Here is a 140546-nt window from a genome sequence, read left to right as displayed (position 1 = left end):
ATGACATACAAATACGAACACATTCTTAACATCTGTTGTCACTTTAAATATCTATATCACTTTTGTATGCTCACTTTTGGTTTGATTGTATGCTCCCACTTCGAGATAGTTTGTAGCTGATAGACACTTTTAAACAATATCACCATTAGCTAATAGCTCAGTTTATTCGAGAACCCGTTTTCAGTTAAAAATCTAGGCATAAAAAAAATCTGACATTTTGGTCGAGAACCGAGACGTTGGAAAACCAAGGCTTAAAGGACAACCGAAGCCTCGCGCTGAATATTCAGGAAGTCTTGTTTTCGAGTTGATGACGATGCCCTAAGTGACGTCAAGGAGGGAATGCCCGTGACCGAGAAAGCGACACACAATGCATTTTGGGTACTTTTTTTCGTCTGAAAACAACGTGTTGATTGCAAAATTAGAAGGAAAACTACATAAATAAAGCGATGGTGAATCGTTGTGTGTCGCAGCCAATTGCGGTAACGCGCATAAAGAAGGTGTAAGTTACACAAATTCCAAGTGGACAAATCAGCCCATTTCCAACAAACCATTTGGGCCATCTTGTACATTTTCTGGGCGATACATTGGAGTCCAGACGGCTCGAATTGATACGGAAGGACTTCTTTAATCGATTGCATTTATGCTTTCCTCTTCAGAACTATTTGAATCATATTCATAACTGGATGAGTAACAAGAAAGCATCTTCTCCGAATCTGAACTCTCTGACGCCATCGTTTTGATTCTGGAGCAAGGCAGTGTGTGACCATAAGTGACGTCACGAACAAGGAGGCGGGACTAATTTTTATTGGTGTTTTGCATTTGACTAAAAATATCAGCCTGCGCGTGTTGGGTATTATAGATGCTATAAAACGTTTTTCTGATGTCAGTTAGGGAAAAAAATTGTGTCGGTTGTCCTTTAACTGTACATCAAGCGAGTAAATCTTATGTTGCAGCACGCCAAATATGAGGCCGGTAGGTGGGGGTGTGGCAGAAATGTGCTGGTGAGGTCATGGTGCTATTTTCAGATGTCGAAGCATATTGACCAAAAGAATTGCATCTATATTGGTCGACATAGCGCTTGGTCTCAACATTCACGTTTAAAAGCGGCGACGGTCTCACTTGACGGTGCCAACGACCGCAGACACCCGAGACCCGGCCAAGATGTAAAAAGTGGAGGTCTCACCCACCGTTACTGTCCTTGGACTCTCTCCTCAGACCACACAGCATGGCTGCGGCTCCCGTTGGGAAGTCACTCTGTTGGTATCAAGTCCACCCGAGGGCCGAGTCGATGACGGGGACCTTTTCACCCGCTCGAATGCAAAAGGAACGCCATCTTTGGTTCCTGTACCCCCCACCGCCCTCTCTTATATACTTGCCAAAGTGAAGACCCGATCCTCCAAAGCTCTTCGGTTGTACTCTTACGCCCCAAGAACAAGGCGGCCAATTCCTATTTTACCATCAAATCTAAAACAAGATCCATGCAACCTTTTCTTGGCATTCTCTTACAGAATATTTGTTTCTTTCCATTGGATTTATACCTCTTCTCGTGTCCTCACAGACTTACGCAGAACCCCCTGTCTCCCTCTCTCTACCCAAGCTCTCTCTCCATCCCGCTCTCTCTCCAACCCCCCCCCCCCCTTTGCTCTTTCTTTGCCGGAGGGGGCGCTGACTACTGTCACTACTCCCTCCCCCTATGCACATTGGCACACACACACATTCCTGTTTCAATGGTTTTGTGAGGTACAGATAACTGCAGATAAGGTTGTGAGGACCACCGTTGCTGATCAGTTTAGAGAAGAACTAGTGTTGAATTTGAACACTAAATGTCACCCCATTTCCAACTTCAACTTCTTTAAAAATAAAGAAATAAAATGTGGACTTGAAACTGAAATAACAGCAGGAGTGAGGTTTCTGAATGCGTACATTCAAAGTCCTCACCCTTGTAGTGAATTTGGTTAAAATATCATTTTACTTTTTGTGGTATGAACTTTTTCCTCTCATTAACCACGCACACACACAATAACACACAGTGAGTAAAAAGTGTGTGTATGCAAGTGAAATGAAAATACACACCAAAAAAAATATTTTGGGTGAATTTGTGAGGACCTCTCTGAAACTTTTACAGATGCATATATAGACCCTCTAGAAGCCTTCAAAATGAAAAAAAAAACTTGTGAGGACCGGCCAAAAGGTCCTCTCTTGTCAAAAATGTCCTCACTAAGTATGGTATAAAATGTTAGTGGTCCTCACAAGACTAGTCATACAAAAACACACCGGGTTCCTATCAATTTCCCACCAAATCAAGAAACCTTCATTCAATCATTAAAATTTGAACGGCATGAATTGACATATGGATTGCTCGTCACACACGACACAACGTGTGCAATCGTGCAGTTTGCACAATGAGAGAAAAAAACATTTGGGGTGGTATTCGAGCCACCTGAGCAGAGAACTGGACGTAGCGCAATCGCTGCCACACCTGTCAAAACATTTTGTCACGCGTGCGTTACTCAACCGCCTGTCACTTCCCGAGTTTGGCCGCGTCAGCTGCGCCTCATGCATATTTGGGTGGACTATTTGGAGCACCTGAAGGAGGCGGGAGGTGGACCGCCCTGCTTTGTGCCTCGCTTCATGGCTCTTTCTGGATTCGGATACACAAGGTCAATTTTTATGGCCCAAAGGCTCATTTCAAAATTGGTATTCACTTCTCTTTGGTGTCCCTCATAAACTTCTCCACAAACTTCAACTCGTCCAGAATTCTTCAGCCCGGATCATCACCAGAACCTCATTCTTCCACCACATCACCCCCGTCCTCCAAGAGCTCCACTGGCTCCTGGTCAAATATAGAATCAACTTTAAAATTCTTCTTTATACATTTAAAACTATCCATAACCTTGCCCCCCACATACCTATCTGACCTTCTTCAAATTCCTATTCCCTCTCGTTCCCTCAGATCCTCTTCCTCCCTCCGCGTCTGTGTGCCCTCCCCCTTGCCCGTCTCACTGTGTATATATATCCCTAATGGACAGAGGTGGCATGGCAGACCTCTGTTCTGATAGGTCTTTGCTCTAATGTTGGGGGAGCAATGGACTACTCCCTGAAGCTACAGTCATCTGATTACTTCTTTTGTTTTGTATGATTATCTACAATGTTCTATGCCTTGCTTTAATTGCCCCATTGGCCCTGGCATCACCCCATCAGCATCACTAAGCCTCTGTGGTAACGACCTAAACAGTCTGATGTAAGAACGGTCTCAATTAAACCTCAAACCACCATGTTGATTTAATGCAGGGTTTTGCTGTTTTACAAAAATTGATTCTTTTACTCCCCTTTCAAACCATCTATTTTCTTTACCTAAGATTTTAACCTCACTGTCATCAAATGAGTAGTTGCTAGCTTCGAGGTGCAGATGTACTGCAGATTGAGGCCCATTAGCATTATCCTTGCGATTTTGGCAAAGTCTTTTTTGAGCATTTGTTTAGTTTCTCCAATGCATTGCTCTTTTCAATCTTAATTTTTACAATGTATAGAATAAACTACATTTCTTAGCTTTTCATTGGCAGCCTATCTTTTGGATGCATTAATTTTTGTCTTTAAAGGACAACCGACATCACTTTTTTGTTTCTTAACTGACATCAGAAAAACGTTTTATAGCATCTAAAATACCCAAAACACGCAGTATGATATTTTTAGTCAAATACAAAACACCAATAAAAATGACGTAAAGTGTCCAAAATCTGCAAAAAAAATTAACCCGGAATTGGCCAGTTTCAGAAGGTCCCGCCTCCTTGTTCGTGATGTCACCCCATGACGTCTTGCCTTGCTGGAGAATCAAAACAATGGCTTCAGATTCGGAGAATATGCTTTCTTGTTACTCATCCAGTTATGAATATGATTCAAATAGTTCTGAAGAAGAAAGCATACATGTTTGCAATCGATTAAATAATTTATTCCGTGTCATTTTAAGGCATCAGGGGTGGGAAATGTCCCACCCAAAAAAGGCAGAAAATGGCGACAAAGCCGTGTAAGGAATTAATCAGCCCGTTTCCACAGGCTGATTAATTCCTTACATGGAGCTTTGTCGCCCTCTTCTGCCTCTTTTTGGTGCTACATGAAGTTTTCAGTCCAAAGTACAGCAAAATGCATTAACGTGATGGAAGGACTGCTACAATGTGTCCTTTTTTCGGTCAGGGGCGTTCCTTCAGTGACGTAGGGTGAGGACTCGTCACCAACTCAAAAACAAGACTTCCGGAATATTCAGCGCAAGTCTTAAAACGTAAAATATAGCTATATGCGGTGGAATATTTGTAAAATACGTTCAGTAGAAGTCATTTGAAGACATTTTACATATTATGGACACAACTTGTCTGGAGACGTCGGTTGTCCTTTAAGTATATTTATCAGTTTGAAATAGGTAGGCATTTTGTGTTGCCATCGAGCCCTTTGTATTTTTTCTGAATCTCCTGCAATGAAAGATACTGCGACTCCTCTCCTTTTTGTTTCTTCAGGAATTTTGGTTTCTTTCCCTATTCTTTTCTTTTGACATTTACAAAAAAGACCACTGATGGCAACCATGCAGTTTGGGAGTGTTCTCCTGACACGTTTTGACTACTTTTCTTTACCTTTAACGTTTGTTGGTATTTGTTCAGCCCTATGCTGGAGAGTTCTGATAACTCCTAGTTAGTGTTGTAGTGATTTGATTAAAAAAAACTGGTATTGGTCAGTGTGCGTGGCCTTTCTAAAGACTAATTAGCTCGCGAGCTAGCTAGCCATCTCGATAGATAAGCATGGCACTTTGACGCGCTTGATTAGCCTTGATGGGCCGAATACAATGATGAGGCAGGCCAGATTTGGCTCATGTGCCTCGACTTTGACAACGGTGTTCTAAGGAGAAATATAATTTACAAAGGGATCCCACAAGTAGCACTAGTGTCTCGATTCTGTTTTTGGAATTGTTTCGTGTTTAACAGCCATGGTTCCCATGGTTCTCTTCCGCTTCTGACCAACAGGTGCACTGGGGGAGGCTTCTCCACAGTTGCATCTGTCGACCATCGTGGCGTTAGCTTTTTCTCTTCAAACAACCTCATGCCCAAAGACAGCTGGGATAGGCTCCAGTACCCCCAACCCCACGACACAAGCGAGGATTAACCTGATCAGAAAATGGATGGATTAAATTCAGGGTTCGATCCCAAATAGTGCTTGAGCGCCCTCCAAAGGCGTTTATGTAACTCCGTGTCCTTCCTACCAATGACCAACCGAGATCTAACATTTCCCCCATTAAAAGTGCTTTTTTGAGGGAGGAATCCTTTTACCTCTACGTCTACTTTTAGATATGTTTTAAATATTCGGAATTTTGCACTAACGAGGTCGCAGCATACATGCAACCCGCTGACAACAAAATGAGCCATCCTAGAGGAAGATGGAGAAATTGGATTCAACGGCTCGCGATTGGACGCCCATATCACACAATCTGTTTCTCTTAAAGGACAACCGACGCCACTGGACAAGTTGTGTCCATAATTTGTAAAATCACTTCAAATGACTTCTACTGAACGTATTTTACAAATATTACACCACATATAGCTATATTTTACGTTTTAAGACTCGCGCTAAATATTTAGGAAGTCTTGTTTTTGAGTTGGTGACGATTCCTGTAGTGACGTCACGGTAGGTATCGTCACTGACCGAGAAAGCGACACACAATGCATTTTGGGTACTTTGTTTGGTCTGAAAACTTCGTGTTGACGGCGAAATTAGAAGGAAAACACGCAAATAATCAAAGTCAAAGTCAGCTTTATTGTCAAATATGCTAATATGTATGACATACAGCACAAATGAAATTACTGTCCTCTCAGACCCAGCGTGCAAGGCACTTATAATAAGGCACTTTAACAAACATAATAAACACGAAAATACCAATTTGCCACCAAGACTACTATTTGATAGTTGCTGACACAAATTCCCAGCAGACAAATCAGCCCATTTCAAACGGAGCTTGGGTGCCATCTTGTGCATTTTCTGGGACGCTACATTGGTGTCATTGACAGCTCGAATTGATATGGAAGGACGGTTTTAATCAATTGCAAACATTGATGCTTTCCTCTTCAGAACTATTTGAATCATATTCATAACTGAATGAGTAACAAGAAAGCATCTTCTCTGAATCGGAACTCCGTGAGCCCATTGTTTTATTTCTTGAGCAAGGAAAGACGACTGAGCGTGACGTCAGGAACTGGGGGCGGGACTTTCTGAAAATCACCAGTTTCAAGCTGATTTGTGGCAGTTTTTGGACATTTTTATTGGTGTGTTGCATTTGACTAAAAATATCAGCCTGCATGTTTTGGGTATTTTAGATGCTATAAAACATTTTTCTGATGTCAGGAAACAAAAAATGGTGTCGGTTGTCCTTTAAAACTACACAAAATATAAATTGTATATAATATGTAAATTTCTCCACTGTGAGACTAATAAAGGCATATCCAATCCAATCCAAAATATGCCTTATTTTATGTATAATAAATGTGGTATTGTATTGAAAGACATATGGGACGTTGTCCTTAAAAACTTGGGAAAAAAATGCTGCATAAACCACCTGACATTCATATATAAATTAAAGTTTTTTTTTTTTACCTTTGGTCCTCCCTTGCACAACGGCCAGTCGCCATCGGAGAGAAAAGGAGAACATTCTCTTCCTTCCGTCGGACGAACGGCCACTTCTCACGATATCGGGCCGAGAGAAGCCAAGAGAGACTTGTTTGGGTTTCAGGTGGTCTTTCCCAAATGCCAGCCTCGTCGACGTGCTCATTGTCTTCGCCGGCGACGAGACTCCAACGGATCCTTCCACTCTCCACGACGACGTCTTTGGCAGTTTTGTCAGCCGCATTCAGTCGGGTCGAAGTTTAAGCTTCTGGAAATGAGCTTCTCGCCTCTTCCTCACTTGACTGGGTGAATGGAATTTTTTTGGTGTGCCCCCCGACACTGTTCGGGGGACAGATGGCAGAGTGACGGCCCAGCCAGCATATCGCAGCGGAAACTTTCTCCGCGGGGTGGCATCTCCAAACACAACAAAAGCGCCATCTGGACACTTATTCGTCAAACGCAGCAGAATCAACAGAAACAAATATTAGAACCGATACAGCGGCGAGCTGGAATCGCCCAAGGATCTCCAAATAAAAAAATATGTGCAAATACATTTGGGTGGTAAATGTGAACCTTGGTTTTCTTCCACAATGCAAAAACAAAAAAATGTGTGAGCAAGATGGCGCTTGAAAGCATTTTATTCCGCTGAGCCATTTTATTCGTTCTCTTCGCTCCTGAGCCTGGCGTTCGGGTTGGTGATCTTGATGGCCAGCTGAGCTGCTCTCTCCACAATCACCTTCCTGTTCTTTGATGAGACATTGTGGGCGATCTCCGCACAGTGAGTCCTGCAGGGGGGGGGTCAAAGAGCGCTCTGTTAATTTGAACCAAGGATTTTTATCACCCTACTGCCCCCCAAATAAAAAGAAAACACATTCAAGGGATCCAAAATCCATAAAAGTGCCCGATAGGAGTCGTTTGATTCAACGTTTGAGTACGACCTCAATAAGAATAATAAAAAGGGGTTTATTTTTCAGCAAATATTTAAAGGACAACCGACCCCGCCGGACAAGTTGTGTCCATAATTTGTACAATTACTTCAAATGACTTCGACTGAGTGTATGTTACAAAGATTCCACAGCATATAGCTATATTTTACGTTTTAAGACTCGCGTTGATGACGATGCCTGACGTGACGTCACGTCTGGTATGCACCTGACCGAGAAAGCGACACACAATGCATTTTGGGTACTTTGCTTGGTCTGAAAACTTCATGTTGATCCGTGTTGATGGCGAAATTAGAAGGAAAAAAACGTGTGTTGCACCAAGACTACTATTTGATACTAGCTGACACAAATTCCCAGGAGACAAAGCAGGCCATTTCCAATGGAGCTTGGGCGCCATTTTATGCATTTTCTGGGCGCTACATTGGAGTCCAGACACCTCAAAATGCGACGGAAGGACTTCTTTAATCGATTGCAAACATTTATGCTTTCCTCTTCAGAACTATTTGAATCATATTCACAACTGGATGAGTAACAAGAAAGCATCTTCTCCGAATCTGAAGCCATTATTTTGATTCTCGAGCAAAGCAAGATGTCCTGGCCCAGTGTAATAATTTACACAAAGGATAGTTAAAATAAATGGCTATTAATCACATCTTTGACCACTATAAATTAATTTTGATATCAGCTGAGATTCACAAAATGAAGTTACCTCTCCTTCTTATCCTTTCGGCTTTTCCCTTCAAGGGGTCACCACAGCAAATCAGTGTCCTTTATCTTTAGAGGTTTGATCCGCATGTTTGTTTTGACTAAGCTTTTACGTCGGATGCCCTTCCTGACACAACCCTCTGTATTTATCCAGGCTTGAAACCGGCACAGACTTAATTTCCCTTTGTGGCTACAGAACAAGCAACTCGCTCAGTAAAAGTTTGCCAAACACAAAATGGTCATTGGCACAGCAACATTCAAAAAAGCAAAAACTAAAGCTAACTATTGACACAAAAGACAAATAATACAGTCCTGACAAGCTCAAATATAATGGATATGTTGAAGGAATAGTTTGATCACATTTTATGGAGTATATACTGAACCTCAGTACTTATTAAACCACATTTGCTCATTAAATAAAATACCTCACTGTGTACAAAATAGTCTGCTGCTGATTCCTCCATGTCCAATAGAACAATCTTGCACACTGCAGTTTGCGTTATTCTCACCTTTTCTTGACCCGGAAATGCTTTGGAAGTATTCCTCACGAAACAATTGTAGTTATCTTTTAGATTTCACACTTTTTGTTGCTCTTTCTCTGGCAGATGCCATTACATGACAATGATAAAAACCATGCAAGCCCTTCTTGACTCTCGATTTCAGGAATGACCCGTCACACGGGCAATCATATAAAGGAATCTAACAGCTGGCACTATGGCGATCGCCTGTTCTAAACTTAAGAACCGCAAGTTTCATTAATAAACCATAACCCGGAATGGGATACTGAAAACCGTTGGCATGTATGTATCTCGATCGCCAGCTAGCTTGATCACTAGCTAGCTTGATCACTAGCGACCCCATAAGATGAGCATGGAATTTCACAGGATTGATTTGCTTTTGCGGGCCAAATAAAATGATGTGGGCTAGTCTGATGCCAATTAAGATCAAAGAGCGTTGATGTCCTTCAATTAGAGTTAACTGGGTGAACAAAATATCTACAAATATCCAATTTAATCATAATGATGGAGTGCACATTTTATGGATTTTATCCACACCATGTTGTCCAAAGCGTCATAGCATATTTTCACTTCTGAATGTTTTGGATTGTACAGAGATGAGCCAACATAGGCACAATACACATACTGGAGCTAATTTTTAAATAATGGCACATTTGCAACTGAGAGTCGCTGCTTTTAATTGAAATGGATTTACATGGGACATAAGTGAACCAATCTCTTTTTTACGTCATTGGATGCAACAGCTTCTTGTTTACTTTCAAGTTGATCTTGTAGGAGACATATGCACATTTTGAGCGTGACGTCTCTCTTTAGGGAAAATGTGATTAACAGCCAAACAATAAGTAGGCTGAATGTGTAACTTACTTGTTGCTCATCATCAGAATTTCCAGCTCCTTGACATTGTGGACCAGGAACTTCTTGAAGCCACTTGGCAGCATATATTTGGTCTTCTTGTTGCTACCGTAACCGATGTTGGGCATCAGCATTTGGCCCTTGAACCGCCTGCGGACCCTGTTGTCAATACCTCTGGGCTTGCGCCAGTTTTTCTGTTTGGAGACATGAATTGGTTATTAGTACCTTGTGGGTCACTGAAATCTTCAACCGTCAGTTGACAACCAAGCGGCAAATGTGGGTTGCACATCCCGCAAGATCACAACTTACCGCAATCTTGACATATCGGTCAGATTGATGGCGAATGAACTTCTTGATTCTTTTCTTGACGATTTTAGGCTTTCTGAGGGGTCGGAGGGCTCCCATTGTGACTGAAATAGGAAAGCAAGTGTTTGCGTTAAGTTCACGCTTTGGTTGGCGGTCAAACGAGAAATGAGATTTAAAAAAATAACGTTATGCTCGTCAATTACAGAAACCAAATAATTTACTTCAACATTAGTCATTCCCCTTGGCTCGAAAAGCAAGGGAGGCCAATCATACCGAGTTCGAATGTCAGCGCTTTACGGACATGTTGATGACACTGCGGACCTGGCTAACGTTTTTAGCTCAGGACGACGCGAAGTTAACAAAGCTAGCGTCCATTGGGGAGGACTCGAAGAGAACAGCTACTTTGGAGCAGCTCCTTGTGTCGGGAGAGTTCCTAAAAGCGGTCCTCCGCTGAGGAACAGCTAGCAACCGGGCATTCGCGTTAGCGGGGGCACCTCGCGCGTCAAACACAAATCTCGTCGTTTTGTAAAGCTTCATTTCGTCAGATGCAGCGGGGAAAACATTCATAATTCATTGCAAGCACGCAAATTGTGTATTAAGAAGCACAAATTAGACGGATTGTAGCAGATTCCATCGACTCACCCGCCGATGTATTTCCGAAAGGGATTCCACCGACACCGGAAAAGAAAGAAAAGGACTTCCGCCGGTCTTGCAAAGACTCATGGGAAGTGTAGTCCACTACGACCAAAGTAACGTTGGTCTTCGTTTACATTTGTCGTGGCGGCTGGCAAGCAACGTTGTTGTGCGTTACCACCGATTGATAAGGAGTTTAAGTCCTAAATTCGTTCATTTCGAGGGGAGAGAGACAGAGAAATGGAAATATATACATAGAGAGAGACAGAGACAGAGAGGGGGGAGGGGGGAGAGAGAGTGGAGAAAAAAGGTGCTCAATCCAAAGTTTTTTTGGGGGAGGGGAAGATTTTTTCGCATTACAGTAAAGTCTCTCATATCCGATAAAGATACTATTTTTTTACATGCAAACAGGGGGAGGGGAAGATTTTTCCGCGATATAACGAGACTTTACTGTATTTTAATAAACAATTCATTCAATGGTATTTAACGGTATGCAGGTTAATTTAGAAAAGCTTGTTCTGTAGAAACAAGGGGACACAAGCCAGTGTCTTATTGTGTCGGTCCCAAGCCCGGATAAATATTGTAAAGGGGGTTGTGTCAGGAAGGGCATCCGACATAAAAGCTTGGCCAAAACAACCAAGTCAGTATGGAGCGCACCGACTGCCCAAAATCAGCTGGAAGATAGTCCAGCACGCCCTGAGACCCCTTTGGAGATAAAACAGATCGGAAAATAATGTATGGGTGAATCGAAATTAGCTTGCAAGCGTTGTGATTTTGTCTTCTGTATTTAATTTTTTGTGTGTGTTGACTGAAGCACTGGATATCATTTCCTTTTCCTTTCTTCAAAACAGTTTTAAAATTTCCCAATTGAATAGAAAATATGTCGTCTTTTCAAGTATGTTTATAACATCTCAGAAACAGTTGTTATGTCACATATTATTTGACTGTTTTGTGCGGATTTTTACATACGAGTAAAAATGACTCACAACATAATCAACGTGATATTTTTCAACATAATAGGATGGCTAATAAAGACTATATTACAGCATTACACAAAATGAGGATCCAAAATAAAAATGTTTCTTAAAAACCGTCTGTCCATTTTCAGCACTGCTTTTTTACCCAGCCGACTTCGAGCGGAGGGCATACTACACACCCCGAACTGGTCGCCAGTCAGTCGCAGGACACCGACAGAGAAGAACCACCATTCCAGCCACATCCACCCTGTCACTGAGCGGGAATCGCTCCAAAGCTGCCAAGTCAGGCGACTGGACCACCATCAGCTTGACATGTTGTCATTGCAAATAGAGGGGTTCGTAGTTTTTGGGAATGCATGGCTCCACATCAAAAATGGTCGAAAATGGAGAGGTGGACTTCGTTTGAGTGCAGTCTTTTATGATATCGCCCCATCTCGTCTCGTAAACCCAAACTCACCCAAGTAGACCCTTTTGCATGTTCGGTGTGAGAGAGATCACCAAAGAAGCCGACAAATGTAAATTTCTCCACTGTGAGACTAATAAAGGCATATCCATATCCAATCCAGTCCAATCCAATCCAAATTACTCACAGATGATTTATTCCTAACAATTTGATCTAATGCTGAATTCTGGGTCTCAGCTCCTTGACACAGAAATATTCGTATGCCCTCATCACTTTGCTGCTGTGAAATGTAAATTTCTGCACTGAGAGACTAATAAAGGAAAATCCAATCCAAAATCAGGTGAGACTGAGACTGGCAGACAGAGACAGGGTCCCTTTTTTGTAGGGTACTACATGCATATTCAAAGTTGGCTCAAACAAAGAAATCAACAGTGGATTGGATTCCTCTCCTTTGATGTCATCATCCTTCTGGCGGGATGTCTTGAGATGTCTCAAGTTGCCTTTGTCAAGATAGCGTTGGTTTATGTCGTACCATTGACCTCCTCCATACAGCCTTGGCCATGTTGTATTTCTTCGCTTCCCCTGTGTGATAAGAACCAGCTGACCCCTTGAACCTCCAGCACCTGCAAAAACATACCCCCCAACGAACACTCGATGTCTTGTTCGCTCATTCATTCATTGAAAACATAAAGAGTTTGATGTTTTTCTTTAATAGTAAGTAGGTTCGTTGTCAGATCTCCCAGGCAAGTGGCACGTAGATGTATCCCAGAGCTTGATCGTGGCGTGGAGTCGAGCAAGTCGTGCTGTGAAACTCCGTGCAACGCTATGCGGGTCTCTGCTAGTTGTGTGTGTGTCTGTGTCTGAGTCTCAGTCTCAGTCTCAGTCTCAGTCTCAGTCTCAGTCTCAGTCTCAGTCTCAGTCTCAGTCTCAGTCCGAATGGTTCTGCCCCGTGATTCCCCCAATCTCTCTGTCCCACGCTGGCTACTTATATACCATTGGCCTGCGTGGGAATGAGTCAGGCTCACTTGAAAGACATCAAAGTGTTGAAAGGCGCACTTCCGTGTGACGCCACAAACAAAGCACCATTTCTACTGAACAAATCACGATTTTAATGTTCATCCTACAATGTTTAAATGGCTAACTAAATGTGCTTATTTCCTTCAACATAAAATAATATAATGCTCAAACATAAAAAGAAAACTATTGTAACAAGTTTTAAAAAGCTTACCGGTGCATCATTGTACCGTGTTTTGTGTTTATGTGGCGTGTGGTGAGTGGTGACAATAAATACATAGTAATTGGTCGCCACATTTTTTTTACGTCCAAGAGAGCAGATGTGGACGCGCCTCCGGAACACCCTTTCTGGTTTTCTGGAAAGTGGGCTGGCTATGTTGGGAAATTGAACTTCGACTATGTACACACCGCAGTGACATCTGCAATCGCCGCTTTAGTCTGGCCGTTAGAGCGGAACGGGGTGTTTTCGCTGACATTATCTTTTCTGGAGCGTGGTAAAAAAAGGTAAATGATTTGTTTTCATGTCACATGAGGAGAGCGGCGATTGATTGACCGCCTGACAACTTGTCTTTGCCATGTTTGTTTTCACAGTGTTACCTACGCGTCAACATGGACTACAGGCCAATTATGGAGTGAGTTTTGGAACGTTTGCCTTTTGTAAAATAGCGGAAATGTCTGTTCTCGTGACGGGTCGTCCCGCTATGGCTTCCTCTTGTTAACTTTTGTTTTCCTTTTCCAACTAGCTACGGAAAGTCGAGTTACGGCGTGCCCAATCCGGGTTACCTCCCATCTGCCGACGACGCTCCTCCTGGTATGTGCGAGGATAAAAAGTTTTCAGTGGGCCTTAAAAGGTTGCTTAAAGGGGAGCGTGTCTGTTTAAGAAACGAAGTAATCGCGCACTTCCGCGCGACACACGCCTTGACGTCAGCGCGTGTCTTCACGCCGCGCGTTTTGTGGCCTCTGACAACAGCGAGGTGTTTTACAAGCTCTGTATTTTGAGGGCTACAATCTACGAGTCGCTATTTGGTGTTTACAAACATTCCTGATGGATTCTAACAATTTGGAGGGGCAAGGTAAGTCCCAATACACGCACGCACGTACTCACGTACAGTAGACACCGTCGTGACAGTGGAAACGGGATCTCCGTCAAACCTGATCTGGATTTGAAACAAAAACGAAAGTAGACCATAGTATTTGTTATATCATTTGGGGGCTTGCCGATTTCTGTATCGTGTGCCCAGTCGGACGCTTTATGGGGATGTCAAGATTTACCTGAACTGGTTCCTCTGGTTCCTTTCAGCAATGTTTGCCCCACCCGCGCCTGATTCTCAAGGGCCGAGCGCTCCACCAGCCAGCATGTTTGACAACATGCCTGGCTATGAAGGCACCTTGGCGGGCGGAGGAGGTCAGTATGGAGTTCAAACCACATCACCTACGGACTACATGTCAACTGCTCCTCAGAGGTCAAGTACCTTGATCGGTCAATTAAGGAGCGCTGCCGTCACCAACGTGTCATATTCCCAGTCTTTTCAATTAGGGTACTTGACTCCCATATTTCCCGTATTTCCCGGTGTATAAGGCGTACCCAAAAGCCTTGATTTTCTTCCAAAGATGAGCCTGCAACTTACACTTGGAAAACTTTTATCTCTTTCTATATTATACGTATTTAGAAAACCCTTTTCATTCATTGAAGTTGCGCCTTGAAGTCCGATGCGCCTTATACAGTATATAGAAACCATTTTAAAACACTTCATTCATTGAAGGTGCGCCTTATACTGCGGTGCACCTTGTACACCGGAAAATACGGTAATGTTAGAGGTGCCAATGTGCGTTTAAGTCACTAGTTGAACAGTTGCTTTGTTATTTTGTCTTTAGTTTGGTAGTCTCTGATCTTTTCTAATATTGTTCAAACACAGATTTTTCAACTAGGCAAACCTCTAATAATTGAGGCTGGTCAAGCCACATGGGCTAAAACAGTCAAAGCTGGGTTTTCGACCATAATCCTTTCCAGAAACCGGTTCAAAAACCGATTTGGTCGAAAACCAAAACCAAAAAAAATCCAATTACAGTATAATCAATGTCTGAATTTGATTTAATTGATATTGAACAATACAAACACGTCGACTCACAATGGAACGCTACACGATGATAAGGTCCAATGTTCAAAGATCTGAGCCAAACATCTGCTTTTTAATAAAAACTTGATTCAACAACACTAATGCGTCGGTCACAATGAGACGCGACACGAGGAAATGACTTTGAAGGAAGCGTTGGAGAGTCGATTGGTGCATTCAGGTGCGCTCAGTTTGGTTGAGAACCCATTTTTGCTTGTAAAATCAGGCATAAAAAAGTAATTTTTGGTCAAACTGGTCGAGAACCGAGACGTTTGAAAACCCAGGTTTGATTGTACATGTATAGTCAAACCTATACAGTCAAATCTGGGGTTTCAACCATAATTTATTCCAGAAAACTGATTTCTTCCAGAAAACTGATTTGTTCAAAAACCGAAACAGCACTTCCCATTACAATCAAGTAAAAAAAAAATCTCATCCAAGTCTAGAAAATATATATTTTCAAGCATTTATAAAATATTTTACAATATTTGCGGCAATCACAGGATGCCCTTTTTCATTCACTTTTATCACACAGAGACACACTCTATTTTGTCATGAAGGCTTGAATTGAGGTGAGAGGAGGATTGGCTTCATTTTTGTTTTATTTACCTTCAATTATTGTGTCCATCACGTCAGCCTTGCATTACGATGTTTGCATTTCAAAATGCACTTCATGTGTCGTCTGCGGTGCTCCAAGTGAACACTCGATTGCGGCTGTTGTGTCATTACACGTGTATAAATGTGTATCATGAGCGTGGAGACGAGTCCTACTAATCATTGCGGCACCCTTCTTAAGACGATTGTTTTATTGCCCCGCGGGAACGCGTATGCAAGGAATGGGGGCGGTCAATGCTATAGCGGGCTGTACAAAGTGCAGTGTGGGAAAAAAATCAAGGGACATAAATCTAAAACTGCTGTTTCAGACTTTCATGGGTGAAAATTGATTGGGTTTTATGCGCGATGCAGTCCAACTCCAGATATCACTCGGTATTAAAGGACAACCGACACCATTTTTTTTGTTTCCTAACTGACATCAGAAAAATGTTTTATAGCATCTAAAATACCCAAAACACGCAGGCTGATATTTTTAGTCGAATGCAAAACACTCATGAAAATGACTAAAAGTGTCCAAAAACTTCCACAAAATGAGCTCCGAACTGGGGATTTTCAGAAAGTCCCGCCCCTAGTTCGTGTCGTCACGCCAAGTCGTCTTGCCTTGCTCAAGAAACAAAACAATGGGCTCACGGAGTTCAGATTCTGAGAAGATGCTTTCTTGTTACTTATCCAGTGATGAATATGATTCAAATAGTTCTGAAGAGGAAAGCATAAATGTTTGCAATCGATTAAAGAAGTCCTTCCGTATCAATTCGAGACGTCTGGACTCCAATGTAGCGTCCCAGAAAATGCACAAGATGGCGCACAAGCTCAGTTGCAAATGGGCTGTTTTGGCTGCTGGGAATTTGTGTCCACTTTTTTATGGTGTTACCGCAATTGGTAGTGTTGGTGTGACACACGATTCACCATCGCGTTATTTGTGTTTTTCCTTAAAATTTCGGCATCAACACGGATCAACACGATGTTTAAAGACCAAACAAAGTACCCAAAATTTTGTACCCATTGTGTGTCGCTTTCTCGGTCAGGGGCGTTCCTGACGTTACGTCACTTCAAGCATCTTCATCAACTCGAAAACAAGACTTCCTGAATATTCAGCGATAGTCCTGAAATGTAAAATATAGCTATATGCGGTGGAATCTTGGTAAAATGTGCTTTTGTTTGTAATATAAAAAGTGATTTTACAAATTATGGACACAACTTGTCCGGAGGTGTCGGATGTCCTTTAAAGGACAATTACACTATTGGTCATTGTGGTTGTTGTTTTATTCACGAACACTGTAATTGAAGACTTGAGGCAAATAGGGTTCAGTCAACTTTGAATGCACTTTGGTTAGATTATTTAGAGTCGCTGTGTTTCGCCGAGGCCGTCTCACAATCGGGCCACATATGTAAAAGATGCTAACTTTTTATTCCGGTCCTAGGTGGATTCCTGCCCCCTCCAATGCCGACACATCCGACGCCTCAGCCTCAACCCGGACCTGAACAACCGCAATGGAAGTAATGCTCAAAATGTTGTTTTCTTCTCCTCTCATGAAAACCAAAGATGTGTGTAGCGAAGACAGTTAGGCATCCCTTAAAGGACAACCGACATCACTTTTTTGTTTCCTAACTGACATCAGAAAAACGATTTATAGCATCTAAAATACCCAAAACGCGCAGTATGATATTTTTAGTCAAATGCAAAACACCAATAAAAATGACTTAAAGTGTCCAAAAACTACTTCAAACTGAACCCGGAAGTGGCCAGTTTCAAAGGTCCCGCCCCCATGTTCGTGGTGTAACGCCAAGACGTCTTGCCTTGCTCTAGAGTCAAAACAATAGCTTCAGATTCGGAAAAGATGCTTTCTTGTTACTCATCCAGTTATGAATATGATTCAAATAGTTCTGAAGAGGAAAGCATACATGTTTGCAATCGATTAAAGAATTTATTCCGGTCATTTTGATGCATCTGGAGAGAAATGTAGTGACAAACTCTTTAGTACTCACAGTACCCAAAAAAGGCAGAAGATGGCGACAAAGCTCCATGGAAATTGTCTCGTGGGACGTTTTTTTGTAAGCGAACATCAAATACACTGTAGAAGTCTTGGCGCAACACAACGATTCACCATCGCGTTATTTATGTGTTTTCCTTCTAATTTCGCCATCAACACGGATCAACACAAAGTTTTCAGACCAAACAAAGTACCGCAAAATGCATTGAGGTGATGCAAGGTATGTCGGTAGGTATTAATCAGCCCGTTTCCACAGGCTGATTAATTCCTTACAGGGAGCTTTGTCGCCCTCTTCTGCCTCTTTTTGGTGCAACATGAAGTTTTCAGACCAAACAAGTCCAGCAAAATGCATTGACGTGATGGAAGGACTGCTACGATGTGTCCTTTTTTCAGTCAGGAGCGTTCCTTCAGTGACATAGGGTGAGGACTCGTCACCAACTCAAAAACAATACTTCCAGAATATTCAGCGCGAGTCTTAAAACGTAAAATCTAGCTATATGCGGTGGAATCTTTGTAAAATACGCTCAGTAGAAGTCATTTGAAGCAATTTTACAAATTATGGACACAACTTGTCCGGAGACGTCGGTTGTCCTTTGAAGTAAATGTGTCAGTCATTTTTTTTGCGGCGGGCCACATTGTAGTTCCGGTTTCCTCTTGGGGGCCGTTATGAATTTGGGGAAGCCATTAGAATGTGTCAACCCCTCCACATATTGAATACATACAACAAATTAATGAAACTACTTTTAAAATTTAAACTCAAGAATAATAACTGTTATGTTGGTTGACATGGGACAATTTGAAATTTTGGTTCAGACTTTAGCAAGTATCATAGATTTTCACAGGTTTGATTTGCTTTTGCCGGCCGAATAAAATGATGTAGCGGTCCAGATTTGGCCCAAGGGCCTTGAATTTGACACCTGTGATGGAAGGGATTAACCTGCTAGCTGAATATAAAGAGAGATAGCTCGCTAACCAGCTCCATCGCTAGCTAGCTATCTCGATAGCAATCTCCGTCATTAGAGAGCTAGCTCAATAGATGAGCATGAAATTTCACAAGTTTGATTTGCTTTTGTGGGCAGAATAAAGTGATGTGGCGGGCCAGATTTGGCCCCCGGGCTGTGACTTTGACACCTGTGCCTGTGCTCCCAGTATTCCTTCAATAAGCGAGACGACAGCGCGGGAGGCTTTGGCACTGTGGGTCTCCAGCAACTGTTGTTATAGTTCAGCACCGGCAAAAGACGGCGTGATCACCAACATGGAGGCTTTCAATACGTACAGGGTAAAAAGAAGCTGCCATCCACAAATTGCAGTTGAATTTGAGTGTGACGGTCTCGTCTTGATGACTTTCATTTAGTACCGGTTGGAAACATTCACCGAATCGAGATCGACTGAGTGGAGTCACGAGCCGTACAAGGGTAGGTCACTCTTCTCTTGTGCATGACCCGCTGTGTAACCGTTAGACTATCATTCGATAACGGATGTTTCTCGATTTTGTTCATTTCATCTGGCTCACGTGATTACTCTCAGAATTAAATCAGGAAAGTGCTTGATACGCACCTTCATTGATCACTGAAAATCAGTGGTGGACTTTCAGGACCTGCAAGGCCTTCTCTGCTCTCCTAAATCACACACTGATGTGAATGATATTTTGTCTATTAATTGTTATGAAATAATTCCAAATTGTCTTGTCAGATTCCTTTTATTGCTTTTATTTCCCCTGTTGTGCTGCTTCCAGATGTGTGTTTTTGCATTTAACGCATTCACTGCCATTTCCAAATTTATTTTGGATTTGAAAAGCATGACATGGAGCGCCATTGCCGAATTTGTTTGGGTTTTGTTTTTTTCTTGCGTGGGGTTGCAGATAAAGCGCTGGTCAGACCTCTGGCAATGTTTTTCCCTCCGGCAAGGGGGCAAAATTTGCCTTTTGTACAGCCGCCCCCATTTTTCGCTCAGATGACTCCATACCTATATAATTTAGGAATTAACTCTTTTTTTCTGATGAAAGAAGAGAGTCTAAGGTTTCCTACGCTGCAGTGAAGAGTTATGTAGTCCTAAATCTCAATATTCTGTGGGTCCTGCAATTTGAGTGAAAATGACAAAATCACTGGACTGGCCACATTTTTGCACATCGTCTGGGAGTGAGCATTGAACCAATTAAATTTCAGCCATGATGTGTTACCAGGGTCAGAAATTTACCTGGTTGCCTTCACAATTAGTTCTGCGGGCCCTGTAGCATTAAATAAGTGTTGATCAAACTATGGCTTTAATCGATCCTATTTGGAGTTGGCGACACTAAGGCCTTCTTGCATGCTATATTTCCTGGCTCATGTTACCCTCTAGGGCAGAGGTCCCCAAACCCCGGATGATTTGGCACCGGGCCGCACAGAAAGAATAAATAATTTACATAATTTGTGTTTTATTTATGATCTGAGTCCGAACTGTGTTTTATTTTGAAAAATGAAAAATTACCAGATTACATGGATTACTATGATTTACTCTTGACGCATGTCAAAACACTTGTCTAGGTCACGTGATACATACCGCTAAAATTAGCCCGCCGTAAGCTAGCAAAATGAACAAACAAACATCTTTGGAAAGTTGCTTTTCGAAGGGGAAAAGGCCCAGTGAGGAGATGGAAAAAGAGCCTATGACTTCTAATTAAAAAAAGCTGCATTTAACAGACAATACCAGGAGTCCTATTTAAAAATTGGATTTATTGCGACATTGATTCCCCCGCACCAATATGCAGTTTCCATGCCTGTTGTATCATTTTATTTTGTTGTATTTATCCGCCGGTCCATGAAAATATTGTCTGACATTAAACCGGTCCGTGGCGCAAAAAAGGTTGGGGACCACTGCTCTAGGGGACTTGTAGTTAATCACAGCACACTTTTTATGAGTCGCAGCTGTAGCTCCAGTAAAGGTTGTATAGTCATCAAATACAGTGATACCTCAGCTTACGAACTTAATTGGTTCCCAGAAAGTTTGTCTGCCAAACATTTACTTCCCATAATAATAATTAAATCATTCGAAATGAGAATAATCCGATCCCAGGTCCCCATAAAACATAATTTTCTTCTAAATAAGCCTTAAAACTACACAAAATACACCTTATTTTATGTATAATAAATGTCCTATTGGATGGTAATTAAAGAAATAAACTGTACTATATAATAAAGTCGTTTTATTTACCTTTGTGATGGTCATTGATGTAGTTGCCTCTTGATGATATCAGAGTGAATTTGCCGTGCTTTCTCGGCGATAATATCCTCACTCACAATGTCCCCTGCTAGCTGCTTTTCATTAATCCAAATCAATAGAGGTTTTTCGGCCTCTTCTATTGCCTGAGACCGTTGCTTAGACAACACAGAAACACCCTTAGCCACACGTAGCAATGGTCAATTTAGCGTACTGGTACTGGGACGCTAAGTCACACAAACGCACACCTTGTTTGTGTTTTTCGATGATCTCCTTCTGCTCGACCGTAATTTTCTTTTGTGTCCTCTTCGGCTTAACACTAGCCTGTGGTGGGGTCTTTTTCGGTCCCATAATAGCAAAAATACTCCACTCGATAGCAAACCACGTCTGCTCTCAAAGGGTGTGTGGAAAACTAGTCCGCCAGCCACCGTGGCGCTGTGTGGTTTGGTTCATCCGCCGAAAACTAGTTTGTATGCCAAGATTATATTCTCACAAATTTAATGTTTGTGAGCTAAAGCGTTCGTAAGCTGAGGTATCTATGTAGTTATTAAGGGTTGGATTGATTCAAACGTAGCACTACTGTAGGACCTTGGTGTGAAACGCACAACTCGCAACTGCTGAAAAGGTTGTTGCTTACCTGTCTAGCTGTGCTCTCTGTCAGCTATTTAAGTTTGAATTTCCACACGGATCTTTAAGGTTCAACTTCAATGTAATTTTTTTCCTATCAGGACAGCCGGTGGATGCTTACGCCCAACCTCCTCCGGGGCCCTGGGACATCGCTGCAACGGCCCCCAGTTATTTTAAGGATAGTCAACAGATCATCAAAGTTCCTTACACATCCTCAATGAAGGTTCACATTTCTCTCATCATTTGAAACATGTTCGAATTGGGGTGTGGAGGGTTGTTACTGTGTTTTGTTCTCCCGCTAATGAGAATCATTTCACCAACAGAGCTGTCACGTTTGCGTGGGAACAGGTCGGACACCTTGCAGAGACTGCGCCGGTGCAGGCAATGTAAGTCCTAATTACGAGGGACCTTTTGGTCACGACTGTCTAAACGCTGGCTCGCTTCCCTTTCCTGTAGAAAGTTTGTTGGGTTTGCAACGGGGCTGGTTTCCGCCATGGAAACGAGAGATGCAATCATTGCTTTGGCAGAGGGCGGGAAAAGTAAGAAAACCTTTTTTTCGTGAAATCTTTGCTTCTAAAATCTGTGTTGTAATACCTTTGATTGACCGCATTTGAATCCTACACTGTTCTATAGCTGCCACTTCTGCCACGGACGAGGATTCAAGCAATGTCCCACTTGTCAGGGAAAACAGCAGCTTTTGGTCTATATAAACCTCACCGTAAAATGGTACTATTTCCTTTGTTTTAGTTTTGTTTTTACTTCTCATATGGTCCAGCTGCACTGCTAATAAGGCCTTACAGTGATCAATTATAATCAGTGACGTGCGGTGAGGTTCATGGCTGGTGAGGCACTGACGTCATCACAGTCAGATTTACTAACATGAACTCTACAGAGTAGCTTATTCACCATTTGATTGGCAACAGTTAACGTGTTTTGTTTAAAATGTCATGTCAGCATTCTTTATATAAACTGTAGCATAGAAAAAAATAATAAAAAAAAGTTATTATCGTGTTACCTTTACTTATAAATGAAGTCCATGCGCTGCTCCTTCTGAAGAAAGGCATCAATACCTTCTTTGTCGAAGTCTTCCTTATCTTTCTTCAGTTTTAAAAGTCTCTCTATTTCTTTCAATTTAGATGTGTAATCCTCCATTCTGAAAATAAGGCCAAGCAACACGAAAAAATGACTGGATGGTTGCACTTAACTTGCTAACTGTTTACTGTAGCTTGCTCTCACTAATTCTATTCTGCAGCCGAGAAGGCGCAAGAAGAATCTCTGTAATCACCAGCGCCCCCTGTCATGAGGCAGGAGAACTGTGTGCCTCACCTAATCACACAGTTTTGATAAAAATAAAATAAAATAAACACTGTAGGACAGTGTTTATAATGTAAAGTGAATCTACATTGTATAGTAAACTGTAGAAATTTAGTTCATATACTAAAAGTCTTTGAAGACTTTAATAGCGATATGCATAGGGGCAGCAATGCGGTCTCACTGCAGAGCAAGCCAGCACAGTTAGCATAGTCATTGAGCAATCCATGGTAAGTCTCAGCCGGCTGCTGCCTCACCGCACAAATCACTAAATAAATATAACAAATCACGAAATAAATATAATTTTAATTTATTTTTTCATTCGTATTTCCATGATGACAGGTGAGGCACGGCCTCACTTGCCTCCCCTGACTGCACGTCACTGATTATAATTATATTCCATATTTTAGGACCAACAACTTGGATGACTATGTTGTGGAGCAATGCAGTGGACTTGACTTGAATAACCTCAGCAAAGTGTCTGGCAAGGAGCTTTTCAGGGAGTCTCAGTACTTGGTAAGAGTTATCACACAGCAGATGCTTAGTCTGTATTGTATTGCACACAATGGCGAACCGTGCATTTGACACTGATGCCTTCCGTCGTGCTATGTCTGAATCAATCTAACCCTTGATAACTATTTTATGACTATACAACCTTTATTGCAACTGCGACTCATATAAAAACTGTGGTGTGATTTACTCCAAATCCACTAGAGCAGGGGTGTCAAAGTCATTTTTTGCCGCGGGCCACACTGTAGTAATGGTTTCCTCTCGATGGCCGTTATGAATTTGGGGAAGCCATTAGAATGTTTAAATCGCTTCAAATATTACATATAGAGCACACAGCAAATTAATGAATAACTCGTTTTCAAATCTGAATCAAGAATAATGACTTTTATTGTGGTTGACATCCAAAAATATGAAATTTTGGCTCAGATTTTAGCAATCATCATGGAATTTAACAAAATGATGTGGCGGGCCGGATTTGGCCCGCGGGCCTTGACTTTGACACCTATGCACTAGAGGGTAGCATTAGCCAAGAAATAAGGCCTGCGAGAAGGCCTTGGTGTCAACAACTCAAAATGTGATTGGTTCAAGCAACAGTTTAATTGCGACTTATTTAATTGGGCCTGCAGAACTGATGGTGGAGGCGTCCCGGTAGTTTTCTGACCCTCGTGACAAATTACGGCTGAAATGTGATTGGTGAAATGATTCTTCAATGTGAAAAGTCACATCTGGAAGGAACACAACAGGGGAAAGAAAAGCAATGAAAGGAAGCTGACAAGACAATTTGGAATTATTTCATAATAATTCATCGACAAAATGTCATTCACATCCGCCTGTGATTCAGATATTTTTAGGCCAGCAGAAAAGGCCTTGCAGGCCCTGACACTCCACCGCTCATTGCACGCTCTCTAGGCATCCGCTATTGTGACACTAGACGTTACAACAGCAGGAAATGAAAAAGAACTTTTGGCCAACTGTGCATTTTACAACTTCTCAGTGTGCAACATGTTGATATTGGTGGGATTTTTGTGTTCAGAGGCCAGGTTTCTGTTTATTCCCAAGGGTATTGTCGACAAGGTCAGTGCTCTCGTGTACTTCCACAGACTCATGCAACCATCCTTGATTGACCTTGCTTTGTTTACTTAAGCAGAAGAGGGCCATCACCAAACTGTTCTGACATGGAATTTTGTATTTATTTATTTGCTTGATTTGCAATAAACGTTCCTCAGTTTTCTTCAAAAATGCAGACATCCAGTGGAGGTAGGGCAGAGTTGCAGTTATGCTCCCTCTGACACATTTTGTATTGAAGAGGGACTATCAACCTTCTGAACCAATCCATATTAATGAATTGGCTAACCTTCAAAACATACAAAAATATTTATTTTGATCAGTATAATTTTTCTTGTGTGATTTAAAAGTCTGTGAAGCTCACTTGAGAGAGATACCACATTGGACAGTTGATCCAACGTTGAAACAAAATCAAGTCTTATTTTTTCCCCTGGCTAAATTATGACAGAGCTGCTATGACCTTGTTCAGGTTTATCCGGTGATGGGATTCCCGGACCCTGCTGTGGTGAATGCCGCACAGCGTTTAATCAATGAACACCAGGGCAGGTTCTCTCAGACGTCTCGCATTCTTCAACAGGTAATTCCACCATTTTAAGCAACTTCATTTGTAGCTGGATAGAAATTCATCTAACGTCATATTACCATGAGTACTCAATTGAAGGTGTGTTGTTTTGGATTAGAATGGTTGTACGTTTATTCATCTTGCAGTGCAGAAATTTCCATTTCACAGCAGCAAAGTTATGTAAGGAAGAGGAAAGGAAAAAAGAAGTAGAAACATACCTGGTAACATGCCTACTCTTCTTTGTCTCCAGCGTCAAACTATCGAACTGATCCCGGTCACCAAAGTGACGTACTCATGGAAAGGGAAAACGCACATTTACTTTGTCTATGGAAACGAATTTAAAGTCAATGCAGACAACTACCCTGCCACCTGTTGCTGCGCCGTGATGTAACTAGAGAAGCTGACGTGTCCCAATTGTTCTTTCTCAGTCATGATGAAATCTTAATCAATGCAAACAATCACCTGCCACCTGGCACTGCAAAGCAATATAAGTGCACATGCCAAAAAGCCCATCTTCTTCTCTCTCAACGAAGAAATCCAAATTGAAATTGTCTGCTTCACATATTTACTGTGTGACAGTATATAATATCTCAATAAACGTCTGAATGATATGAAGAGAAAGGTCCTGCTAACTCACAAAGCATGTGGTTAAAAATGCTCGAGTCTAACCATATTTCATCCTACTTTCCTGAATACAGAACTAAATCATCATGTTTTCTGTATCTGTTTCAAACAAATGTATTTTACAACACATTATGAATATCGTTAAAAACGCTCTATGGGTAAAACCATGTATTTCATTATACTTTCCTGTATACAAAACTTTCAAAAAATCAACACCTGCATGATTTCTGTATCATTGTTTCAAAGGAATGTATTTTATAACACGTTATGACAAATGTTTTATAAGGTTTTTTAAGACTGTACGTGCTTTTGAATAAATACCCATACAATCTGTATTCAAAAAGATATTTTAATAAATTGTATTTTGTCATGTTTTGCTTCGTGTGTTGTCGTCATAATAAGTGGACTGTCGCAGCCGCGATGACGTCGATAACGTGTTCGCCATAATGACAGTCAACCATCAACACAAAAAGCCACACTGTACATTTTAAGGTTTGGCTGTGAAATTCCCCCGATTGCGTTTGCTCGTAGCAGTCGGGTCTGGATCCGTATCGTCTTAGTTAAATTTGGGAAGCCGCTGGCAAAAGTGAAGAAGTGAGCGCAACAGCGAGGTGAGTTAGCATGTTGGCTAGCTAAATAACCAGGTTTGCCTGCGATGCCCTTAGCGCATGGCTAACGCCAACAGTTGAGCTAATATACGAACCAGTCGCCGCAGTTCCGACATTGGTTTATTTCACATGATGCGGGTGTGTCCATCGAAAGTAAACACAAGACTGAGTTTTAAAGTGAACACGTGTACTTCGTCATGGGTAGTCCGACTGCGATTAGCTTCCTTGTTTAGCCGAGTTGCAGCGACTCAAAGAAGGCACCTTGTTTACATCATCCGAATGCGAGTAAACGCTTAACGTGTTGCTTCAATCAGAATGACCGCTCCGTCTCCCTGCTTCATGTGTGTGTTCTTGTTTTCGATCACTTTTTTTGTATTTGACAGTTGTGGTCCCCGGAGACCGCATCACCTGCAAACAGACAGTCGTGCAAAATGTATCAAAATGTACAAAACGTATCTTTCCGAAGTAGTTTCCGGCTGATTGAGTTCAAGTACTGCTTTCAAAAGTGGTTCCAGTCAGAGTTCTTTGATTGTAACCCACGACACACTGGCTGTCGCCACACATGAGGCGGGTTTTGAATTGAGTGGTCATTTTCCTGTGGTTCCTCATAGAAGTTATGGCGTTAGCATCTGCCAGTGTGGACTCCAAGGCAGAGCTGACTGCTCTACTGGAAGAGTGGGAGAGGCAACAACAAGGCAGCACACAAGAACTAGTAAACATTCTCACCAAGTAAGTGCTTCTGGGTCATTGGGTTCGCCATTTTATTCCATCTGGCTTGAGGGGGGTAATGATGAAAAAAACTTTCAGGATCTCTGAGCTTGTTGAGAAGGAGACGGAAGAGTACCACAAAGTGGACCCAGACCCTTTTGATGATCGACATCCCGGTATGATAAAGAAAACACAACAATAAATATCTTTGGAACTTGTTTATGCACACTCGTCCATTTGCTCATATCATTTCTGGTCCTTCTTTGCCACTAGGGAGAGCTGATCCAGAATGTGTGTTAGGGCATTTGCTCAAGATCCTCTTTAAGAATGATGACTTCATGAACACGGTAAGGATGTTTGAAATAGCAAAAGAGGGCCTTTTTTTCTCTCCTCCAATTTTTCTTCAATCTTGTAGTTAACTTAATTATACTACACATGTCAATATTCCATTCTTTAAACAGTTCTTTTGACCCTTAGTCCTTGATGGCTTGATTACGTTCATTTATACAGTATAAGGGTATATTCTTCCGCACAGGAGCGCACTGAATATAGAGTACCATCCCATTGCTAAAATATATAAGGAAAATAAATTTGAACATGTTTCACCGGATTTATTTTCCTACACAGTTGGTGAATAGCTATGTGATGGCCAGCAGAGAATTTGCCCTTAATGCAGAAGCTTGTCGCCTGCTTCAGAACATCATGCCTGGCTTGGAGACAGCAGTAGTCTTTCAGGAAAAGGTACATTACTACTAGCGTTTAAATGAACTCGACAAAAATGCATTTTATTTCTGGTGTCCGCAACATTCAAGATTCAGACCAATTTATGAAATGCATATCCTGTGACTGTAAAGTGTCCTTGAGAGTTTTGAAAGGCGCTTATGAATTAAATGTATCATTATTATTATTTACTTTGCAATTTCTTTATTTCCATGTTTAGTGGGTTTTGAGGGACAACCGACGGCTCCCGACAAGTTGTGTCCATAATTTGTAAAATCACTTCAAATGACTTCTACTGAACGTATTTTACAACGATTCCACCTCATATAGCTATTTTTTACGTTTTAAGACTCACACTGAATATTCAGGAAGTCTTGTTTTCGAGTTGATGACGATCCCCCACGTGACGTCACATGTGGAACGCCGCTGACCGAGAAAGCGACACACAATGCATTTTGCGGTACTTTGTTTGGTCTGAAAACGTAGTGTTGATCCATGTTGATAGCGAAATTAGAAGGAAAACACATAAATAGCGCGATGGTGAATCGTTGTGTGTTGCACCAAGACAACTATTTGATATTCGCTGACACAAATTCCCAGCAGACAAATCAGCCCATTTCCAACAGAGCTTGGGCGCCATCGTCTGCATTTTCTGGGACGATACATTGCTGTCATTGACTGCTCGAATTGATATGGGAGGACTCCTTTCATCGATTCCAAACATTTATGCTTTCATCTTCAGAACTATTTGAATCATATTCATAACTGCATGAGTAACAATGAATCTGAACTCCGTGAGCCCATTGTTTTGTTTCTTGAGCAAGGCAAGACGACTTGGCGTGACGTCACGAACTGGGGGCGGGGACTTTCTGAAAATCCCCAGTTTCGAGCTGATTTGTGGCAGATTTTGGACACTTTAACTCATTTTTATTGGTGTTTTGCATTTGACTACAAATATCAGCCTGCGTGTTTTGGGTATTTTAGATGCTATGAAACGTTTTTATGATGTCAGTTAGGAAACAAAAAAGGGTGTCTGTTGTCCTTTAAGTCAGCACATAGAGACCTGCTCAACTCAAGTGTAGGCCAATAGCACCCTTCCAGCCAAAGTACTTTACATGGGGCAAAAATAATTCAAGTGACATTCAAGAAAGCATTTTTTTTATTGAATGGACGTCAATCTGAATCCACAGAGCAGTGGAAGGAATTAACGTATTTCTTTCTAATGGGAGATGAGCCAATGAGAACAGCAGAGGCCCCAGAATTGAACCCCGTAGAAGACCACACCACAGTGGGGCAACTTGTGAATCAGAGCAACCAAGGCTAACAGAAAAGTTTTTTTATAGAAACACTGTTTTCAAAGACTCTTTATTCAATCAAAGCCGTCAGTCATCGAATTGTTAAAATCATTGCGAGCACTTTACCACACTGGGGCTTTTTTGTTTGATGGGAGCGCATGAAAAAAAATAGCTGATTGCAAAGTTTGTAATACCAAAGAGTTAACATCCCCATCAGTCAGCTGTTTTACACCGTTTATTGTCGTTGTTTGTAGAGTCAGAGTCCATGTAAGCAAAGTCCATTTCCACGGTTTTCCTGATTTAGTTGTTAAAAAAATGAAATGTTAAAGAAGCATTCACTAGCCAGTTTCGTAAAAAATAATGATGAAAAAAACATGCGAGGTGTGTGCCTGAATATAACGGCTTGCTCGCTTGTTTCTTTTTTTTAGGAAGGAATAGTTGAAAGGTTGTTCAAGTGGGCTCAAGAGGCTGAGCAGCCACTCCGCATCTATGCTACAGGTTTGCTGGCTGGTGCCATGGAGAACCAAGACATTGCAGCTAACTACAGAGAAGAAAATTCCCTCTTGGTCAGTAGGGGGTGCTCAGTCGGCTCCCTGATGATGGGACATACTGTAGTTCCAATGTGTCTAAAAATAGAAATGTCCAGCTCCTCCTTTGGTCCGTAGCATCTCGGTCACATACAATACAATCAGCTTGTTTCTCCATTTTCTTGGTTCACAGGTGCCACTGATGCTGCATCGCTTGCGTGAACTGCAAAATAAAGACGCAGAGACAAAAAGAGAGGTCAAACGTCCCAGTCCCAGAAAAAGTCTGAGTGAACCATTGCTGCCTTTGGACGAGGAGACGGTCGACGGAGGCTTTGAGAAGCCCTTCTCGTTCGGCCAAAACGGTGCTGAAATAGAAGAACAAGAACCCGAGGAGGATGCTGAAATAAACCATTGCGCGTCGGAGCTTCCCTTTCACCCCAATGCCCCTCACAAGGCCAACAGCTGTGCACCCTCCGCAGTGAAAACAATGATGAAGCCCATGTCAGCCCCTGAATCGTATGGCGGCGCATCTGACGCTAGTAGTTACCCCAAACGAAAAGCAGAGAAAGAGAGTGGTCGGTCCGCCAAGCACAAATTGACTTTCTCGCTGCCGGAACCGGAGCGGAATGTAAGCGAGCTTTCCAACAGCAGCTGGTCCGAGATGAGCCCGTGGGTGATAGGCAACAGCTACCGCTTATACCCTCTGACCCCCGAGATTGAACAGAGACTCATTTTGCAGTACCTCACTCCACTGGGTGAATATCAGGAGGTGGGTTGGTCTTTTTTTTGTTCTTCCTAATCCGGGTATGCTTTGTCAACGTTTGCGTTTCCATCCAATCTCCCCTCAGCTGTTGGCCGTATTCATGCAAATGGGGGCCCGGGAGCTGTTGATGCATTATATGGATCTGAAGCAGACCAACGACGTCCAGCTCACATTTGAAGCCCTCAAGGTGAAGTCCTGCGCTCGGTGTGAACCGCGGCCACCAACCGCCATCGAAATGTCACCCTTTTATTTTTGCCTTTCTCTCGCAGTACTTGGCCTCTCTTTTGCTTCACAAGAAGTTTGCCGCTGAGTTTGTGGCACACGAAGGAGTTCAGAAATTGCTTGAGATCCCCAGGCCCTCAATGGCGGCCACTGGAGTCTCCCTGTGTCTCTACTACCTTGCCTATAACCAGGACGCCATGGAACGGGTACATTAATTTTGATACTGAAGGTACCAATGAGTACCGCCATGAATTTTTACTCGTAGAAAAGAAAGGAGAGTAAGTTTCTTCCCAAATTTGCTGTCGGTATAAGTTAGTACACCATTCTTCCGATATCTAGCGACATGTAGCATTTTTCAGCTGTCAACACAAGATTGCATCAGAATTACTCCAGCCGTCCAATTGCATACAAATAACTTTGCTCAGTTTTATATCGTTTGTTTGTTACTAAATATCCATAAAATGGTTTCCTATCTTTGTATTCTGGTGTATACACTCTTCTGCTATTGTTTTATCTCTAAAACTAATAGAAATATGGGATGAGATTTTACTTACGATCAATATTATAAATATTGTAAAAAAATATTTCTACATTTCTTGATTGATATGCCTTCCTGAGAAGCCAATGAAATGATTCAGCATTAAATATTCTTCCAAAAATAAAATGTTCAAATTATGGCATCGATAGGGTTAACAACAAAAAAAACATACACACACAATATAAGCTCATACACCGAAAATGAACAATTTGCCGTGTTTCTTAAACATTTCCTGATCTTAGTGATTGAATGCTCTGAAACAGCCCCATTGTAGTGTGGTGTTCCACAGGGCTCAATTCTGGGGCCTCTGCTGTTCTCATTGGTTCTTCTCCTATTGGAAGGAAAGCCGTTAATGTGTGCATTGTATATTGAGGAAATAGAAAATGGGTGAACCATTACACTAGTAATTACTATCCTCTGAATACATTGTGCGTGTGTCGCAGATTTCAACCATTTACACACCTGTGTTCAAATGATGGGTTTTTAAAATATAAAAAAAAGACCCCAAAATAAACCATTTAAAAACTTTACATGACTTTCCAAAGGCATGGTAGAATCTGTTTTGTTCCCACAAAAACAAGGTTGACTTTTTTTTAAAAGGTTCATTATCAGAAGGTTGAATCTGATCGCTTCGCTCTGACCACAGCCTACTACCATTTACTAAGGGGGGTGCAGAATTTCGCAAACAGATTTTCCCCCCCAACTCAGTTGTGCAAATCTTAGGAAGGGGGTGAGACAAAGAAACAGAGAGATTTGGGTTGAGGATTTCAATGATACACTATCAATACTGTATCACTGTCACTTTCAGCCTATTGTGACAGGATGGAGCCCCATGGTGATCTGGAATATAGTCGTGATGTTGTGACCATTTCTCTGTCCCAAGGTGTGCATGCTGCCCCACTCGGTTCTGGCGGACGTGGTCGGCTACACACTGTGGCTGCTGGAATGCTCACATGCGTCGGGCTGCTGCCACGCCACCATGTTCTTCTCCATTTCCTTCTCCTTCCGCGCCGTCCTGGAGCTCTTTGACAAGCAGGACGGGCTGAGACGTCTCGTCAATCTGGTATGCCCGGCCCCGCCCCCGAGCTCCGCTTCACATCTTGATGCCTCTTGTCGGCTTCTAGATTAGCACGTTGGAGATCCTGAACCCAGACGACCAGGGAGCGCTGCTGAGTGACGACGAGATTTTCTCCAGCCGGCAAACGGCGAAGCACACGTGCATGGCGCTGCGCCGCTACTTTGAGGCCCATCTGGCCATCAAGGTGGAGCAGGTGAAGCAGTCCCTGCAGCGCACGGAGGGCGGGGCACCCATTCACTCCCAGCCCCATTACAAGGTATTTTCCCAGCCGACGTTCGGACGGATGTTCGGTTCGGACTCATTCGGCTTCTCTCCTCGCTCGCAGGCGGTCAGTTACGGCCGCGAGCAGGTCGTGGAGATGATGGAGTTTCTCATCGAGCACGGTCCTCTTCGCTTGTATTGGGAACCGGCGGAGGTCTTCCACAAGCTCTCCTGCGTCCAACTCCTACTCCAACTAATTTCCATTGCATGTGATTGGAGGACCTACTATGGCAGGTGCGCACACTGGCTATGGCGCAACTCCCGCTTGGGTTTTGCCTTCGACCTGGAGTGACGACCTTTGTTTTTTTATTTCGCAGGAGTGACACGGTGCGCTACGCTCTAGACATCCTGAGTATCCTCACTGTCGTACCAAAGACTCAAATGCTGTTATGCGAGACCGTTGCTGTCGTGGACGAGGGCGGGTCGACCATTTCCAGCGCAGGTGTGCTTGCCACATTTTCATCTTTTAGCTCAGGGGTGTGCAAAAGTTTTTGAAAAGGGTGCCAGATTTGGTGTGTTAAAAATTTAGGGGGGTGGGCAATCTTGGCAGACATTCTTGACATATAACGGCAATTAATTGAAATACATTTCAGCGAGTCATTCTGTGTTTCGCATTTGCTTTTTATGTTTAATTTCAGCTATCTCAACTCATTCACTGCCATTCTCGAATTTATTCAGGAATTGAAAATATGACGTGGAGCGCCATTCCCGAATTTGTTCGGGTTTTGGTTTTTCTTGCAGTGGGGGTGCCCATAAAGCGCTGGTCAGACAAGTTTTTCCCTCCCAAGAGGGGGCAGCATTTGCCTTTTGTACAGCCGACCCCCCACTTGCACCTCATATTACTCCAGACTCATATAGCTTTGGAATTAACTCTTTTTTTCTTATGAAAGAAGTGAGTGTAAGATTTCTTGCGCTGCATTGAATGAAACTCTATTTAAAAAATATATCGAAAATCGGCATTTTAGAAAAAAAAAAATATGAAAATCACCATTGTAGAAAAATAATTTAAAAATCACCATTTTAGAAATAAAACATTACAAAATCACAATTTTATAAAAATAATTAAAAATCGTCACTTTAGAAATTAAAAAAAATAGAAAATCTGCATTATAGAAAAAAAACAAACAGAAAATCGCCATTTTATAAAAAAATAGGAAATCGCCATTTTAGAAATAAAATAAAAAAAGAAAATCACCATTTTATAATAATATTTAAAAATTGCCAGAAATAAAACACATTAGAAAATCGCCATTTCAAAAAAAAAAAAAGAAAATTACCATTTTAGAAATTGGGGGGGGCTCATTGAGCAAATACAGAGGGTTGTGTCAGGAAGGGCATCCTATGTAAAAGCTTGGCCAAAACAAACATGCGAATCAAACCTCTGAAAATGGAGGACACTGATTCGATGTGGCGATCCCTGAAGGGGAAAGCTGAAAGGAAAAGAAGATTGAGTCAATGACTCCTTGACTAATTTATTCCCAATCGAGCCTCGAGATGTCAGCACTTACCACATGCAGGGAACAGCGCTACTGCCCAATGTATTCATTCCACACATGGTCCAGACCTTATTGTTTTCATGACGGGAGGTAAATGTGCAACGGATGTAAATTGACTACGGGCCGCATTGGGCCCCTGGGCCCGATTTTGAACATATCTGTTTTAGCTCATATCTATAGGGGGTGGGGAACATAAAGCTGGGCTATTTCTCGACCAACCAAGGAGCTCACGCTGACGATTTCTTTTTTGAGTCCAGGAATGAACATTGTCCTCGCGGTGGCCGAGGGAGAAGTGTTTGTGAATGATGCCGAGATTCAGAAGTCGGCCCTTCAGGTCGTCATCAACTGCGTGTGCGCTCCCGACAAACGCATGTCCAGCATTGGCAAGTTCATCGCCGGCACTCCCCGTCGTCGCCTCCCCCACCTGACCAAAGCTGGTGAGAACGTGCTCACTAAGATGTGGAATGTGGTGCAGTCCAACAACGGCATTAAGGTACTTAGTTTTGCGGCTACCGTGGTGCCGTTTCTTTGTGAGCTTGAATGGCGAAAGTCAACACTCCCCCATGTCCTTTATTCCGTAGGTCCTGCTCTCCCTGCTGACGGTCAAGATGCCTATCACCGACGCGGATCAAATCCGGGCGCTGGCCTGCAAGGCCCTAGTGGGTCTGTCCCGCTCCACCTCGGTCCGGCAGATCATCAGCAAGCTGCCCCTGTTCAGCAGTGGCCACATTCAGCAGCTGATGAAGGAACCGGTCCTTCAGGACAAACGCAGCGAGCACGTCAAGTTCTGCAAATTTGCGGCCGAGCTGATGGAACGGATCTCTGGGAAACCCTTGCTGATCGGGACCGACGTGTCGCTGGCGTGGCTGCAGAGGGCCAGCGTGGTGGCCCAGTCCCGCATCGCCTTCCCCGAGAAAGAGCTTCTCCTGCTGATTCGCAACCACCTGGTCTCGAAAGGCCTCCACGACACGGCCACCGCCCTCACCAAGGAAGCCGACCTGCCTGCCGTATGCCCGTCGCCTTCCTTCGTTTGCGCCGCCCCATTAGCGCCGCCGCCCATGGCCAGCCTGCCCCGCACCCCCCGGCTCGCCAACGGGGTGGGCGCCAGACTTGGCGCCCACCCCCCCTCAGCCGCCTCGCCAGCCCACTCGCAGGCGCGACCCTGCCCGTCGCAGGCCGGAGCGGGGGCGGCGCTCCACTGCGCCAACGGCTCTCCCCTAATCGGCCGGATTGTCTTCTCCCGGGAGCGGCACGCCTGGGGGTGCGGCAAGAGGCCCCGGGTGCTCCGGCAGAAGTCGGACCACGGCGCCTTCAGCCAGACACCAGCCATGAAGAAGCAGTTTGACAGGCACCTGCCGTCCCCACCGGCCTTGGACGCCATCATCACAGATTACCTGCGTGAGCAGCACGCGCGCTGCAAAAACCCTGTGGCCACCTGCCCCCCCTTTTCTCTCTTCACCCCCCACCAGTGCCCCGAGCCCAAACAGCGGCGGCAGGCCCCCCTTAACTTCACCTCGCGCCACATGCGCAGGGTCATCTACCCCAGATACGGCGGCGCCGATGGCGGCTGCTTCGACCGACACCTCATCTTCAGCAGGTTGCCGCCTCCCTCGCCCCCACGCACCCGTTCAGCTTTGATGCATATTCTGCCCCCTCCAGATTCCGCCCCATCTCCGTTTTCCGGAAAGCCGACGAGAACGAAAGCGGATTCACGTGCTGTGCCTTTTCGGCTCGCGAACGCTTCCTGATGCTCGGCACCTGCGCCGGACAACTCAAACTCTACAACGTCTTCACGGGCCAGGAGGAGGCCAGCTACAGCTGTCACAGCTCCGCCATTACTCACCTGGAGCCTTCTCGGGTAGGCGCACCGGGTCCCCTTTCTTCTCCGTGCCTTACTCGCGCCCCTTTCAACTACTCCTTTGGTTTTTAGGACGGCTCCTTGATTTTAACGTCGGCCTCCTGGAATTACCCGACGTCGGCGCTGTGGGGGATGAAGTCGGTGTTCATCATGAAGTGAGTTGCCCGTCCACCAAACAAATGCATTTTTTCTTAAAGGACAACCGACGCCTCCGGACAAGTTGTGTCCATAATTTGTAAAATCACTTCAAATGATTTCAACTGACCGCATTTTCCAAAGATTCCACCCCATATAGCTATATTGTACGTTTTAAGACTAGCGCTAAATATTCAGGACGTCTTGTTTTTGAGTTGGTGACGAGTCCGTACGTGACGTCACTGAAGGAATGCCCCTGACCGAAAAAAAGACATTGTAGCAGTCCTATCACGTCAATGTATTTTGCTGCATGTTTTGGGTATTTTAGATGCTATAAAACGTTTTTCTGATGTCAGTTAGGAAACAAAAAAATTGTGTTGGTGATCCTTTAAAGTACCGCTTTCACTTGAGAGGGGTTTGAGGACAAAAAGAGCAGCAAAATCAGAAACAGATTCATTTTCATTGGCGAAGTAGGTAGCCCGCCAAAGCAAATGAAGCATGTCAAGTGCCATGCTCATCTATTGAGCTAGTTAGCTAGCAATCGAGCCAGCTAACGGGCGAGCTAGATAGCTCTCTTTCTATTCAGCTTGCTGGTTAATCTCTTATATCATGGGTGTCAAAGTCAAGTCCCGCGGGCCAAATCTGGCTCACCACATCATTTTATTCGGCCCGCAAAAGCAAATCAAGCATGTCAAGTGGCATGATGCTTGCTGAAGCCCCAAACAAAATTTCAAATTGCCGTATGTAAACCACAATACCAGTCATTATTGTTGACTTCAGATTTGAAAAATAGTTATTCATTCATTTGTTGCGCACTCTATGTGTAATATGTTGAAGGGGATGAAACATTCTAATGGCTTCCCCAAATTCATAATGGCCTCCGAAAGGAAACAGAAACTACAACGTGGCCCACGGCAAACAATGATTGACACTCCTGGTCTAAATTACATTGTCAGAGTCAAGGCCCGGGGGCCAAATCGGCCCGCCACATCATTTTATTCGGTCCGCGAAAGCAAATCAAGCATGTCAAGTGGCATGATGCTTGCTGAAGTACGAACCAAAATTTCATATTATCGTATGTTAACCACAAAAACAGTCATTATTCTTGACAGCAAATTTAAAAACCATCCATCCATCCATTTACCGCTTATCCCAGCTGTCTTCGGGCACGAGGCGGGGGACACCCTAAATTGGTTGCCAGCCAATCGCAGGGCACAAGAAGACATACAACAGTCACTCTCACACCTAGGGACAATTTGGAGTGTTCAATCTTCCTGCCATGCATGTTTTTTGGAATGTGGGAGGAAACTGGAGGACCCAGAGAAAACCCACACAGGCCCGAGGAGAACATGCAAACTCCACTCAGGGAGGCCGGAGCGGGACGTGAACCGGCGACTTCTGCACTGTAAAGCCGGCGTGTTAAACATTATAATGGCTTCCTCAAATTCATAACGGCCCTCCAGGAGAAACTGTAACTACAATCTGGCCGGCTGTAAAAAAATTACTTTGACACCCTTGATGCAAGTTTGACAACAGCTGTGAGACAATGTGCAAAGTGAGAAGCTGTGCTTGCTATTGTGCAATGATGCAGATGTCTTTGAGCGGCTCAAATTGTCTTGTGCCGCAGATTATATAGGTCAGTAACAGTGGTTCAAGTGAGTACAGAGCTGGAGCTACAATGGCTATAAGGAGATTGTGTTCCACAGGGTTGTGCAAAAATGCAAAGAGCCCCTACACAGTTAGATTTGGGTGACTGTTTCGAGAGTTAATCGCTGGAGGGAAGAAGTGTATTCTGGATTTGGTGTGCATGGATTGGTAGCGCCTGCCTGAGGGGAGACACTGGAAAAGGTGGTGGGTAAGGTGTGAAGGGTCCTGTCGGATTTTCCGTGCCTTTGTCTTGCTTCTTGCAATGTACAAGTCCTAGAGTGGGTAATGATTCTTTTCGCTCTCCTAACTGTTGACGTCAGTTTGTTTTCTTTTTTGATGCATAAAGCACTACAAAACGGAGTTTGCTCGAAAGGCGAGACACGTATATTTTCCGATGACAAGCTGACAACGCCGAGGTCCGGCAGCTTCGCTTCAGGGCTCTCAGGCGTTCCGTTTGAAAATGCTTTCCTGTTGCGCTACAGGCATTCCTTTCTGGGTGACCATTACGTGGAGTTCAGCAAGCTGTCCCAAGATCGTGTCATCGGGACCGAGGAGCAACAAGCGCACGTATGTCGCAACCCGACACCACAGAATATTCCGGGAGAGGTCAAACGGCCACCAAGAGTACAGTGGGCGCTTGGCTTACGAAGTTTTCGGTTTACGAACGTTACATTTATGACAATTTTACCTTGGCATACGAACTATTTTTCGGGATACACACGGAGCTGCCACAATGAGTGATGTGTCATTCACGAACGAGCCCGTTCTCCTAACAAGAAAATGGTGGCCAATGTTTTTGTCCTGATTCTAACCACCCTTTACAACACAAACTAGGAGTTATCAGAACCCTCCAGCATAGGGCTAAACTAATACCAACAAGCATTGAAGGTAGAGAAAAGGAGTCAAAACATGTCAGGAGAGCACTCACTAACTGTGGGTACCCTCAGTGGTCATTCAACAAATGTCAGAAAGAAGGAATAGGGAATGAAACCAAAAATTCTGAAGATACAAAAAGGAGAGGAGTAGCAGTACCTTACATTGCAGGAGTTTCTGAAAAACTACAGAGTCCTTTGGCAACACAAAATTCCTACTTATTTCAAACCGATAAACACGTTAAGGCAAAAATTAGTGCATCCAAAAGATAGGCTGCCAAATGAAAAACAAAGTAATGTAGTTTATTCGATACATTGTAAGAATGAAAATTGCAAAGAGCAGTACATTGGAGAGACTCAACAAATTCTCAAAAAAAGACTTTATCAACATCGCAGGGATAATACCAGTGGGCCTCAATCGGCAGTACATTTGCACCTAAAAGCTAGCAACCACTCATTTGACGACAATGAGGTTAAAATCTTGGCGAAAGAACATAGATGGTTTGAAAGGGGAGTAAAAGAAGCGATTCTCATAAAACAACTAAATCCTTCATTAAACCGGTCTGGTGGGGTGAGGTTCAATTTGGATCGTTCATACAATAGCCTGCTTAGGCAAAACAGGTTAGGCAACATTCGTAATGCTGATGAGGTGATACTGGAGGGAGTGGGGCAAACAGGCCAGTCGTTAGTCAGGAATGTAGGAACAATCAGTGGGGCCACAGGGAGTGGTCCTCTGCTCCCCCCAACCTGAGAGCAGGGACCTATCATAGCTGTGTCCGGCGCCGCCATGTCTGGACATTAGGGGTATATAAATAGGGCCGATACGACCAGTAAGACTTTAGTTCGCTGACGAAGCCTCTTGGATAGGAGGCGAAACGTCCGACACCTTCAAAAAAAAGTACAGATAACGGCTGAAGAAACCTCATCGATTGACCACTCCTGTACGACTGAGAGCTTACACAGACAGACAGAGAGAGAGAGTGAGGCCGTTCTCCAAAAACAAAATGACGTCTTCGGTTAAAGCTACGTGATTGGTCAAGAACCCAGCAGGGGGGGGGTGGGGGGGGGGCTGTTTAATGCTGAGGAACACCATTCCATCAAGCCATTAACGACCATCACAAAGGTAAATAAAATGACTTTATTGTACAGTACAGTTTATTTCTTTAATCATAATAAATATTGCATATTTATTATACATAAAATAAGGTATATTTTGTGTAGTTTTAAGGCTTAGAAAATTAGAAAGAAGAAAATTGTTATATGGGGACCTGTGAACGGATTATTCTCATTTTAATGGTTTCCTATGAGAAATTAATTTTTGGGATACACACTTTTCACCTTACACACTCTGGGAACCAATTAAGTTCGTAAGCCAAGGTCCCACTGTATTTGTCTCCCTTTAGATTTACGACATCCAGACGGGCCAGGTGACGCTGACCCTGAATAACCCCGACCTGGCCAATAACTACAAGAGGAACTGCGCCACCTTTAACCCCACCGATGACCTGGTGCTGAACGACGGCGTCCTGTGGGACGTGCGCTCCGCTCAAGCCATCCATAAATTTGACAAGTTCAACATGAACATCAGTGGCGTGTTCCACCCCAATGGCCTGGAGGTCATCATTAATACGGAAATTGTATCCTTTTTTCCTTTTTTTTTAATCCATTCATCATGTCGCCGCGGATTGCAAGAGAATGTCGCTACGACGATTCCTTAATCTGAATCATTAGTGGGACCTCCGAACCTTCCACCTCCTCCACACGGTTCCTGCTCTGGACCAGTGCAGGACGGTCTTCAACAACAACGGCACCGTCATTTATGGAGGTGAAGAAACACCTCGTGGTTGGAGGTGCCGCCCCGAATCTGCTTTTCACCCACATGTTGTTTTTGCAGCCATATTACAGGCTGATGACGAAGACGACATGATGGAGATGCAGATGAAAAGTCCTTTTGGGTCGTCCTTTCGGACGTTCAATGCCACCGATTACAAACCAATTGGTATGGCGGCTCACCGTCTTTGTGCCTCTGCCTCTTGAGTGACCTCAAAAGGGGATTTTATGTATGCGTACTTGACTCATGTGGTTCTCCCTAACCTCTCCCCATATCCCTCCTAGCCACCATTGATGTCAAGAAGAATATTTTTGACCTGTGCACAAACTCGAAAGACTGCTACCTTGCTGTGATTGAGGTAAGCCGAGCCGCATCATGTTTCATTTCCAACACTTGGAGCCCATTTCTTCCTTGGTCTACCTGGAAAAGTCAATTTGGGGTTGGCGAGTTGGGAAGATTGGTCGGAAAGTCAAGTGATTTTCATCCTAGCTGTGGAACAGTGGACCAGATCGACATTCCTCGCAGGGTCCTTGAGGATATGAGGGAACGAACTAACTCGCCCAAATCAGACCACCAATGTCCCAGTTTGGTTCACATTGCCGGCTTGTCTGTCGGAATCGTTTCCCGTCGGGGTTTTTACATAGGTCGTCTGGTCTCTCTCTTCGAGAGAGTATGACAAGCTCAGTCATCCGCAATGAGCTCAGAATGGAACCCTCCACAGACAGGAACAAGCTGAGGTGGCTCAGGCATCTGATTACGATGCCTCCGTGGCGAGGTGTTCTGGGCACGAGGGTTGACTTAGGACATGCTGGGGAGACTCTTTGGCTGGAGCTGTGTGGTGGGGAGAGGGAAATCTGAACTTTCCTACTGAAACCGTTGCCCCTGCTGCCCCCACACTGGATGGAAGCCATAGAAAACGGGTGGGTGGATTTAAAAAAATTATATAAAGCTTTTGTTTTGTAGAACCAAGACTCCATCAACACGGACACAGTCTGCCGCCTTTACGAAGTTGGCCGACAAAGACTGGCGGAGGAAGAAGAGGAGGATGATGAGGATCAGGTATTTTATTGCATTCTTGCAGTCAAACCTTGTGACAACGTACACCCGGGGACGTCACAAATTTTTGTCAGAAAACATTTCCATTAAAATGGCTGCCAACTATGATGTAGAATGCAGGGTGATGCTATAAAGCATTGTGTCAAGGCCCAGGGGCCAAATCTGGCCCACCACATCATTTTATTCGGCTCAATCATGAGGAACAGAAAACCATTCAAATTAATGGTGAGTATTATCATTTATTTTCAATAATACTTTCTGACATTTTGTAGAAATCACATTACTATATATATATATATATATCTGCAAATTTATTTCCCCATTGTGGGACAAATAAAGGTTGTCTGATGCTGATTTTCTCATATATATATATATATATATATATATAGTAAAGTCTCGTTATATCGATATTCTCGGGAGTAGGAAAAAATATCGATATAACCGGACTATCGATATATCCGTTCCGTTCATAGAAATAGTATCGTAATAAGCAGTACTATCGATATAACCGATATCGATATTATGAGACTTTACTGTATGTGTGTGTGTGTGTGTGTGTGTGTGTATATATATATATATATATATATATATATATATATATATATATATATATATGACGTCACTGAAGGAACGCCCCTGACCGAAAAAAGGACACATTGTAGCAGTCCTTTCATCACGTCAATATATTTTGCTTTACTTGTTTGGTCTGAAAACGTCATGTTGCACCAAAAAGAGCCAGAAGTGACGTGACGTCACTGAAGGAACGCCCCTGACCGAAAAAAGGACACATTGTAGAAGTCCTTCCATCACGTCAATATATTTTGCTGTACTTGTTTGGTCTGAAAACGTCATGTTGCACCAAAAAAAGCCAGAAGAGGGTGACCAAGCTCCATGTAAGGAATTTATCAGCCTGTAGAAACGGGCTGATTAATTCCTCACACGGAGCTTGGTCGCCATTTTTCTGCCCCTTTTTTGGTCATACATTTCCCCCCAATTTTGCCTCAAAATGGCATGGAATAAATTCTTTAATCGATTGCAAACATCTATGCTTTCCTCTTCAGAACTATTTGAATCATATTCATGACTGGATGTGTAACAAGAATGCATATTCTCCGAATCTGAAGCCATTGTTTTGATTCTCCAGCAATGCAAGACGTCTTGGCGTGACGTCACGAACTGGAGGCGGGACTTTCTGAAAACGCCCAATTCGCAGCTCAATTTTTTGCAGATTTTGGACACTTTAAGTCATTTTTATTGGTGTTTTGCACTTGAGTAAAAATATCATACTGCATGTTTTGGGTATTTTAGATGCTATAAAACGTTTTTCTGATGTCAGGAAACAAAAAAGTGACATCGGTTGTCCTTTAAGTCTTGCTTTTGTGTGCCATGGGTGTCAAATTCCAGTCCCGGCGAGCCCCCGCCCCACCTTTTTTCAGTCTCTACCGGTTTTCCATTTCACCCGGTTCATGTCAACTGGCTCCTCCGTATTCGGCTTGTGATGATTTGAATTTGCGTCCCAGGAGGACGACGATCAGGAGGAAGATGACGACGACGACGATGATTCGGACGACGACGTGGACACGGATCCTCTTATTGCGGAGCTTGAGAACGACAACGGCGGCGATGATGACGACGACGAGGGCAACGATGAGTTCTCCCCCTCCGATGAAGAAGTGGCTCGCCTCCTTGAGGAGGATTTGGACGCAGGGGACGACGACGACAACGATGACGACTCCGATATCGAGGATGCGGAACTGGACGTTGACAACGGTATGTGCCTGCTTTGCTCTCGTTTTGGGTATTTTAGATGCTATAAAACCTTTTTCTGATGTCAGTTAGGAAACAAAAAAAATTGGTGTTGGTTGTCCTTTAAATATTCACTTTCGCCCTCAAGCAGACAGTTCCGACAACTCCGACCTGGAAGACGACATCATCCTGTCCCTCAACGAGTGAGCTCCCATCACCAGGCGGGACTGAGAAACTGGGCCACGGATCCGGACCTCGGCATCGCGGGCGCGAGCTTCGGAGGAAGGGGCGGAGAACGAAAGCCGCGTCAGAAGATGCGGCAGGGGGAGATGAGTGAAAATTCCAGACGATCACGCACAAAAGTGCCACAGGAGAGTTTTAGAAGAAGGCGTGACGTAGAGGCTGCTTTGAATACCTCAGATTATTTTATTGCCAACCCTTTTATTTTGATTTTCTGTCTGTGACGGAGAGGAGGCTCCACGTGTTGTGGGGCTGCACTTGTGTTTTGAAAGAGCGTCGCGCAAGTGTCACAAATGTATTTCTCTTTTGGTTTCTAGCGTGCTACGTCGATGTAGCACTTGCTATTCCATTCATGCGGCCTTTTGCTTGAAACCGATTGAAGAAAGAACCGAAAGAACGCTCGCCTTGACAAAACTGCCCAAAAAATCCCCACTCTTTCGCCCGCGCACTCAAACGTTGACAGCTGTCCTTCATTTAGCACACCTGGTGCGCTTTTGCTTCTTAGCAACTTTTGGGCTTTTGATAAGAAAAATGGTGAAAACTGATTTCCTGGGTTGGGGGTAATACAGTGTAAATATTTGGGAGTGAAAAAAATCTATTTTGATTTCAAGTTTGTTTCTGGGTCAATCCATAAATTGAGGGGCAATAAACAACTCTGGCTCATTTTTATCAAGCCATTTGAAGACTTGATTGTTTTTCTAAACAAAAATCTGCCTTGTTTCTGTTCATCTTATCAGCTTTCTTTTCCCCTCCATGGGAAGATGCATTAATTTTTGAGAGGTTTAATGTACAGCTTGTATGTACCTAAAGTATTTTCCTACAAATAAAAATTTGAGAATTTGATTTTCATGCGCTTTTGACATTGTGATTATTTTCAATCTCTTATTTTGAACTACACAGTGAATGGACCTGCGCACCCAATTTTTCAAATGCCAATTTCTTCTTTTCCTTTTGGCTTTTCCGTACAAAGGGTCGCCACAGCGAATCAGTGCCCTCCATCTTCAGAGGTTTGATTTGCATGTTTGTTTACCAAGCTTTTACGTCGGATTCCTTCCTTTACATTGGACTGGCACAAGAAGAAACTGGCTCATGTCCCCTTGTGGCGACAGAACAAGCAACTCTATGAACTTAATAAAGATGAAGATGCTCAGGAAAAGGCTCCTAAACACCAAATAGTCAAAGCATCACTTAAAAACATGTCTAACTCATAAAGGCAATCGTGGGATTCCCCAAAAGAGAAACAATGTTAATTGAGCATGTTAAAAAAATATCGACTGCCAATTTAATTTGCTAATTATTTTTTTCATTATGCCACAAAAAAAAACCCTTCCAAGTGACGCGCGCACACACACAAAACATAAATAAGGACTGGTGACGGGCGCAGGTTGAAAGCTTGCGCAGAACGAAAATAGTCGTGGTAACCGGAAGTTCCGTTTCGAGTCGCCTGTTGGTGATGTTTTGGACACATGACCGGAAGAAATCAAATTGGGGCTTTGTGTGTTGAGGAGGGAAAAAATGGCGGGTTTGTGGGGTAGGTTGACCACCTGATTCCAACAATGAGTTTATCAGACTGCGGTCAAGCCAGTCGCCACTCGCAAAATTGAAGTCAAGTGGGCCGCCACTTCGATTCAGCACACTGCATTACGGTAGTTTTCGGTGAGCGAGTGGCGTGGGCTACCTTCAAAATAAAAGCGACAGACAAGCAGTTTCTTGGCTATCGGGGGAGAATTAGAACTCTCAGAACAGTGCCAAGAAGCATTCTCAAATGGAGATCGAAAAAAAATCTCTAAAAAAATATGTAAAAGCTAGAAATTGATATGCTCATGGGTTTCTGTGTGTAAATAATTCTTTGATTCGTGCTACAAAATGATGAAAAGCATCCAGGACCAGCTGCATCGAAACAGATTTTAATCATTCACACAATACAAAAAAACAGATTTATTTCAACAATTCTCCACCAACATTTATAGTTGTTTTAGAATTTTGACACCACAAACTGTTCTTTGGACAGAAAATTCACAAACAGCACGACAGCTAATAACCAGCGCAGTCGTAGGCACTTTGATACTTGCGCATCCGCGTCAAAGAGCAAAATTCCTGAGATATCAAATGCTTACCGGTGATGCACAACATACACACACACACACGCACGCACACAAAACAGCAAAAAACATGACATGGAGCTGCCATTAAATACATTAAAGTTGTCACTTGCCACAATCGACAGGTCAACGTTTCATCATTCGTGTCACAGTGGGTTTAAAAGGCATATTTAAAAAAATGTGACTTGGGTTTTTAAAGTGCAAAAAATCCACATTGAAAATGGAAATTTGAGCTCCCTGCCCCTACAAATCTTAGTTGCGGGACTAGCCCTGCTGCACCAGTCGGCGGTAGTGCGGCATGACTTTGCTGTCGGGCAGGTAGAGGCCCATCTCCAAGGCCACCAGCACGGGGAACTCCAGAGGAACCAGCTCCCGTCTGTTGAGGCGGAAACGCTCTTCCAGTTTCTGTCGAGGTTTAGCGCAAGACGGTTATGTAAAGCAGGAGTGTCCAAAGCCCCGCCCAAATGAAGCCATGTCGGATGAAGGTTTTGGACTTGGAATGACGACTCACCTCAATGAGCTGCTTGACTTCGTGCTTCCTGAGGTCACTGCTAATCTTGGCGGCCAGCAGCACGCAGGCGGCCGCCACCAATTTCCTGTTTGCCTTGTTGAGGTGCCCCCCCAACACCAGCTTCTCAAAGTAAACAAAGGCCATCGCTATGGTAACCGGCTGGAGGCCGCACTCCTCGCTCACGGCTCGCATCTCCCTCTTCAGGCTGATAGCGAGCAAAGGTTAGTGTTTTTTTTGGGGGGGGAGTGGGTGAGGACGTTTCTGTACCTTCTGATCTTGCTGAGGGTCAGTAGGATGTGAGGGAACTTCTCCTTGAAGGTGTCGTTCATGTCCTTCTTCAGGTCCGAGGGTTTGACGTACTCAATAACCGTGGTCTGAGAAAAGTCCAACAAAAAGTTTTGACTGAAATAAGGATCATCACATCTCATAAAGAAGAAAAGGGAAGAAAGCCACCTTGTCCAAATGAAAAGTGCTTCAAAAAATGTACACCAGTATGGCCTGTCAATCAACATCACTAAGATGTGAAAAAGATCTATTTGGTATTGAAATAGCAACGAAATATTAGCATCAGTGTGACACATTCGATTAAAAAAAATACATACATACATACATACATACATACATACATACATACATACATACATACATACACACACACACACACACACACACACACACACACACACACACACACACACACACACACACACACACACACACACACACACACACACACACACACACACACACACACACACACACACACACACACATACATACATACATACATACATACATACATACAGTGAGACCTCAACTTACAAACACCTTAAATTACAAACTTTTCGTCTTACAAACGTCAAATTTATTAAAATTAAACCTTATAAGAAGCACTATTTTCATGATACACACCCACCACGGCTGGCGGAGTGATCTTCGGCGGAAGCACACGACCGAACAGCACCAGAGGTTAAGTTACCAACAGTCCTTATGGAAGGTGACTCTCCTTCCATAAGCCATCAACGACCATCAAAAAGGTAAATAAAACTTTATTTTACAGCACAGTTTATTTCTTTAATTACAGTCCTCATGTAATGCGCCTCTCTTTCCAAACAGCAATTCCCTTTGACCTTCGACTTCCAACGCCATTCCATCCAGCCATAAATGACCATCACAAATGTAAATAAAGTGACTTTCTGATACAATGCAGTGTATTTCTTTCATTACAATACAATAGCACATTTATTATACATAGAATAAGGTATGTTGTGTGTAGTTTTAAGGCTTATTTAGTTGAAAAGTATATTTTATGCAAACCCGGGAATGGATTATTCCCATTTTAATGGTTTCCGATGGGATTTTTTTTTTTAGATACACACTTTTCGCCTTCCACACTCTGTCTGGGAACCAATTAAGTTCGTAAGTTGAGGTCTCACTGTACATACATACATACATCTTTTTTTCTTGAAAAAGTTGTCGGCCACCCGGGCGGAGACATTCTAAATTGTATGCCCAACGTAAAAGTTGCACGCCCCGGGCGTCCGGGCAGGCAGTATTTCAGACACTGTATTTAGACAACTTAAAGGCCACAATATTCCGTGAAAACCTCAAAGGAACATTAAAGTTTTAAATAAGGAAGATTGATAATCAGCTCTGAAAACTATATTGATTATTGTATTATGATCAACTCTGATAAAACCCGGGAATATTTTTGAGCTGATAAAAAGGCAGAAAATACCACACATTATACCATTCTGCAATTTCTATTTGGCTGTTTGACATCAAAAGGAAAATGATGGCAAAATCGGACTTTTTTTTGTTTCCGTTTTTTGGGTGCATGATGTAACCGCAGCCTTTACTGTAGTGCCTTATGATACGGTGCACCTTATGCATGGAAATTTTTTTGAAACACATCATTCATTGAAGGTGCGCCTTATAAGTGGAAAATAGACCATTCATTGGGGGTGCGCCTTATACGTTGGAAAATACGGTATTCTTAAAATATTGTAAGATGTTGGATTACGGCAGGGGTGTCCAAGTCATTGTTTGCAGCAGGCCACATTGTCATTCCAGTTTTCTCTCAAGGGCCGTGATGAATTTAGGGAAGTCATTAGAATGTTTCATCCTCTCCACATATTACATCTCAAGCACTCAACAAATGAATGAATAACTCGTTTTCAAATCTGAAGTCAAGAATAATTACTATCACACAAACGCTTGTGGTAAAAACGACAATTTGAAATTTTGGTTCGAACTTTAGCAAGCATCCTGTCACTTGACATGTTAGATTTGCTTTTGCAGGCCGAATAATATAATGTGGCGGGCCAGATGAGGCCCCTTGACTTGAACACCCGTGGATTACGGGTTCCTAGCAGCCTTCATCTTTTAACCTTACCCGTCTCACGTTAACAGAGCTCAGTTTTTGCCACAAGCGTTTGTATTCTTTCTTTTTTAACCCCTTCCTGAAAATGACGGGCAGCCGTAGAGCAAAAAAAGCAACACTCACCACGTAGGACGCAAATATTAGGACCCTCTTGTGTCTCCCGCATGGCCACTGAGGGTCACTGAGCAGGTCGGGGTCGTACTCAACCGCTTCGTCCGCATCTAAAATCAAAGCGTGACAACGCGTGACACTTCAGACAGCACAAGTCACTTCTGTCCCATGAGGGGGCATGGCGACACCCTGACAGATGGCGGGCGCACACAAGACACCGAAGGAGAGAGAAATAGAGGGAGAGAAGGAAGGAGAGAGACATTGGGCAAAAAGGACAACTTTGCAACAGGAACAAAGTCCGTCTTTGAGCTGCTCTCTGGCCGTGACCTTTCGTATCAGCAATGAAATATGAAGATGAGGTGGACGTGCACGTACGCAATTCTTGCGGGCCGGCGCTATTGAGACGGGCCAGGCTGAAGGTCCTCGCTGCCCTCCCGTGGAAACGCGTCGGCGGGGTGTGGGGGGTGCTGTTTTCTGGTGCACCGCCGACGCTCCGCTGTCTTGCCAACGCGTTGGTCGGGTAAAGGAACTGAGCGTAAGAAATGGCCTGCGCAAGGAGGGGGGGGGGGGATCACAACATTGTTTCTTCACAAACTCGACATTTTCAAAACAATAATTTTACTAAGAAGCAGGCGTGTTTGTCTGAGATCTCCACAAAGGCTGTAAAATAGTTAAAAAGGGCTTTAAAGGACAACCGACGCCTCCGGACAAGTTGTGTCCATAATTTATCAAATGACTTCTACTGGGCGTATTTTACAAAGATTCCACCGCATATAGCTATAGTTTACGTTTTAAGACTTGCGCTGAATATTAGTTAGGAAACAAAAAAATGGTGTCGGTTGTCCTTTAAAGGAGTTTCTTTCTAGACTTGGAACTGATTACTTTTTGTTACATTGACTATAATGGGACTCCACCAGGGGTCAGCTCTGAGCCCCTTCTGATTTGCTATGGGGATGGACAGGCTGACAGACGATGTTAGACAAGAATCTCCTTGGACCATGATGTTTGCAGATGACATTTTGATCTGTAGCGAGAACGAGGAGCAGGTGGCGGAGAAACTAGAGATGTGGAAGTATGTCCTGCAAAGGAGAGGAATGAAGATCAGTCGCAGCAAGACGGAATATATGTGTGTGAATGAGAGGGATCCAAGTGCAAGAGTGATGCTACAGGGAGAAGAGATAAAGAAGGTGGAGGATTTTAAGTACTTGGGGTCAACTGTCCAGAGCAATGGAGAGTGTGGAAAAGAGGTGAAGAAGCGTGTCCAGGCAGGCTGGAGCGGCTGGAGAAAAATGTCAGGTGTGATGTGTGATAGAAGGGTTTCAGCTAGGATAAAAGGAAAAGTGTATAAAACGGTGGTGAGACCAGCCATGGTGTTTAGACTGGAGACAGTGCCACTGAAGAAAAGACAGGAAGCAGAGCTGGAGGTAGCAGAGCTGAAGATGTTGAGGTTTTCTTTGGGAGTGACCAGGTTGGATAGGATCAGGAATGAGTACATTAGAGGGACAACTCATATTAGAGGCTTTGGAAGGAAAGTCAGAGAGGCCAGACTGAGATGGTTTGGACATGTCCAGAGGAGAAAGAGTGACTATATCGGAAGAAGGATGCCGAGCCTTGAACTGCCAGGCAGGAGACTGAGAGGAAGACCAAAGAGGAGGTTTATGGATGTTGTCAAAGAGGACACGAAGGTAGCTGGTGTGAGAGAAGAGGATGCACAAAACCGGGATAGATGGAGGACATTGATTCGCTCTGGCGACCCCTGAAGGGAAAAGCCGAAAGGAAAAGAAGACATTGACTATCATGGGAAGTGCTGTTTCGGTTTTTGAAGAGATTTCTGGAATGGATTATGGTTAAAATATTCGCTTTGACTGTACTTACTTTGCCGCACGCATCCGAAATGTCCGGCTCGGCGCCCTCCAGCGGTAGCTCAGCCGCTGCCGCCGAGGACTGCCTTTTCTGCACCTCCATTTTCACATCGCTGTTCACAGAAAATAGCCCGCTGGGGTTTGTCATTCGTTTGCTAGCGAGCCACCCCAAAGGGAAAAGGTGGCGGGGGCACTGGGTTGGTCTGCTTTCACACATACCTGAGCTGAGCAATCTCTCCGTAGGGCAGCACAGAAAAAGCGGCGTAGAGCGACCGCCTGGCACAAATTAGCATGATCCTGCGGGAGGAATGGGTGGGGGGGCACGGAATCCAAAATCGTTCAGGCCTTCATCGCAAAAAAAAAACATGGGTAAAGGACGCGGGACTCACCTGCACCCGCGGGTGTCATACTGCCTCATGCTCTTGATGAAGTGGACTTTCTTTGGCACCTTGGCTCCGGGGGAAGCGCAGACGTTCCGAGCGCTGCAAGATTGATAGAGATTCGACAGAATAGAAGTTATCATATTTAAAAGTTTCATGGTGTTATATGCTTAGTGAACATGTGTGACTCGAGTACACAATTGAAGCAGAGAGAAACCTGGGGTCAATCTGAGGTCAACAGACACAGCCTGTTAACCTGTCATTTTCATCTCGGAGAACTGGCCTTGAACAGAATTTAGGACTTGAAACTCCCTCACAGGAAGAGCTCATTAGCCGGGTTACAAATCTATCAGTTCAGGGAAAGACAACCAATTAAAATGTCTATGCTATGTTGTTTATAGCTGTTGGTGCTTGGGACGTGGTATTCAAATCAAGAAAACTATGTTTTACTAATGTAATACTTAAAGGACAACCGACATCACATTTTGTTTCCTAACTGACATCCGAAAAACGTTTTATAGCATCTAAAATACCCAAAACACGCAGTATGATATTTTTAGTCAAATGCAAAACACCAATAAAAATGACTTAAAGTGTCCAAAATCTGTAAAAAAATGTAGCTGCGAATTGGGCATTTTCCAAAAGTCCCGCCACCAGTTCGTGACGTCACGCCAAGACGTCTTGCATTGCTGAAGAATCAAAACAATGGCTTCAGTTTCAGAGAATATGCTTTCTTGTTACACATCCAGTTATGAATATGATTCAAATAGTTCTGAAGAGGAAAGCATACATGTTTGCAATCGATTAAACAATTTATTCCATGCCATTTTGAGGCAACATTGGGGGGAAATGTATCACCAAAAAAGAGGCAGAAAAATGGCGACCAAGCTCCATGTGAGGAATTAATCAGCCCTTTTCCATAGGCTGATAAATTCCTTACATGGTGCTTTGTCGCCCTCTTCTCCCTCTTTTTGGTGCAACACGAAGTTTTCAGACCAAACAAGTACAGCAAAATGCATTGACGTGATGGAAGTACTACTACAATGTGTCCTTTTTTTGGTCAGGGGCGTTCCTTCAGTGACGTAGGGTGAGGACTTGTCACCAACTCAAAAACAAAAGTTCCGGAATATTCAGCGCGAGTCTTGAAACGTAAAATATAGCTATATGCAGTGGAATCTTTGTAAAATACATTCAGTAGAAGTCATTTGAAGCCGTTTTACAAATTATGGACACAACTTGTCCTGAGACATCGGTTGTCCTTTAAATTTGCAAATACAATGATACCTCAGTTTACGAACCCCTTGTTTTACAAACTTTTCGGTATACGAACGTTAAATTTATAAAATTTTTACCTTGGCATATGAACTATTTTTCGGGATACACACGCGGAGCCGCCACAATGAATGATGTGTCGTTCGCGAACGAGCTCGTTCTCCTCACAAGAAAATGGCTGCCGGCTTGTTTTGGTCCTCTATTCCCCACCCCCAGTCGTCGGTTAAAGCCACGTGATTGGTCAAGAACGCAGCAGTGAGGGGAGGTGTTTTAAACATTAAAGAGACAGGCAGACGACAGAAAGGGAGTGAGAAAATGGATAGAAAACAGTGACATTTGGATTCGTTTCAACTTTGATAGTTCAAAGGTAGAGTGTACACTGCAAGGTTAAAATTCCCATCAACCAGGCTACACAAATAACCCGCACAATCCATCTGTACACTTGATGCAAAAAGCTATCAACCCAGCTAAACAAAACACAATTCATGAGGAACAAGGTAAAATTATCACAGAGAAAGCACCTACAAGGTATCATTCCTCAAGATGGTGAAAGAAGAAGGCTACGTTCCTCATCAAGTGTTTAATGCTGATGAAACCAGCCACTCCATTCCATCAAGCCATCAACGACCATCACAAAGGTAAATAAAACGACTTTATTATACAATACAGTTTATTTCTTTAATTATAATACCATAGCACATTTATTATACATAAAATAAGGTATATTTTGTGTAGCTTTAAGGCTTAGACAATTAGAAAGAAGAAAATTGTTATATGGGGACCTGTGAACGGATTATTCTCATTTTAATGGTTTCCTGTAGGAAATGTTTTTGGGGTATACACACTTTTCGCCTTACACACTCTGTTTGGGAACCAATTAAGTTCGTAAGCCAAGGTATCACTGTACTCTCTATAGATAGCTTGGCAGAGGGCTGCAGAATTTGGGCGTCTGTCTTGAATGGCTGCATCCCCTGCCGCCAGTAAAAGACAATCTTCCTGTGTTCGAGCTTTGTCCGATTGAATATCTCTGACAGATATCAAACGCAGGGATCGAACGTCAACACAAAGTCAACACTGAGTTGGGTTGGAATAGCCCCCTTGAGTACGGGGAGGGGGAAGGTTTGAAAATGGGAAGATGGTTCTTTGGTAAATTGATTTGTGGTGAGGAGGTGCTTATTGAAAAAAACCAGCGGGACCCGGGGGGTTCACTTTCATCTTTTTTTATATAATGAATAGGCTCAATTTTCCGTTCATGAAAATAAAAATGTGATTCACACAGCAAAACTTGATCATTGTTTTTTGTTGGTTTGACGTCAAGATGGCACCGCAAAAGTGCAGCCTTTACAGCAACTCCTTGATTTTGTTCTTTAATTTCTTCTTTTTCCGTTCTAGGTCTTTTCATAACTGTGCTCTTGTGAATTTCTCAATTGTTAGATTAGTAAAGGCTAACATAATCTAATCTAATTATCAATTATCATACCCCCCTGGTGTTTTTCCTTTGTTATTCGCAGACTTTCATTTGTTACTACTTGCCAATGTAGTTGAGTAATCAATTGTGGGTTTTTGTTATGGAAAATTTTAAAGGCATTTCAAGTGCTCGGGTCATGTTTTTTGTTTCTTGTAATTTTCATGAGAAACACGTTCGCGTGATCATGCGAGTAGACAAATCTCAAAATAGTGTTGATCTTATCTAAAGATAACAAGCATTGAGATGATTCCCTTGCTAGAGAAAAAGCTTCAAGAACACAGGTGTCAAAATCATCTGGCCCGCCACCTCATTTTATTTGGCCCACGAAATGATATCAAACTTGTAAAATTTCATTATGATTACATGATTGTTAAAGTATGTACCAAATTTTAAAATTGTCGTATGAAAACCACAATAACAGTCATTATTCTTAATTTTAGATTTGAAACCTACTGGTAGTTATTCATTTGTTGTGCACTCTAGATGTGGAGGGGATGAAACATGCACGATGTACAGTGAGACCTCACCTTACAAACACCTTATCTTATGAACTTTTCGTCTTAAGAACGTCAAATTTATGAACATTAAACCTTATAATAAGCACTATTTCCATAATACACACCCACCACGGTTGGCGGAGTGATCTTCGGCGGAAGCACACGACCGAACAGCGCTCCAGCCGGCGCTACTTTGCACACCCCCTCTCATTGAATGCACACGTCGATCGCCTATTTGGAGCTTTTTGCTGATAATTTTACTATGATGGGACCGAAAAAAAAACACCACAGGCTCGTGTTCAGCCCAAGAAGACACAAAATAAAATCACAGTCGCTGAGAAGAAGGAGATAATTGAAAAACACGAACTAGGTGTGCGTTTCAAAGTCAAAGTCAGCTTTATTGTCAAATATGCTAATATGTATGTTTGTGTGATTTAGTGGCCAAGCACGGCTATGATAAGTCACACAGCGACGGTCTCGGGCAATCGAAGAAGTTGAAAAACTTCTGTTAATTTGGATTCACGAAAAGCAGCTATCCGGCGACAGCGTGAGTAAAGCTATTTTATGCGAGAAAGCTCGGCTAATTCACGCCGATATTGCCATGCGCCAGCCTGAAAGTTTCAGCGCTTATTGAGGATTTTAAAGTCAGTAACGGATGGTTCGAGAACATCTGAGGGCGAGGAGGAGAAGGCAATGTTGGCAAAGTGGAATGATCTGCAGGCTTTCACCGAACAGTTCCATCCAGAAAAGACTGGCTATGACAATCATCAACATGATGAACGATAATGTGATGCCTCAGCTTCGTAAGACCTTACAAGTCAGAAAGCAACAGGTGTCAATTAAGAGGTTTTTAATCAGCAAAAATGATGAGGAGTCTCCAAAGAAAAAAGAAGAGAAGCCACACCAGAGGTTAAGTGACCAACAGTCCTTATGGAAGGTGACCGTCCTTCCATAAGCCATCAACGACCATCAAAAAGGTAAATAAAACTTTATTTTACAGCATAGTTTATTTCTTTAATTACAGTCCTCATGTAATGTGCCTCTCTTTGTGACTTTATGATACAATGCAGTGTATTTCTTTCATTACAATACAATAGCACATTTATTATACATAGAATAAGATATGTTGTGTGTAGTTTTAAGGCTTATTTAGTTAAAAACTATATTTTATGGAAACCCGAGAATAGATTATTCCCATTTTAATGGTTTCCTATGGGATTTTTTTTTTAGATACACACTTTTCGCCTTACACACTCTGTCTGGGAACCAATTAAGTTCGTAAGTTGAGGTCTCACTGTATAGTTCTTTAGGAAACATTTTTGCACAGTTATACATTTCAGTCAGTCCTCTGACATTTCTATTATGCCTAAAATACTTTGTATGTTTTCACACACACACACACATTTAAAATCGCTGCTGTAGATTGCAAATGTCCCCATTCTGGGACTATTAAAGGCTTTCTGATTCTGATTCTAATGGTTTCCCCAAATTCATAACGGCCACTGAGAGGAAACCGGAACTACAATGTGGCCCGCCGCAAAAAATGACTGACACCCTTGCTCAGGAAATATTTTGAAGTACAGTACAGTATTCTGACTCTGATGAAGGCGGAAGTGCACGCCAAAACATGTCAGCCAATTAAACAACCGAAAACACCACTGTCTGTAATAAGATAATCCGTTACAAAATAAATTATAAAGAGACAAAATGAACTCAACACAACTAGTATTTAACTAGTACAGGGGTCGGCAACCTTTGCGACTCAAAGAGCCATTTGGACCCATTTCCCACAGAAAAGAAAACACTGGGAGCCACAAAATCCTTTTGACATTTAAAATGAAGACAACACTGCATCTTTTCATCATCGTTTTTTACCTTTATATATGCATAAACAAACTATAGTGTGTTGCATTTGTGAATCAATGAACTGTTACAGAGAAGCGAAATTACATTTCTGCACGCAACAAAAACATTTTAAACTCCGAAAAAAGACGCTAACTTCTCATTACATATTAAGCATACCGGTAAACCCGTCTCGTCAGCAGTGAAGGCGAACGAATCTGCCCACGTATCATTAAACGTTCTGTTTTCTTCAGCCACTTTTCTTTTCTTAGATTTATCCATATTTGGCCTACCTCAGGGTCGAAAATTTCAAGAAATCGTGTGCAATTTGGCGGCTGTGACCGGATATACGTCCACTGTTGATGGTTGTGACGTATATTATGAGTGACAAAAAAATTGAATGTTTTATTTTGTATTATTTATAATCACCATAGTCTTTAAATTTAGAATTACATTTTAAAAACGAACGAACTAAAATAATATACATTAAATTAAATACTCATTTATTTTCTAAAGCCGCAGGGAGCCGCAGCAGGGGGGTGAAAGAGCCACATGCGGCTCCGGAGCCGCGGTTACCGACGCCTGAACTATTAAGTATTTTGAAAGTTGGAATTGAGCTCCGGAATAGGTGAGCCTTCATTCCACTTCCATCCGGGAATAAGTGACATTCCCAAAGCCTCTGTGACTTAAAGGACAACCGATGTCAATTTTTTGTTTCTTAACTGACATCAGAAAAACGTTTTATAGGATCTAAAATACCCAAAACATGCAGTATGATATTTTTATTCAAATGCAAAACACCAATAAAAATGACTTAAAGTGTCCAAAATCTGCAAAAAATGAGCTGCGAATTAGACATTTTCAGAAAGTCAAGCCAAGACGTCGCATTGCTGGAGAATCAAAACATTGGCTTCAGATTCGGAGAATATGCTTTCTTGTTACACATCCAGTTATGAATATGATTCAAATAGTTCTGAAGAGGAAAGCATACATGTTTGCAATTGATTAAAGAAGTCCTTCCGTGTCATTTTGAGGCATCTGGACTGCAATGTAGTGTCCCAGAAAAGAGGCAGAAAATGGCGACCAAGCTCCCTGTGAAGCCCATTAAGCCTGTGATCAGCCCATTTCCACTGGCTGATAAATTCCTTATATGGAGCTTGGTCGCCTTCTTCTGGCTCTTTTTGGTGCAACATGACGTTTTCAGACCAAACAAGCACAGCGAAATGCATTGACGTGATGGAAAGACTGCTACAATGTGTCCTTTTTTTGGTCAGGGGCATTCCTTTTGTGACGTCACGTACGGACTCGTCACCAACTCAAAAACAAGACTTCCGGAATATTCAGCGCGAGTCTTAAAACGTAAACTATAGCTACATGCAGTGGAATCTTTGTAAAATACGCTGAGTAGAAGTCACTTGAATCCATTTTATAAATTATGGACACAACTTGTCGTCGGTTGTCCTTTAAGTCATCTTGAAATCATCGAGACGACCTTGGCTCGTATCCCGGAGTTGAATCTGAAGAATACTTAAACCTCTCCCCCCCGCCCCCTCAAACACAATAACTAAAACGCCTGCGTACCTTTGCTACCTGTGACGAGCGACGGCGGCCATTTGGAACATTTATCGGCGACACCCGAGGAGACGCGTCTCCATTTTCACTCCCGGACGAAGGAAACGGTCGGGACCTACTGCGAGGCACCAACCTGGGCCGAGAATCTCGAGAGTGGCCGGCGGGCAGAGGGCTCCCGTCGAGGCCTGAGCGACCCCGGGAGACGCAAGGCGGTTGAGCGGCGCCGGTCAAGGGGAGCAATGGGCTTTCCGGGCGCACGTAGGCCGCGCCGCCGGTGTCCAAAAACACATCGTTGGCCCCGACAGACCTGAGCGGAGGAGTGCAGAGTCCGGGAAAACTGGACGAAGAGCTCCCGACCGATGGCACGGGCTCCGCCACCTGCGACGGCGGTCCGAGGCTCTCTGTCGGCGAGGACCGCGGTAGTTCCTCGGCGGCTTTTCGAGCAGCCTTGTCGTTGGTGAACGGACATCGAGGCCGTCCATCAAGTGAGATGTTACTGAGAAACAAGACGGCCGCTTGTCTCCTTTTGGAATCTCGGGTTTTCCTTCGTTGCTCTCGCTGCGTTTTGGTCGCCTTGCTGCTGCCGCCAACGGCCTGACGGCAGCAGACAGCCGTCGCCATTCTACTTGTCCACGGCACTGAAGGATGGTGGCTGCTGCTTGCGCTGAGGGAAGTGACGTAGAGGAAGGCGGTACCACGACAAGGCTAACCTCTCCCCGCCCCTCCCTCTCTTTCGTTCTCTGATTCTCTGAGCTGATTGGATAATGCATATGTCTGACGATCGACCATCTACTTTTGTTTTTTATTGGTTGATTAGCCTCAGAGCAGGTGCAAAAACATAGCTATATTTGTCTCCGCGTATTCGACAATTATAAACAGTTTTATGCCTGGGTTTACAAGCGAAAATGGGATCTCGACCAAACTGAGGGCACCTGAATGCAGCACTCGACTCCCCTCCGCATCCTATACGTCACTTCCTCGTGAGTCTTGTCATTGTGATCAACGCATCATCCTTGTGAGCAGGCACGTTTGTATTGTTCAACCATGATAAAAAAGCACACATTGATTACATTGATTCTAATGGGAAATGTACGTACGGAAGAGGAACAGGGCCACCGAAGAAAAAAATATGGTTGTCAAGATTCTGACTTTATTCTCAGAATTCTGACCTTAAAGTCACTTTAAAGTCAGCGAAGCAACAAAAACAAAAACCCAAGATTCCAAAAGGAGAAAAGCGGCTGTCTTGTTTCTCAGTAACATCTCACACGATGGACGGCCTCGATGTCCTTTCAACTATAAAGTTGAAAGTCACTTTAAAGTGGCTTTAAAGTCAGAATTCTGAGATTAAAGTCAGAATTTTGACTTTAAAGTCAGATTTCTGACAATAAAGTGAGAATCTTGCAAACCATTTTTTTCTTCAGTAGCCCTAATCCTCTTCCGTTTCGACCAAATCAATTTTCCAACAGGTTTCTGGAACGCTTGATGGTCAAAAAGCCAGGTTTGACTGTACCAGAATATTGAGGCAATTGGAGTTTTGTGACTTCCTTTTTTGTTTGCTTTTAAATCAACTGAGCACACACTTAAATTGTCAGTAAAGCTAATGAGAAACGGCGAGAAATGAGCAGGTGCTGATTGATTTCTATTTACAAACTTTTCCTTTGTTGCTCGGCCCCACCAAGGTGGCCAACACTCCAATTCCCCATGTGTGACCATGAGTGTGTTAAAACACCGCACCGGGTCCAAACATCAGGAGATCAAGAGCCGTACTCAGCGTAAAAAAATAAAAATGGAAAAGAGGGCAATAGTCAGGTAAACGCAGCTCTTTATTGATCTTGATTTGAGCTAATTTTAAACAGATTCTTTTCTTACAGGCAGTGTATTAATGTAGGTGTTTCAAATACCTGACATGTTTCGGCGTATACTTCCGCCTTTGTCAGAGTGTCATGGATGTTGTCTGACAAAGGCGGAAGTATACGCCGAAACATGTCAGGTATTTGAAACACCGACAATACACTGCCTGTGAGAAAAAAATCTGTTTAAAATTAGATATCAAGTAGATGGGATGAACTTAATACAACTATTGAATTGACCTTCTCATTTTGCGCTATTTTCTTGTCCGCCAGTTTTTCAAAGCTTTTTAAGTCTTGATTTGCATTTGAGGTACAGTTTACCCATCCATCCACCCACCCACCCAACCACCCAAATCCATCCATCCATCTTTCCAGCAGGCTTTTTTGAGTCTTGATTTTCATTTGTGGTACAGTTCACCCATCCATCCACCTACCCAACCATCCAAATCCATCCAACCACCCATCCAGCTTTTTTCAGTTTTGATTCAAATTTGAGGTACAGTTCCACCAGTCCATCCATCCATCCACCCAAATCCATCCATCCACCCAACCCATTCATATCCATCCACCCCCCTCGCCAACCACGCAAATCCATCCATCCAGCTTTTTTTAGTCTTGAATTGCATTTGAGGTACAGTTCACCCATCAATACACCTACCCAACTATCCAAATCCATCCAACCCATCTATTTATCCATTCAACCATCCATCCAGGTTTTTTAAATCTTGATTTACATTTGAAGTACAGTTCCACCAGTCCCTCCATCCACCCATCCACCCACCCACCCACCCAAATCCATCCAACCCACCCATTCATACCCATCCACCCACTTACCCATATCCATTCATTCATCCATCCATCCACCCACCCATCCAACCAACCACCCACCCATCCATATCCATCCATCCATCCATCCATCCATCCATCCATCCATCCATCCATCCATCCATCCATCCATCCATCCATTCAACCCCACTCACCCATCCATCCAAGCTAATTTCAAGCGATAGCGTGAGCTTGCAGGGACAGGAACAAGTCGGACAGTTAGCACCATAAACCCCACGCGAGGTCTTCCTCGGGTGGTGGAAGGTGCCGAATGAACGCTGCGGAAATGTCTTCTGACTTAGGTCAGTGGTCCCCAATCTTTTTTGTGTGTGTCACAGACCAGTTGTGATAAGTGCATGTCGCCCCCTCCACAATGTTTTCACTGAGGGGGCAAAAGCGTCGCAGCTTACTCGAGTGATTTTCGAGCTCACTTCCACAAACAGAATCACAGGAATGTTTCGGAACCCATCAAGTCTCTAAACATATTTTCAAGTTTTACATCTGATGGAGCACTCCTGCACGACTGAGAGCGTACACAGATATATTACATCTGTGATGTTGCATCAAAGTTGCCCTCCCCCCAAATTTGAATGCCGTCATCGTCGCAACATGAGAGACAATTTCGAAATTGTGACTATCACGACTTGTGCGCTCACTCAAAGTACGGCGGGAGCGTCTCGCCACTTGTCTTCAGCAATGTTTCCGTTCTAGCGGATGGCTGTCGTTAGCCCCCTTAGATACCCCCTTCTTCTCAGTGTGGACATGCATCTTGACCAATCACATGCAGCTTGAACAGGTGGGGGGCGATGAAAGCCAGCAAATTGGCTCCCAATTGCTTCAAAGAGCCTGATTGTTTTCAAACCAAGCCCCCCAAATCAGTCGCGACTCGCTCACGGACCCTCTTCCTGTTTGATGTTTGGGAACGCTGCCCCCGCCATGAACGGGACCCTTCAAATGAAACGTCGGGGCGAATCCACATTTGTCGGCAAGCCCTGCAGTGAATTTGGTCAAAAGTCCCGAGTCACGGCGGTCCGGTCTGATCGGATCACACGGTGGTCTCGTACTCAGCCACTTCTCTGGGGGCCCCTGGGCAGCGGTACTGGATCCGCGGCGCCACCGGAGCGGCACCTTCCAGCAGCAGGATGGTCTTGCGCAGCTGCCGGTCAATGTAGTGGGCGTCCCATGCGGGGTAACGTTTCCTGGGCAGGTCGATGCGGATGACGGGCGCCTCCTTTCCGGGCGGCGCCGCCCGGGGGCGCACCTGAAACACGTCTCCGTCAAGCTCACGGTCTTTGGTTCTTTGCAGCGTTCTGGGCGGGCTGCTAACGGCAGTGGACGACGCCGCCGGCGCCGTGCGGCAGCCCCAGCCGACCAGGGGGCCGTCGGGGTGCAGCAGGCAGTGATAGACCAGCATGAAGAAAGTCCCCAGGGCGGAGCTGCCGGCCAGCGCGCACAGCGTGGCGGCGGCGTGGAAGTCGGAGGCCCGCGGCCCCCGGTGCAGGTACCAGGCGGCGGCAAGGGCGGCGTTCTCCACGCCCACCGTCAGGCTGTAGGCCAGCAGCCGGCAGCCGGCGCCGCCTTCTCGCACACCCAACCAGCAAAAGACATAGACCACGCCCACCATCATGTTGTACACGATCTCCTCCCACTTGGACATGCAGAAGTCCGTCTCGCCTCGGATGATCCAGAACGTCATGGCGCACCAGTGCGCCACCACGAAGATGCCAAAGTAGAGCCGGAAGACGGAGGCAAAGAGGGCCAAGGCCGCCGCTCGGGCCCCGATGGAGAACAGCTGCCACAGTATGTGAACACCAAGCGCCTTGTAGCTCATGGACGCCTTGTCGTCTCGGCAGTCCCGCAGAACCTTCTGGTAGGAGGCCACCATCCAGGCCAGCGACACCAGGGAGGAGGATGCCGAAAGCCCTGACAAGGGAGTCGGAGCCCAAAGCGTCAGCCCAGCCCGTCTACCCCCTCCTGCCCCGCCCAAGCTCACCCTGAAGAGGCAGCACCTCGCCGGTGACGATCATGATGGAGAGCTGCAGCACCAGCTGGGGGGCGCTCTTCAGGAAGGACTCCAGCAGACGCAGGACGCAGATGTCGGCGCTCTCAAACATGACGCGACGGTGGTAGTGGCGCCGCTCGGGTTCCCGACGCCAGCGACTCTGCGCCCCCAAATAAAGGGCAAGGACGTACCTGAAGGGAGGGACAAAGGCCTTCTCGTCACCTTGTTTGTTTCAAGCGAGGGTGGGGTGGGGTCCGGGCACCACCCAAGTCTGCGCCTGGCCCCTCTGGCGTTTGTCCACAAAGTGAATTTGGCAGCCGTGAGCTTTTAACACAAATCTATGGAGGTGGGCGGGGGTTTTGTAAGCTTCAGTTAGCCCTCTGCAAAAACAGCAAAGAAGCAAAATACATTCAAACCTGGGTTTACGAACATCTCAGTTGTTGGCCAATGGAATTTTCCACCCAAAATGTCAGTTTTTTTATGCCTCGGTCTTCAATCAAAATTCGGTTCTCGGCCAAACTAAGCACACCACTCAACTCAGCTCCGCTTCATTTATACGCATTGGCGTTCGAGAACCGTTTTCGAACGGCTCACAATTCGAACAAATCGGAGTCCGAACAAAATATTCGAGAAATTCTTGCTTCGTAGTTCGAACACCAATCGGTGTGAGTGTGTACGCGAGTGTGGGGTGCTGAGCGGCGTATGGGTGTATCGCTCTCTCCGTGACCAACTGTTGTCGCTTGCGGATGTGCTGTGTTTTGCTCTAGCGTTTAATATAGGTGTACGAAGAGTTTTAGCCCCTAATCATGCTTCCAAAGAAAGTAAGTGCTGCTAAAAGTGACAAAAGAAAAGTAGTGCGTACAACTATTGCATTTAAGAAAGAAATAATCGCAAAATATGAAGGAGGTGTGCGAATGTCTGATCTGGCTAGGGAATACAGCATGGCGAAATCTACGATAAGTACGATATTAAAGACTACGGAGGCTGTGAAATCTAGTGATGTGACTGTGGAAGTGAGAGCAAGTGTCATTGGATAGATATTTTAAGAGAAAAGAACATCCTGTAGCCGAGTCATCCGTAGCTGTCACGGTCCGAGCGAGAGTGACGGCAGCTGACTCGTCGGAACGTAGTGGAATGTTTGGGATCCCAAAGCAGGCGGCAGAGACGTATACTGCCCAAGCAGGATGTTTATTCACAAATAAAAGAAAACACAGCGAGTAAGAAGGCAGGGGGTGATCCGACCCGCTTACTACGCCAAAAAGCAAATGGCACACGAGGGTGCAAAATTACACAATCCCGGAAGATGACATAAATTTACGGGACGCAGGAAAAATACCTCGGACCGGATACACTCGCGCATCGAAGGAAGAGTCCAGGTACGGTGGCGAGGTGAGTCAATCATCCGGCATTGGCGAGGTGATCGTGAACCGTATAAATGCCCCGTGTCCGTGATTAGAGAATTGACAGCAGGTGGAGGTTGGCCGGGAGAGGCAGCCCCGCCCCCGCTGTCAACTCGCAAGTGACAGGAGCAAAGAGATGGTTTCGGTGTTCGAACAAATCGCTTTTCGAACAGGGTCCTGGAACGAATTATGGTCGAGAACCGAGGTATCACTGTGTATATATATATATATATATATATATATATATATATATATATATATATATATATATATATATATATATATATATATATATATATATATATATATATATATATATATAGTTGATCGGAACACTGGGAAAACAACCCTCTGTGGCGTCCAGTCCGATTGGGTTTGGTTATCAATGATGATGATTCATGAGTTCACAGCTGAGGGCCAAACAGGAAGCTAATACTCCTTTTCACGACTGCAACAAACGGAAGCCGCAGCACCGCTTTGATGGCATTATCGGTAATTCAGCTGCTTAATGTGTTGACACACACGCACACACACACAGAGACGCACACAGTTCCAGGAGGAAGTAAGGAATCAATATGGAGCCGCAGATGCACACAAAATGCAAGATAGGGAGAAGCACAGAAACCGCTCATGTTCATTCCTAGCAATTGATGAGCATCTTATTTCATCATGCAACACAAGATGGTGTGTGTGTGGGGGGGGGCTTAATGAAAGACCATCCAGCTGGCTGGGCTGCCTCACAGCCTACCTACCAGCAGCGCCAACACCTCCTCCAGCCCGCCGGCAACTCGGGCCTGTCAAAATCTATCGTGGCCGCCCCGAGTCTGAGTGCTGCCTCTGCTATCTGACTGAGCTGCTGACCCACAGACCTACTGACGGTCTCGTGCGGGAGGAAGCCTTTGCTTCTCATCTCGCTGCAGGTCGGGGGAAGCGGCGAGTTCTGCGGATGGATGGATGGATGGATGGATGGATGGATGGATGGATGAATAGATAGATAGATAGATAGATAGATAGATAGATAGATAGATAGATAGATAGATAGATAGATAGATAGATAGATAGATAGATAGGATAGGTAGGTAGGTAGGTAGGTAGTAGGTAGGTAGATAGATAGATAGATAGATAGATAGATAGATAGATAGATAGATAGATAGATAGATAGATAGATAGATAGATAGATAGATAGATAGATAGATAGATAGATAGATAGATATCTAAGTAAGTAAATGTAAACATTTTTTTCCCAGTGTTGGCCTGGAACCTCAATTTACAAACTTTTACTTCATTAACCTGGTTTGGCTCCAAAGGAGTGGAAGCAGCACTTCCATATCAGTTCATAACATTGTGCGGCCACTGCAAACTGAACAATGCAGTCAAATCAAATGCATCGATCTGCACGACCACCATTGAACTATCATAACGGAGCAGACTATTGAACCTGTGCAGGCCTCACTTCTGGGCGTTTTAAAATTCTTAGTTTTTGGCATTTTGTTGACAACAGGAACAAAGTTGAAAACATTTGGTTTATTTCTTTCGCCAACATTTTGGGGGATTGTTGTTGTTGATTGTCATTCTCTGAACCTCTGATGGAATGGGTTTTCAAAAAAACGGCAAAAATATGCCCCATCTCCTTTTCAATGAAATTGTTGGGCCCTTACTACAAGGACAACAACAACGTTCATCGTCGTGTGTGGCATAACATGCCACTTGTAGGTACTTAGCTAGCCGTTTCAACAACGTCTCATCGAACTGATGGCTAACTGCTGACCAATTCGATGCCCGATGGTGCTATACTGGTGTGCAGAAGTTGTCATAAAACCGCGGGGAGGTGGGAGTTTCAGGAATGATAAGGATTCCACAAGAGAGCGCTGAATTGTCTTACGAGTGACAACAAACAGAGCACTTGCACTCGAGTTTGAAGGCGGACATTGGAGGGCCGCACATCGGGGGTGGGGGGGGGGGGGTGGCAACCGCTCAATCAAAATAAGCCCCCAACAAAGGACTGGCCGAGGTGTGCCGTTTCACCAGTCATCTTACCTCCACACTTGACCCAGCTGAAGGATGTGAACGACCGCCTGGAAGAGCCACACGAAGGCTCTGCAGCATCCTCGGGCGCGTCCTCGCGTGGCCGGCCCGGGAAGCAGCCCTACCCCGGCGCCCCGCTCGCCGCTGCCGGCGGCACCCTTGACGTTCAACTCGTTCTCATCCGCCCCAGACGACGCCGCCAACACCGCGGCCGCCGCGCCGCTCTCCGGGGTCTCGGAGAAATCGTAGGCGAACCATCGGAAGCTCAACACCTGCACCACCACGGAGGGGATGATCACAAAGACCAGTGTGAGCGAGAAGCACCAATACTCCTTCCGGAGATAGTAGTCGGCGGCTAGCCACAGGTCTGAGGCCCCATCCGAGAAGAAGACCAAAAGGGCGCCCAGGGTCCAGCAGCAGTCCGCCGCCGAGTAGCGCCGCTCCTCCTGGGGGTTGACCGGAACCCGCCGGGCCGACCTGCAGGGATAGTCGGTCGCTGGTTCGTTTTGCGTCGAGACAGAGGCGCCGTCAGATTTCGCAGCCATGTTTGTCGGAGGGGAGGACAGGGAAATGATGGAGATTGGGGGCGTGGGGGTCGCGCAGCTTCAGTGGGTCGAGATCCTAGTGTGCGCGCGCTCGTGCGCGTGCTCGTGCGCACGAGTGTGTGTGAGGGGCGGGGGGCGTATAGGAAGAGGAGGGCCGGCCGGTAAGGTGAGGAGCGACGGTCGCTCCTCACTTTACCGGCTTATCGTCGATCAGCTAAAATGGTGTCATCACTTGCAGGATGAGAGACATTTCATGGTTGGGGCTGCACAAATGAACTGGGGAGGGGGATTTCAATGCCAAACCGGCAGATGGGTGGATGGCACAGGACATTTTAAAAATGGTCAAATGTACCTGCTTCAAACTGTTTCACATACCACGAATGTTTGATTTCACTTTAAGGTTCTGTACGGGTAAATGTCGAGTAATGACTTACAATTAAACGTTTTTTAAATCACACTTTCTCCACATTGCACTGCTCATTTTGGTGTTTGCAATCTGGGGCCAGCGTAAGACGGCTACAGTTAAAAAGTATAACTGAAACTGTACCAGTATAGGCAGTTTTAACTAACTATTAGTTCTTTGTAGCGGATACAAATATAGAATATTGTACTGTCATGTTTTCTCTATATTTGTGTATTGCTCCGCCGATTTTGTTCAAATAATTGTGTGAATGATTACACCACTGCTACTGCGACAATCATTGGCCCGTGTCTATAACATTTCCCGTTCTAGGTTAGTGTTATTCAAGAATACCCATTTCACATTTATCAATTTGTAACATGACATTGTTCAGGTTTTCTGCGTGGGACGTTTGTTGTTTTGTGGTAGAATGTGGAAATTAGTACCTTATAGCGGTGAACCAATTTAATGCAACGGACTGATCTCAACGCGTTTTGAAGCAGGCGCGCCACACAGCCCCAGAGAAAGGCTGTGTGGTGCCCAGACCATTTGAGGTAGGTCAGGCCTACTATCAATTTCTTTGGCAGAATTTCAAGCAAAAAAAAAAAAAAAAAAAAAAATGAATTTTGGTTCCAACAAGTGACGCTGTCAGGTTTGGGCATTTGTATCAGCGGTGATGTTCTGCTACGTTCACAGAGGGGCCTGTCATTTTGGAAAAGAGATGTCCATTTCACTGTAAGATCAGAGCATTGTCATCAAATGCTGAGTAGTTTTAATTTATTTGAATGTTATTGTGCCGAATGACGATGACATTTTATATTTGAGTTAGTGGTACGCGTGTGTATGACTTCCAGGTTGAGTAAGCTGGCGTGTCTTGCAGCCGCTACACTTCCGGGTTGAGTGGCTGTGCATCTGGCTACCCCGTTCACCCAAAGTAAAAAAGTATCCTTTGACTTTAAAATATCTATATAAATAAAATATATTTAAAATATAAATATAAGTTTTGAAAGGCGCTTATAAATGAAATATTATTAATTTGTTACACGTGCTGCTGTGAAGTTTGTCTTGTTTGACTTGCGGTAGCCGAAAGATGGTAGCGAAACATGGCAGCCACTTGTCAGGAGGCGCGGCGGGTGACATTAATTAGCGATGACTTCACCAGCAATAACATAACAAGTTCGGCTTTTATTTAAATATATGGTGAGTTTTGGAAATAATAAACAAGAGGAAACAAAGAAAAAAACTAAAATGTACGTATTTTTAATATTTCAAAAAGACAACAGGACAATTTTTGATTTAGAACAATTCGTTGGTCATCTTTAGGGAAAAATAACAGAACCCCCCACCATTCACTGTATAAAACGTTAACATCTGCTCAGCTTTATTATACAAAACAGAAGTTGAGTATAAGACGTGGAAGGCTTGCAGCTCATTATAAAACCAAGTCACTTGGGAAATATATTCTCATTAAAGTGGGAGAGTAAGTCAAGAACAATGATGCATTGTCATTGCCACTGTTAGTGCATAAATGCAAAAAGGCCAACACGTAATGGGATGGACTTTAAAAGAACACTTTTTGGGGGAAACATGGCTCTTTTCGTATTCACAGCATCCATTATGACTCTGTGAAATATCCAAAATTTAGTCCATTAAAACAACCAAACGAGTATTTCCAAACAGGTGATGACTCATGCAGTCTTTCAGCGAGCACTTGGAACGTCGACAGTTAACATGAAAAAGATAAGTAAGGATTCAGTGAACCATTTGAGTCATTTTGGCCCCATCCGCGACTTCCCACTTTTTTTTGAGGCCTGGGCTCCAGTGTGGACACTGCGAATGAGACGATCTTGGGACTGGACCATGACATGCCATTTAAATTGAGATGTGATTTTTTTTTTGTCCTGTCTGGAACTTGACCCCCTGATGAATGGAAGAAACACAACACAGCGATTAGCCATTGCAAGTGCAAAACAAAGGCGGCACTGGAAAGGATTCCTTACTCATTTGTTGCATTTCTATCATTACATTATCCTCAGGTTGAAAGATTGAAGTTGTCGTTAAAATACAAGGAATTACATATTTTTTTTTACAAAAGCTTTTTTAAATGGGTATAATGAAAAAACATTTTGTGATTATTGATGACTGGAACTGATAAATAGCACTTTGATTATGATTCAATCACTTAAAGGACAACCGACACCATTTTTTTGTTTCCTAACTGACGTCAGAAAAACGTTTTATAGCATCTAAAATACCCAAAACACACAGGCTGATATTTTTAGTCAAATGCAAAACACCAATAAAAATTAGTTAAAGTGTCCAAAATGACCTCAGAGATGCCGAGGTTCAGAAGGTCCCGCCCCCTTGTTCGTTACGTCACACCAGGACGTCTTGCCTTGCTCTAGAATCAAAACAATGGCTTCAGATTTGGAGAAGATGCTTTCTCGTTACTCATCCAGTTATGAATATGATTCAAATGGTTCTGAAGAGGAAAGCATAAATGTTTGCAATCGATTAAAGAAGTCATTACGTGTCATTTTGAGGCATCTGGACTGACAATGATCTGGGGCAATGACAGAAATGTAGCGTCCCAGAAAATGCACAAGAGGGCGCCCAAGCTCCATTGGAAATGGGCTGTTTTGTCTGCTGGGCATTTGTGTCAACTAGTATCAAATAGTAGTCTTGGTGCAACACACGATTCACCATCGCGTTATGTGATTTCCTTCTAATTTCGCCATCAACACAGATCAACACGAAGTTTTCTGACCAAACAAAGTACCCAAAATGCATTGTGTGTGACGCTTTCTCCGTCAGGGGCGTTCCAGACGTGACGTCACGTCAGGCATCATCATCAACTCGAAAACAAGACTTCCTGAATATTCAGCGCAAGTCTTAAAACGTAAAATATAGCTATATACGGTGGAATCTTTGTAAAATACGCTCAGTAGAAGTCAGAAGTGATTTTACAAATTATGGACACAACTTGTCCGGAGGCGTCGGTTGTCCTTTAAGTCCAAATCTGTCGGGCCACCCTAAATTGTTTTTCCGCTCTGTCATCTATTGTAAATCAGTGTCCAGATACTTTCCCAAGCCGGTAAGAGTTTTCCGGTGGAGAAGTCCCCGCTTGCACAAAATGACATGCCAACAACCCACTCACCTGGTCTGGAGCCCCAACTTTGTGAAGGCGTGCACGCCAGGCGGCATTTAGAGCAGAGTGCAGCCCTTCTTCTTTTTGGGCTTCCTTTCCATCGGCGTTTTTCTGTTGATTTGTCGCACCAGGTCATAGAAAATCTAAAAGTGTAGGAAGGTCAAGGAAGGAGGAAAATGGGACCAAAATTGCCCGGTCATCACGCCGCAGGCAAACTTACTTCATTCACGTTGATCTTTGATTTGGCCGACGTCTCTAAAAAGGCACAGTTGCTCCACTGACGGGCCAAGTTCTGACCCTGTTCCTTGCCCACCACCCGCTCGCCCTCCAGGTCACATTTGTTTCCCACCAGGATCATGGGTACCTGATTAGAGGGATGCCAAATACAGTCAAACATGGGTTTTACACCATTATAAACCGGTTCAAAAACCAATGTGTTCGAAAACTGAAACATTTCACATTATAATCAATTTAATCAATGTTTTTTGTATCGTAATTGAATACAAACACGCCGACTCACGATGGAACACGACACGAAGATGACGTCTGATTAGCGGAGATCTCACCCTAACACGTCTGCTTTTTAACTCATTCACTGCCAGACGATGTGCAAAAATGTGCCCATACCAGTCAGTGCCAGGGTTTATGTCATTTTCACTAAAATTGCAGGACCCACAGGATATTGACTTTTAGGACTACATAAACATTCAATGCAGTTTAAGAAACCTTAAACTCAATTCTTTCATCAGAAAAGAAACAGCTTATTTTGAGTTTACTTGGTTCGAGAGTTATCTGCATTGAAAGTGGGGGCAGCTGTACATAAATCCTACCCCCAAATTCGGGAATGGCGCTCCACGTCATGTTTTTCAATTCCCGAGTAAATTCTTGAATGGCGGTGAATGAGTTAATTAAAAAAAAACTTTATTCAACAATACAAATACGTCGGCTCACAAGGGAACGCTCCACGTGGAAGTGACGTATAAGGAAACAGAGGGGAGTCGAGTGATGCATTCAGGTGCACTGAGTTTGGTCGAGAACCCATTTTCAGTTGTAAACCCAGGCACCAAAAAACAGAAATTTTTGGACGAAAACCGAATTGGGCGACAACCGAGACGTTCCAAAACCCAGGTTTGACCGTATTTGAGGTTATGACTCCATTAAAAAAAGAAAAAGGAAAAGGGAGGGTCAACAAGGAGAACAGAAATGAGAGCCTTTCGACAACCACACACACAGTACATTTCAAAAGAGGCATCCCACTCACATCCTCTGTGTCTTTCACCCGCAGGATTTGCTCCCGGAGGTCTTGCAGGTCATTAAAGGTGGACTGTGCAGTGATGGAGTAGACCAGAGCGAAACCCTGCCCGTTCTTCATGTAAAGGTCCCTCATGGCTGTGAACTGCTCCTAGGGAGGACGACAACGACAAGCAGACACACTCAGCTTGATTTGACTTTGGGAAGCACCCGGCCGGCCGACTCCAGCTCCACGTACTGTTCCGGCTGTGTCCAAGATCTCCAGCATGCATTGCTGCCCGTCCACTTCAACTTGCTGTTGGAGGAAAAAAACTTCCGTCGTGATTGGGCATCTTCAAGGGTGATTCTATCTTTTTATCGGACCTCGCATTTTAAAATCCGTACATTAGACACAGATTCTGAAGGCCACTTTTGTCACGATAAGGACACCTTGTCACTTCTCCAAGAAAGAGGACCAAGGAAAGCAATGGCGAGGCATGCATTTCACAACTCTTAATAACTATTTGATCACTGTACCACTTTTACTGCAGCTACAGCTGTGACTCATAGCAAAAGTGTGGCGTGATTGACTACAAGTTCACCAGACGGTCGCGTTCGCCAGGAAATAAGGCCTGCAAGAAGGCCTCGGTGTCGCCAACTCCAAATCAGATTGGGTAAAGGTACAGTTTTTTTTATGCTACAGGGCCGCACAGAACTGATTGTAAAGGCGTCCTGGTCGATTTAGGACCCTGGTAACAAATCATGCCTGAAATGTGATTGGTTAAATGATGCTTAAATATGAAAACACACATGTGGAAGTAGCATAACAGGGGAAAGAAAAGCAATGAAAGGAAGCTGAAAGACAATTTGGAATGATTTCAGAAGAATTCATGGATAAAATAGAATTCACATCAGTCTGTGAAACTTGAGCCTGGGCTTGTAAAGTAACTTTAAGGAAAACCGACGCCTCCGGACAAGTTGTCCACAATTAGTAAAATCACTTCAAATGACTTCTACTGAGCGTATTTTACAAAGATTCCACCGCATATAGCTATATTTTACGTTTTAAGACTCGCGCTGAATATTCAGGAAGTCCTGTTTTGGAGTTGATAAAGATCCCCACGTGATGTCACGTTTGGAACGCCCCTGACCGAGAAAGTGACACACAATGCATTTTGCAGTACTTTGTTTGGTCTGAAAACATCGTGTTGATTGCGAAATTAGAAGGAAAACACATAAATGATGCGATGGTGAATCGCTATGTGTTCCACCAAGACTACTACAGTGAGACCTCAACCTACGAACTTAATTGGTTCCCAGACAGAGTGTGTAAGGCGAAAAGTGTGCATCTCAAAAAAAAAATTCCCATAGGAAACCATTAAAATGGGAATAATCCGTTCCCGGGTTTCCATAAAATATACTTTTCAACTAAATAAGCCTTAAAACTACACACAATCTACCTTATCCTATGTATAATAAATGCGCTATTGTATTGTAATGAAAGAAATACACTGCACTGTATAATAAAGTCACTTTATTTACATTTGTAATGGTCATTGATCGCTCTTAATTGACACCTGTTGCTTTCTGACTTGTAAGGTCTTACGAAACTGAGGCATCACATTATCATTCATCATGTTGATGATTCTTATAGCCTTTTCTGAATGGAACTGTTCAATAAAAGCCTGCACATCAACTGTTGAATGGCCTGCTTCTGCTTGTCCTCTTGAAGGCAAATCAAATTCTCTGTGTTGATGACCTCATTATGGTCAGCAACAAGCTCCTCAATGTCATCTGCATTCACTTCGAGTCCCGTAGGTGCTGGCAGAGATTTTATGACAACAAAAGGCGCGAGTCCGATGATTCCACGGACACGGAATAAAACGCGACAAAAGAAGGCGGGCGGGGTGAATAAAATGGCACACTCGCGTCTAACAATCACCTCGTGCAAAGCAAACTTTTGGAGCACAAGACATAGCGATGCACTTACGTCGTAATCATGTCACTGGTGGGGTGACAGTGACTCGTTGAAATGAAATTGAAGTGTCGCGAGCGGCAGCCACGCCCGAGCTGTCAACTCGCACGTGACAATTTAGCGTGACTATTGACACGCTGTTCCGGTGTGTGTGAAAACACTAGCTCTGATTGGCTTACCATGACACATGACTCTACCCTTTAGCCAATCACTTCTATCGCATCTTGACAGGGGGGTGCGTTCAAGTGTAGCAACACAAAAACGTTGGCGTGTTTGTCACCGCTCATTCAATTAGACAATGCTTTCCAAACAGCCTAGAGCAGGGGTGGGCAAACTTTTTGACGCGCGGGCCGCAATGGGTTCTAAAATTTAACAAAGGGGCCGGGCCAGGAGCATTTGGAGGGAGTGTTTGGGCCGGAAATACTAAACCTAAATAATTAAAGGACAACCGACGCCTCCAAACAAGTTGTGTCCATAATTTGTAAAATCACTTCAAATGACTTCGACTAGGCGTATTTTACAAAGATTCCACAACATATAGCTATAGTTTACATTTTAAGACTTGCGCTGAATATTCATGAAGTCTTGTTTTCGAGTTGATGATGATCCCAATGTGACGTCACGTTTGGACCGCCCCTGACCGAGAAAGCAACACACAATGCATTTTGCGGTACTTCGTGTTGATCCGTGTTGATGGCAAAATTAGAAGGAAAACACATAATGTGATGGTGAATCGTTGTGTGTTGCACCAAGACTACTATTTTATACTAGTTGACACAAATTCCCAAGAGACAAATCAGCCGATTTCCAACGGAGCTTGGGCGCCATCTTCTGCATTTTCTGGGTGCAACATTGCTGTCATTGACGGCTCGAATTGATATGGGAGGACTCCTTGAATCAATTGCAAACATTTATGCTTTCCTCTTCAGAACTATTTGTATCATATTCATAACTGGATGAGTAACAAGAAAGCATCTTCTCCCAATCTGAAGCCATTGTTTTGATTCTCGAGCAAGGCAAGACGTCTTGGCGTGACGTCACGAACAAGGGGGTGGGACCTTCTGAAACTGGCAATTTCCGGATTCATTTTGAAGTCATTTTTATTGGTGTTTTTCATTTGACTATAAAATAATATCAGCCTGCTTGTTTTGGGTTTTTTAGATGCTATACAACGTTTTTCTGATGTCAGTAGGAAACAAAAAAATGGTGCCGGTTGTCCTTTAAATGTAGTGTGTACAAACCTCTTAGCACAATAAGAACACTACAACCCCATTTATTAACTGTCTTTCAAATGTGAAAAATATCCCTGATCAATTAATAAATTTGTTTCAAGGAATATGCAAGATATGGCATTTACAGACTATTTCGCAGATACTGGGAGGAGGAAATCGAAATAGGGTAAGGCATCGTCATCAACTCGAAAACAACACTTCCTAAATATTCAGCGCGAGTCTTAAAACGTAAAATATAGCTATATGCGGTGGAATCTCCGTAGAAGTCATTTGAAGTGATTTTACAAATTATGGACACAACTTGTCGGGAGGCGTCGATTGTCCTTTCAGAGTCAAAAAAAATCGAGGAAACCCATTAGAGACAATGCATCCAGAGGTTACCTTTCTGTAGGAGTCTTCTATTGTCGGGTCGTACTTTTCCACAAAAATTCCTTGCACAAACTGGACCGTCTGGAGTGATCACACAAAGGTAGGTCACGATTATGTAATAACAATAATAATAATAATAATAATAATATCAACAAAGTCTCAACTCCAGTGGATTTCTCGAGTACAGTGATAACTCAGCTCACTAACTTAATTAGTTCCCAGAAAGCGCGTGTAAGGCGAAAAGTTCGTCTGCCGAACATTTATTTCCCATAAGAAACCATTAAAAATGAGAATAATCTGTTCCCAGGTCCCCATAAAACAGAGTTGTCGACTAAATTAGCCTTGAACTACACAAAACATACATTATTTTACGTATAATAAATGTACTGTTGTATTGTAATTAAAAAAATAAGCTAATGTACAATAAAGTCATTTTATTTACCTTTGTGATGGTCGTTGATGTAGTTTCCTCTTGATGATATCCGAGAGAAGTTGCCGTGCTTTCTCGGCGATAATACCCTCACTCACATTGTCCCTTGCTAGCAGCTTTTCGTTAATCCAAATCAACAGAAGTTTTTCAACCTCTTCTATTGCCTAAGACCGTTGCTTAGACAACACAGAAACACACTTAGCCACATGTAGCAATGGTCGACTTAGCGTACTAGTACAGAGACGCTAAGTCGACCGTAATTTTATTTTGTGTCCGCTTTGGCTGAACACTAGCCTGTGGTGGGGCCTTTTTTGGTCCCATAATAGCTAAAGTACTCCACTCGATAACAAACCACATCTACACTCTAAGAAAACTAGTCCGCGAGCCACCGTGGCGCTGTTCAACCCTGTGGTTTGGTGTTCAGCTGCCGAAAACTACTCCGCCAGCCACCGTGGCGCTGTCTGATTTAGTTCGCCCGCCGAAAACTAGTTCGTCAGCCAAGACTATATGCTCGCAATCAATTTAATGTTCGTGAGGTGAAACGTTTGTGAGCTAAAGCGTTCGTAAGCTGAAGTATCACTGTACTAGAAAACAACCACGGCTGTCGACAAAGTGCTGCACACGGTGCAAAAAGAATTGTACATCAACAATCAATGAATGAGTAAGACAGAAGAAAGCACAAAAACCCAAAGACATGATGAGTTTTAAGGCAAGTTTCAAAGATGGCCAGGGACGGAGGGGGCTCATTCTAAAGTGAGGGAGCGGCAACGGGAAAGACTCCATCCCTTCGACGCCTGTGCTTAGTTCTCATTACCTCAAATAGCTCTCCGATCCAGTGAAAACAACAAAGGCCCTGGATCGGTGAGCTGTGGAACACCACGCAGTGGGCCATGTTCATTTTTTGGGGGGACTAGAACCATGTGAATCTGTGGAGTCAAACCCTGAGGATTTGTGACTTGAGATGCAAAACAGCGACAGGCACGTTCACCTGAGGTATTTTGAGAATTTGGTGCTTACTGTATTTGAGCGCCACTGGCCAAACAACGCTCGGAAGCAGGAACGCCATTGAGATTTTCCTTCCAAACAAAACTGAGGGAAATGACCTCAAGTCCAATATGACAAAAAATGAATATTTGAATAGACGAGGATATTTGAATAGACGAGGATATTTGAATGACGTTGGAAAAGGCAACTTCAGAGGCACTCTTCTGAGGCGGAGTGATTTTTGCTCGAATGACACCAGAAAGAGATTTCAGTCCAAAATATGACAAAGAAGATTCTTTGGACTCTGGTTCTTTCAGACGGATTTGTTGAAAAACACGTTGCTGTTGTTGTCCAGCTGATGTGGTGAGCAGTAAAAGAAGAAGAAAACTGACCAGAGCAGATTTGCCCACGCCTCCGGAACCCAACACTACCAGCTTGTACTCGCGCATGATGGCCAACTTCAGTGGACACCACCAGGTTCTGCGGAAAGACAGAGTCATGTGACGTTCTGCGGAAAGACAGAGTCATGTGACGTTCTGCGACACACTTTAGGGCCTCGCCGAGCCAAGTGGCTTTTTACAACTAAAACCATGTCAAGGGGAGAGAACCCCTTGACACGGTTTTGTTTGTAGCTCATTCGCTAACTGTGCATATTGGGACCAAATTGGTGTCGTTGCACCTGCAATGAGTCACAGTCGTGATATTTTGCCCAGCGGTTTTTAGGCCAAATGCAAAATCCGACATTTTTGGTCAAAAAACGAATTGGTCAAGAACCAAGATGTTCGAAAATCCAGGTTTGACTGTACAACGAAGCAAATATTCGGAAATTCCACAAGGGTGACTTGTGTTGTAGCCAAAACATATAAGAAAAAGAATCATAATAAAGTCTGAACTATACATGGAAATACAACTTCTGTCGAGTAATCATATCACAAGAGTTCAAGTCTTAGAATGACCTCAGTCAAGGACAAAGCCCGAGTGTATCTTGTACAACTCTGAGCTAATAACCTGGCAAACATTATTGCTACTATGGGCTACAACTACAGTATATACAGTGATGCCTTGGTTTACGAACTTAATTAGTTCACAGAAAGTGTGTGTAAGGTGAAAAGTGTGTACTCCAAAGATTAATTTCCCATAGGAAACCATTAAAAATGAGAATAATCCGTTCCGAGGTTCCCATAAAACATTATTTTCTACTAAATAAGCCTTAAAACTACATAAAATATACATTATTTTATGTATAATAAATGTGCTATGGTATTGTAATTAAAGAAATAAAATGTACTGTATCATTAAGTCGTTTTATTTACCTTTGTGATGGTTGTTGATGGCTTGATGTAATGGATAGCTTTTTGCATAAAGTGTCTCAAGGAGCTCTGGGTTGTACATCTTGGAAGTTGTGATATTGCAACAGATACAGGCAGACACACGAGAAACGTCATTTTTTTTTCACTTTTTTTTGTTTCAAGCTCTGTTGTCTTCCTTTCTGTTCATGTGGAGCTGTTTCTGTACACCCCCCCCCCCCCCCCCCCCCGCTGCGTGTGTCCCCTCCCTCCTCTACCACGGATCTTGACCAATCACGTGCGGCTTGTACCGAAGACTGGGGGCGGGGAAGCCGGCTGCCATTTCCAGCTTCGTTCACTTCAGAGATCCTGCTCCAAGAACCGGCTCGTTTGCGAACGACACATCACTCATTGTGGCGCTCCGTGTGTTTCCCGAAAAAATAGTTCGTATGCCAAGGTTATATTCTCGCGAATTTAACATTCATAAGGCGAAAGGTTCGTCAGCTAACGGGTTCGTAAGCGAGGTATCACTGTGTATATATATATACTAACGATATTACACCCAATGCTCATGACAAAAGGATTGTTTTGAATAATTAAAATTCCTTTATCTTTTTGCCTCATGCTCAGTCTTAACCTGGTCGTAATTACAATTGGATCCTTTATCTCCCCATCCAATGTTTCATTATTTTTGTCCGACCCCACAATCGTCTGTTCCAGGGGTGTTAAGGTCATTTTTTGCGGCGGACCACATTGTAGTTACGGCCTCTCTGGGGGGCTGTTAGGAATTTGCAGAAGAATGTTTCATCCTCCTCACCTATTACATATAGAACGCATAACAAATTAGCTAATTCACTGCCAGACGATGTGCAAAAATGTGTCCACTCCAGTGCCAGGAGTTTTGTCATTTTCTGGAGTTATCTGAGCTTGAAATGGGGGTAGCGGTACAAAATACAATAAAATACATACATATTAATTTATATAGTGCTTTAACAACAGCTGTGGCTGTTACAAAGCACCAACACGGACAAAAGGCATATAGTGCCCCTTCATGGAAGGGAAAAACATTGTCAGATGTTTGACCCGCGCTTTATCAGCACCCCCCGCAAGAAAAGCCAAAACTCGAACAAATTCGGGAATGATGCTCCACGTCACGCTTTTCAATTCCCAAATAAATTCGGGAATGCAGTAAATGATATAATGACTCACTGAATTTCAAATTTGAAGTAAAAAATAATGACTGCTATTGTGCAATTTAAAATTAGGTTTGGGACTTTCGCAAGCATCATGGCGCCTGTCATGCTTGATTTGCTTTCATGGGCCAAATAAATCGATGTGGTGGGCCAGATTTGGCACCCCGACCTTGACACCTATAATAATCAGGCAGTAGCGGGGTGACAAAGTCAAAAATTAATGTCGCTAATGTCACCTATATCCAACCCAGGAGCAACTGGATAATATTCAAACTGCTGTTTATAGGGAACAAATGTGGGGGGGAGGGGGCTTCACACTCATTTCTGAGCCTCTTTGGACATATTCATTGTCAGTGGGAGTTTGGGTGCCTTATCCAGAGCGGAGAGAATAATACAAAAAGCACTCTGTCACACTCTGACAGCATTTGCAATTCAAAGTGTGACATGCGCTGCACCAGCGCAGGCTCGCTGAGGCGACACGCGACACGTGCAGCCCCACAATGGCCCATTGTGATCACGCCACTCAAGGGCACATACAAACCAAAAATGGAGGCCGCGGATGTCACTGTTGCATTCATACACGCTATAAGAGGTGAGTCGAGACTCCACAAAAACGTTCTAAAAGTGGAAACTGAATCTGTCCAAGTTCTGCTCACAAATCTAATAATCAACCATCAGATTAAGTTGGTGCAGTTTTTCTTTTTAGATTTATTTTGAGTCTCAGGCTCTCCTCGTTCCAGTAATAAATCACTTGATTAATAGTGATAGAGTGACACCTCAGCTTACGAACTTTTTACCTCACGAACATTAAATTTGCGAGCATATAGCCTTGGCTGATGAACTAGTTTTTGGCGGACAAACCAAACCACAAAGCGCCACAATGGCTGGCGGACCAGCTTTCGGCATATGAACACCAAACCGCACGGTCAAACAGAGCCATGGTGGCCGGCAGACTAGTTTTCGTCACCTCCTTTCTTTCAGTGCAGACATGGTTTGTTATTCAGTGGAGTACTTTTGCTATTATGGGACCGAAAAAGACCCCACCACAGGCTAGTGTTAAGCCTAAGAAGACATTAAAGAAAAATACGATCGAGCAGAAGATCATCTAAAAACACAAACGGGGTGTGCGTTTGTGTGACTTAGCGTCCCTGTACCAGTATGCTAAGTCGACCATTGCTACATGAGGCTAAGGGTGTTTCTGTGTTGTCTAAGCAACGGTCTTAGGCAATAGAAGAGGAACTTCTGTCGATTTAGATTAACGGAAAGCAGCTTGCAGGGGACAGTGTGAGTATTATCGCCGAAAAAGCACGGCAACTTCACTCGGATATCATTAAGAGGCAACTACATCAACGACCATCACAACGGTAAATAAAACGACTTTATTTACAGTACAGTTTATTTCATTAATGAAAATAGCACATTTATTATACATAAAATAAGGTATATTTTGTGTAGTTTAAAGGCTTGTGTGTTCTACATACTTGGCAATAAAGATGATTCTGATTCTGATTATTCTAATTTTTAATGGTTTCTTATGGGAAATAAATGTTCGGCAAACAAACTTTTCGCCTTACACACACTTTCTGGGAACCAATTAAGTTCGCGAGCTAAGGTATCACTGTATATCAAATGATTTGTTTCATTCTGAACATACACCACGGGGAAGTAGCGTGGATGCTTTCCCCTTTGGCTGCTCTACTGATTACTGCGCCGATCCTTTGCCAATTCCATGCGGCGTCTGACATCACAGCGATGTCAAACGCTCGCACAATGCGACATGGCGATTCCTTGCAGAAGAGGCTCACCGTTGGCGTGCAACGTGTTGCTAAACCAATGGTGAAATGCCTTTAAATGAAGTCTGTAATTGCCTTTGACTTGTTCAGACAAGTCCTTTCAAAATCAAACAGAAATCAAATAAAAACATGAGACACAAGATCACATTAACGTACTGTTTAGACAGCGGGTGCAAAGGTCAACTCCTTCTACATCTGGGAGATCCTTGGGTTCACAGATGACAGCGGCGGGGGCACCGGTGGGACCACAAAGCTTGAAATTGGCCGTCCTGCTTCATCAGAAAAGGGAATGTTTTTGAAAAGTCAGCAACAATCAATAAACTACCAATCTGAATACTTGATCGGCAAATTGTCCATGACTAGCTGCGGCGGGCCAGATTGTAATTCCGGTTTCTTCTCGGGGGCCGTTATGAATCTGGGGAAGCCATTACAATGTTTCATCCCCTCCACATAGTACATACAGAGTGCACAACAAATTGATGAATAACTAGTTTTCAAATTTGAAGTAAAAAATAACGACTGTTATTGTGGTTTACATGGGGCAATTTGAAATTTTGCTTCCGACTGTGGCAAGCATCACTGAATTTCACAAGTTTTATTTGCTTTTATGGGCCAAGTAAAATAATGTGGTGGGCCAGATTTGGCCCCTGGGTCTTGACTTTGACACCTGTAGTTGCATAACTGACCCAAAACGAATCTAATTAAAGCACAACTCAGGAAGAAAAGTAGTAGTTTATATACAAAAAGGAAAGTGAAGCTGTTGGAACGACAACAATAAAGTGGACGTCATATTAGAGAAAAGTCATTCTCGAAAAGGGTGTGGCTCTTAGTTTCCCAAACTTGTCCGCCACACTAAATCTTCGAGCGAAAAAAAGTCCTCGATTGCCAGCGTGACAAAAGAAAAAGACCTTTAAACACAATAGGGTGGGAGGTCAAGTTTCGCAAGTTGTTGTTAAAACTAGCACAGCCCTGTGAGTGTCCTAGCATGACGCTAACGTCGATGGAACCAAGACGTGACAAGCGATACCGGATGTGACAGGAAGGAAATAAACGCCGAGTCGAACAATTATCGTTGTGTTCGCAGAGAAACGTGAATAAAACCCGAACCACAAAGCCAGATCGGCCAATTTATCACCGTTTTTACTTTAAATGGGCAGCGGTGGAACTCAAGTCGAGTTGCCCCAACACCACCGGGAGCACTTTGAGGCAGCTCTCCGGCGCGGAAGCAACAAGCTCAACTTTTCATGATAGTAGCGTGCCGCCAAGGGTGGATTTTAGTCGACAAACGCGATTTCCGTCGCCAACTACCGGAGTTCATCTTTTAGCTTGAGGTTAGCAACCCGCCAACCTGAGTGCTAATACGCGTCCCGCCGCGGCTCCTTTTTTCTGTCTCGGTGGAGACTTGGACGCTCTTGACTGAAATGTTTTTGGAGTTGAGAGTCGGGTGGATGCGCAGCCGGGAGCGAGGTGGACTTGAAAGCTTGCGAAATCACTCACCGTTTTCGTTTTCGGCTGTGTGAATGCGTCTGTCCCGAAAAAAATCATACTGGGAGAACGTGCGGAAGGATCCTGACGACGGCCGCTGATTGGCTCAAGATCAGCCTATTGCGGCACTCTGTCTTTCAGGCGCTTATTTCAACCGTTGCCAATAGTGAAAAGGTTTCTTCGGCCGTCATCTGTACTTCTTGATTTAATAGTAGTAATAGTATTAATAGTAGTAATAATTGGATTGGATTTACCTTTATTAGTCTCGCAGTGGAGATATTTACATTTCTCAGCAGCAAAGTAAGAGTAATAATAATAATAATATATAATAATAATAATAATAATAATAAGTAATTTTCTTTAAAAGCGCTTTTCAAAACAGTCAAGGACACTTAACAGCAGGGGTCGGGAACCTTTTTGACTAAGAGAGCCATAAAAGTAAAATACTATTTAGAATTGTTTTTCAGTGAGAGCCACACACGCGCGCACACGCGCGACACTTTTCAACAAAATGTCAGAATTTATTATTTAAAATAACTTTGTGATCGTACTCACCGTTAACATGAATGGTATTCTGTTCATCGTGATCCAGCCAAACGATCGGATCCATAGGCGAAGTTACTGCTAGCTAGCCTACACACGGCTCAGAAGCTTCCACACTTGCTGTCTTCAATATCTCGCAGAAGTATATTGGCTTGTTAAAATGTCACTGACATTCGACTGTGTCATCGATGGAATTGTTTCATTGCAAATTAGAATCAGAACATTTTCTCTCCTCAAAGGCGAATGCTCCGTTGCATTCAAGCTAAAGTGTACTCGTCAGGCTCATTTAAAGGGGCGTTTACCTGTTTCAACATGACGGCCAGTATCATCCAATCAAAATTGCGCTCTCCGCCAACTGCAGCCCCAACAAAAATGAACGGCGAAAAAACGAGAATAGGTATTTAGTGTTATCGGTGAGCCAGACGCACCAGCGTTCACTCAACCTGGAAGTAACACACACTCACACACACCACTCATTCAAATATAAAATGGTCATCAGCTCAATCTTCATTAGGCCTAAATCGGATTGGTTTGTTTTGCAACACATAACTAAAAGAAGAAAAACAAAACAAAAGAAAACAAACAAATATAATATTTTGTCAGAAATGGAACTGAAACAAATGTGCAAACTCCACACAGGAAGGACAATCACAGTCCCATTTTGAGATTGTTGTCAGCAACCTTACAATCCGTTTTTGGGACAAGAAACTGAGGCGAGATTCAGGACACAAATACTGTATATTTCTGACCGTACAGATTGGAGTGGCACAGTTGGGGTGGTATTGATTGAGAGGTGCAGAAAAGGTCAGGAGAAGCTGTCGTTGATGACTGGAAAAGCCTCGCTGTGGGATAACCGGTGAGGAACCATGGCAGAAAATTCGGTTTGGATGGTGCAGCAGAAAGATGCAGCAGTGTTATGGGCGTGTCTGGGATCAGCTCGAGTCCCCCTCCTAAAAAAATAGTTTTAGTTGACACCGTGATGTCATCTGTCATGCCGCTCTGCTTTGGTTCGTCCTAATGCCAAAGGCTGAGTGTCCCCCTATTCAGATTTATGAAACAATTGTTCATGCTTCGGCCTGGCCTCAATGGTGTCAGGGGAAAAAAACATGTTTCAATTTCAGCACAACACATCAAAGACAAGACTTGTCCATAGAACAAAATGCATTTATTCCACAATATAAACTATAGCAAGTCCACACTGAGTATCCGATACCAAGTTCCATGCTGCCCGTTTGTACATGTGAGCAGTGTCCCGTGCTGCAGCTGTTCCCTCGCTGTCCATCGCACCGTTGCTCGGGCAGCAATGAATTCGCCGGAGATCCATTTGTCAAATTGGACAAACATTATTGCTTGGATAAATAAAACTATTCTACAAAAAAATGGCAACAATCATATAAAGATGCATGGAATTAAACACTAGAAGGGAGTGAGGATATTGAGGAAAAACCTTGGCTCCGGTGTCATTCAGTCTTCTTCGGCATGCAATGCGGCTTGAGAGACGAGAACATTGACAACCCGATCATCCATTTACCCCTGACTGGGTGTGTTTGAAGTAAGACTTCTTTGCGTCCATGTAATGGCATCCCATGCAGTACACAGCACATCCAGCTTATATTTCCCCCTTTCATTTTGACTGCCACAAACAATTCCTAAGAAGAGGTAAATATGTATAATATGCATGTAAATCCCTCTTGCCCCCCCCACCCCCACAAAAATAAAATAAAAAAACAACAATGTTTTAGCTCTGAACAATAAGTGAAAAGAGAAGATAGCACCATTGTTACAAAAGGGTTGGACAAAGGTGAGGCTGAGGCTGGTGGCGCCCAACGAGCAGCGATTGCTTCATTCCATCACGTGGGTGCTGCTCAGTGCACATCGGACACAAATGTAGTCCTCCTTCTCCGCCATTTCCGCCGTGACCCCGACACACACCTGGTGAAACCACTGGTTGCAGCAGCCGTCACACTGGACCCAGTCCACCTGCGGCAAGAGAAACGGGCAAGAAGGCAAGTACAGTCAAACCTGGGTTTCAAACGTCTCCGTTCTCGTCCATTTCGGTTCTCGACCAAACTGAGTGCGCCACTTGAATCCCCTCCACTTCCTTATACATCACTTCCTTGTGTCGCGTGTCATTGTGACCAGATGTATTGTTGAGTATAGCATTGTTGAGTATAGTTTTTATCGAAAAAGCAGAAATGTTCGCCAGAGATCTCAGTAAATGCTGTAAAATAGTTCAAAAGTGCTTTAAAAGTGTTGTTTTCTAAACTCTGAACGGATTTTTTTTTTTACATTGATTATAAAGGGAAGTGTTGTTTCGGTTTTTGAACAAATCGGTTTTCGAAAAGGTTTCATGAACAGATTATGATCAAAGACTTTCTCCACACCTCATTTCCCTCGGGGAGCTGGCATTGCTCTGCGGGACACACGGCCAAGTCCTCGTCCGACTCGTCAGACTGCGAGATATCAGAAGGCGGCGAGGACAGGTCAGAGGCCGGCCTGCGCTCTACTTCCTTTGGATTCAGCTTCTGTCTTTTGTGAGTGTGCTTCCTGTCCCTCGCCGGCCGCTCCCCGTTGAGAGGCAAATGCCGCTTTGGTTTCTTTTCCAGCACCATCGAAGTTTCCCTCACTTTTGCATCCTGAAAAACGGATGCAAATGTTGGCAAAAGGAAGCAAAAGATAAGATGTCTCCGCTATTACCACGACTCAGAGGTCAAAAGAAGAATGAACATAGCCAAGCCATATTCGGTTCCTGTTAGCCAAATTATTTTTTTGCGGTGGGATACATAGTTCTTATTGTTTCTTCTCTGGGGCTGTTATGAATTAGCCATTAGAATGTTTCTTCCCCTCCACATATTACACACATAAAGTGCACAAAATATTAATGAATAACTAGTTTTCAAAATAGTCAATAATAATGAGTTATTGTGGTTTACATGGGACAATTTGAAAAGTTGGTTGGGAATTTAGCAAGCATTATAGCACTTGACATGCTTGATTTGTTTTCGCGAGCCGAATAAAATGAGGCCCCAGCAGGCAATGTTCCCTCGAAGCTGCATGCGTGCGCAATTGCGCACTGCTTGCACATACTCAGTGCACAAGAACATCTATGCAGCACACAAAATAAAACAGAAACACATTACTTAATATCTAATTTTAGAACTGATATAATCTATTATATACATATGATCTATTATATATATAGTACCATTTTGTAATGTAACTCAATAGGTGAAAGGTGTCCAGCCAATAATACCGTACAGTTCCCGTACGCTACGCAGCCAATCGGAGCAGAACGGCGCGAATGTGCCCTGCCCATACGCGCCGTCCAGAGCTAAAACATCGTTGTTTTTTTATTTTATTTTTGTGGGGGTGGGGGTGGGGGCAAGAGGGATTTACATGCATATTATATATATTTACTTCTTCTTCGGAATTGTTTGTGGCAGTCAAAATGAAAGGGGGAAATATAAGATGGATGTGCTGTGTACTGCATGGGATGCCATGACATGGACGCAAAGAAGTCTTACTTCAAACACACCCAGTCACGGGTAAATGGATGATCGGGTTGTCAATGTTCTCGTCTCTCAAGCCGCATTGCATGCCGAAGAAGACTTAATGACACCGGAGCCAAGGTTTTTCCTCCATATCCTCACTCTCGACCTGGCCTTAACTTTGACACCTGTGGCTTACAGTATTCAACTGAGATTTGAACAGGCCTGCTTGCTATCGCTTGTTCAATCGCTTGCTAGCTATCCTGCTAACTAGCTAACTCGATAGGTGAGCATGGAATTTCACAAGTTTGACTTGCTACGCGGGCCGAATAAAATGATGTGGTGGGCCAGATTTGGCCCCCGGGCCATGACTTTCACACTCGTGCTGTTAGCAATACATCGCAAACAATGTGATGGTAAGTAAGCCTAGCCTTCCCCCGACACATTTCTCCTGCGTTCAATAACGATGCTTCTGATCCTGAAAACTGATGAATCGCATCAACCTGACCAATACGACGCAACCTTGTTGGTAAATAATAATAATACATTTCATTTATAAGCGCCTTTCAAAACTATCAAGTACACTTTACAATCACAGGATATTTTTTCTGCGGGTGAGCAGCGGCAGCCACACGCGCCAGCGTTCACTCAACCCAGAAGTAACATGGTAAAGCCCTTAAAGGATGGGGTGGGGGTCGTTTACCTGGCTGAATTTGATTCCCTGAGAGTGAAACCGCCCACGTTTGTCGCAGTCCGCGGAATGGTCTCGCGCTGGAGACGTCGTGTGCTGGCTGGTGGCTCGGTCCAATAAAAGACGATGGAGGGTGCGGACTTCTGGCAGCGACACTTGCAGGAGGAGGCCTTCCACCATCAGTTCCTCCAAGTCCTGATTCAAGCCTGTCAAGCCAGAGGGGTTCTGGATTTAGTTCTGGAAGGATTTTCCCATTTGTACGGGGAGGCGTGAGGGGGCTGACCCTGCAGCGGAATGCATCTCTGCTCAGTGTAGAAGACAGTCTGGGAATGATTGGTCTTGTTCCACTCCGGAGTCAAACAAGGGGCCTGAGGGAAAAAAATGGTGAGATGGGGAACCTTCAATCCCCCGAAGCAAGCAAAAAAAAAAAGCAGATGACGCCCGACCTGTGTGTCGCTGTAATTGTCGCCAGAGTCAGACGCGCAGCGGGTCAGGACGGGGGGAGCCTCGGCTCCCTCTTCCGACTCGCTCCAACGGCAGGACTGCACAATTTGCTGCGCCCGACGCTGCCAGTTGACCGTCCTCTCAACCAGGTGGTGCAGCGCGTCGCCTTCGGGCAGGCGCACAGTGATGCGCCTCAGGGACGCCAGCAGTGGCTGAACTTTGCTCAGCAGCGGCTTCCTGGACCTCTGGCAGCGGGGACAGAGCCAGGGAGGGGCGTCGCCCAGGTTCGACGGCTCCCGGACGCACACGCTGTGGAAGGCGTCCCTGCAGAGTTCGCACTGCAGCATGGCTCCCATCAGCGTCTTCTGACAGACACACACCTTCAGGTCGGTGCAGTCGGCGGTCGGGAGGAGCTTGGACTCGTTGGCCGCTCTCAGCAGACGGAAAGCCTCCATCTCACTGACCCGCAGAGCTTCCAGCGTGGCGTTCTGAAAAGGCATATAAATCTCCCTTTTCAGGCGGCCACAGGTACAATTTTGGACCGACTAAATTTGGGAAGTGACGACGCGAGGGAGGATTTACAAGTTGGCTCAGACATGGAGGCACGACTACTACCAACTAGAGATGTGTCGCAACACACTTTGAGCAGCACACAAACAGGAGAGACAGTGAGACAGAAGAGAGCGCGATTGCGTGACAGAGAAATGACACGGTGGAAGGTGGAAAGTGCAAAGGTGAGAAAATGGATAGGAAACAAAGTAAAATTTGGACTCATTTTAAATTAAGTGATAGGAGAAATAGGATCACCCCCCTCAAAGCTGAGGCACCTGGTATTTCTTAATGCCAATCTTTGCTAAAGACTAGCAAAACCTCTGACCTGGATGCTGCTTTTTGTTTTACTCATTTTAATTTATTACTGGTTATGTGGTCAACAAAGCTTGTGTCGTTTAGCTAAAAGTTTATAAACATATACAATCGGAGACGGGATTCTATTGTTGACATTGTTTTGAGATGGGCCTTTGATTTTGTACTGTATATTTTCTTTTTTGAAGCACTCCATGTTTTACTCCATGTTGAGTAGGTTCAGAATAATATAAAGCTATATATGAAAATAGCTTCTTTTATTCCCCTTTCAAACCATCTATTTTCTTTCGCTAAGATTTCAACTTCATTGTCGTCAAATAATAATCATACATGTCATTTCATTTATAAGCGCCTTTCAAAACTCTCAAGGTCACGTTACAATCACGGGATAAGTTTATTTCTGTGGGTGAGCAGCGGCAGCCACACGCGCCAGCGTTCACTCAAGCCGGAAGTAACTGAAATGGATAGAAAGCTAGCCAGCTAAGAGATAATAATAATAATAATAATAATAATAATAATAACAATAACAATAATATCTCATCTACAAGCACTCTTCAAAACTCTCTTTACATGATGGTGACAAAATGATCGCAAAATTATCATCATAACTAAAAAAAAAGTGTATTTCAAATTCAAGTTTCTGATATTAGCTACCCTTTAGCAAAGTTAGCACATCTTTACATTTGTTCACAGAACTTTGGCGACTTTTGGATGTACTCGAATCGTTCGATCTGATCTTCGAACTGAAAATTGTCATGTTAAAAAGAATGTCAAAGTCAAGGCCCGGGGGCCACATCTTACCCACCATGTCATTTTATTTGGCGCCCAAAAGTAAATAAAGCATTTCAAGTGCCAAGATGCTTGTTAAAGTCTGAACCCAAATTTAAAATTGTCCCAATGAGCGGTTGCTAGCTTTTAGGTCCATATGTACTGCAGATTGAGGGCCACTAGCATTACCCCTGCGATGGCAGTCTTTTTTGACCATTTGTTTAGTTTCCCCAATGCATTGCTTTTTTCAATCTTAATTTTTACAATGTATAGAGTTATATAGCTATAAAAATGTCCTTGAGTTTTAAAAGGCGCTTAGAAATTAAATGTATTGTTATTATAAAGCTTTTGCATTAAAAAATGATATATTGTATTTTTCTAACATTAGTCATTCATTTTACATACAATTTTGCCTTATTTTTGGATATAAATTAATTTCCAACAAAAAATTGAGTCATTTGGGAGCCAAAAGAGGCTCTTTTTGGTGAGCAGAGTCAAAACAATCGGCTCTCTAAAAGGCTCCAGAATTCCCATCACTACTGCAAATTTCCAGCATGCGTATCAAGCCGACGACAAATTGCGATGAATTCGCCGGACAAGCCCTTACAATAGAGGTGGAGTCCTTGGCCTCCGAAAGCGCTTTCTCCACATCGCCGATGGTTTGGAATCTCAGTGGTTTCTTCTTGCTACTTTTAGGCAATTCCTTCCCCTTATTTGGCTTCCTCTTCGGAGAGCCTTCACTTCCAACCTCACATCTCGGACACAAAGCCTGCCACGAAAAGGGCAACGGTCAACCTCCCATTCATTCCAGTGTCATAAGAACGACCGTGGCGGACCGACGGGGGCGGGTTTACCTCCAGTAGAGTGTGGGTCGAGTCCTTCCGCAGGAAAAGTGCGGCGGCAGATTCTTTCCAGTCTTGAATTTGTGCCACCAAAGACTCAAGTCTCCCTAAGGGCTCCAGGTGGACTTGGATGGCTTGTCCTCGGATGACCATATCCGTTAAGTTGTCCACCGGGAGTCTGTGGTCATTCGCCTGCAAAACAACGGTGCGGCGGGTTATCATGGACCCCCACCTTGACGGTCCATTTCCAAGTATTGCTGGGGAGACGCAGACCACCACGGTCAGAGATATGCATCCACCTTCCGCGTTGCCGAAGTTTATCGTGCGACGCGGTTTCATTTTTGGGGCTGCTTTGGAGGCTTTTTTAATTCCATTTCAGGCATTATTTATTCGCAAAATCCGAGTCATGACTCAAAATGCTTTGAAACGACCCATGGAAAGCCTGACACAGACATGTGCTCTCTTTATTTAGCTGCATATATTTGGCTAATATCTATTTTATATATTCATCTGGGGATTCTGCAGTGGCGAGCCATGCATTTCACACTTCAGGCTTCCTCCCTTCAGTCTTCAGTCGTGCTACGTCTGAATCAATCCAACCCTTAACTATGTGACGTCGATATAAGCTTTACTGCAGCTACAGCAGCGACTGCAACTCATATAAAAAGTGTGGTGCGATTGACTAAAAGTCCACTAGAAGGTAGCGACAGCTGGAAAATAACTTCCCTGTGAGAATGCTTTGTTGTGACCAACTCCAGATCGGATTGGTTCAAGCCACAATTGTATCGACACTTATTTGATGCTAACGTATAACTGATTGTGGAGCCGTCCAGATCGATTTCTGACCGTGGTCACAAATGATGACTGGAATGTGATTGGTTCAATGCTTAAAGGACAACCAACGCCTCCGAACAAGTTGTGTCCATAATTTGTAAAATCACTTCAAATGACTTCTACCGAGCGTACTTTACAAAGATTCCACCACATATAGCCATATTTTACGTTGTAAGACTCGCGCTGAATATTCAGGAAGTGTTGTTTTCGAGTTGATGACGATCCCCACGTGACGTCATGTTTGGAGCGCCCCTGACCGAGACAGTGACACACAGTGGATAATGCATTTTGCTGTACTTTGTTTGGTTCGAAAACTTCGTGTTGATCCGTGTTGATGGCAAAATTAGAAGGAAAACACATAAATAACGCGATGGTGAATCGCGTTATTTATGTGTTGCACCAAGACAACTACAGTATAGTGAGACCTTGGCTTCCGAACTTAATTGGTTCCCAGACAGAGTGTGTAAGGCGAAAAGTGTGCATCCCGAAAAAAAAAATCCATAGGAAACCATAAAAATGAGAATAATCCGTTCCCAGGTCTCCATAAAATATAATTTTCAACTAAATAAGCCTTATTAGCCTGTCAAGGTAGGCAAAATAAAATGGCACACTCGCGATCCCGGAAAGCACCAAACGTACGCGAACGCGGCTAACAATCACCTCGGGCAAAGCAAACTCTTGGATTTGCCAGCACAAGACACAGCGAGGAGTCGTAATCTGGTCGAGGTGACAGCGACTCGATGAAATGAAATGAAATTGAAGTGTCTTCTTCGTCTGGCGGAGGTCGCGAGCGGCGGCCCCGCGCCAGCTGTCAACTCGCACGCGACAATTTCGGTGTCATTAATCACGTGAAAGCATCGACTAAATAACGCCTTTGTGTAAAGCTTTTAGGCGAAGGATGGTAGCAATGGTGGACGGTACCGGGCTCTTTATTTGTAAAATGGTCGTAGAAAGTTTGTGCCTTCTTTGCCTGAACACGAGCCTGTGGTGGGTTTTTTTCGGTCTCATAATAGTAAAATTATCTGCAAAAAGCTCCTCTGGGGCGATCGACGTGTGAATTCAGAGAGAGGGGGTGTGGAAAGGTGCGCCAGCTGGAGCGCTGTTCGGTCGCGTGCTTCCGCCGAAGATCCGAAGATCTCTCCGCCAGATCCGAAGATCACTCCGCCAGCTGTGGTGGGTGTGTATCGCGAAAAGTAGTGCTTATTCCAAGGTTTTATTTTCATACATTAGACGTTCGTAAACCGAAATGTTCGTAAGGTAAGGTGTTCGTAAGCCGAGGTCTCACTGTATTTGATATTCGCTGACACAAATTCCCAGCAGACAAATCAGCCCATTTCCAACGGACCTTGGGCGCCATCTTCTGCATTTTCTGGGTGCTACATTGCTGTCATTGTCCTGACGGCTCGAATTGATATGGAAGGACTTCTTTAATCGGTTGCAAACATTTATGCTTTCCTCTTCAGAACTATTTGAATCATATTAATAACTGGATGAGTAACAAGAAAGCATCTTCTCCGAATCTGAAGCTATTGTTTTGATTCTAGAGCAAGGCAAGACGTCTTGGCGTTACATCACGAACTCGGGGCAGGACTTTCTGAAAATCCACAATTCGCAGCTCAATTTGTTGCTGTTTTAGCACATTTTAAGTCCCTTTTATTGGTGTTTTGCATTTGACTAAAAATATCAGCCTGCGTGTTTTGGGTATTTTAGATGCTATAAAACGTTTTTGTGATGTCAGTTAGGAAACGAAAAAAAATGGTGTCGGTTGTCCTCTAAATATGAAACCACACGTCTGGAGGCAGCACCAAATGGGAAAGAAAAGCAATGAAAGAAATCTGAAAGACAAATTTTGAATTATTTCATAAGAATTCATGGACAAAATAGAATTCACATCAGTCTGTGATTCCGATCTTTTTAGGCCATCAGAGAAGGCTTTGCAGTCCCTGATGCTCCACCACTGGGATTCTCTATAGAATTTTTAATAAGCATATGCTACACGTACTGTGTTTGAGTCCATCATATTTTTTGTGTCAATTTTTTGGGGAGTGGGCTGTTCTATCACACATTTGAGAGTTGTGTATTAGAGCGAGGGCCGTTCGGCGGATTGACAATTGACCAGAAGGTTTGGCAGAAGCCAAACACGCATTCTGATGCACAGCGTCTAAACTTTTGCCTTCTGAGTCCCCAGGTCAATTTTTAACCATGTTTCCCAAAGTGCCAAAAGGGCATCCTGACCTGAAGCTCGTCCGTTTCTTGAAGCCATTCGATGGCTTTTCTGATGGTGTCCTTCAGGAGGAGGCAGTTAGGAAGGTGAGAGGAGATGCCAGAAACTTCCTCAGCTGCGGCACTCAGGGTCTCGATGGAGTGAGGTGGTCTGACGAGGGGAATCAGGACACAAGGAGACAGTCGCTAAAGAATCTGTGGCGCTGTGATCTTCAAGGTCAAACCAATGAGCTCGTTTTTTTTTGTATTTGCATTCGTTTTGACAAACATTTTGCATAAAATATTGGGAGGGGATCCCTCCGCTGGCCTCTGAAAAAAAATCTCATTCTTTTGTCAGATTCTTTCCTGTCCACGTAGAAAATGCGATTGTTCAAAGACCCAGTTATGCATCTGGAAAATTTAAAAAGGGGGCCATTTGGCCCCCTTGTGTCTGAAAAGGGGGCCAAATTCTAAAATGGATGGGCCCGATTTAATTAGATTGTCCAAGTATACAAAACTGACTGAAATAAACCAAAATACATTCATTGGAACATGTTATTTCTAAATTGCAAATAAAAACATTTGACCTAAATCATTTTTTCTAGTATATAAACAATTTGAATTCAAGTCAAATCATTTATTTATACACAAAATAAACCTTTTCTATTTTCTTGAGTTACTACACTATCAATCCCGTGCTATTTTGATATTCTATGGTATTACAGAAAAGACAGAGAAGAGACTTAGCACAATATTTCTTACTACTGTCTAAAACATTTCTTTGATTTTAAGATTTCCAACGTGCTGCAACGGCTCTGAAATCGCTCCCATTAGCCAGTAAATTCGAATCATTAACAGTAGTTTGCTGAAACGAATTGTCACTACCCTCCATTGTTTCTTAAAAACAAAAATATGCTTGTTTGCTGCTTGTTTTTATTGTCATAGAGTTTGATTCTTATTCTCTGACTCCATATTGTAAACATCTAGATCGATGTCATTCAATGAATATTGAATTATCTCTTTCGGCAGTTTCTGGCGGATCACGACGAAAGTTAAAACCTCTCAAGGACAACGAACAGTTTTTAATTGATGTTTAACTAAATTTGTTTCTTTAGCTATTTTAACAGAAGTATGTCATATGTGGCGGAGATTATGTAGCAATATGCGGCAATCGTAATAGACATGCGCTGTGCTGGCGAAGTTGAGTTACAGTTACAGTAAGTTGCGCCAGTGGCTGTCAAAATGCGTCAAAGGCGCAACCAAGATGCATCCCTGACAACCGCCTCCCAAGATGCCAAACCGCTGCTTGATGAAAAACTCGCGGTGCTTCTATAAAATACGTGTGTCCTCCTGACTTCAAATGTTTGCAAAACCCAACTGGGTGAAAGTGAAAAATCTAAGCTAAGCATGGCAAAGGAACAAGATGGAGACGTGCGCATTCCATGAAAAGCAACTTGTGACAGCAAATGCCAGACCGCACATGGGGAGTGTGGGATGGGACTAAACGCGATGCTCACTTTTTGTTGATCTGGTTGGATAGTCTAGCCACAGCTTTTTGCACTGGCTGCAATTCAAATAGGGGGGGGGGGGGGGGGGGGCGGTGTCGTGGCATCCTGGTAAATCACTGCGAACGGCCATGATGGATCAGGCGAGGCGGCACCCTCACCTGGCTTTGAGAAGATGGCCGGCCTTGTCCTCCAAGTGCTCCGACAGGGTCAAAAGCTCCTGCAGGCGCGCCATGGCTTTCTCCACGGGCGAATGTGGTGGCAAGCCCACGCCCTGGTCGATGAGCCTGCGCATGGTTTCCAAAGTCAGTGTGGCGGGCTGCAAGACGGCCCGCTCCACCCCTTCCAGCCAGCGAGCCTGCTCCAGACGTTCCCTCAAGCGCGGCAGCTCGGGCAGGTCCACGTCAAAGTCAAAGCTGACATCCAACAGGCTCTGGATTTCAGCCGCCCCGGGACACTCGTCGGCCAGCACCTTCTCGCTGTGCTGCTGGAAGTCTTCGATGCGATTCAAGACTTCCTTCAGAGAGAGGGCGGGACGGATTGAGCGGCGGTGGCCTGAGTAGAAGCTAGCTTCCCAGAATGAGTCACCCCGAGCCCACCTTCAACAGCGGGGCTTGCGTGAGGCTGCAGGAGAGGTTATAGAGCTGCCTCACAAACGAACGGAGCTCCTCCACGCTCAGCTGGTTGCGGGATTTCCCGACGCCACATTGGTACCTTGGGAACAGGGCAGGTCAAGGCCGCGGCCGTGACTTGGAGGGGAAGAGGGCTCGTCTCGGCAACCTACTTATTCTCCCGCTTGCCGTTCAGGAGCTGCTGTGCCACGGAGGAACACTTCTCTGCATCCTGGGTGACCATATGCAGGCGACGCAGCAGGTCGTTTTCAGGGAAGCCTTCCGACTCAGATTCAGCAAGCAGTGAGCGCAAAACTGCCAAGCCTGCAGAGAAGTGATGGTAAACGTAAGCATCAAGAAGCAATGAAGCTTTCCAACCAAATGGTTCACTTCTGGGCCAAAGCCTCACGATGCTTCATTTGTTCTATTGCGCCATCATGTGGAAAATAAATGTAGCGACAGAGTGATTAAAAACAATACCATGGATTTGATGGGCTCAAAATGTATGGAAAAGGATTACAGCTAATGGAGAAAAAAATATATAGCTTTTGAAATATAATATAATATAAATATAATATAATATAATATAATATAATATAATATAATATAATATAAGACATAAAAACGTTGTCACAGTAGTTTCCATTATATATTTGCACTGGTTATTATAACTTGTAGCTTTTTAGAAGAGATCTGCTCAAAATGATCCCAGGGGGGGGATGTTCTCTTCTTTTTCGTTGTGGAACGAATCTGATTGATTTGAGGCTTGACGATGCGAGTTGGCTGCGTCCGTGTCTCCTGTCAGCTTATTGTCGACTTTTTATTTCCAATGACCCGCAAAATTTTGGCGATGACGTTTGCCGAGGCTTCGAACATAGCATCGCGCGTTCCGAGGCTTCGGGCATGGCCAAAAGGGTAACACATGCCTCGAACCGCGCTTTGAAGATTTTTTTTTTCCGGTTTACTCGGCACACGCCTCGGAGTCTCAGTCGGGCACATCATTAGTGCGGAGAGATGATGGAGCACAGGCCTTCACGTTAAGCCATGTTTTTTCTCCACAACTCGCCTTACCTTTCTTCTTTTCCAGTTTGGCCTCCAGCGTCTCGGTCACACGGGAGGCCCAGGCATCGTAGCACTCAGCCCGCCGCCTGGAGGCGTCCATCATGGGCAAGAGGTCCTCCAGCGTGTATCTGTAACTAAATGAGCAAAGCCCCATGGGGGCGTTTGGCCCGTTGGGAAGTGACACCTGTCCCGGCGCAGCAACTCACTTGAGCGTGTAGTCGTCGAGTGGGCAAGGGCAAAGGTCGGCCACGTGATGCAGGCAGACCAGCACACCGGGGCTGCAGGGACATGTGATGGCGGACAGGTAACAGGTGGTGCGGCACTTGGCGCACTGCCGCTCGTCGTCCTGGAGATGGTCGTACTTGGCCTCCCGCTGGTGCCGCAATCCCTTCAAAGGCCAGAGTGCAGGTGACGTCATGCGGCGGCCGACGCATTGGAGGCAAGCAACGATGGCGGCGGCTTCACCATTTGGGCCACTTTTCCCCTCAGTTCCCGCTCCTCTGCGATCATCATGGCCATGTCCTTATAGACGGCCGAGGCCAAAACCACGTCCAGGGTCTCCGCTTTGGCGGCCATGTTGCACACCATCTCGTCATGGGAGAAGACGTTGTAGCGGTGCAGCGTGCGATAGTGATTGACACACTGCCTACCAAGAGACATCTGGAGGGCGGGGGTTAAGAGAAGACGGCGGTCGGGTCAGGCCGATGTCAAGCGAGACCGCGTGCGGAAAAATATCCTGCTGTGCTTCCATGCTTCCGCCGAAACTTCAACGCTGCCACCAAAGCTTCGACTCTGCCGCCGAAGCTTCAACGCGGCCGCTGAAGCTTCGTCATTACAAAAAAGCAGAACCTTCGCCGTGTTGGTTTCACAAATCCTTTGCGCATGAGGAGGCGATTTGACAGCTTTGGCTTTGGAGTTTACATGAGAGCAAAAAGCATGCACAGTCTGACAAGATGTTGATTCGTCCATGATTGCGGTTCAGTGCCAATTTGGTTGCACTTACAACACGTGTCTTGCTCAAGACAGAAAATAACACAATGGTCTTTCTTCTGTGACCACCGCTGGGGAAAACCCGGTTGAGCGAGAATAAAATTGTGAGAGTCTATCCATTGAGAGAGCAGTGTTGCAACTCAGAACCTTCTATCTGTACTGACTTCAGGTGGCTCAAAATGGCTTAAAGTGGAAGATCTATGATGCTTAACTGCCTGAATTTATCACGGCTCGCTTTCTCACCATCTGAAGCTTTTTTTAACTTGAGTTTTTGTTGTGGATGCCGATTTGCGGTTTTGCGCAAGTGCCCGCTCCACGAATTTTCCCTCAGAGGTGGTAAAGAGCAGGCCTTCCTGTCGCACGCTTTGTATTGAAAAATAATGGAAACAGTCTGTTGAGAAAAGCTGCAATGCCTCTACTGCCAAATGCTGACGAGCGCACGTCTGTTTGAATAATTTTTGCAACAAAACTGAAAAGGTCAAGTGACACTTTTGAGACCCCCCCTCGAATACATGAAGACTGAGCAAATCCTCAAATCGCGTTTACCCAATCAACGGTGCAGAAGTTGACCGCCTCCGCAAAGTTGAAGCCTTGATTGAAGCCGCTGTGGTAGGCTCTGGGAAAGGTGACAACAAATTCCCCAGCGCACTGGTTTGTTCGATAGATCTGAAGCAGAAGCCCAACATCATCCCCCCCAAAAAATAATGAGGATCCAATCGCAGAGGTTCTTAGTGGCGTGCCGAAGAAAACAGACCGGGACACCGTGAGCCATCAAGGTATTCGGGTTCATGATGGTGACCAGCTGGTGCAGGAGGTCCGGCTGGGACTCAAAAAGTTCCGGGGCCAGTTTCTTCATCACCTCCTCCAGCTGCTCTGCCGCAAAGCCCGGAGCGCCGTACCAGGTTTTGGGTTCCCCCCTTGGAAGGAAATAAAAGCCACAGGAAACAATCGAACGGGAGCTCCTCTCTCATCTCCCATCAGGAATCCAGCTCGGATTTCTTCTTTTGTACCAGTGGAGGTAGTTGATGGAATAGCTCCAGTGGTCCTCGATGTGCCAACAGAAGGAAGAGAAACACATGCCGACGTAAAGCCACGGCAAGGTCATGCCGCAGATGTCGGCTGTCACGTGGGTGAGGACGGACGGGTTCATCATGGCCATGTTGTTGAGGTTCCAGCCGCAGTGGAGGTATTTCTGTGGAGACAGACGGTGGATGAGGGGTGGCCGTCGCCTTGGCAACGCGACGGGCCTCGCCGATCCGTTTACCTCGTCGGCGGGAGAAACCTTAAATTTGCCGTTGGGAATGGGGAAGCCGCTGCCAAACTCCTTGGAGGCGATATCTGCGCCGTATTCCACGGTTACATCCTCCTCGATGGCGCCCACCAAGCGCCAGAACTCCTTCTCCACCAGCTCCGTCGGGACCATCTGGAAGAGGCGGAGAAACGGGAGCCATCGGGATGTTTGTCCTTTTTTTTTGTTAGGTCGCAAGCGACTTACGTGAACCGGCATGTTAAAATAATCGGACTTGAACGCATCCGCCATTTGGCCAAAGGCCCGCAGGGAGTAGTCTCGGTAGGCCTGCTCAAAGCCAAACGCTTCGTGAGGCTTGCTACATTCCTAAGTGAACACAGCAAAGTTAGACACGCCGCCGCTGCTTTTCTTCGCTGGTGCCGTCGTTTCCATCGATCGCGGTTACCTGAGCCAGACACTTGGGGCACCTCCAGTCTCCCTTAGGGACATCTGTCAGAGGGGGGATCAGGCAGAAGGTGTGGTAGCTGTCGTCGCAGCCGTCGCATAGCAACAAGCGGTCCTCTTCACCACCGCTGCTGCAAACCAGACACACAACCAGATCCACCTGGAGGAGGAAGCAAAGGGATCCAATTCAATCGAGACAGTCCTTTCGACAAAAATCACCCCTGATCTTTTACTCAGAAAAATAGAAATCACGAAATACAAAGGCACCGTGTCAAACTCAAGGTTCTGGGGTGAAATCTGGCCCATCACATCATTTTATTCAGCCCGCAAAAGCAAATCAAACTTGTGAAGTTCCGTACTCATCTATTAAGCAAGATTGCTCTCTAGCTAGATCTCTTTCTATTCAGCTAGCTGGCTATATCCCTTACATCACAGGTTTCATTTGGGCCGCGAAAGCAAATCAAGCACGTCAAGTGCCATGATGCTTGATAAAGTCTGAAGCAAAATTTATAATTGTCAAATGTAAACCACAACGGCCCCCGAGAGGAAGCCGGAACAACAACAATGTGGCACCCTTGTGACACCCTTGTGCTAACAGGTCAAACGCCGCACCCTCCCGCCCCAAAAGCCCTCAGCGATGGGTTAATTACCCCAACACTCAGTAAAGACTTGATCAAAAACACTAATGGAATTCCTTTGCACATTGGCAAAGAGCACATTTTTGCACTGACTGGATTGGGAGGAAGAGGCGGAATGTATTTTTTGTAGCGTTGCTTGAATTTGTCCTCCTCCATGAACGCTTCCTTGATTTCCACTGGCTCCTGTTTGACTTGAAGGGCAATCTCTTTTTCTGTAAGGCAGCCAAGAGTGAAATGTAGGTTTCAAAAACCAAGCACTGCTTGTGGCGGACACGCAAAAGCGGAGGCCGACCTGCTTCCGGCTTGGCGACGAAAGAGCCCATCCTCCTCCGTAAGTTGGGACGATTCTCACCCGGCTCGCCCGCTTCACTCTTCACACACACGGACTAAAGGAAAAGGTGACCACATACTGAAATGTCACGCCTTCAAATGCAGGTTTTTATGTTGTCATCAACGAGAGAAAGGTAAGTCGTTCAAACGGGCGTGCAGACATTTGATAACAGCGGCGTGTTTGGTGACAAATGCGGCGAGATGCATTGGAGCGAACAACCCCACCTCATATTTGATGCGTTTTCCCCTGCGAGCGCCAGGGCAAGAATTGGCCGTCTGGGTGGTTTGTCTCTGAAGCAGCTCGGGCAGGGGCATCTCCTTGGTGTTCGCCTGATCTGCATATTCTGCGCCCTCTTCCGGCTCAGGGTGTACGGGCTTTTGAAAACACAGAAGCAGACAATGTGCGGGTTCATAGGCAGTTTCAAGTGGTTGGGGCAGAAGAGCAAGAAATGCCGCTTCGAATAGGTGCTCTGCTTAGGGTGCAAAAAAAATTGTGCTGGCGGCGGCTGTCTTCTCCAAAGGTGACATATACAACTCACGACGGCATGAACATCAAATTAATTTGTGGGCTTGAATTTGTACATTGTTTGTTTTCAGAATGGGAATTTTTTTTTCGGGGAAAAAAATTGAAAAGAATTTACAGGGAGCCTCAAATTAACAAGACATCCACATAAATGGCCACCATTAATTGTTGTCAATGTGTGGACATTTTGTAGACATCAGCCAGAGTGGAAACAGGGCTGGGATGGGAGGTCCGGGGTGGGATGTGGGTGGGACAAACGAGAGCGTCACGCCAAGCCACCAGAGGCCAGATTTGAGATGATCGGCTGATTTCCAACAGGGCTGCCGGGACAAATGATCCAATTGCATTTGGTTGCTCAGAAAGAGATTAGGAATTATTTCCCCAAATAGAAATCCAGAGCATATTCGTTTTGGTAATGAGATGCAGCTCTCAATTTGAGTTGTGAAAAATCAACCGTTTGACAAGTTTTCAAAAGGGGCAGTGATATCGCTTCCAACAAGCAAGACACCCAAGCGGAAAGACAGGCACAAAACGTCTTGTTGTTCGTGGCACCCACAGACCTTGTCGAGCTCAGGGTCTGCCTCCAAGTGCATCAGTTTGGAAGCTGCCTCAGGTGTCTGTGAGAGAGAGAGAGAGAGAGAGAGAGAGAGAGAGAGAGAGAGAGAGAGAGAGAGAGAGAGAGAGAGAGAGAGAGAGAGAGAGAGAGAGAGAGAGAGAGAGAGAGAGAGAGAGAGAGAGAGAGAGAGAGAGAGAGAGACAGGCAAAGAGAAAGACAAAGAGAGAGACAGAAAGTGACAGAGAGAGACAGGGAGAGACAGAGAGAGATAGAGAAAGACAAAGAGACAGAGAGAGACAGAGAGAGACAGAGAGAGAGGGGGGAGTCAGAGGGAGACAGAGAGAGAGCCCATTTAATTCAATAATTTCAAGAAATTGGCACTAAGAGGTCGCGAGGTACGATTTCAATACAGACGCTCCCCGACTTACAAGCATTCATGTTACGAACAACGGTTCTTACAAACAATTTTGGGCAATGCATAACAAAAAGTAATGGCTATCGGCACGTAATTCAGTAATTACTTATGGCTTAGTGAAGACCCAATGATAAATGTTGTCATACTACAGTAGGTATGAATTTACTTTATCACTGTTAGAGTGTCTGTGTTTTATACTTCCCTGTTCAGTGTTTGACTTAAAGGACAACAGACGTCACTTTTTTGTTTCCTAACTGACATCAGAAAAACGTTTGATAGCATCTAAAACACCCAGAACACGCAGTATGATATTTTTAGTCAAATGCAAAACACCAATAAAAATGACTTAAAGTGTTTAAAAAGTACTTCAATTTGGCCAGTTTCAGAAGGTCCCGCCCCCATGTTCGTGGTGTCACGGTAAGATGTCTTGCCTTGCTCTAGAATCAAAACAATGGCTTCAGATTCGGAGAATATGCTTTCTTGTTACTCATCCAGTTATTAATATGATTCAAATAGTTCTGAAGAGGAAAGCATACATGTTTGCAATCGATTAAAGAAGAGCTTCCGTCTCATTTTGAGGAGGGAAATGTAGCACCGAATGTGTGTCATCCGAAAAGAGGCAGAAGATAAAGCTCAGTGAAAAGCTCAGTAGAAATGGGCTGATTAATTCCTTACAATTTTTGTCAGTGAATATCAAATAGATGCTCGGTGCCACACACAAGGATTCACCATCGCGTTATGTGTTTTCCTTCTAATTTCGCCATCGACACAGATCAACACGAAGTTTTCAGACCAAACAAAGTATTGCAAAATGCATTGAGGTGATGCAAGGTATGTCCTTTCTCGCTGAGGGGCATTCCTTCAGTGACGTAGGGTGAGGACTCGTCACCAACTCAAAAACAAGACTTCCGGAATATTCAGCGCAAGTCTTACAACGTAAAATATAGCTATATGCGGTGGAATCTTTGTAAAATACGCTCAGTAGAAGTCATTTGAAGCCATTTTACAAATTAGGGACACAACTTGTCCGGAGACGTCGGTTGTCCTTTAAACATACATTCCATGGAAAACATAGCACTGAAGCAACTTACGAACAAATTCACCTTTTGAACGACCGCTTGGAACGCATCTCGTTCGTAATGTGGGGAGCGTCTGTAATGTGAAATCTTGCTAGATTCTACATTTGTTCCCCCAAAAAAAACGCAAAAGTTGTTGGTCACTCGAACCCCCGGGATCCCGTGAATGCATTTGACATTTTCTTTTGTGCATAGAATACTTTGTTTATCCGTTGACCCCCACACCCATTTCAATTTTGCTGCTGTAGATTGCAAATTTCCCAATTATGGGACCATTAAAGGCTTTCTGATTTTGATAAAGGCATTATGACCTATGGCAAGGGTGTCAGTAATTTTTTTGCCGTTGACGGGCCACCTTGTAGTTTCAGTTTTCTCTCAAGGGCCGTGATGAATTTGAGGAAGCCATTAGAATGCTTCATCTCGTCCACATATTACCTTTAGAGCGGACAATATTTTAATGAATAACTACCAGTAGTTTTAAAATCTGAAGTCAAGAATAATGACTTATTGTGGTTTACATACGACAATTCGAAATTTTGGTTGGAACTTGAACAAGCAGCATAAAATTTCACAAGGGCCGAATAAAATGATGTGGCGGACCACATTGGCCCCCGGGCCTTGACTTTGACACCTGTGATCTACAGCAGCCACAAAAACTTCAAATTCCACAATAAGCCTGTTTGCGGATTCAGCTGTATCTTGAGATACGAGTAACCTGACCTAGCTCGAAATTTTCAGCATTTTGTGTTTCATGTTTTGCTGGGTTTTCCAAAATACGGTATTCACACCAAAACAAAAATCATTAATTCATTCGCCACCATGTGACGTGCAGCGCCAATCCCGAATTTGTTCAGGTTTTGCTTTTTTCTTGTGGGGGAGGGCATTTGCGAATCAAGCTACGGTCAGACCTCTGGCAATGTTTTTCCCTCACGCGAGGGGGCAACATTTCCCTTTTGTCCATGTTAGCGCTTTGTTACAGCTTCAACTGTTGATAACGTGCTATATAAATCAATATGTATGTATTGTATTTTGCACAACCGCTCCCATTTCAATCTAAGATGACTCCAGACCCATATAACTTAGGAGAATGAGAAGAGAGCCGAAGGTTTCTTACGCTGTATTGAATGTTTATGTAGTCCTAAAACTCAATATTCTGTGGGCCTCCAATTTGAGTGAAAATAAAAACCCTGGCACTGGAGTGGACACATTTTTGCATATCGTCTGGCAGTGAATGAGTTAAGAATAAAAAAAAACAGCTAAAGTGGCAGCCATATTGCAGAAAGACCAATTGCTTAATGGAGTTCCCCGGCACGCCCCACGATTCCAAGTCTTTGCACACTACAGATGCACTCATACAAGGTGCGTGGTTGGTTCCTGGTGTGACAACAACCAATGAGGGCACAAGAGGATCAAGCCTGTGACCCCATTGGCATCGTATCACCCAGCACCTTCCCTTGTTGTGTCTCGTCACGCTGTTGACTTTCTCGTGTAGTATAGCTTAGTGTTGTTGTTTTTCTTGTTTTTTTTTAGCATTTCGAGTGTGGTCACTGAAAGAATTATAGTCATCTCTCTTAGCACTGCTGTCTAGTATCAGTTGGTGGATGAACAAACAAACATGGTCCGTTTAACGAGGCATGCATCTTACCAGCAGGTTTGCACTGCTTTGAAAGAGATTGTAGGGGTAGAGAGTTTTCTCATAATGTCCTCGCAGGTGTGAGCCAACAGCTTTCCCCGGGGCGAAGCCCATCTGCATCGCAATCTTGGTCCAACGTCTGTCCTGGCAGACGATGTCAAATCCGCCTTCCTCCGCGACTAACTGTGATGGGAAAGTTTGTTCGACAATTCAAACAATTCTACCAGGCCGGGTTAAAAAAACCTTGTTTAGCTGGTACAGATCCAAAATCTTCCTATCCACGTGGGGAATCTTCAAGGAACAGCCCTGCAAATCCCAGAATTTGGCAATCTGGTCCAAAAAGTTGAGCTTGACTCTTGTCTGAGCCTGGGATGAGAAAAACCACAGGTGTCCAAGTCAAGGCCCGGGGACAAATCTGGCCCATCAAATCATTTTAATCGGCCCGTGAAAGCAAATCAAATTTGTGAAATTCCATGATCCTTGCTTAAGTCTCAAGCAAAATATAAAATAGTCCCATGAAAACCACAATAACAGACATTATTCTTGAGTTCAGATTTGAAAACTAGTTCTTCATTAATTTGTTGTGCATTCTGATTGTAATATGTGAAAGAGATGAAACATTCGAATGGCTTTCCTAAATTCACAACAGCCCCCTCAGAGGAAACTTTAACTACAATGTGGCCCGTGGCAAAAAACGACTTTGACACACTTGACAATAGACAATCGTTTGTAACAATCTGTATTTTGAAGATCTCAACAGAGCTCAACATCTTATGAACCCAGCCACAGTACTCGTACCTACATATGAAATTTGTCCCAGATGGGAAGTGCTAAAAATACCAGAAATGTGTTGACGACAGTAAATGACAAATGCTCACCTCCAGTTCGTTGAGCCTCTGGATCCGAGGTACAAAGTGAAGTCTGTCAACATCGCAAGCAAATGGAGGCTGCCAACCCTGAACAGCAACAGAGCAAGATCAGCACATGAGCCTTTGTCTGCAAGTTGGAGGTTGGGGGCCACCATCTATTGGTCCTACACGCTGCCTCTGTCGATTTTTGCCTTTCCTTTGTGAAGTCCTCACTGGTGCCAACACATTTTTAAAATATTTTTTTACAATAAGGTATATATGCAATTGACACAAAGGGCCTTTTGACACGGAACGCTCTGACCTTCCTGGGGGGGTAACTCACAGACCCCCGCCTCCCTCCCATAAATAACAAATTTGAAGGGTTTCTTTATACAGCTGAGTGTGGAAAACAAGAACTCACGCACAAAAGGGGAGGCCCAAGTTTTTGTTACAAGAAGCATACATCCCCCCCACTGGCACACAAAATGGCCAGATGGAAGACTCAGCCAGTCACTCGGCCAGCTTACCACAAAGCCAACATGGAGGACAACACCCAACAAACTGGCTCGGCGCGAAGGGTTGTTCATCTTCAAACTGTCGAAGTCAACATCAAAAACACAATCAAACTTTTAAGGTTTCATGCGACAGGGCTCCATTTTAAGAGGCTAAACTGTTTTCTGACTGTATTTTATTTGCATATCCTGCTGTACTTGTTATGGTGCCATTGGGTGACTTTGTCAAGTCCATCATTAACAGCGGCCGAAGCAGGGTGTATACATGGGACTATGTTGTGAAGATTCATAGAAAGTGACAGTTGATGGAAGTGTTGGATGTCACGCCGACCACAGCGCGATGCTCTCCGGCAAATAACAGCCGAGAATCGACACGGACGCGACAGCCCAAACGGGAGACCAACTCCGAAGTGCCTCGTGTTGTTTTTGGAGGGGGGGGGGGGCGAGGGGGTTATTTCTAAAAAATGGGGGGAAATGATGCCTTCCACATAGCCAACTATGACAACAGCACCGTGTGCTACATCATGACAGTTTGTGCTAGTTAGCGTTAGCCTTTTAGCTCAAGGTCTCGGTGGCCGGAGCGCCGATGCTTTGTTGACACACGGCCAACGACGACGAGGTTCCGCTCGGGCCTTGCTCGCAGGACGAGTAAAGCGTCCGGGGTGGCCGAAATCGGACCGCTCGTGGCGCCAGCGGTGCCGAAAAGGACGAAGCGAGCGTCGGCGATGGCACAAAGACTAGACGTAGCCGTTCATCCGCCATGTTGAGCAGTCGTCCCTTTAAATCCGTCGCCGCTTCATCTCTGACAAGCGTCGCGACCGAGCGAGCATCCGCGTCCAAAGGGGCGTTAAGACATCCACGGACATGCTCACCTGAGGCGGCCGGACTTTGCAAATGCCCGTTTTCTCGGCGATGGGACGGATCTTATTGATGAAGGCATACGGGTCTGCGAATTCTTCCCAGCTGGGCTCGAACACCGGGCATTCCGGGGGCGGCTTGAACTCGTCCGGCCGAGGTTGGCTCATCATTTCGGACAGGATGGGTCGAGGAAGGGGGTTCTGTGTATGGGGCAGGGGGCGGGAGCTGTTTTATTCCGTTATCAACCGTCGGGCCCGGTGGCAGCCACTCGGCATCAACAAGAGATGAGGCAGCTGACACACATGCACTCTCGTCCACGCGCACACACATCCAAGCACCGCGTCGGGAATGTTCCAAGGCAGTGAGCACGTCCGCTCAAAAAACTAGACACCACTTTGCTCCTAACATCCTCGTGGTTTGACCCCGAGCGTTGCGCTGGAAACCACTTGAAATGATCTACATTCGCCATTTGGAGTCGTCATAGCGCATCGTGTGCTGGGGACATAACGGAGTTCGTTTTTTTTAAATTTGCTGCAAAAACACAATTAAGAACCGAATTGGCTACATCAGCGCCCAGAATTGGTTGACGAACCCGATAAACTCTCTTTCAGAGGTTCTACACACAGGAGAAGTAACCGCATTCGCAGGTTTGGTTGTTTACCTTGCTGTGACGTCTTGAGCAATTTGATTTATTGATTGTAATTATCATCGATCGTGTAGTGGTACATTGTGTGTGTGTGTGTGTGTGTGTGTGTGGGGGGGGGGGGGGGTGTCGGTTCCCCACCGGGTGACACTGTAAATGTATCTTGACGTGTCTTGAGACTGGCTGTCGACCAGTTCAGGGTGTAGCCCTCCTTCCACCCGAAGTCAGACTGCTGGAAGACTCCCTCAAACCCACATCACCCCGCCCCCGAAGCGCGACCCTGTTTCGGATCAGCGCTATGAAGAATGGATGCTTGTCCTTGAACGCCTTCAAACTATGTATATGCATTCATGAAACCGAACGCGTTGACTTGATTCGGTCGCAGGCCGAGTGGCAAAAACACTTTTTGATTGCTTATTTTTTTACCGTCTTATGACGTGATATCAAGTCCGGGAAAATGCGTACTTTCAGAATGGTACATTATAATGAACTGGGGTTTGTCAAATCATTTTTCTTTCTTTTGTGGATTGTTTTCTGTTTACGTGACGCGGATGAATATGTTTCAGGTGACACCTTTAGGGACGTCGGACTTTTTCTTTTTACCCGAAGCTGCCATTGGTCGATCCAGTTGGCACGTTTCAGAACGTCAAACTCACAATTCATCTCTGACGTCAATAACAACCTTGTATAATTATTGCCAATTCTCAATGATTCACATTTTCTCACGGAAAAAGGCAATTTCAAATGTAAATGTATAGGACAAGTCATTTTATTGTCAAACATGCTACACAGTATGAACAACATACAGCACTGATGAAAATTATTTCCTCCCTATCACAAAGCAAACATGCAGTAGATTGAAAACACACAGCAAAAAAAAAACAATAAATAAGGAAACCAAAACCAAAATGCACAAAAAAGAGATAAACATATAAATAAAAATAAATAAAAGCAATCAACAGATAACCAGGAGCACTTTCCCAACTGTCCCACATAAACCACAATAACAATAATTATTGTTTACTTTAAATTTGAAAACTAGTTATTCATTTTTTTGTGCGTTCTTGATGTCAGATGTGGAGGGGATTAAACAGTGTACTCTAATGGCTTCCGCAAATACATAACGGCCCCCAAGAGGAAACTGAGAGTACAATGTAGCCCGCACCAAAAAAATAACTTTGACACCCTTGGTCTAGCGGAATAACCTTTTTTGAACCTGCTGGTTTAAGCACTCCCCAACGGCAGGAGGTTGGAGAGGCTGTACGTCGATCGCGATCTACTGGTCGATCGCGGAGGTAGTACTGGTCGATCGCAGCGTGACAGTAAAAAAAAAACATTTGTCAGCCTATCAAACGTCCCATCACTTGATTGACATACAGGGCAACCATTCAGAACTGATTTTTTACCTTTAGGTCGCCGTGCATGCATAAACAACGGCGCTAAACGCAGCAAAATACCTCAGATTTTAAGCCCTTGCTAAAACATATGGTGATCAAAATGAGTGAGAAAGCGGGATCAAGTAAGGGGGCAAAACATATTACTTTCATACGGAATGGGAAAATGTGGAGCGGCATTTTCGGACTGTTCATGGAAAATACGACATTGACTTCCCGCCGAAAGGCCAGCTGAGAAAGAGAACGGTGGACGAACTAAAATCCCAGTTGTCCGGACAGCAGTCATTTTTCACTCAACATACTTCAAAAGCGAAAGGCGCCACCGAAGCATCGTTCCGGGTGAGTCACGCTATTGTTAAAAACAATCCTTCCAAGACGGGGAGATGGTAAAAGAAGCATTCGTTGAAGCAGCTGACTCCTTGTTCAGAGACTTTAAAAATAAGGCAGATATATTATCTTCAATCAAAGCTCTGCAGCTGTCAACACATACAGTTACACGGCGCTGTTAAGCCACGACTGAGGATTTAACCCAGCAAATGTGGAAAGACATTTGCTGATGTGGAAAGACATTTGGGGGGAGCAGAGGACCACTCCCTGTGGCCCCACTGATTGTTCCTACATTCCTGACTAACGACTGGCCTATTTGCCCCACTCCCACCGGTATCACCTCATCAGCATTACGAATGTTGCCTAACATGTTTTGCCTAAGCAGGCTATTGTATGAACGATCCAAATTGAACCTCACCCCACCAGACCGGTTTAATGAAGGATTTTGTTGTTTTATAAGAATCGCTTCTTTTACCCCCCTTTCAAACCATCTATGTTCTTTTGCTAAGATTTTAACCTCATTGTCGTCAAATGAGTGGTTGCTAGCTTTTAGATGCAAATGTACTGCCGATTGAGGCCCACTTGTATTATCCCTGCGATGTTGATAAAGTCTTTTTTTTGAGAATTTGTTGAGTCTCCCCAATGTACTGCTCTTTACAATTTTCATTCTTACAATGTATGGAATAAACTATATTACTTTGTTTTTCATTTGGTAGCCTATCTTTTGGATGCACTAATTTTTGCCTTAACGTGTTTATCGGTTTGAAATAAGTAGGAATTTTGTGTTGCCAAAGGACTCTTTGTAATTTTTCAGAAACTCCTGCAATGTAAGGTACTGCTACTCCTCTCCTTTTTGTATCTTGAGAATTATTGGTTTCATTCCCTATTCTTTCTTTCTGACATTTGTTGAATGACCACTGAGGGTACCCACAGTTAGTGAGTGCTCGCCTGATATGTTTTGACTCCTTTTCTCTACCTTCAATGCTAGTTGGTATTAGTTTAGCCCTATGCTGGAGGGTTCTGATAACTCCTAATTTGTGTTGTAAAGGGTGGTTAGAGTCAAAAAGTAAGTATTGGTCAGTGTGCGTAGCCTTCCTAAAGACTTCTGTTGTTAGCGCTCTGTCCTCTTTTATAATTACTTTACAATCCAAGAAGGCTAGTTGGTTCTCTTGAATGTCCTCACAAGTAAATTTAATGTTGATGTCTACAGAGTTGAGGTGATCTGTGAAGGATTGAATTTCTTGTTTTTTTAATTATGACAAAAGTATCGTCCACATATCTAAACCAGTGTCTAGGTTTTGTCCCCGGGAAGGATGTGAGGGCCTGTTTCTCCATCTCTTCCATGTACAGATTAGCCACTATGGGTGAAACTGGTGAGCCCATAGCACAACCATGAATTTGTTTATAAAATTTTTCCCGAAATTGAAAATACGTAGTATTAAGGCAGATTTCCAATAATTTGCAGATGTGATCCGCTTTAAGTTTGGTTCTTTCATGCAGAGAAACGTCCGCCAGCAGTCTCGTCCTCACCACTGAGACTGCTGCTGGGGTTGGGACAGATGTAAAGAGAGAAGTCACATTGTATGATGCCAAAGTTTCCTCAGGTTCCAATATGAGGTATTTGATCCTCTCTACAAACCCTGTGGTGTTCTCTACGTGATATTCTGTGTTACCAACCAACGGAGCTCAGATAGGTTTTAAATATTTGGCTACATTGTATGTAGAGGAGTCAATGCTACAAAATGCTACAAAATGCTACAAAAGCTAGCAACCACTCATTTGACGACAATGAGGTTAAAATCTTAGCGAAAGAACATAGATGGTTTGAAAGGGGGGTAAAAGAAGCGATTCTTATAAAACAACAAAATCCTTCATTAAACCGGTCTGGTGGGGTGAGGTTCGATTTGGATCGTTCATACAATAGCCTGCTTAGGTAAAACAGGTTAGGCAACATTCGTAATGCTGATGAGGTGATACCGGTGGAAGTGGGGGGAAATGGGTCAGTCGTTAGTCAGGAATGTAGGAACAATCAGTGGGGCCACAGGGAGTGGTCCTCTGCTCCCCCCAACCTGAGAGTAGGGACCTATCATAGTTGTGTCCGGCGCCGCCATGGCTGGACATTAGGGATATATAAATAGGGCTGATACGACCAGTCAGACTTTATGTTAAGCAGATTCCTTACTTACAGACAGTGTATTGTCGGTGTTCAAATACCTGACATGTTTCGGCGACACCGAACGGTTGAACACCGACAATACACTGTCTGTAAGTAAGGAATCTGCTTAACATTAGTTATCAAGTAGACAGGATGAATTTAGTACAACGAACAGTCAGACTTTAGTTCGCTGACGAAACCTCTTGGATAGGAGGCGAAACGTCCGAAACCTTCAAATTTGTACAGATGACGGCTGAAGAAACCTTCTCATCGATACCTCCTTGACTGCATTATTCGGCTCCACTTATTTATGTGAGTCAGCCTTTTCCGACATGAAGATCATTAAGTCCAAATACCGTTCCACCATGATAGATGAACATTTGGAAATGTGCTTGAGGCTGGCTGTCAGCAGCTACTGTCCGGACTATGCATCCCTGGCTGATTCAATTCAGGGCAAGTCATCAAAGTAAACTCAGGTAATTACAAAAAAATGTTAATAGTTATTTATTATGTTATGTATATGTAGTTATTATGTGTGTTGTGCAATATTGGCTTATTCAGTTATGCAAGGTCAACATACATTGTACATACAAAGAATCCTTAAAATATTACAAAATAATTATGTTTTGCATTTTTGTCGTGGGTAGATCATTTTGACTTGGTGGTTTTTATAAGTAGCTCGTATGCTGAAAAAGTGTGAGCACCCCTGATGTAGAGGCTCTACCCTCCCTCACTCCTACTACTCTAACAATTCTGACAATCAATGGAAGACTCTTAAACTGGTGATTTGCGGCTTTTATTACACTGCCATTGTGTGAACGCACCCAAAGAGCTACAATAGAAAAACAAACACGATATGCAATTAACTGCCTTGAACACATTTGAACCATATACCATACGTTGAATTGCATTAAAATGAAACAACCATGTTGCCTTCACTGTCTCTTGTCTGACAGTGTATGTTTATTAAACATTTTAAATTCTTTGCCTTTTTGTATATCATGAAATAAAAATTGAATAAAGAAAATACAGATTAATCGCAAACCATGGTTGAACTTAGTGTTATAGTATACATATATTTATACTATAGCACAGGGTTCGGGAACCTACGGCTCGTGAGCCATATATGGCTATTTTGATGATTGCATCTGGCTCACAGATAAATCTAAATATTCTCACTTGATAAATGGATCCATCGATCTATTTTGCACTGCTAATTTCCTGTTTGGCCTGCAAGATCAATATTGATTGGATGATACAGGCCGTAGGGACGCGCGGTAATTTACTTAAAGGACAACCGACGATTCTGGACAAGTTGTGTCCATAATTTGTAAAATCACTTCAAATGACTTCTACTGTGCGTATTTTACAAGGATTCCACCGCATATAGCTATATTTTACCTGTTAAGACTCGCACTGAATATTCAGGAAGTCTTGATTTTGAGTTGGTGACGATTCCTGACATCACGTCACGGAGGGAACGCCCCTGACCGAGAAAGCGACACACGATGCACAATGCACACACAATGGACTTTGTTTGGTCTGAAAACTTCGTGTTGATCCGTGTTGATGGCATAATTAGAAGGAAAACACATAAATAACGCGATGGTGAATCGTTGTGGATGAGTAACAAGAAAGCATCTTCTCCGAATCTGAAGCCATTGTTTTGATTCTCGAGCAAGGCAAGATGTCTCGGTGTGATGTCACGAACTGGGGGCGGGACTTTCTGAAAATGCCCAATTCGCAGCTCATTTTTTTTATTGGTGTTTTGCATTTGACTACAAATATCAGCCTGCGTATTTTGGGTATTTTAGATGCGATAAAACGTTTTTCTGATGTCAGTTAGGAAATAAAAAAATGGTGTCGGTTGTCCTTTAAAGCTAATCCTTCAACAGAGAAGAGCAGGGGTCGGGAACCTATGGCTCGCGAGCCATATATGGCTCTTTTATTATTGCATCTGGCTCGCAGATAAAACTAAATACATATTCTCAATATACTGGGGGACAAGTTGCAGCATGCCGGAGTGGACCACCACCTCACATTTTGGATTACAGATTATTTTACAAACCGGCCACAGTACGTGAGGGCGAAGAACTGTGAGTCGGACAGGCTTCTCTGCAGCAGTGGAGCGCCGCAGGGGACAGTCCTGGCTCAATTTCTGTTCACCATCTACACCTCGGACTTCAACTACAATACTCCAACCTGCCACCTTTAGACGTTCTCTGATGAATCTGCTATTGTCAGCCTCATTACAGAGGGAGATGATCGGGAGTACAGCGGACTGACCAAGGACTTTGTGGACTGGTGCCAGCAGATTCACCTCCAGATCAACCCCGGGAATACCAAGGAGTTGATTGTGGATTTTTGCAGGAAACAGTCCTCACCTGCACGGTTGAACATCCAGGGTCCGGACATAGAGAGGGTGACTTCCTACAAGTACCTGGTTGTTATTCTCATCAATAAACTGGACAGGACTATAAACACAGATGCCCTAATCAAAAAGGGACAGAGTCGCCTCTTCCTACTCAGGAAACTGCGGTCTTTTGGGGTTCAGGGGTCACGCCTAAAGACTTTCTATGACTGTGGTCGCTTCAGCCATCCACTATGGAATTGTCTGCTGGTCAGGCAGCATCACCATCTGGGACAGAAAAAGATTCGACCGCCTAGTCAAAAGGGTCAGTACTGTCCTGGGCTGCTTGCTGGACTCTCAGGAGGAGGGAGGCAACAGACGGACGCTAGCTAAACTAAAAGCTGTGATGGACAGCCCCGCCAACCTTGACAGCACTGGGTAGCTCCTTCAGCCAGAGACTGTTACACTCGCGCTGCAAGAAGGAGAGGTACCGTCGCTCACTCCTACGGACTCCTGTCAGGCTTCTTAGTAATCACACGTGAATGAAAAAAAATCCTGGACTTGTGCATTGTAAATAGCACATCCACCTTATGTTGACTGAATACAGTTTCATATATCAAATATGCTTTTTTTTTATACGTGCACTATGTACAGTTCTTTATTAAACATTTTTGCAGTTATAAATTTCAGTCCTCTGACATTTCTATAATGCTTAGAATATTTTGTTTCTCTTTTCACCTCCTTTCAAATTGCTGCTGTGAATTGCAAATTTCCCCTTTGTCGGATATTAAAGGCTTTCTGATTCTGATTATAACAACATTATTTAAAATAATAAATTAAACGCTCATATTTAATTGTATTAAATCTTAAAATATATTATGTGACAAATGTTGATCAATGTCAAAGATATACTTGTGAAAAAATACCTAGATTTCAACTTGTTAACTATGATGCCCTTGCTGACACAACCCTCTGTATTTATCCAGGCTTGGGACCGGCACAAGAAGACATATGTCCCTTTATGGCTACAGAACAAGCAACTCGCTCAGTAAAAGGCTCCCAAACACAAAATGGTAATCGGCACAGCAACATTCAAAAAAGCAACAACTATACTCACCATTTGATGACAATGCTCTGATCTTACCGTGAAACTCTTTCCATACATTACACCACAAACAGAACTTCAGTCCTTTAAGATGCTTTATCTTCCAGTCACTGTAACTCTTGTTATAGCAGTACAGTGGTACCTCGGTTCTCGAACGCCTCACTGTTCGAACAAATCGGTGTTCGAACAAAATATTCGAGATATTCTTGCTTCGGCGTTCGAACATCAATCGGTGTTCGAACGCCAATACGACGCGTGAGTGCGTACGCGAGGGTGGGGAGCTGAGCGGCGCACGGGTGTATCGCTCTGTTCGTGACCAACTGTTGTCGCTAGCGGACGTGCTGCGTGTTGCTCTAGCGTTTCATATAGGTGTGTTGCGGCACACGCGTGTATGATTTTGAAGTGCGCCTTTCAACACTTTCATGTCTTTCAATTCCTTGATCTCCTTGATGTGCGTATCACCTTGACGCATAGCACACGCTTGCAAATTGTATAAAAGGAGCTGTCGCGGGACAGAGAGATTGGGCAGAATCATCTCAGACTCACGACCGGCTTACGCCGGGCGTCGGACGGACATCACGGCACGACTTGCTCGACTCCACGCCGCGATCAAGCCCTGCGCGTCACCTGCCTGGGAGATCTGACAACGAACCTACTTACAAATAAAGAGAACCATCAAACTCTTTAGGTGTACGAAGAGTTTTAGCCCTTAATCATGCCTCCAAAGAAAGTAAGTGCTGCTTAAAGTGACAAAATAAAAGTAGTGCGTACAACTATTGCATTTAAGAAAGAAATAATCGCAAAATATGAAGGAGGTGTGCGAGTGTCTGATCTGGCGAGGGAATACAGCATGGCGAAATCTACGATCAGTACGATATTAAAGAATAAGGAAGCTGTGAAATCTAGTGATGTTGCTGTGGGAGTGAGAGCAAGTGTCATTGGATAGATACTTAAGAGAAAAGAACATCCTGTAGCCGAGTCATCCGAAGCTGTCACGTTCCGAGCGAGAGTGACGGCAGATGACTCGTCGGAACGTAGTGGAATGTTTGGGATCCCAAAACAGACACGTACTAACCAAGCAGGATGTTTATTCACAAATAAAAGAAAACACGGCGAGTAAGAAGGCAGGGGGTGTTCCGACCCGCTTACTACGCCAAAAAGCAAATGGCACACGAGGGTGCAAAATTACACAATCCCGGAAGATGACATAAATTCACGGGACGCAGGGAAAATACCTCGGACCGGATACACTCGCGCATCGAAGGAAGAGTCCAGGTACAGTGACGAGTTGAGTCAATCATCCGGCATTGGCGAGGTGATCGCGAACCGTATAAATGCCCCGTGTCCGTGATTAGAGAATGACAGCGGGTGGAGAACGGCCGGGAGAGGCAGCCCCCCCCCCCCCCGCTCAGTCAACTCGCAAGTGACAGGAGCAAAGAGGTGATTTCGGTGTTCGAAAAAAATCGCTTTTCGAACAGGGTCCTGGAACGAATTATGGTAACCGAGGTACCACTATAACTATGCTACAGCAGCTGGAAGTGTTGCCTCATATATGGTGCATGTGCGTCCTCTCGTGGGCGAAAAGCAAACTGCTTTACAAAACAGCAAATCGCACAGTGAAATAAAGCGAAATTAATGGAACAGTCGGATATTGGACAAGAACAACGTTGCCACCTCAACGGAGTGCTTAAGAATCGTTCACTGTTTCGCCCAATTTCTCATATTTTGTCTTTGTTGTTTCTTTAACCGTCGAGCGCGTTTCCTCTTGGTACATCGGAGGTGGCACTTGGGTTGTTTACGTCAATGAAGGATGATTTTCAACGTAAATCATTTACGACGTAAATCATCCGGCATTAACGTAAACTGGAAGTGTCGTACAGTTTGCGACACCTTTCCCTCGCACCCTTCAAAATCAAATCGTCGACCTTATTGTCGTCATAGAAAGGAAAACATGAACCAAATCTGCTATACGAAAAATTAGAGCAAGGTCATTTGGGAGTCGCATTACACGCACGCACACACGCACACAGACACACACACAAGATAGTTTCACTTTTGTTGTGCATTTTTTTCCATTCTGAGGAACAGAGTTGGTTGAAGTAAACCGACTCAAATTGAAATGCTTGATTGAAAACAAAGACACGTTGTGTACCTCAAATAGAGGTCATTAATCAAACAGGTCATTAAAATAGCAGATTCAAGATCTTTTCGCAAAGCCTTATTCCAGATGTGCATATGATTCTAAAGGCAATTCTTACAAAGAATTATAATGGGAACTCAGCAAACGCTAAACAACAAGCAAACAGCCCATCAATCTTAGGGGCGGCCTGAATGGTCGCTATGCGATGCAAGCTCCAGTCAGAAGGCATTTAGCAGCTTCTCTTTCTGATGATGTGGACAAAGACACTCTCACAAAGTAAGAACAGTAACGAGTGCCCCGAAGGAGAGCCATGCAGGTGGCGGTGGGATCAATCACTTGTGCCCGACCCCCATCGTCCTCTGAAGCGGCGCGAAGGCTTGAATATCCAGTGAATGAGAGCTGTGATTTTGAAGGTTCCCTAGATCAAGCCGCGGAACAATGACACAAACGAACGTCTTTTCAAGCGCCTGCTTTTTCTTCACGGCGCCGTCCCACTGGCGGTTCTCAAGCCGAGGTCACTTTTCTCGTAGGACACAGACTCCCGCGTCGCAGCGCTGCGTCACCATGGAGGTAACCACCTCCCAGGAATCGATCACGGGATCGTAACATTCGATACTGCTGAGAAGAGAGTTGCCGTCATACCTGCAAAGACAAACGGCGAGGAACCCCCTTTGAAGTAAATAGAGATAGGCGGCGTCACATCGCACCTGCAGATCAATAAGCCAAGACGGTACTTACCCGGCGATGGCGTACAGTCGTCCTCTGAGGACAGTCGCTCCCACGTAGCATCGAGGTGTAGTCATGCTGGCCACGGTGGTCCAAAAGTCAGTTCTGATGTTGTAGACCTCGACGGAATCCAAGTGGGAAACCCCATCGAAGCCTCCCACCACGTAGATGTGGTCGTTGAGTAAAGCCACACCCGCCCCTGAGAAAGCAGCGGGCATCAACCGTCACCTCCACCGGCTCCAACCAAGACCGCCGGTAAAGACTCACCTGAGCGTTTGGTGGCCATCGGGGTGACGCTCGTCCAGTGGCCCGTGTGGGGGTCGTAGCGCTCCACGGAATTCAGGATATTAAGTCCGTCGTAGCCTCCTTGGGGGAACCAAACCGACAACCAAAATATGGAGTGAGAGCCCCGCCTCCCATAAGCGAGACGGATCCGGTGAAACAAGGTATCCGTACCGAGACAATATATGAGACCGCTGGCCACCACCAGACCGGCGCCTTCTCGAGCGGTCTGCATATCTCCCAGCATGCTCCACTGGTCGATGTTTGGGTCGTATCGCTCCATGCTAGTGTGGCGTCGGCTGCCGTCAAAGCCGCCGGCGACGTAGATCATGTCTGAGTCAAGAGGTCCAAAAAAAAGACTCAATTGTAGAAGGACAATCAAAATTCAATGATGGATGGGATTCTCAAAATCGCACTCTAGTAGTAAGAACACCCTCACAAAATTAGCCAAATTATACCTTCACACTGCTAAATGATACAGTGGCTTCAACTACAGTCAAACCTTGGTTTTCAACCATAATCAGTTCAAGAAAGCTGTTTGAAAAACGATTTTTTTTTGAGAAACCGAAACAGCACTTTCCCATTATAATCCAAAAATGTTTACTCTGTTCCAGGTCTAGAAAATATTTTTTTAAATCACCTTTTAACTATTTTGCAGCATTTGCGGAGATCCCAGTAAAACACGTCTGCTTCTTAGTAAAAAAAAAATAATAATTCAACAATACTAATGCGTCGATGCCAATGAGGCGCGACATGAGGAAGTGAGTATCAAGAGGGGAGTCGAGTGGTGCATTCAGGTGAGTTCAGTTTAGTCGACAATCCATTTTCACTCATAAACCAAGGCATATTTTTTTTTTTTCTTTTTGGTTTCTTTTTCAAATTGAATACAGTCTATTTGTTATATTTGTATTTCTTCTGAACTGTTTCTTTTGTTTTTTTGTTTCACTAAGGTACAATTTATAATTCACGTTCATGTTCAATACACTCAAAAGTATTGAAGCAAGGGTGTTAAAGTCATTTTTTGCCGCGGGCCACATTTTACGGTTTCCTCTCGAGGCTATTATGAATTTGGGGAAGCCATTAGAATGTCTCATCCCCTCCACATTTTACATACAGCGGACAGTTAGGATGGCGGAAAAAAATCATTGGCACCACTGCAAGAATCCAAACAAGGGCGCGGAAAATCCTACTAGACCCTCTGCACCCTGCCCACCACCTTTTCCAGCTACTCCCTTCAGGCAGGCGCTGCCGATCCATGCGCACCAAATTCAGCAGACATTTAAACACCTTCTTCCCCCAAGCCATTAACGCTTTAAACAGTAACCCAAATAAAACAGTATAGTGCCTCTTTGCAATTTTATGACGATGGTACTAGTGCAGCGTGTTCTACCGGAAACAAATTCCTTGTGTGTTCTACATTCTTGGCAATAAAGCTGATTCTGATACAGAAATAACTAGTTTTCAAATTTGAAGTAAAAAATAATGACTTATTGTGTATCGATGAGAAGGTTTCTTCAGCCGTCATCTGTACAAATTTGAAGGTTTCGGACGTTTCGCCTCCTATCCAAGAAGCTTCGTCAGCGAACTAAAGTCTGACTGGTCGTATCGGCCCTATTTATATATCCCTAATGTCCAGACATGGCGGCGCCAGACACAGCTATGATAGGTCCCTACTCTCAGGTTGGGGGGAGCAGAGGACCACTCCCTGTGGCCCCACTGATTGTTCCTACATTCCTGACTAACGACTGGCCTATTACCCCCACCCCCACCGGTATCACCTCATCAGCATTACGAATGTTGCCTAACCTGTTTTGCCTAAGCAGGCTATTGTATGAACGATCCAAATCCAAATTGAACCTCACCCCACCAGACCGGTTTAATGAAGGATTTAGTTGTTTTATGAGAATCGCTTCTTTTACCCCCCTTTCAAACCATCTATGTTCTTTCGCTAAGATTTTAACCTCATTGGCGTCAAATGAGTGGTTGCTAGCTTTTAGGTGCAAATGTACTGCCGATTGAGGCCCACTTGTATTATCCTTGCGATGTTGATAAAGTCTTTTTTTGAGAATTTGATGAGTCTCCCCAATGTACTGCTCTTTACAATTTTCATTCTTACAATGTATGGAATAAACTACATTACTTTATTTTTCATTTGGTAGCCTATCTTTTGGATGCTCCCCCCAACCTGAGAGTAGGGACCTATCATAGCTGTGTCCAGCGCCGCCATGTCTGGACATTAGGGATATATAAATAGGGCCGATACGACCAGTCAGACTTTAGTTCGCTGACGAAGCTTCTTGGATAGGAGGCGAAACGTCCGAAACCTTCAAATTTGTACAGATGACGACTGAAGAAACCTTCTCATCGATGGACCACTCCTGTACGACTGAGAGCTTACACAGACGGACTGTTATTGTGGTTTACATGGGACAATTTGAAATTTTGGTCGGGGTTTTAGCACTTGACATGCTTGGTTTGCTTTCGCGGGCCAAATAAAATGAGGTGGTGGGCCAGATTTGCCCCCCGGGCCTTGACTTTGACACGTGTTCTCTATTTCTTGTCAAGAGTGACTCGGGGTGAACAAATCAAGTGTCCCCCAGAGTTCATCTCACCTCCAAGGGTAGTGGCTCCAGCCAGGCCACGGCGCACATTCATGGTGGCGACGGTGTACCAGACGCCGTCCTCGTCCGCCGTGTAGTCCAGACACTCCACGGAGCTGAGCCTGGACCGTCCGTCAAAACCTCCGATCACATAGACCCGATCATGGAGAGACACCGTGGCGACGTAACGCCGTTTCCTGGCAATGTTCTGCGTGAACATACCCGTTCGCCGCTTGAGAGTTTGGCGCTGTCGGTTGCGGCGCTCCGGTTCGGTTGGCTACTCACCGGGAGGAAGGTCCACTCCTGAGTTTTCGGGTCATATTTCTCCACAATGTCAATTGGAGATTGCTGGCTGCCAAAGCCGCCGATCACCAGCAGGACTTCTTTGGCCCCTGAAGGGGGAGGGAAGAAAACTTGAAGATGCAGATGGCAAACAAGGTCAGCGAAGGAAAAATAAGACACCCACCTAATCTGGCTTGTGTGCGGGGGCCTTGCATCTCGCTCCTCAACTCGGGGCGGAGGTGAAACTTCTTGGCTTCGTCGACAAGGTCGCGACAGGGCAGACTGCAGCGAATGAGGGGCTGCAAGGTCGCCAGGTGGTTAAAAGGAATTTCCCAGGCGACGAGCGTGAGGGGCGGCATGTCTCACCTCGGCATCAATGACGTCTGTGATGTAGCGGGGTGTCAGCAGGGGCATCCGGACAAACTCCAGCATGTCTGGCAAATGAGGCTCTCTCTCTTTTCGCTTATGTTTGACCCAGTTGAGTACCGCTTCAAAGACGGGCTCCTCCGAGTCCACCTGCAAACAAAGCGCCTGCAGAGTAGCTGTGCCGACTTCACCAAAGGATCGGCATCGCCAACTCATCGTTTTGAATTCTGACTTTTAACTCATTTACTGCCAGACATGTGCAAGGATGTGTCCACTCCAGTGCCAAGGGTTTTTCGTCATTTTCACTCAAATTGCAGGACCCACAGAATATTGAGTTTTAGAACTACATAAAACATTCAATACAGCGTTAGAAATCTTAGAATTCTTTCATCAGAAAATAAAGTTAATTCCTAGCTTATTTGGTTCTGGAGATATTGGCTGTTAAAATCAGGCGGTTTCTTGCTAAATACCCAAAAGAAAATGAGCTTTTTCTGCAAAGAAGCGAATTCAAGCAGAAATGTGATCAAGGACCATATTTTTAACTTCGAGTGACACATCAAACATCTGGACGCTTGTTTACTTTTGTGAAACAACAAAAGAAAAAAGACTTGATGACAAAACTACATTTATTTAGATTTATAACCGATTCAGAAACAGAAACAGAACAAACATCTATTTACAGATGTGTGCATGTGTTTGAACTACAGCGATACCTCAGCTTACGGACGCTTTAGCTCATGAACCTTTCGCCTCAGGAACATTAAATTCGCAAGCATATAGTCTTGGGTAATGGACTATTTTTCGCCAGACGACCAAACCACAGGTGGCTGGCGGACTAGTTTTGGGCGGATGAACACCAAATCACATGGTCGAACAGTGCCACATTTTCATCACCACCTTTCTTTGAGTGCAGACGTGGTTTGTTATCGAGTGGAGTACCTTTGCTATTATGGGACTGAAAAAGACCCCACCACAGGCTAGTGTTAAGCCGAAGAGGACACAAAAGAAAATTACGGTCGAGCAGAAGATGGAGATCAAACGAAAAACACGAACAAGATGTGCGTTTGTGTGACTTAGCTGTCCCAGTACCAGTGTCTGAAACTCATGACAAAAAGTTAGCGGACACCAGGGCAGACAACTCTGAAAAGTTGCCTGCCCGGCCATAAATTTGCCTGTCCCATTTTTCACAACTTGAAACACAATAAGATGACTAATCGCCCAAAGAAAAAAAAAAAAAAAATTGTGCGAAGTATAAAGGATTTTTTAATTAAGGAACTACCTACCACAAATTCTCCCTTGCTTAATTTATGTAAATATCCCTTGCTGAAGATTTTGCTCCAGTTGTCGTTTGTCGTCATGGTGCACAATGCAATGTTTGCGTTGCGTTGTCTGCTAAAAGCCGAGCGTTATAAGGTCGTGCATTTCAATATCGTTTCTCAAAGTAGATGCACAGAACCTCAGCCCCAGAAGACCCAAAAGAAGCTAACAAAATTTATGACGCTACAAAACGTAAACGTACATTGGACCGTGACTGTAAAGTGTACTTGAGAGTTTTTAAAGGCGCTTAGAAAGAGGAGTTCACGTGGCTTGTAGCGGTTTGCTTGTAGCTTTTGCTTTATCGGATAAAGCAAACGTTTGATTTGAAAAAATAAAATACAAAATTCTTGAAGAAGTCGTCGGCCACCCGGGCCGAGACGTTTTGACAGTTGTACGCCCGACGTAAAAGTTGTCCGCCCCGGGCCTCCGGGCAGACATTATTTTAAACACTGCCAGTACCATTACGCTAAGTCGACATTTGCTACCATCCATTGACAACTACCATCACAAAGGTAAATAAAACGACTTTATTATATAGTACCATTTATTTCTTTAATTACATTACAATAGCACATTTATTATATGTAAAATAAGGTATATTTTGTGTAGTTTTCAGGCTTATTCCATAGAAAATGTGTTTTATGGGGACCTGGTAACGGATTATTCTCATTTTAAGTTTCTTCGAGGAAATAAATGTTTGGAAGATGAACTTTTCAAATTACACACACTTTCTGGGAACCAATTAAGTTTGTAAGCTGAGGTATCACTGTATTTACAAGTGTGTGCGTGAGCTATATACAAGTGGGTGTGTGTGTTCAATACTGTAGTTCTTTTTAGCGTGGCTGATGTTTCTCCATCTGCCTTTTAGCACTCTGTGGGAGTTGTGGTCTGTGCTCTGTAGAAATATTTACGAACATCATCATACTGTACCATTTTCATGTCACAGCAAAGAGGTAAAAAAGGCATCGACAAAGAGACAACAGTGGCATCACAGGTGCGCTTGTGATGTCACAGGAGGAACATAACAGGATATAACTCGACAAAGTGGGCTTTTCGAACATCTGAATTCTTAACAGATTACTGCAGGAGGAATTCTCCTAGCAAACAAAATAAAACTTACACACACCAATGCGCACCTGGACTTCAGGGGGAGGGCGGGGGGTGGTCTGGCCTGCTTCTGCGGCTGCTTGTCGAGCCTGATGGCAGCCACTCATCGGAGTAATCCGGATCCGGCTCCGAGTCACCGACAGATCACCCTTAGTTAGATGTGCAGCTATGCTGCCATTCCAATACTCTGCCAGGGTAGACTGCTTGGAATTTGATGAAAATGCTTCGCCATGATTGCCGCTCTCTCTTCCATGAAAACAATGAAAAGGAGGCCCGCTTCCTCCATGTGCTTCACGGGGCGATCTGAGGGTGCTTTTTTGGAGCAAAGTGCAACTGTTGGGCCCTCGTAGGAGGGAATTACATTACCTACAGTTCTGAAATTTACACACAAGATAGACCGAGACTTGATCTTCACTCTCCCGCAAAAAAAAAGCGAAAATCAAATAAACTCGCGAATGGCATTCTCCGGCACATTTTCAGTTCCCGAATAAATTCGTGATTGGCAGCGAATGAGTTAAAGTCTGCATTCTGAGATAAAAGTGAGAATCATGTCAACTTTTTTTTTTCATTGTTGGCCCTAATCCTCTTGCACACGTTGACCCCATCAAATCCATGATAGCATTTGAATCATTCTTTCTGTCATGACATTGATTTTCCATATGATGGCGCAATAGAACAAATGAGGCTTCGGCCCAGAAGCGAACCTTTTGGATGGAAAGCCTCATTACTTCATGATGCCTCATTTTACCATCACTATTTTCCATAGCTATGAAACATGAAAATCTGAATCGGTTTGGCACACGATGGGCACCGCCGGAATCTGTTAGCGGTGTCTCTTTCTTACCCCCGGCACCTCTCTCCCTTTCACTCTTCTTTCTCCCTCTCACTCTCTCTTTTCACTCCCCTCCCTCTCTCGCTCTCTCTCTCTCACTCTTCGCTCCTTCCCCCTCTCACCCAACCTCTCTCATTCCCACCTTTCCCAGTCTCTCTCTCTGTCTCCCAATCTCTGTCTCCCCCCTTTCCCTCATTCCCTCCCTCTCTCTCTCTCATTCACCCATCTCTGTCTCATTTTCTTTCTCAATCTCTATGCCCCCCCTCCCCCTGTCTCTTCACATATCTCCCCCTCTCTCAATCCCCCGCAAACGTTCAGTTTCCTTACTTGTATTTCGTCACATTTGATGAGCTTCTCCACTTCGGTCTGGCTCAGCAGCATAAACTCTTCGTGCTGAACCACTTCTGAGAAATGCTTCTGGGAAAAGAGCTCGGCAGCTTGCATCAGGTCCAGGCAATTGTGTGTTTCGGCAAAGTCACGGATACCCAGACAATTGGATGGATCGAGTTGGCTCTCCAAAAAATCGCAACAGGCTCTTTTTACCCCTGAGGAGAGCAAAAAGAGTCAGTGAACTCGTCGTCTTGGAACCAAGTGCCGCCGCAACCGACCTTTAAGTTGCAGCAAGCACGCAGCAGGGAGCAGCTCTTGCACATTCTCCACCGTGACCAGCACCGTCTCCGTGTAGACAAAGTCCAACAAGATCTCCATCGTCGACGCACTCAGTCCCTGGATGTCCACAAACGATTTGCCCTTCTCAGCGAGCTAACATGCATTTGGGGAGAAGAAGAAGAACATTTTGTTCAACGTTGTGTTTCCGATGAAGGCCAGATTTTGCACTTCCCTGCCCTCACCTGCCAATACCTTCCCTTCATTTTGGGGGATTCAACAAGACTTTGAGGCTGCAAAACAGTCTCAAATTGTTTTGAAAAAGATATTTTGGTGATGCTAAAAGAAAAAAAACTGTAAGAACAAACTATACTTTCTGGCAAAGAATATTATTGTTCTGTGTCTGTGGCATTATGACTATGGAAAAGAAAAGGTACCCTTTTCACCTTTAAAGCTCATAAAAACTTTGATTTCAGCCAATGTTTTTTTTTTAAAGATCCAACCTCATTTGAACTCTGAGCTGCTCATGAAGTTGCCCACCTTAAATAAAAATGGATGGATGGATGGATTGATTAATTAAAAAATAAAGTGATGAATCCGTTTGGAGTTACCTCACTGGTAAACATGGCGCAGAAATAGTCACTGCAGGCTGCTAAAACAATCCGGTGAGCTGGAAAATCAGCATTTTCCACCCTGAGTGTTATATCGCAGAGTGTGCTGCTTTTGCGGAGAGAGTTCATAGCATTGAGGATGGATTTGGCATGGGAATTTGTCATGATGTCCTTGGGGGCCATGCTGCCTCCTTGAGGGCCACTCGCAGCTCTCAAACCACTCAAGGAATCTAAATGACACACAGTACAAAACAGGGGAGTCTTGAGCGAAATTTTACACTTAACACTCTCACACACGCACACGCGCACACACGTCCTGAAAAAGTGTGTCCTCTTCGGTGATTTATATTTTGTGCTTCAAAAATTTGGATACGTCAAGCACCACTGTGTGCGCGAGTGGTGCTGGCCATGTGTGTTTTTTTGTGTTCGATATTGACGCATGTTTACAAAAAAAACGGTATCTGATCTTATGTTATGGTACTGTGCTCTTTTTTGACATCTCGGTGACGTGTTGATGACCCACACCCATGTTTGTGTACTAAAGCTTTATTTAAAATATAAATAAATAAATCACAGACAAAAAAAATGCGTATTAGCGTTTCAACATGGAGCATTGAACTTACCGTTGAAAGATTTTAATACTTTTTCCACCATTGGGAGGCAATAACTAGAGCTACACATCAGCTAGCAGCTGACGGAAGTTGAAGGCTAACCCGCCGACGCTAACAACAGCCAAAGAAAGAAATGCAGTCTGAGGAAGACGAGACGTGAAGCAAAACACGCAGGGGAGCTGACCGGAAATTGACTGAGTACCTGTTGCTGTGTCAAAGCGGCTGCCAAGCGGCAAGCTAAGTTGGGTCGCCAGCTAGCGTTAGCATCAAATTCACTCTTTCCGGTTCTTGCTGTGAGAAACAGCCTGGAGAAATATCCGATTCGAGTCAGTCCATGTTGCGAAGCCGTCACACTCACATCCTCAAAATTATGGCAAAATCCAAATAGCCCGGTTCTTGAGAAGAGTCCGGCTGCTCAACGGAAACACGAAAACAACACTCGACGTGCGTACAGTGCGTGCGCACTCTGTAGGCGGCAAGCGCCAGCGAGCGGTGGCGAAGAGCTGCAGACCGAGCGCGCGCCCGCTAAGATTGTCCACACACAGCCGCCGTAGAAATGTACTATTGGTCAACTGACCGACTGTTGTACGGAAGAGGATGAGGGCTACCGAAGAAAAAAATATTGGCAATATTCTCACAGTCTATCGTTTTTAGCAAAGTATAGTGAGACCTCAGTTTACCTTACCTATGAAATTTTCGGTTTACGAACGTCAAATTTATGAACATTAAACCTTGAAATACGCATTACTTTTCGCGATACACACCCAGCACGGCTGGCGGAGTGATCTTTGGATCTGGCGGAGGGATGTTCGGCGGAAGCACACAACCGAACAGCGCTCCAGCCGGCGCACCCCCCCCCCCTGAATTCACACTTCGATCGCCTCCGAGAAGCTTTTTGCAGATAATTTCACTATTAGGAAATTAATGCAAGATGATCCCCTCATAATCACCGTTGAGGAGAAGAAGGAGACCATTGAGAAACACGAAGGAGGTGTGCGTTTGTGGCGTCACATGTGCACACCGCGGCTGTCGTGTGAATCTCAGCCTGATACATCTCTCACGCGGTGTGTCACTTCGCTGAGAGTAACTTTCTACTACCATTCTACAAATAAAGAGCACGGTACCGTTCACCATTGCTATCATCCTTCGCCTAAAAGCTTTACACAAAGGCGTTATTTAGTCGATGCTTTCACGTGACTAATGACACCGAAATTGTCATTGTTGACAGCTGGGGCGGGGCCGCCGCTCACGACCTCCGCCAGCCGAAGAGAACACTTGAATTTCATTTCATTTCAACGAGTCGCTGTCACCTCACCAGTGACATGATTACGACGCATCGCGCCTCGCTGTGTCTTGTGCTGGCAAGTCCAACAGTTTGCTTTGCCGGAGGTGATTGTTAGCCGCGATCGTGTAAGTTTGGTGCTTTCCGGGATTGTGAATGTGCGTGGTGTGCGTGTTGATCCCCTCATCACGATACTGGGACATTTCAATGAGTCGCTGTCACCTCACTAGTGACATGTTACGAGGCCTCGCTGTGTCTTGTGCTGGCAAATTCAAGAGTTTGCTTTGCCGAGGTGATTATTAGCAGCGATGGCGTAAGGTTGGTGCTTTCCGGGATCGCGAATGTGCTGGACGGATCGTCCCGCCTGCCTTCTTTTGTCACGTTTTATTCAGTGTCCGTGGAATCAACGGACTCACGCCTTTTGTTGTAATAAAATCTCTGCCAGCACCGACGGGACTCGAAGTGGATGCAGATGACATCGAGGAGCTTGTTGCTGACCATCATGATGTCCTCAATACAGAGGATTTGATTTGCCATCAAGAGGACAAGCAGAAGCAGGCCATCCAACAGTTGATGTGCAGGCCTTTATTGAACAGTTCCATCCAGAAAAGGCTATGAGAATCATCAACATGATGAATGATAATGTGATGCCTTAGTTGCGTAAGATCTTACAAGTCAGAAAGCAACAGGTGTCAATTAAGAGCCACCAATGACCATCACAAATGTAAATAAAGTGACTTTATTATACAGTGCAGTGTATTTCTTTCATTACAATACAATAGCACATTTATTATACATAGAATAAGGTATGTTGTGTGTAGTTTTAAGGCTTAGTTTAAGTTTTCAGACCAAACAAAGTGATTATGTAGTCCTCAGGTTTGAAGTTCTTGTCGACTATTTTGACCTTTGTGGCGTCGTTCATATGTGCTGTGGCGCCACTGTCGACCATGAAGCCGTTCTTGTTGCCCCTTTGTGTGGGACGGTCACTTAACTTGAAAAAGAAAGATGTATGCTCTGACTCAATCTTGTCATCAGCTTTCTTCACACAGTCACGGCTTCGTCCTCGACCGCGTCGGCCTCACTGTGGCGTGTCCCACTTTCTTTCCTCTCCTTCTCCCACGCGATCTTGTTGTCCCATTGGTTTTCATCACGTTGTCTCAGTCTGCACACTGGTCACCCTTTCCATATTTTTCAGTACTCTCAAAACTTCATAGTTTAGTTTTGAACTGGCCGAAAGTCATACTGTCATTAGTTTGGGTGACATGCACAACGAACGGCTTGTATAAGTCAGGAAGCTCCTTTAGCACCATCGCCAATATGCTCGCCTGCACTTATTAATGACGTGAATATAGTCTCTGCTCAAATAACATAGTCCGTGACTGTCTCATAGCTTCTGTCTGGGATTCCATCTCCTCTTCCATTGCAGTAGCCCACATTTTTGATTTTTCATACTCCATAGCCTCTTTAAAAGTCCTTGGTACACCATAAGTTACCTTGTAGAAATAGTCAATATTTTCTGTTTTGTCATCATCACACTCAATTTTACATATGTACTCCTTTAAATATTCTGGACCCTTTCTTTGCCTTTTAGGACACCTCCTTTCCTTGTCCTTTCCAGCATAATGCTCACGGAGAATTTCCAGTGCCCTTCTCCCGTCACGTCTTGCGTCCCTCATTACCAGCGATAGGCTCTTATTGTCCAGACACCGCACCAACTCTGCATATGCCTCTCCATTCTTAGCCTTATCTTTGGCGAGAGCTTCATCGCCGTCTTCCTCAATGTCTGGGACGCCCAAAATAACGTCTCTGAGGCCTCGCAACTCCATGTGCGCAAGGAACCTCGTCTCCCAGAGCTCGTAGTTTTTCTCATCGCCATCGAACAAAAGCCTGAACCATCTGCCTGTAGTACTGGGCCCATAACCTGTTGCGCTAGACATTCTGGCAGCAGTCCTAGCGTTTTAAACAGTAACAAATATAGTAGTTTTTTGGAGCGATTACAAATACTCACGAGAGAATAATGATGCACAGCCATATCAATCATTGGTCTGTGAACTCAACAAACATTTATTCTGCGCATGCTCTTAAAAGGGCTTTACAACATCCGGGTATCACATGATGAGCGTGTTTCGCAGGTGACATCAATCAGTGGAATTACCCTGTTTGGGAGCCTTTTACTGAGCGAGTTGCATGTACTGTAGCCACAAAGGGACATAAGTGTTCTTGTGCCGGTCCCAAGCCCGGATAAATACAGAGGGTTGTGTCAGGAAGGGCATCCGACGTAAAAGCTTGGCCAAAACAAACATGCGTATCATACCTCTGAAGATGGAGGTTACTGATTCGCTGTGGTGACCCCTTGGAGGGAAAAGCCGAAAGGAAAAGAAGAAGAGGTCTTTGCCACACATACACTCAACACAAACGCCACACGTTATTTGAGACACGTTCAAAAACAATCACAACGGGGCGCTGTCGAGCCTTGCACTCGCTGGAGAGTTCCGAGTTGGCGGACAATACGCCAGTGTTTAAGGCGAGGCTCCTGCCATTTCGGCTCTTTTTGCTCTTCACGATGCTTGTTGTCTTCACAACTGAGTGCCGCTATATGATAGTTGTCCATGTGCAGCACTTTGCACGCAGCTGGTCTGTTTAAACGTGGTCTAGAAATACACTTGAGTTAAGTTGTTTTTGGAAGGGAGCCCTCACTTCCTGTTTCTCGACTGTGCTCGCCGGGTTCGATTTGTCACCTCGTGCTTCTTTGCAATGAGGCGCAGTCACGTTTCCTCTCCTGGCTTAACAAACGCCAACGCGCGCTGTCGTCGCGGTGAAATAAATCAAGCTCCCCCACCCCCTTTTCATTTTAATACTGACATCGCCAGAACCGAGCGCGATGCGAAGATGTTTGGTTTCACTGAGACAAAAAAAAACAAATGCATCAACAAAAGTCGGATCGGAGTCGAGCTCTCCCGCCGCCCGCAACAATAAATCTATTTTTTTTTTTTACTCTTGCGGGAGATTTGGCAATCTACAACTTCCTGTTTGGGAAATAAGAGGCACACACTGGTACGTGCCGTTCAGGAATGCAAGTCAAACATCGTGAGTAATCGCTCTTTCTCCCCGCCACCCCTCGACTGACGTCAAGCCTGCAAGATTGTACAGGCTGAATTTAATCTGCCGTAGGAAAACTACAATCAAGGTGTGACCTGACACCGGAAGTCATCTGAAAACCTGCTTGTCGCCGGCTTCAACCTTACCATAAATTTGGACTTTTAACCTTTCCAAGTAGCGTGTGCTTGTGCTTGTGCGAGAGAGCGAGAGAACGAGAGAGAGCGAGAAGGGGCGGGGGCGACAAGGGGGCTATGGGAGGGAGAATTGGAATTTTGACCTGCAAAAGTCACCGCACTGGTGCTCAAGGTGCAGGAATAGGTTCGTGGATGGGAGCAACACTGGTTTACAATTGACCACAGGGGGATCCCCCCCCCTCACCTCCTCAAATCCCCTCCCCCTACCGACTCCGCCATACGCCGTATGTCCCGAACCGTTTAACGATTAACCTGGAAGTTCCAAAGAGGTGGCCAGCTGCGAAGGAAGGTTTGTAAAGCCTTTTTTTCAGATGAATATCAGGAAATTCCAGGACGCAACAGGAGCCTTTCCAAGTGTGACTGTGCAATACAAGGCGTGAGTCACGATACACTCACAGTACGGTGGAAGCGCTTTCCTACCAGGAAGCGGGAATCCGCTTTCAGATCTGGGTGGCGTGTGTCTTCAAGTTTTGTCATTTATTTCAACATTAGGCAAAGACGGCAGGGCCACGATGATGAGTAACCAATGGGACCTTCTACTCTGCTTTCGTATTTGCGCTTCACAACGGACAAGGGTTGTCGGAAAAGGGCCAAAATGTCTCCACTGCGAGACTAATAAAGGAAAATCCAATCCAATCCAATCCAAAAAACTGACGTCCCAAACGGCAGCCTCGATGTGTCTCCGATTTTCAAATCGTGATTATCTTGTTGGGTACAGGTGTCAAAGTCACTGATGTGGCGGGCCAAATCTGGCCCGCCACATCATTTTATTTGCCCCGCAAAACCCAATCAAACTTGGAAAATTCCATGAAACTTTCTACAGTCCGAAACCAAAATGTCAAATTATCAACGTAAGCCACAATAAATCAATATGTTTTACTTCAAATTCAAAAACTAGATATTCATTAATTTATTGTGCACTTTGTATGTACAGTGATACCTTGGTTTACGGACTTAATTGGTTCCCAGACAGAGTGTGTAAGGTGAAAAGTGTATCCCAAAAAATAATTTCCCATAGGAAACCATTAAAATGAGAATAATCCGTTCCCAGGTCCCCATAAAACATAATTTTATACTTTCTAATTTTCTAAGCCTTAAAACTACACAAAATATGCTTTATTTTATGTATAATAAATGTGCTATGGTATTGTAATTAAAGAAATAAACTACTGTATAATAAAGTCCTTTTATTTACCTTTGTGATGGTCCTTTGATGGTTTGATGGAATAGAGTGGGTGGTTTCATCGGCATTAAACACTTGATGAGGAACGTAGCCTTCTTTCACCGTCTTGAGGAATGATCCCTTGGAGGTGCATTCTCTGCGATAATTTTACCTAGTTCCTCATCGATTGTGTTCTATTTAGTTGGGTTGATAGCTTTTTGCATAAAGTGTACAGATGGCTTGTGCGGGTTGTTTGTGGAGCCTGATTGATGGGATATTTTAACCTTGCAGTCTACAGTCTGCCTTTGAACTATCAAAGTTGAAACGAGTCAAATGTCACTATTTTCTATCCATTTTCTCACTCTCTTTGTCGTCTGCCTGTCTCTTTAATATTCAATAATCACCAATCACGTGTCTTTAACCGACGACTGCGGGCGGGGAATAGAGGACCAAAACAAGCCGGCTGCCATTTTCTTTTAGGATACATCACTCATTGTGGCAGCTCCGTGTGTATCCCGAAAAGTAGTTCGTATGCCAAGGTAAAATTGTCATAAATTTAACGTTCGTAAACCGAAAAGTTCGTAAGCCAAGGGGTTTGTAAACAGAGGTATCACTGTATAGACATTTCTTAATAATTTGCTTTTATGGCTAATCAAAAAGGTTCCCGACCTCTGCTTAATGCCTGTTGACACCGTGTTTTTCTGTTAGCGAATATCGGGTTCTAATTAGTGTTGTAAATCTAAAAGATCAGTCGCTCTTTGTTTGATGTTTAGTTTGACGGTAAACTTTTACTGGGAGTGCCAATCAGCAGGTTGAAGCCTGTTTGACGAAGCCGCCCTGCTCCCTGTTTTCAAACAAGCTCGCTCAACTTTACCGCCATCGCTGCTTGCGTCTCCAACTTTGAAAAAATGAAAATCGGCGCAATGAGGACTCATACTTTGAAAAGCTGGCAAGGAGAGTCAATCGCTCATCCTGTATAGGAAGGCGCCATCGTTTGTCTTTTGCCAAACCGGTCCTGGAATTTGTCCGACAAGCCGCCTCAGTCGTCCGCCATTGTCTCTGACACCGTATTCTCTCCATCCTCTTGGGCCATGACCAGGAACATCCACGTTGAGTTTTGTCTTTGATATATGACTTTGAATCAGAATAAGAATCATATATATTGGCCAAGTGCATAGAACACACAAGGAATTTGAGTTGCCGTCCACGGTTCGCATCTCAATTCTGTGCTCGCTGGAGAAGTGTGTTGTTTGTTTTCCTGCACCGACGACGTGTTTGCGTGCGTGCATCAAGACATTGTCAAGCGACCTCTCGTTTGGCGCAAAGGATCGACCGGCGGGCGCAGTTAGCAACGCGACAAAGTGTGGCCTTTGTGGCCGCAGATGACAGTGCCGCATGTAGGTCACCACATCGCCACCAAGAGTTTGACGCCTGTGTTCCCCCCTCCCCTTATGGTGCGCTTCAAGGTTTCCGCATCCTTCCTCTTGCAGATTGCAGCAAGGAGCGATGACGCCGACAGGGGACCGCATGTCAACAAAGCCCATGTCACTGCCGTGTTTTGGATCGTAACACCGCAAGCCCAATTCTGTCAGTGAGGCGCTCACCTCCTTTCTCTCTCACTCGATGACGTTCGGTAATGAGGTGAAAGGCGAGGCGCGCTCGACGTAATCGTGGTCACATCGACAAACGTGCGTGCGTGCGAGAGGAGGAGGGGGTGCGTCGTCATCACGGAGACGCCCATCTTGTTTTGGAAGCTGTCTTAAAGCACAATGAATGGAGTATTTTCTAACTGTTTCCATATACAGTGAGTCCTCAGCTTACGAACACCTTATCTTACGAACTTTTCATCTTACGAACGTCAAATTTATGAAAAATAAACCTTGAAATACACACTATTTTCATGATAAACACCCACCACGGCTGGTGGAGTAATCTTCGGCGGAAGAACACCAAAGCACAGGACCTTCGGATCTGGCGGAGTGATCTTCGACGGAAGCACACGACCGAACAGCACTCCAGCCGGCGCTACTTTCCACACCCCCTCCCATTGAATGCACACATCGATTGCCTCCTCTGAGCTTTTTGCTGATAATTTTACATTTATAAAAAAATTATGGGACCGAAAAAAAAAAAAAAAACACCACAGTCTCATGTTCAGCCCAAGAAGACATAAAATAAAATCACAGTCGCTGAGAAGAAGGATATACAGTAAAGTCTCGTTATATCGATATTCTCGGGAGTCCGAAAACATATCGATATAACCGGGACTATCGATATATCCGATCCTGCGCGCATGTAATTTTCTCCTTGCGTTCATGGAAATAGTATCGTAATAAGCGGTACTATCGATATAACCGATATCGATATAACGAGACTTTAGTGTAATTGAAAAACACGAACGAGGTGTGTGTTTGTGTGATTTAGTGGCCGAGCACGGGTATGCTAAGTCAACCATTGCTACCATTCTCCGGAACAGAGAAGCCATCAAAGGTACGTCTGTTGCAAAAGGTGTTTCCGTGCTCTCAAAGTGACGGTCTTGGGCAATTGAAGAAGTTGAAAAACTTCTGTTAATTTGGATTAACGAAAAGCAGCTATCTGGCGACAGCGTGAGTAAAGCTATTTTATGCGAGAAAGCACGGCTAATTCACGCCGATATCGCCATGCGCCAACATGGAATTTCTGCGCTTATTGAGGATTTTAAAGCCAGCAACGGATGGTTCGAGAACATCTGAGGGCGAGGAGGAGATGGCAGCAGCATCAAGTGAGCTCCTCAAGGCAATGTTGCCAAAGTGGAATGATGTGGAGGCTTTTACCGAACAGTTCCATCCAGAAAAGACTGCGGCTATGACAATCATCACCATGATGAACGATAATGTGATGCCTCAGCTTCGTAAGACCTTACAAGTCAGAAACCAACAGGTGTCAATTAAGATGTTTTTAATCAGCAAAAATGATGAGGAGTCTCCAAAGAAAAAAGAAGAGAAGCCACACCAGAGGTTAAGTTACCAACAGTCCTTATGGAAGGTGACTCTCCTTCCATAAGCCATCAACGACGATCAAAAAGGTAAATAAAACTTTATTTTACAGCACAGTTTATTTCTTTAATTACAGTCATCATGTAATGGGCCTCTCTTTCCAAACAGCAATTCCCTCTGACCTTTGACCTCCAACGCCATTCCATCAAGCCATCAATGACCATCACAAATGTAAATAAAGTGACTTTATTATACAGTGAAGTGTATTTCTTTCATTACAATACAATAGCACATTTATCATACATAGAATAAGGTATGGTGTGTGTAGTTTTAAGGCTTATTTAGTTGAAAAGTATATTTTATGGAAACCCGAAAACGGATTATTCCCATTTTAATGGTTTCCTATGGAATTTTTTTTAGATACACACTTTTCGCCTTACACACTCTGTGTGGGAACCAATTAAGTTCGTAAGTTGAGGTCTCACTGTATAGTTCTTTAGGAAACATTTTTGCACAGTTATACATTTCAGTCAGTCCTCAGACAGTTTTATTATGCCTAGAATACTTTGTATGTTTTCACACACACACACACACACACACACACACACACACACACACACACACACACACACACACACACACACACACACACACACACACACACACACACACACACACACACACACACACACACACACACACACACACACACACACACCGTTTAAAATCGCTGCTGTAGATTGCAAATGTACCCATTCTGGGACTATTAAAGGCTTTCTGATTCTGATTCTAATGGTTTCCCCAATTTCATAACGGCTTATTCCCATTTTAATGGTTTCCTATGGGAATTTTTTTTGTGATACACACTTTTTGGCTTACACACTCTGTCTGGGAACTAATTAAGTTTGTAAGCTGAGGTCTCACTGTACAGGTAACATCCGAGTTACGACCGGGTTCCGTTCCGACAAAACGGTCGTCGTCAAACGGTCGTAAATCGAAAAGCATTCAAAATGGCTGACGCGAGGATCACGTTTTCATAACAAATGACGACACGCTGGCATCTCCTATACGACAGGATAGTATACGATGTCAATCTGTTGTTTTTAAGCAATGTTTTCTATTGAATACTATTATATACCAACATGTTGACAGTTTATTTATAAATCTTATAACTTTTAGTGTCATCATCATTTTATATTTCGTATTATCGATCATTATTACTGTGTCCGCCCACACGATTTCTGCTGACCCAAATCCGCACGGATTCCCACGCATGTACCACGAGCTGTCCAAAAAAAACACAAAAAAACAAAAAAAAACAGCTGTCCAAAAATCGCTCTCCCTGCTAACGGAGAAGCTAGAAGAGGTCACCTGTCTCAAAGAGGCAGCGATGCCGACCGTGAGCCCGACGCGGCGTTTGCGTCGCGGCGATTCGACCCGCTCTGCCTCGGCGTCGGTGGACACCCCTTCCACCCCCCGATTTTTGTGCTGTCATGTTGGAGAAAATTGTCGTACGCATTTGTTACGAAACAGTTATTTTGTATCGTCATTTTGTGCAATGCTGCTCCGGCAAATAAACAATATTGTCACGTTCGGATTGAAAGCTGGGGGCGGGGCCACGTCTCCTCGCTTCCACACTTCCTTCTTCAGGACAGCGGGTACAAAAACGGGACACTGTCAATTTGTATTTGTACTTTGTATTACCCTGAACTTTGACTTCGGTGCTCGATCCGAGCCCCCCTTGCCCCCGTCTGGCGGTCGTGGTCGTAAGTACGGGTGGCCGTAACTCGCGCCGGTCGTAAATCGGATGTTACCTGTGTAAGGCGCACCTAGAATGAACGACATGTTTCAAAAGGTTTTCCGTACATAAGGCGCACCGTATTATAAGGCGCCAGAGTAGAGGCTGGGGTTACATTATGCACCCAAGAAAATGGAATGTCAACAAAACAGTCAGATTTTGCCTTCGCTATTCTTTCTTTCTGACATTTGTTGAATGACCACTGAGGGTACCCACAGTTAGTGAGTGCTCTCCTGATATGTTTTGACTCCTTTTCTCTACCTTCAGTGCTGGTTGGTATTAGTTTAGCCCGATGCTGGAGGGTTCTGATAACTCCTAGTTTATGTTGTAAAGGGTGGTTAGAGTCAAAAAGTAAGTATTGGTCAGTGTGCGTAGCCTTCCTAAAGACTTCTGTTTTTAGCGCTCTGTCCTCTTTTATAATTACTTTACAATCCAAGAAGGCTAGTTGGTTCTCTTGAATGTCCTCACGAGTAAATTTAATGTTGAAGTCTACAGAGTTGAGATGATCTGTGAAGGATTGAATTTCTTGTTTCTTAATTATGACAAAAGTATCGTCCACATATCTAAACCAGTGTCTAGGTTTTGTCCCTGGGAAGGATGTGAGGGCCTGTTTCTCCATCTCTTCCATGTAAAGATTAGCCACTATGGGTGAAACTGGTGAGCCCATAGCACAACCATGGATTTGTTTATAAAATTTTTCCCGAAATTGAAAATACGTAGTATTAAGGCAGATTTCTAATAATTGGCAGATGTGATCCGGTTTCAGTTTGTTTCTAAAAGTCAGTTTCTAAAAGGAGAGGAGTAGCAGTACCGTACATTGCAGGAGTCTCGGAAAAATTACAAAGAGTCCTTTGGCAACATAAAATTCCTACTTATTTCAAACCGATAAACACGTTAAGACAAAAATTAGTGCATCCAAAAGATAGGCTACCAAATGAAAAACAAAGTAATGTAGTTTATTCCATACATTGTAAGAATGAAAATTGTAAAGAGCAGTACATTGGGGAGACTCAACAAATTCTCAAAAAAAGACTTTATCAACATCGCAGGGATAATACTAGTGGGCCTCAATCGGCAGTACATTTGCACCTAAAAGCTACTAACCACTCATTTGACGACAATGAGGTTAAAATCTTAGCGAAAGAACATAGATGGTTTGAAAGGGGGGTAAAAGAGGCGATCCTTATAAAACAACAAAATCCTTCATTAAACCGGTCTGGTGGTGTGAGGTTCAATTTGGATCGTTCATACAATAGCCTGCTCAGGCAAAACAGGTTAGGCAACTTTCGCAATGCTGATGAGGGTCGTTATGCTGATGAGGTGATACCGGGGGGAGTGGGTGTAATAGGCCAATCGTTAGTCAGGAATGTAGGAACAATCAGTGGGGCCACAGGGGGGGGGTCCCGCGCCTCCCCCAACCTGAGAGTAGGGACCTATCATAGCTGTGTCCGGCGCCACCAGGTCTGGACATTAGGGATATATAAATGGGGCCAATACGACCAGTCAGACTTTAGTTCGCTGACGAAGCCTCTTGGATAGGAGGCGAAACGTCCGAAACCTTCACTTTTGTACAGATGACGGCTGAAGAAACCTTCTCATCGATGGACCACTCCTGTACGACTGAGAGCTTACACAGACGTATTTATTTATAAATCTTATAACTTTTAGTGTCATCATCATTTTATATTTCGTATTATCGATCATTATTACTGTGTCCGCCCACACGATTTCTGCTGACCCAAATCCGCACGGATTCCCACGCATGTACCACGAGCTGTCCAAAAAAAACCACAAAAAAAAAAAAAACAGCTGTCCAAAAATCACTCTCCGTGCTAACGGAGAAGCTAGAAGAGGTCACCTGTCTCAAAGAGGCAGCGATGCCGACCGTGAGCCCGACGCGGCGTTTGCGTCGCGGCGATCCGACCCGCTCCGCCTCGGCGTCGGTGGACACCCCTCCCTCCCCCCGATTTTTGTGCTGTCATGTTGGAGAAAATTGTCGTACGCATTTGTTACGAAACAGTTATTTTGTATCATCATTTTGTGCAATGCTTCTCCGGCAAATAAACGATATTGTCACGTTCGGATTGAAAGCTGGGGGCGGGGCCACGTCTCCTCGCTTCCACACTTCCTTCTTCAGGACAGCGGGTACAAAAACGGGACACTGTCAATTTGTATTTGTACTTTGTATTACCCTGAACTTTGATTTCGGTGCTCGATCCGAGCCCCCCTTGCCCCCGTCTGGCGGTCGTGGTCGTAAGTACGGGTGGCCGTAACTCGCGCCGGTCGTAAATCGGATGTTACCTGTGTAAGGCGCACCTAAAATGAACGACATGTTTCAAAAGGTTTTCCGTACATAAGGCGCACCGTATTATAAGGCGCCAGAGTAGAGGCTGGGCTTACATTATGCACCCAAGAAAATGGAATGTCAACAAAACAGTCAGATTTTGCCATCACTTTCCTTGTTTGATGGCAAACACCAAAATAGAATTTGCAGAATCGTACAATGTGTGGTATTTTCTGCATTTTTATCAGCTCAAAATTATTCCAGTGAGTTGATCACAATACAAAAAGAAATATAATTTTCAGAAATGACCAATCTTCCTTCTTTAATATGTTAATGCTCCTTAGGCGTTTTCATGGAACATTTTGATCTTGAAATTTTCAAAGATAAAGGTAATTCGTTTTATTTGGACACTAAATACAAAAACAAGCCAAAAAAAAATCCACCTTGCGAAGTAATTTTCAGAGATTATAGAAATGAAACACAATTTCAGATATCCCAGCATGCACTACTTGTTCTGGGTGGTGGGGGGTGGCTGCTGACAGTCGTTGCCAGACATGTGTCTCAATGTGACTTCAGTCGCACTGTCGTAAGGTGCAGGGTGATCTCAAAAAAATAAAATCATGGCTTTTGACTGCGCCGCATACACCAGGAAATACAGTATTTCGGATTTCGATGTACAAAGGTTACCAACATACCTCGGTTGTACTGTCATTTGCCAATGAATGCAAACGCCAAAAATCCACCCCACCCCCCCACCCCCCCACAAATTCCAAATTGCAACATCACATTGTACCCTAAATCAAAGTGAAGGCAATTTTGTCCATTTATGATTTCGGGCCATATTTTCAAGTCTGTCGCAAGTCTTGGGGAATCTGGTCTGTCTAACTCGTGTGTGAGGACACCCTGAACTGGTTACTAGCCATTCACAGGCCACAGAATAGACCATCAACCATTCCCACTCACAACTGTGGTCAATTTTGGCCGTGCATGTTCCCCAACCCACCACCCCAGTGTACCCGAGAAAAGCCATGGTTGAAACATGCAACCTCCACATGCGAAGGTGAGGGCCCAGAATTGAACCACACACCTCTGCACAGTGACGGCACTGTGCGAAGTGGTCAACCACAGTGCTGAAATTCTGTGAAATAATTAAAAAATAAAATACACATTTGAAAAATTGAATGCATCCATATGCGCGCCGACCAGACAAAGGTTGGAAATCAGGGGCTGCTAGCCAGACTAACAGTGGGCCAATCAAAAGCTGTGATACGATGCTGACTGATCAGATAAATTTGACAGCCGCGAATGCTGCTGCTCAAAATTTTCCAACTCACTCACGCTCCTTTTTCAGAAAGAAATTGTTCAAGCTCAGCAAATTCGGTCTTTGCGGCTTCAAGGCTCATAAACGCGGCTGAAAAGTGTCCCATAAATCACAACACGTACCGCAAATGGTCGCCATGCCATTGACTGGCTCCACGATTCCCCTCGAAGTCGCGCATATTTCTGATACGTCTGCTCTCAGCTGGGGTCTGTCTCTGCGGCGCCCGGTCCTAAATGGGCCCTGGTCCAGTACCGGTTCACGGGCCCGTGGATAGGGGCCCCTGGTCTACGGAACCTGTTTTTTTTCAGTTTCATTTGTGCAGGTCTACATGTTGTCATTCTCCCAGTAGCACAGGCGCCGTGTTCCACATGCTGCCCCCCCCCCCCCCCAAAAAAAAACACCCTCATTTTCAGATTTTCTACAGTTTAACAAGAAATCGCCTTTGCGCCTTCAGTCAATCAGGGTTGAGGAGCAACGACTTCAGCTCTCTTCTGTTTCACTCCAACCCCCCCCCCCCCCTTTTGCCTCCCCTGTGCTCTGGATTGTTTCGATGTGTTCACAATGTTCTCTGGCTTTTCACTCACTTAGCGGAATGATTATAACAAAAAAAAAAATTGGAAAAGGTAAAAAGGGTGCAGCATGAGTCCAAAAATTCAAAGCTCACTGTTTGAATTTGTGAAAATGTTCTATTTCACGGTAAGATCAGAGCATTGCCATCAAATGGTGAGTATAGTTTTACTTTATTTGAATGTTGCTGTGCCGATGCCCATTTTGTGTTTGGCACCTTTTTACTGAGCATCTTCATCTTTATTAAGTTCATAGAGTTGCTTGTTCTATAGCTACAAGGGGACATAAGCCAGTGTCTTCCTGTGCCGGTCCCAAGCTCAGATAAATACAGAAGGTTTTGTCAGGAAGGGTGTCCTACGTAAAGGCTTGGCCAAAACAAACTTGCAAATCAAACGTCTGAAGATGGAGGACACTGATTCGCTGTGGCGACCCCTTGAAGGGAAAAGCCCAAATGAAAAGACGAAAGTTTTTATGATGAAATGGACGAATGCCATTTCATCTTAAATGTACTTGTTTCTTTTTTTTCTATATTCTAGTTAAGCCACATTAAAAAAAAAAAAACAATTGCGTTTTTTATGGTTGAGTCGGTAGTGCTTAGACCAAAGGTCCTGGGGGGACAAATCTGGCATGCCACGTTTTATTCAGCCCGTCATTATTCTTGACTTCAGATTTGAAAAACTAGTTATTCATTAATTTGTTGTGTTCTCTGCGTGTAATATATGAAGGGGATGAAACATTCTAATGGCTTCCCTAAATTCATAACAGCCCAGCTAATACTGTAGATATCGCGCCAGATAGCGAGCTACCTAATACATAGCTAATACAGTAGATAGCTAATAGATAGTTAATAGATGAAAAGGTTTCTTCAGCTGTCATCTGTACTTCTTTGAAGGTGTCGGACATTTTCGTTTGTACAACAGACTGCTTGGGCAACATAGGCTTAGTTATGCTGATAAGGTGATACCAGGGCAAATTGGGCAATCAGGCCAGTCGTCAGTCAGGACAATAGAAGCAATCAGTGGAGTCGCAGTCGTGGAGAGCAGGGACCAATCATAGCAGAGTCCGGCACCGCCACGCCATGTCTGGACAGTAGGAATATATAG

At 44.3% G+C, this 140546-nt stretch overlaps 9 protein-coding genes and 1 long non-coding RNA gene across 27 annotated transcripts in view; 3 read left to right on the top strand and 7 right to left on the bottom strand.

Moving 5' to 3' along the window:
- The window catches only part of LOC148903611 (glutamate receptor-interacting protein 2-like), a 52682-nt gene extending 45567 nt beyond the window's left edge, over positions 1-7115 (bottom strand). For 6 of the 7 annotated variants that reach the window (XM_089005760.1, XM_089005792.1, XM_089005783.1 and 3 more), the window contains exon 1: positions 6631-7115. In XM_089005760.1, coding sequence (XP_088861886.1) covers positions 6631-6883 — 253 coding nt within the window. In that variant the 5' untranslated portion in view covers positions 6884-7115. Of the gene's footprint in view, positions 1-1187; positions 1609-6630 lie in introns of those variants that run through there. The other variant, XM_089005801.1, reaches the window with a different exon arrangement.
- A 144-nt stretch (positions 7116-7259) lies between these two features.
- Positions 7260-10665, bottom strand: rpl32 (ribosomal protein L32). Its single transcript, XM_089005820.1, has 4 exons — positions 10607-10665; positions 9968-10068; positions 9671-9852; positions 7260-7424 (listed from the first exon to the last, which is right to left on the bottom strand). The coding sequence occupies exons 2-4, from the start codon at positions 10061-10063 to the stop codon at positions 7295-7297; spliced, it is 408 nt and encodes a 135-aa protein (XP_088861946.1). The 5' UTR covers positions 10064-10068; positions 10607-10665; the 3' UTR covers positions 7260-7294.
- Positions 10666-13305: 2640 nt separating this feature from the next.
- Positions 13306-25978, top strand: ssuh2rs1 (ssu-2 homolog, related sequence 1). 2 transcript variants are annotated; one of them, XM_089005741.1, is made up of 14 exons: positions 13306-13495; positions 13583-13623; positions 13735-13802; positions 14292-14396; positions 17142-17217; positions 18861-18990; positions 19066-19126; positions 21638-21759; positions 21860-21922; positions 21993-22075; positions 22170-22262; positions 23258-23363; positions 24892-24999; positions 25235-25978. In XM_089005741.1, exons 2-14 carry the CDS (start codon positions 13601-13603, stop codon positions 25373-25375), a joined length of 1179 nt encoding a protein of 392 aa, XP_088861867.1. In that variant the 5' UTR covers positions 13306-13495; positions 13583-13600; the 3' UTR covers positions 25376-25978. The 2 variants fall into 2 exon arrangements, with proteins under 2 accessions (XP_088861867.1, XP_088861876.1); XM_089005750.1 differs by lacking the exons at positions 13306-13495; positions 13583-13623; positions 13735-13802 and adding an exon at positions 13844-14064.
- Positions 25979-26031: 53 nt separating this feature from the next.
- dcaf1 (ddb1 and cul4 associated factor 1) lies at positions 26032-44052 on the top strand. 3 transcript variants are annotated; one of them, XM_089005706.1, is made up of 25 exons: positions 26032-26219; positions 26831-26945; positions 27024-27100; positions 27198-27271; positions 27552-27665; positions 29368-29505; positions 29660-30235; positions 30315-30416; positions 30499-30657; positions 31873-32052; positions 32114-32323; positions 32393-32562; positions 32646-32770; positions 34082-34317; positions 34406-35421; positions 35484-35682; positions 35755-35837; positions 37947-38031; positions 39740-39973; positions 40068-40161; positions 40231-40335; positions 40452-40525; positions 41131-41226; positions 42744-42993; positions 43118-44052. In XM_089005706.1, exons 2-25 carry the CDS (start codon positions 26833-26835, stop codon positions 43174-43176), a joined length of 4569 nt encoding a protein of 1522 aa, XP_088861832.1. In that variant the 5' UTR covers positions 26032-26219; positions 26831-26832; the 3' UTR covers positions 43177-44052. The 3 variants fall into 3 exon arrangements, with proteins under 3 accessions (XP_088861832.1, XP_088861841.1, XP_088861823.1); XM_089005715.1 differs by having other exon boundaries at positions 26828-26945; positions 43121-44052; XM_089005697.1 differs by having other exon boundaries at positions 26828-26945.
- A 258-nt stretch (positions 44053-44310) lies between these two features.
- Positions 44311-58353, bottom strand: LOC148903607 (CDK5 and ABL1 enzyme substrate 2-like). The gene is made up of 9 exons (XM_089005729.1): positions 57343-58353; positions 50568-50660; positions 50398-50475; positions 50192-50291; positions 48692-48863; positions 48329-48426; positions 46090-46196; positions 45823-46027; positions 44311-45716 (listed from the first exon to the last, which is right to left on the bottom strand). The coding sequence occupies exons 1-9, from the start codon at positions 57828-57830 to the stop codon at positions 45576-45578; spliced, it is 1482 nt and encodes a 493-aa protein (XP_088861855.1). The 5' UTR covers positions 57831-58353; the 3' UTR covers positions 44311-45575.
- Positions 58354-60379: 2026 nt separating this feature from the next.
- On the bottom strand, positions 60380-65979 carry xkr7a (XK related 7a). Its single transcript, XM_089005674.1, has 3 exons — positions 65324-65979; positions 61878-62077; positions 60380-61807 (listed from the first exon to the last, which is right to left on the bottom strand). Exons 1-3 carry the CDS (start codon positions 65854-65856, stop codon positions 60930-60932), a joined length of 1611 nt encoding a protein of 536 aa, XP_088861800.1. The 5' UTR covers positions 65857-65979; the 3' UTR covers positions 60380-60929.
- Positions 65980-67500: 1521 nt separating this feature from the next.
- On the bottom strand, positions 67501-81494 carry LOC148903605 (ras-related protein Rap-1A). Of its 4 annotated transcripts, none has more exons than XM_089005586.1 (9): positions 81394-81494; positions 80053-80165; positions 76017-76104; positions 74223-74291; positions 70894-70950; positions 70666-70806; positions 69625-69768; positions 69414-69547; positions 67501-68176 (listed from the first exon to the last, which is right to left on the bottom strand). In XM_089005586.1, the coding sequence occupies exons 3-8, from the start codon at positions 76071-76073 to the stop codon at positions 69461-69463; spliced, it is 555 nt and encodes a 184-aa protein (XP_088861712.1). In that variant the 5' UTR covers positions 76074-76104; positions 80053-80165; positions 81394-81494; the 3' UTR covers positions 67501-68176; positions 69414-69460. The 4 variants fall into 4 exon arrangements, with proteins under 4 accessions (XP_088861712.1, XP_088861721.1, XP_088861730.1 ...); XM_089005595.1 differs by having other exon boundaries at positions 80053-80168; positions 81394-81429; XM_089005604.1 differs by lacking the exon at positions 81394-81494 and adding an exon at positions 81245-81370.
- Positions 81495-83074: 1580 nt separating this feature from the next.
- kdm5bb (lysine demethylase 5Bb) lies at positions 83075-105635 on the bottom strand. 3 transcript variants are annotated; one of them, XM_089005633.1, is made up of 28 exons: positions 105322-105497; positions 103968-104045; positions 103333-103455; positions 103102-103272; positions 99970-100026; positions 99112-99261; positions 98849-98942; positions 98650-98768; positions 97920-98078; positions 97721-97840; positions 97490-97648; positions 97236-97417; positions 96980-97142; positions 96772-96891; positions 95701-95895; positions 95442-95623; positions 95245-95369; positions 94347-94497; positions 94162-94276; positions 93724-94079; positions 92091-92229; positions 89034-89213; positions 88787-88948; positions 86550-87035; positions 86387-86471; positions 86116-86309; positions 84309-84560; positions 83075-83904 (listed from the first exon to the last, which is right to left on the bottom strand). In XM_089005633.1, exons 1-28 carry the CDS (start codon positions 105475-105477, stop codon positions 83767-83769), a joined length of 4611 nt encoding a protein of 1536 aa, XP_088861759.1. In that variant the 5' UTR covers positions 105478-105497; the 3' UTR covers positions 83075-83766. The 3 variants fall into 3 exon arrangements, with proteins under 3 accessions (XP_088861759.1, XP_088861768.1, XP_088861750.1); XM_089005642.1 differs by having other exon boundaries at positions 86387-87035; positions 105322-105635; XM_089005624.1 differs by having other exon boundaries at positions 97236-97648; positions 105322-105498.
- A 9-nt stretch (positions 105636-105644) lies between these two features.
- LOC148903603 (uncharacterized) lies at positions 105645-118639 on the top strand. 3 transcript variants are annotated; one of them, XR_016116170.1, is made up of 4 exons: positions 105645-107683; positions 110199-110302; positions 113163-113249; positions 117088-118639. It is a non-coding gene; the product is annotated as an uncharacterized LOC148903603 (long non-coding RNA). The 3 variants fall into 3 exon arrangements; XR_016116162.1 differs by lacking the exon at positions 117088-118639 and having other exon boundaries at positions 113163-113809; XR_016116164.1 differs by lacking the exons at positions 105645-107683; positions 117088-118639 and adding an exon at positions 109701-109835 and having other exon boundaries at positions 110013-110302; positions 113163-113809.
- On the bottom strand, positions 114150-125289 carry klhl12 (kelch-like family member 12). 2 transcript variants are annotated; one of them, XM_089005654.1, is made up of 13 exons: positions 124964-125289; positions 124774-124872; positions 124151-124380; positions 123542-123695; positions 123261-123478; positions 119678-119827; positions 119496-119610; positions 119315-119421; positions 119042-119237; positions 116604-116762; positions 116415-116513; positions 116160-116346; positions 114150-116063 (listed from the first exon to the last, which is right to left on the bottom strand). In XM_089005654.1, the coding sequence occupies exons 2-13, from the start codon at positions 124829-124831 to the stop codon at positions 115937-115939; spliced, it is 1800 nt and encodes a 599-aa protein (XP_088861780.1). In that variant the 5' UTR covers positions 124832-124872; positions 124964-125289; the 3' UTR covers positions 114150-115936. The 2 variants fall into 2 exon arrangements, with proteins under 2 accessions (XP_088861780.1, XP_088861788.1); XM_089005662.1 differs by lacking the exon at positions 124774-124872 and having other exon boundaries at positions 114154-116063; positions 124964-125288.
- Between the last annotated feature and the right edge of the window lie 15257 nt (positions 125290-140546).

This window comes from Hippocampus bargibanti, linkage group LG01 (assembly GCF_051943395.1).
Source record: "Hippocampus bargibanti isolate YZ-2025 linkage group LG01, ASM5194339v1, whole genome shotgun sequence".
Lineage (NCBI taxonomy): Eukaryota > Metazoa > Chordata > Actinopteri > Syngnathiformes > Syngnathidae > Hippocampus > Hippocampus bargibanti.
The sequence above is the reverse complement of the archived record's forward strand: the minus strand, read 5'-3'. Positions and strand labels throughout refer to the sequence as shown.

Bases quoted from the DNA above. Each gene is read 5' to 3' on its own strand.
- rpl32 (XM_089005820.1), bottom strand. From the start codon at position 10,063: ATGGGAGCCCTCCGACCCCTCAGAAAGCCTAAAATCGTCAAGAAAAGA. The intron at 9,853-9,967 runs GTAAGTTGTGAT...GTCTCCAAACAG, and splicing joins ACCGATATGTCAAGATTGCG to AAAAACTGGCGCAAGCCCAG. The intron at 7,425-9,670 runs GTAAGTTACACA...CCCCCCCTGCAG, and splicing joins ATTCTGATGATGAGCAACAA to GACTCACTGTGCGGAGATCG.
- ssuh2rs1 (XM_089005741.1), top strand. From the start codon at position 13,601: ATGGACTACAGGCCAATTATGGA. The intron at 13,624-13,734 runs GTGAGTTTTGGA...TTTTCCAACTAG, and splicing joins GACTACAGGCCAATTATGGA to CTACGGAAAGTCGAGTTACG. The intron at 22,076-22,169 runs GTAAGAAAACCT...ACTGTTCTATAG, and splicing joins TTTGGCAGAGGGCGGGAAAA to CTGCCACTTCTGCCACGGAC.
- dcaf1 (XM_089005706.1), top strand. From the start codon at position 26,833: ATGGCGTTAGCATCTGCCAGTGTGGACTCCAAGGCAGAGCTGACTGCT. The intron at 40,526-41,130 runs GTAAGCCGAGCC...TTTGTTTTGTAG, and splicing joins GCTACCTTGCTGTGATTGAG to AACCAAGACTCCATCAACAC. The intron at 42,994-43,117 runs GTATGTGCCTGC...TTCGCCCTCAAG, and splicing joins GGAACTGGACGTTGACAACG to CAGACAGTTCCGACAACTCC.
- LOC148903607 (XM_089005729.1), bottom strand. From the start codon at position 57,830: ATGGCGACGGCTGTCTGCTGCCGTCAGGCCGTTGGCGGCAGCAGCAAG. The intron at 46,197-48,328 runs GTGAGTGTTGCT...GACTTTTCTCAG, and splicing joins TAATATTTGCGTCCTACGTG to ACCACGGTTATTGAGTACGT. The intron at 45,717-45,822 runs GTGAGTCGTCAT...AAACCTCGACAG, and splicing joins AAGTCAAGCAGCTCATTGAG to AAACTGGAAGAGCGTTTCCG.
- xkr7a (XM_089005674.1), bottom strand. From the start codon at position 65,856: ATGGCTGCGAAATCTGACGGCGCCTCTGTCTCGACGCAAAACGAACCA. The intron at 62,078-65,323 runs GTAAGATGACTG...CCCTCCCTTCAG, and splicing joins CAGCTGGGTCAAGTGTGGAG to GTACGTCCTTGCCCTTTATT. The intron at 61,808-61,877 runs GTGAGCTTGGGC...CTCCCTTGTCAG, and splicing joins CGAGGTGCTGCCTCTTCAGG to GGCTTTCGGCATCCTCCTCC.
- LOC148903605 (XM_089005586.1), bottom strand. From the start codon at position 76,073: ATGCGCGAGTACAAGCTGGTAGTGTTGGGTTCCGGAGGCGTGGGCAAA. The intron at 74,292-76,016 runs GTCAGTTTTCTT...TGATCACTCCAG, and splicing joins GCGTGGGCAAATCTGCTCTG to ACGGTCCAGTTTGTGCAAGG. The intron at 69,548-69,624 runs GTAAGTTTGCCT...CTACACTTTTAG, and splicing joins CAAAGATCAACGTGAATGAA to ATTTTCTATGACCTGGTGCG.
- kdm5bb (XM_089005642.1), bottom strand. From the start codon at position 105,477: ATGATGAGCCAACCTCGGCCGGACGAGTTCAAGCCGCCCCCGGAATGC. The intron at 97,841-97,919 runs GTAACCGCGATC...GTGTTCACTTAG, and splicing joins GCCCCAAGTGTCTGGCTCAG to GAATGTAGCAAGCCTCACGA. The intron at 94,080-94,161 runs GTGGGCTCGGGG...CTCTCTCTGAAG, and splicing joins CGCAAGCCCCGCTGTTGAAG to GAAGTCTTGAATCGCATCGA.
- klhl12 (XM_089005654.1), bottom strand. From the start codon at position 124,831: ATGTGTAGCTCTAGTTATTGCCTCCCAATGGTGGAAAAAGTATTAAAA. The intron at 119,611-119,677 runs GTGAGACATGCC...GCGACCTTGCAG, and splicing joins CAGACGTCATTGATGCCGAG to CCCCTCATTCGCTGCAGTCT. The intron at 119,422-119,495 runs GTGGGTGTCTTA...CTCCCCCTTCAG, and splicing joins CCGCACACAAGCCAGATTAG to GGGCCAAAGAAGTCCTGCTG.